This window comes from Hemiscyllium ocellatum, chromosome 38, assembly GCF_020745735.1.
Source record: "Hemiscyllium ocellatum isolate sHemOce1 chromosome 38, sHemOce1.pat.X.cur, whole genome shotgun sequence".
Taxonomy (NCBI): Eukaryota; Metazoa; Chordata; class Chondrichthyes; order Orectolobiformes; family Hemiscylliidae; genus Hemiscyllium; species Hemiscyllium ocellatum.
The window spans coordinates 35,689,112-35,833,290 of record NC_083438.1 but is presented as its reverse complement, the minus strand read 5'-3'; the positions used below and the strand labels follow the sequence as shown (position 1 = coordinate 35,833,290).

Here is a 144,179-nt window from a genome sequence, read left to right as displayed (position 1 = left end):
ATAGATGTAATCTATATGGATTTCAGCAGGGTGTTTGAGAAGTTTCTATATTGTAGGCTGCTCTGAAAGGTTAGATTGCATGGGATCCAGGGGGATTTGGCAAATTTGATACACAATTGGCTTGATGGTAGGAAGCAGAGGTTAATTGTGGAAATATGCTTGGCAGGCTGGAGGCCTGTGACCAGTGGAGTGCCTCAGGTATTGATATTGGGTCCAATGTTATCCATATCAATGGTTTGGATGAGAATGTACAAGGCATGATTAGTAAGCTTGCTGACGACACTAAAATAGGTGCTGTCGTGGACAGTGAGGACGTTTATCAGAAATTACAGCAGGACCTTGATCAGCTGGGGAAGTGGTCCTAGAAATAGCAAATGAAGTTTAACACAGATGAGCATGAAGTTTTGTATTTCGGTAAGTCAAGACAAGATAGGGGCTTCATGGAGAATGCTGGAGCCTTAAGGGTCATAATGGAACAGAGGGAATTGGAGTTCAAGTGCACAGTTCTCTGAAAGTGGAGGCCCAGGGCAGTGAAGATGGCTTTTGGCACACTGGCCTTCATCAGTCAGGGCATTGGGTATCGAAGTTGGGATGTTGCATTTATACATGGTGTCAGTGAGGCCACACTTTGAGTATTGTGTTCAGTTTTGGTCACCTTATAATAGGAAGGATTTTATTAAACTGGAAAGAATGAGAAGAAATTTACAAGGGATGATGCCAAGACTCAGTTGTCTGAGTTATAGGTTGGGGTTGGACAAGCAAGGTCTTTTATCTTTAGAATGCAGGAGACTGATGGGTCACCTTACAGGGGGTGAATAATGTCAGGAGGGCCACGGATAGGGTGAATACATTCAGTCTTTTTCCCAGGGTTGGGGAATTGAGGACTAGAGGGCATTGGGTTAAGGTTAGAGGGGGAAAGAATAAAAGGGAACCCGAGAAGAAACTTCTTTACACAGAGGGAGTTGCGTATATGGAATGAGCTGCCAGTGGTAGTGGTTGAGGTGGGTGCATCAACAATATTTAAAAGGCATTTGGACAAATGCATGGATAGGAAAGGGTTAGAAGGATATGGGCCAAGTGCAGGAAAATGGGGTTAGAGTGGACGGACATTTTAGCCGACATGGGCCAGTCAGGCCTGTCTCTGTGCTGTAGAATTCTATGATTCTATGACTCTAAATTCTGAAGAGTCAAAAACGCAGTTCTGTCTCCGTCTCCCTGGAAGTGGCCAGAACTGTTGTGTTTCTGTCTGTGTTTGTGTTAGATATCCAGTATCTGCAGTATTTTGGTTTTATTATAAACAGACAGTTATCTTCCCCCATGCTGGGATTAATTGTAAGTCTATCCAGTCAGTTGAGAAGCAAAATCCCACCTCTTCCCCATTCACCAACAGCTAACATGGTTCAAATCGCCATCTAAGTTCCCATCCTCTGATCTACTCCCTGTGGGTGTGAAATCAATGAGGCACTCACTGTTCTACACACCAGCCTATTTTGGTCGCAAAAACCTATCAGTGGTCTGTGCCACTTCAGTGTCCTTAATGTTAAACTGTCTCATCCAGCCCTGCTGTAAAGTCTGTGATAACAACTTTGGAAACTGGGGAGATGTGTCCACTCCTCATACTCTCCAATATACAGGTGTGTTATCCCACATCGCAAAGTCTGAATCTCTCAAACATTACTCCTTCGGCAAAAATAAAAAGTCTGTAAGTCTTTTAAAGATTATTGTGAAGGACATAATCCTATGATAAACAGAATTCAAATCCATTTTGTTGGAATTGTGTGCTTTTATTCAATGTTCGATCTGCAATGTAAAAATCAGAACTGGAACTGTGACTGATCCAGGCTGCCATACCACAGTGGTAGTGTCCCTATCTCTGAGCCAGCAGGCCTGTGTTAAGTGCTGGGTCATAGCATCTCTGAATAAGTTGATTATAAGGTTAAAAAAAGGTAAAAATCCTAAATGAACCCAGAGAAACTCAATAGGTCTGCACAGGGAGAAACAGAGTTGACGTTTCGTGTTTGGTGTGAGTATCTTCTTTCAGAACCTGGCTGTGACTCGTTCCACTGATGTTTACCAGAGCATGTTCAGATTCTCCAATGATTGGAAAGAATATCCTTGAGGTGAGCTACACATGCCTCCAGAAACACTGAGGAGACTCTGAAGTGCCCTCTGTGAGGTGGGGATGTAACTCTACAAGAACAGACACCTTCAGTGCTCGGGTCCTGATGCTGCAACTAATTCCTTTTGCTCTGTCTGTAGCTGATGAAGTTCCTTAATAAACTTGTTGACTGAACCTTAACGTTGTCACATTTCTCTCCACGTTGTACCGCACAATGGTAAAAGTTTCATAAAAGTTTCATCATACTTCACCCGTAAGCAATATCAAGCCATGACTGAACAACTGAGGTTCTGTAGGACTGAAGGCCAGTGAGTGAGTGGGAAATAGCAGAATTAATAGAGCGGAATTCTGGGCAGATTCTGAGGTCATGCCAAGCGTGTAGGAAGGGAAACCATTGCAAGCAAGTGTCAACAAAGGGCTGGACGTTGACAAACAGAAGCAGGCCAGGACAAACCCTCTGAGATAGGGCATTGAGACAGAGCCTTTAATGAAGGGTCAGGTCATGCACTCAGACTGTAATGATGTTCTCATGGCATTATTGCTGGACATTTAATCCAGAACCCAGGTAATCTTCTGGGGAACTTGGTTTGAATCCCAACATGGCAGATGAATTTGAATCTCACACAAATCTAGCATTGTGGGTTGAATTATGACCATGAATCCATTGTCAATTGTTGGAAAAACCCATCAAATTCACTGATGTCCTTTTCGGAAGATTAAGTACCTGGTCTGGCCAACTTGTGACTCCAGACACAGCAATACGGTTAATGCTTAGCAGCCTGCTGGATATTAGGGATAGGCAATAAATGGTTATCCGAGCTAGTGATGTCCATGTCCTGTGAATGATTGAAAAAGAGGCAGTGTGCAGTAGTGTTCCCTGTAAGATTTCATTGGCAGTGTCAGTCACCCCACTGTGACAATGATGAGGTAAGCGCAGGATCTACTGGGGGAGCACTAGGCTCCCATCACAACATTACAGGTCTGGACGGTGTTCAGTTGTAAGGTTTTGTTGGATCTTCCTTTGTGCTTCCAGGAATGTATGATGTCCCAGCCGAAAGGTTAATAAGTGTCTATCTAACTGAATAATTCTGTCACTGTTTCACAGGAGATGACTGTCTCTTAACTAGTGTCATATTTATCATTGACATTTCACTGCCTTTTAGAAGTTAGTACGAAGCTATCTTCTTGAGCGAATACAACCAAATGCCTTCTGACAGTCTGCTGTCCACTGAAATATCTTGTCTGTCTTTAGCAATTCAGTTAGTGGGGCAGTGACACTGTGAAAATTTGGTAAGAATTTTTGATAAAATCCACTCAATCCCAGTAATCATAGGACTGCTTTTCTTTTGTCGATGATCTGGGAAAATCTCCAATTTCCTTTGATTTTGCATCACGTGGGGCCATTTGTTCATACCCAGTAACATGGCCCAGGAAGGTGGCTCGGGCTTTGGCAAATTCACTTTTAGCTAGGTTTGCCACTAAGTCTGCCTTCTGAAGTTAATTGACCAATTCTGATAAATATTTCAAATGTTTCCTCCATGCCTGACTAAAAATCACTAGGTCATCAAAAGAAACTACACAATTGGGTAATCCGGAAGTGACCTTATTGGTTAATCTCTGAAATGTGACTGGCTCATTTTTCATACCAAATGGCATGACTTTAAACTGATACAGTTTATTCAGTGTTACAAAAGCCACAATTGCCTTTGCTCTTTCTGACAAAGGTACTTGCCAGTATCCTCTGAGCAACTCCAACTTAGAAATGCAAGTTGCTTGTCCCTCCTTATCAACACAGACTTCCAAACGTGGAATTTAAAATGCATCAGTCCTCGTAACGGCATTGACTTTGTGATAGTCCACACACAACCGTTGGGTACCATCTGGCATGGGCACCATGACAGTGGGTGAGCTCCAGTCACTGTAACTCAGTTCGATTATACCACCTTGGAGTGTGCATTCTATCTCCTTCTGAACTTGTGCCAACTTTGAAGGGTTATGCCGAGAAAGATGCTGCTTAATTGGAACAGCATCTCCTATATCTAAATCATGCATAATTAGGTTAGTATTTCCCAGCTTATTTCTACATATCTCCCCATGTGATTGTAGTAACTCTTTCAGGTCATTTTGATTTCCCTCAGGGAGATAACTCAATAATTTATCCCAATTTTTTGACAACTTCTGCATTGTCCAATTTAAATGGAGGAATGCCCCATTTAGAATCCTGAACTTGGTTGTGACCAGTAACACAGTCTCCTTTCGCTTTCCTGTCCTGTCAAAATACATTTTGAGCGTATTCACATGGCAAACTCTGTGAGATTTATTTCTGTCTGGAGTCTTTATCAAGTAGTTCACCTCACTCAATTTCATCCCGATTTCATAAGGTTCACTAAACCTTGCTGTTATAGGTTCACCTATCACTGGATGTAATGCTAACACCTTATCTCCAATTACAAAATTGTGCGTTTTTGATTTTTTTTGTCTGCTTCCTGTTTCATTTCATGCTGTGATACTTTTGAATTCTGAATACCTCCCCACTCTATTTATCGTTCTGAAACATTTGACACATAGTCCACATATGTAGTCTCTGAATTCTGACTTCCCAATTTCCTCTTAATCAAATTTAGCAATCCTCTCACTTCATGCCCAAAAGTGAATTCAAATGGACTGAATTTTGTCGATACATTTAGTGTATCTCTGATTACAAAATGCATGATTGAAATTCCGTTATCCCAACAGTCTTGACGATAAACCCTCAACATGGTCTTTAATATCTGATGCTCTTTCCAACTCTGGCTGTTCCGCAGAATTCTTTTATTCCAAAGTTGTCCATAACTTCCTTGAAAAAGTTTGATGTGAAGTTTGAGCCTTGATCTGATTTTATATCTGTGGGTCGTCTGTAACGAGTGAAAAAAGTTGACTAATTCGTCTACAACCCTTCTGGCTGTGATGTTGTGTAATGGAGTGGCCTTTGGATATCTAGTTGATGCATCCATTATTGTTAACATATCCTGATCCCCACTTTTTGTTTCAGGTGGGGGTCCTATGCAATCAATTAAGACTCTTGTAAAAGGTTCCTCAAATGCAGGAATAGGTATTAAAGATGCAGGCTTTATTATTGTCTGTGGTTTTCCAGTTACCTGACATGCCAAGCAAAATTCAGATCCATCCTTGTGCAGTCCAGGCCGGTAATTATGTTTGTGTACTTTATCTTGAGTTTTTTCTCATTCCTAAATGACCCGCTAATGATGCCTCATACACCACTCGCAACACTTCCATTCTATAACCCATTGGTAATATGACTTAATGAACTTTTGCCCATTTCTGATTTGTCTGTGTATGTGATGGTCTCTGTTTCCTCATAAAGACATTATTGTTAAGATAGGAACATTGAGGGATACATTCGGATTCTGTTTCTGTATATGTCTTTTGAAGCGACTGCTTTGAATTTTCATCTTTCTGCTGCAACTTAGTTAACTTATCTGAGCTAAAGATGCTTTGTCATTTATCTGCTCCTAGTTTGTGTCAATCATCTGATCAAACAGGGGCTCCGCTAATTCCACTTCAACTTTCTAATCTGCACTCTTTGATGTCTCCTGTTTTAACTGGTGACTTTGTTACCTCGTTAGTACCCAGCCAGGAAAAATCCCAGGCTTTGTGCCCTGCAATAGTTAGGTTGCCATGAGTTATCACTGGCTTCTCAACCACGGCAGTCAGCACTCCTACCTGTGAACCAACTAGATCATTAGCAAGGACAAACTGTATCCCTGGAGCTGGGAGTTGTCCAGGATTCCTATCAATTTTCCACTCTTCTCCTGGACACTCTAATCTCACTTTACATAATTGGCTCACCGTGAATTCACATTACTAACTCCTTTTCTGCCAAAAAGTATGTATCTCCACATCTTTCAACATCACAGATTGATAAAATCCTGTGTCTCTTTACATGGTAACATCTTCACCTGCTGCTCCTGACCAATGTGAGGAAGCTTTACCTTCACACGTACTTGGTTTAAGAAGATCTGGCACTCCCTCCTTAACCAACCTCCGACTAGTTTGTACATTCTGGTGCAGCTTTCTAGTCCCCTCTGCGCTTTCCATGACCACTCCAACAAAATTCACTGGCTTCTCCTGTTTTCCTACCTTTGGCTTCACAGTGCTTTCCCTAACTCGCCAACTCGTGATTTCATCTGGCCTACTTTATTTCTGTGAAAATGCCAGAGTTTTTTTTTAACTTCTCTTTCCCTTCAAGGGTTTCCTTTGTACCCTGTGGTAAATTATCCTTATGATCTTCACCGTGATCTATTTTCCCCTTCCATGTGAAGATGTCTCTTTTCCACAATTTCTAACCCTCACCAATTGAAATTGATCTTGCGAGCCAGACTTCACTCAACACACCAATTCATAACCGTCAGCCATTTAAGCTGCTGATCTTGCTCTTTTAACTCTCAACTCTTCTACATGAGTTCTTACTACTTCAGGAAGTGAGGTTTTGAACTCCTCCAAAATAATTGACTCTCAAAGAGCATCACAGGTTTGTTCTATTTTGAATGGCCTCATCTACCTATCAAAGCTTTTGGTTGATCCTTTCAAACCCAATGTCGGTTTGACCAGGGTCCGTCCTTAGAGTCCTGAAACATTGTCTGAAGGCTTATGGCACAGCTCATATGTGCTTAAGATGGGTTTGTTCACCACCCCATATGCTCCAGAAACTCCATCTGACGGTGATGCAAATTCTTCACCAGCTCTACCTCCAAGTTCGGTTTAGTTTAATTAAATCCCACATGGTCTCTGGCCACCACATTTCTTTCGGAACTTTTTCGAAAAAGATAAAAAAGATTCCATATCCTGCTCATCTAATTTAGGTATATTTAAACAGTTTCTCATCAGGCATTTGGCTGCTATGGGTTTGCTCATCCTCACTAAGCTTATCTTCGGCCTTCAGATACATCCTTTTAAGCTGACTTTCGTATCTAAGGAGGAGAAAGTGAGGACTGCAGATGCTGGAGAACCTGAGGTGCGCAGTGAGAGAGAAGAAGGGCTCATGCCCGAAACGTCGAATCTCCTGTTCCTTGGATGCTGCCTGACCTGCTGCGATTTTGCAGCAACACATTTTTAAGCTTTCGTGTCTAAGGGCCAACTTCTGAAGTTCAACCTTCCTGTCTTTCTTCCTTCACTCTCTCTCCTTTTCTTTCTCACTCTTTCTTTTTCTTTTTATTCTACTCAAGCAATTTTTTTTTCTTTTTCTCTTCCCTCTGCTTTTAATCGCAATCCCACCTTTTGCCTCCAACTCAAGATGTGTCATTTTCAATTGAACTTTAGACATCTCTGAAGAATCTAATAGTGTTTCCAGTAAATTTAAACACTGAGGTATTCCTGTAATTCTATCTCCAAGCTCCAACCCCAGTTTCTCTGTTAATTTCAACAGCTTGGCTTTGCTCACCTTTTGTAAAACCCCCAAAGCCTCTTCATTCACCCCTCGAAAACTGTTGGTGACTGGGAGAGCCACTGCTATCACAAGCTCTGTTTAAACCAACCGAATCCAACACCCAGAACAAAAGACTCTACACCTCTGACTCACTGCTTTCAAGTCCCAACACCCCTAATCGATGAAGGGCTTATGCCTGAAACGTTGAATTTCCTGTTCCTTGGATGCTGCCTGACCTGCTGCGCTTTTCCAGCAGCACATTTTCAGCTCTGATCTCCAGCATCTGCAGACCTCACTTCCTCCTCCAACACCCCTAATCCCAATTTGGAACAATAGAACAAATCTGACAAGAAGCCCACAATCCTGTATGGACCAGGCCATGCTCTCTCGAAACATTACAAGGAAGTAGCCCGGACCCGAATTTTGGGAGTTGCTTTAAGTAGGTGTAATGTGGATGCAATTGTTGAAATCACTTAGTTTTAAACAAAAAGGAACTTATTTGCAAGATTATCAAGTGAAACACAAACAAAAGAGAACAGAATACAGACTGACTTCAACTATTTGAAAACTCGGCAGTTTATCCCAGTTAATGATGCTGTTCCAAATACTTGCAACAATCCCCACAAACGCTCCTTGGCACACAAGGCAAAATCCAACACAGGATCTTACAGAAAGGAAGTCAAGGAGAGAGGAGGATCGCAACAGATCTGCTTCTTTGGATCCCACAGCTTCAAGACTACCCTAAAACCCTTCCAACTTAGACTTTTCAGTGTCTGATAAAGAAAAAAGGACCACATAAACTTGCTAAAGGAGCAGCAGCATGGCAGAAGCTAAATGAAGGGGAAGGAATGGGTTCACATTCCGAACGAATTGAAATTGCCACTGAGCCAAAAAAGGCTGTCAAATGCCTAGCCTGAGGATGTGATGTTGTTCCTCCAGTTTACACTGGGATTCACTGGAACACTTCAGCATGCCGTTGATAGACATGTGGGCATGTGAGCAGGAAACTGGGTTAAAATGACTGGCTATGGGAAGGTCAGGGTCACACTTGCTCACGGACCAGAGGTGTTCTGCAAAGTGGTCAGCCATTTTGAGTTTGATTTCCCCAATGTCGAGTCGGCCACGTTGGGTGCAGCCAATACAAGATTGGAGGAGGGTACAGGTGAGATGTTGCTGTTCAATCTGAGTGACGCTGTGACCCAGAACTCAGTGTGCTATCTGCTGTTCCCACGGAATGGGAATCCAGGTAAAGATTGGCTGATGGGATGGGGAGGCTGTGCCGATATAAAAGATTTTCTTTGTCCTGCCTGGGACTGCTGCCTTTCCAGTACAAACAACTGTCGATGGCCCAGGGTCACAAACGGACATGTTTTCATATCCAGGATTCCGAGATTAGGGACACCCTGGAGATTGGGGCAGTGACTGCTGAGGGGTAATGGAGGAGAATCATTAATTTGGTTCACAGTACACCATTTGAGCACATCAAGGCCTGACCTGACACAGCTTCTTTCCAATATAAACAGATACTACCAGGTCGTGTTGGGAACTCTGATCCTGTAGGCATTCCCACAAACTCTCCTGATTTCAGTTGACTATTTTTGTTTAGATATGGGAGAGAATAAGAGAAAGAGAGACCTGCAGGGCTCAGTGGAGATAAAATGAGTGGAAGGGAAGGGAAGATAGGATGAGGTGATGGCCTTGTTATGACTGGCTTGTTCATTCCAATGACACTAATAACGTTCTGGGGACCTGAGTCCAAATCATGGAAGTTTTCTTTAGATACAAATCTGGAATTAAGAACCTCAGGATGAACATGAAACAGTCCTTGATTGTTGGGGGAATAAAGTCCCACCTGGTTCACTCATTCCCTTCAGGGAAGGGAAATCTCGCCTGGTCTGACTCGACATGTGACTCCAGCACCACTGCAATGTGCTTCACTCTAAACTGGCCCCCGGGGTAATTAGGGATGGGTAATATATGTCAGCCTATCCAATCCCAGTGATGCCCCTCGAATAAGTTTAAACAGTAGTGAATGAATGTAGAAACGACAGATAGAGGGAATGAGAAAGGAATGTAAGCAATAAGACAGATGTGGACAAATTGTGGATGTGTGGAGAGAGAAATAGCATCAATAATGTGTCCCATGTTGAAAGTATTACTTTAAACCTCAAGATGGTCCTTTTTTACCCCTGGAGAAAATGGAGAGCGTGCATGATAGTAGATTATGTGTGGTTTGCAAAGGGAATCACGTAGAACCAAGACATAAAGCCCACAACATACATTTGTCTTCATTTTTATTTATTTCCTCCTGAATACTCTCTCAGACATGGAGAGAATCACCACCAATGTGTTTAAAGGAGAGAAAAGGAGGTGAGGGAAGCTTTCCAGTCATTGTTGTCCGGCTGATGGGCTGGGGAGGCTGTACCGATATAAAAGATGCTCTTTGTCCTGCCTGAGACCTGCTGCCTTTCCAGCTGTCGATGGCCCAGGGTCACAAATGGACACGTTTTCATATCCAGGATTCCGAGATTAGGGACACTCTGGAGATTGGGGCAGTGACTGCTGGGGTGTAATGGAGGAGAATCATTAATTTGCTTCACAGAACAACATTTCAGCACCTCAAGGTCCTGGAGATCATATAAATTGCCCAGGCTTTATGTAACAGACATTGTTTGACCAGACATATGCCCGTGAATCAATGTCTCTTTAATAGACGGACCATCTTTTTTTTGTGAGAGCAACTTTAATTCTCAAAAGAAGAGATGAACATGCTGCTGTTGGAGTGGGATGGTCTTCAACTTCACCTACGCATTGAATTCTTGTGGTTTCAAATGACCCTTTTGGACTGTAAAATGGTGTCATGTGGCTTCTACCTTTCAAAAGGAAAGCGATGGTGTGTTCACTTGGGCCAGGGGCTAGGAATCAAGTAGCAGAGGAATAGCCAGTGACAGAAACAGGAGAAATGAACTAGTTCTGGCATCCAGCCAACACAGGTTTGAGTGTCATGGTTCAAGAGGACAATTCCGCCTCTTTTCCTACTGACATGGAAAATAACAGGGAAATTCAGGTGAGTCCCAAGGACTGGAAAAAGCATCATAAGGCCTTTAAACTGTGTTCCCATCTCAAACTTGTTTCTTACTTTGATATAGGGATACATTCACCGATGAGAGTGAAAGGGTATTTCAGAGCCCTCTTCAGTTCCTCTCTGAATTTACTCTGGGTCAGGGCATAAAAGGCAGTGTTTGTACAGGAGCTCAGGTAGAAGAGCACAGTCCCAGATATGTCAGCGATCATAACAGGATGGTCATAACTGGGGTAAAAATGGTTGTTGGTAATCTTCATCAGTAAGAAAACACTGACCTTGGGCATCCACAACAATATAAAACTGCCCGAGACAACAAACAGCAGGATGATGGATTTCCGCCTGTTGACCATCTCTGCATCTCCTCTCTGGTCCCTGTTACTGGGAGCTCGGAGACCCCTGCGTGCCCGATTTGCCAAGACAATGTGCCTGACGGTTAGAGCATTGAACAGCAGGATCAGGAAGTAGGGGATCAATGGGTTCAACAGCTGGTGGAGCCAGAAAAATGCCACCCATCCTGGCAGGGTGTAGAACTCTGGTCTGATGCCACAGCCCCAGGGCACACCACCCCATGTACCCAAAGATTGGTATTTGTAGTAAAATGGAATGTTCCTCAAAAGGCTCAGAGAACAAACCATGGTTATCACTGAAGCTGCTGTTCTGGCAGAGCAATACCTCACTTTCAGATTGTGGCAACAAATGGCCACAAAGCGATCAAAGGTGAAGGCGATGGTCAACCAGACAGAACAGTCGATAGTAGCATAACCCATGATGTTGTTAAAACTGCACACCGCTGTGTAAAACAGGAAGGAAACTGGGAAATATTTGAAACCAAGTGTTGTGAGTATTACACTGAATACAATGACGAAGAGATCTGCTGTTGCCATGGAAATCAAATAGATGGATATACACTTGGTGATGCCACACTTTCCGCGAATCAGGATCACAATCGTCACAAGGTTAGCTGGAAGAGACATTGAAAAGTTATTCCGTATGTGGGATCTTGACCCTTCACTGCCACAGTAGGTGCCAATATCAAAAATAGGGACATTGCTACAACAACAAGTGCAGGGAGGAGTCCAAATGGGTGATCACAAGATGCCTGAAGTAAGTGTCTTACCTACGGTGCATGATTTAAAAGTGAAAAATATTGTAATTAAGGAAAGGTATAGCCAAGTTCCAACAAGCAGAATAAAAGATACTTGTTATTTTCATGTGTGATGCAGATTAAGGGAGAAAGATTGATGAGGATACTAAGGATCATTGTAGCCTTGGGATGTTAAATATCCAATAAATCAGGCAGAAGTAGCTTTGGATTGATACTGTAAGTGGAATCAGCATCTCAGACAGACGAGGGCACCATCAGTACTGCTCCACAGGATGATGTGTAGTATTGTGCTGAAATTCTAGAGTTCGCTCTGAACACAGAATCTTGAGATTCAACTGATGCAAAACAATGACTCAAAGCAGCAACCGAGTCAGGTGAGAAAGCTAAACTGAATGGGAGGTATAAATCCTCAATATGATGAGCTGGTGACAAGATGGACAAAATTATCTCATTCTAAATGGTTTGTCAGAGAAGGCTCCCTTTGTATAACATGATGAATGTGCACAAAGTGAATGACGACAGCTTCAAATGTGTTGCTGGAAAAGCACAGCAGGTCAGGCAGCATCCAAGGAGCAGGAGAGTCGATGTTTTGGGCATGAGACCTTCTTCCTCTAGCATCTGCAGTCCTCACTTTCTCCTGGGCAACAGCTTCAAGTCAATATTCACATCCATGGCAAACGTCTGAAGCTACAACTGCTCCTGACATTCTGAATTAGATTAACAAGGAGCGCTGATGGATATTGGAAGATTAAACCGAAATATGATTGGTTCTTTCTCTTCACGTACAGCCGAAACAAGAACGTGCTGTGTCCGTGATGAACAGATTATTAAATTTTTCTCACAACCCTCTCTGCAATGCACATAGTTATTCAGAATAATATTGACATTTCAAAGAAAACTAAAGTAGGTCTCTTATACAAATCTATTTTTTGGTTGAATAATGTTATTAAAGTCATCAACAAAATAGAAGCATCTCTTTACTCCACACAATTGAAGGGTGGATGTTGACGAGAAAAGATTCCCTATAGTATGGAAACAGGCTCTTCAGCCCATCAAGTCCACAACAACCCTCTGAAGAGTAACCTACCCAGACCCATTCCTTTCCTCTACATTTACCCCTGACTAATGCACCTAACAGCATGGGAAACCAAGCAAGGCCAATTCAATTGAGCTGCACATCTTTGGACTGTGGGAGGAAACCAGAGCACCTGGTGGAAACTCACACAGACACAGGGAGAATGCGCAAACTCCACACAGACAGGTGGCTGAGGGGAGAATTGAACCCAGGTCCTTGCTGCTGTGAGGCAGATGTGCTAACCACCAAGCCAAAGTACCACCCATACTGGTTATTGAATTGATGGTGATTGATATCAATGAGAAAATTTTCAATACTGTTGCTCTGCCAACCATGACTCCCCTCAGTAGAAGAAAGAGTAACTAACAGCAACAAGACACCTGAGAACAACCAACAATACTGCACAGTAATTATAAATAGATTTCCTTAACAAGGCAATGATTGGACCATAGATTTCGTGGTATCTGACAGGAAATTGAGATTTTTAAAAATTCATCAAGGGATGAGAGTATTGTTGGTTGGTTCAGCGTTAATTACCCATGTCTGGCGGCCCCTTGAGAAGGTGGGGGTGAGCTGTCTTCTGAAACTGTTGGCATCCACGTACTGAAGGTAGACTCACAATTCACTCAGGGAGGGAATTCCAGGATTTTGACCCAGAAAGGAACGGCAATATATTTCCAAGTCTGGATGGTGAGGGGCTCAGAGGGGAATTTGCAGAGGGTCATTTTCCAATGTATTTTCTGCCCTTGTCCTGCTGGATGGAGGTGATCATGGGTTTGGAATGTACTGTCTAAGGAGCCTTGGGGAATTTCTGTGTTGCACCTTGTGGATGGTAGACATCGATGGTACCATAGTCCTGCATATTCTTCCAGTTCAGAATGAAAACAAAATTCCGTATGGGTTGCCAAAATTGAACCCCTCTCTCCCATTCCCTTCAGCAGTACATTCCAGTCTCTAAACACTCACTACCATGAAACAGTGTTCCTTCAAAGCTCATTTGTTCCTCTTGCCCATTGTATTCTATCTAACAATCCCTTCCAGTCTGCAGGTTGGCCAGTTAGCTTTACATCATTGACACCAGCACATGTAGACCTTACCACAAATTCAGTCTGTCAGAATTGGATTCCATTGTTCATTCCTGCAATGTTATAAATTACACAAGTGTTCACCATTCCATGGGGATGCATAGACTGATGGAATAATAAAGCACAGATCGATCCCATTCAACTCGCAACACTGGACTTATATTGGAGCTTTCTATATCGTCCCTCTCTCCCTTGCCGCCCCTCAACTTTACTCTGTGACCCGTGAGTTTAATCTCTTGCCATTCTTACCTCAATACTCTTCATAAAATTGCCAGCACTCATCTCCCTCCAGCACCTGCTCAGCCAGTGAATTGAACTGATAACAAGTGGCTAGTAACAGAACTCTCATTTCATCCCTGCTCTGAAGAAGAGCTGTGTAAAACCGATTTCCTCTGCTTGCAGACTTCCAATTACTGGAAACATTCTCCTTATTTTCTCCATCAACACTACTGACCAGATGAGGCAGCTTTGTGAAATATTCCCTGTCCCTTTCTGATCCAAGGAGGATTCTCTAAAAGCTCTTTTCGGATCTAATTCCTTATTTTAATATAGCTCACAGTAATCTCCTCCATTTTGTAACTGCTCAGGAACAGAGTTCAAATCAAAGCAGTGTTACTGCTCAAACATGCAACCAATTTCCAATCCTTGCCTTTTCGACAGCTGTGCACACTCTCTGTCCTCTGGTTTATGGAAGTCCTGATACTGGAATCATAACTTTCCTTCACCCTGTTATTATAATTTTGATCATCTCTATCACTGAAAACTGCAACTCTCAGTGACTTGGGGAGACTTGTGCACGAAACACAGAGAGCGAGCACAGGGGAGCAGCAAGTAGTCAGGAAGGTTAATGGAATGGTTATGGAATCATAAAATCCCTATGCTGTGGAAACAGGCCCTTCGACCAACAAGTCCACACCTAATCTCTGAAGAGTAACCCACCTAGAACCATTCCCCTACTCTATTGCTCTACATTTACCCCTGAGTGATGCACCTAACCTCCGTATCCCTGTACACTATGGGTACTTTCACATGGCAAATACACCCTAATCTACACATCTTTGGACTGTGGGAGGAAGCCAGAGCCACTGAAAGAAGCCCATGCAAACACAGAGAGAACGGGTGAACTCCCAATGAGACAGTCGCCCGAGGCTGGAAGCAAACCCAGGTCCCTGGTACTGGGAGGTAGCAGTGCTAACCACTGAGCCACCATGCCGCCATTATCCCAAGACCATTGGGGCATAATATTGGGGAAGTCTTACTGCAACTGTACAAGGTGCTGGGGCGACTACACCTGGAGAAATGTGAGCAGTTTTGGTCAACTTATTTCAGGAAGGACATATTTCATATGACACAGTTCTGAGAAGGTTCACTGGCACGATCCTCTGAAGTGGAGGGAGTGTCAAGGTTACACAGCTGAAGAATCTAGTCACTGGGGTTCAGAAACATGGAAGGTGATAGCATTGGAAAAACAAGGATTCTTGAGAGACTGGACAAGGTAAATGCTGAGAGGAGGGTCTTGGACAAGAGGGTACAGTCTCAGAATATAGGAGTGAAAATTTAGCACTGAAATGATGAGGGATGTCTGAACATAGAGAGTTGTGAGTCTTTCAAAATCTTTATCATTGAAAGCTGCGGTATAAAAATCCTTTCGCACATTTTAGGCTGTGTTCCTGGATTCTTGATCAGTTGGAGAATCAAGGTAATGGGGGAAGAACAGGATGTGAGGAATCTACGATCAGCCAAGATCTGATTTAGTGCTGAATCAGGCTCTGGGAAATTTATTCAGGTGCTAGGGTTTATTCTGCCCATGCCCCCGATCGCCCCCTCCACCCCCACCGCACAACACCCCCCCACTCCTTCACACCCCCAGATCACTGTCAGTTCCAAGGACACTGGGCAACCTCTTTCCTCTCTCCATACAACTGAGGATTCTCATTCCTGGTAACATTCCTATCAAATGGCACTGCAGCTTTCTTAAGGTCACTCCTTCAATCAGTCCATCCACATCCCACTTCCAAAGTGATCCATCAAATATCTCACCATAAAACACAGACAGAACTATAAACACCGCAGTCAGTAACGGGGAAGATCTCCTCACCTGGAACACAGACAATTGCAAAGAAATGGAAGAAAGTGAATGCGATCTGTAGAATTATTGGTCCTTGCATTGTTAATGTTGGGTGACCTCATTCATTAACTCTCGCGCAGGGCTTGGAGTCTGGACTGAGCTCCTGGGATAAGAATCATCACTCATTTATACATGATCGTAAACACCGTGTGTGACGTCTGGTGCCTGTTACAGTCTATTAAACACCCTCTTCAAACCCATTCACATTACATTGTGCATTCCCAAAATATTGGTATATTCCATGTGGAGATGTGAAAGGATTATAAACAGCACTCCCTAAAGGGTGTTGCTTTAAAAAAAATTGTGTTTGTTTTCCAAACCCTTTTCTGACAGCATTCATTATTATTATTTCTTGTTCATCTCCTACTTTCTCTCAGTTTAGTTTCACATCAGTCACTCAATATATTATTGTCCATGGAGGGCTCACATCCTGGAATTAAGGGACAGCAACAGACTGCTGTCCTTTAACTTCTCGAGAGGATGTTTTCAACGGTGCATTGTGTATTAAGGAGCTCAGAAATAGTACTTGCAATTGGAATGTTCTTAAAATAATGGGAAACATTTTATTTCTCAGATTTTAAAATGCACTTGAAATACATTTCTAATCAATGTCAAAATGTAGCAATCTTCCACTGATTAAAACAATAAAGCAATCACATGGATTTCAACTGATCCCATTCCTGCTCCATCAATTGGAGTCCAACTCAACCCATCCCCATCCAACTGAGTCCATTGGAACTCAGCTGTGCCCAGCTCATGGAGCATTTACACACCCGAACTCTCTCTGTTCGAGATCAACACAACACCCAGGTGCAATGGTTCCAATTCCAAAGGAACCCAATATCATGGCACATTCAGCAACAGTTGTGTATTTGTTCATATCTCTGAGTTGCTAAGTTTGATCCAGTCAAGTTAATACACACGCTGGACAGATCTGCTAGCGATTCTGTGTTTTAATCTTTGAAGCATGGATTCAGTGTTCTGCATAATGGCAAATGATGGATTGGCTAATCAAATTATCATTAAAAAAGAAAGTAAATTGTTGCAGTTATTGTCTTGCACTTATCAGGTTCAAGTGCAAGAATGCAAATTCATTTGGAAACCCACCATGATACTGTAGGGTGCAGTGTAAAGGCACAGACTGGGAATGTGGGCACTTACCAGTGAACATGGAACGGTTGCTATGGAAGTGATGAGGGAAACGAGCAGCATATTTAAAGTTGGTCATAAAGTAAACAAAGAGAGTTTTCCAGCTAATGGAGAAACTGAAATTTTGGGTTGTCATGGGAACTGCCTTGTTCCACGGAAAAGTCAGCTGTGTAAGTTTCCACAGTGAGAAATTTAATGTTGTAACAAGAAAGCAGATCCATCCATCCCTGTGTGACAATCAGGGCGAGGAAGTAGAGAAACATTCAAGATCCTCAGAGCAGTGCCATCGTTCCTCAATGGTGTTTGGAATGGAAAGGGAACCCAGTTGGGCTTCAGTTTGATAAACCCTTGGTTACACTTGATCTGTATAAGTCCATCACTGTGTAAGGGACCACTCCTCAGGAAGGTGGTACTGGGCTTTGGAGAATGTACAGTGTGGATTCAGCTGAATGACAGGAGGAGATGAAGGATGGGATGATGTGTGTGGAAAGGGGGAAACAGGAACGGGTGCGTGGGCGGGGAAAACAGGCTTAAAATATGAGCCAAGTGCATTGAAAGACTGACATCATAAAGTACCTCAATCATTCAGGTAGATTGAGGATCTGGAAACCTTCCCCCCAATCACTAACCGTGCTGGGAATGAATTACATCCTGCATTATTAGCACGCACACAATTCTCTGGTACAGACAGACAAAGGGTGAGTGAGGAAAATGGAGCTGCACCATCTGACTGAATGGTATGCAGCACCAGTGGGCTTCAGAATTCACCCTTTCTGGGTCTCTGAAAGTGGGGTTCAACTGTCCCTTTCAACAGGGGTTTTTTCAGGTAGAGCGAGGAGAGATGAGGGAGAGCTGTTAGATCTCCTCTGCTCTCTCTCCAGTGGCAAACACATCCCTCTGGAAATGTGCAGTTTGCTGTCTGTGGTCTAACCAAGTTTATCCCACTCTGTACTGGAAATCAAGCCCCACTATTTACTGAGTCATCAAAAAGGTGAACATTTGATTAAAGCGCCAAATTGCCCAACTATACACATCGTAATAACAGAATATGGGCCTGCAGCTTTCATTGCTATTTAACTGTTTAACATAATCAAACCAGTTTAAACCAATCACAAAAAAAAGCTGTGTTGAATTGCCAATCTGTAACTACAATTTAATTATTCTCTCTTTTAAGAAATCCCATCCACATAAACAAAGTCTGAGAAGACACAGATATCCCATTTTGCGATAAAGTGATAGGGATGCTTTAGCTTCACTGACTTTTCCGTTCCCTGGAATTCTCCAAGCACTTGGCTGCATTGACCTGTCCAGGAAACAAACAAGAGATTGTCACTGTGCTGAGATCTCCTGAACACACAACAGCTGGTGCTATTTGGAAAACTAACCAAAATAGCATTTCTGAACAGAATTGCACCGAATGTGCATGTGCACGCGCGAGCGCACGCAAACGCACACACTTATTCTCTCTTTCACACACACACATACACTTACACACGCACACACTCAAACTCACCCACACATCTACACACACTCATACACATCCACAAATGGGCTCGGTCGCAGACACGCATGCACTTACACACAGACGCACTCACAAACACATGCACACAGATGCACACTCAAACACACATGCACGCGTAAACACACACACATCGATTCCACACACACACAGACGCACATGCATACTTTTTTTTGGATTAGTTTCTTCTTCAATGAGACAATAATGAATATAAAACCGATCATTTTGATGGTAACTGCCTTTTCCCTCAGGTGGGGAGATTTGAATACGGGACACAGAAATGGTGATGAGAGAAAGATTTAATAAAGACATCAGAATCAAACTTTTTACACAGATGGTGTGGATTGACCTTTCTGAGCAAGTGGGGAATGCAGGTACATTGACAAATTTTAAATAACATTTGGATGGATACATGAATTGGAAGGGTTTGGAGGGACATGCACCATGAGCAGGCAGGTGGGACTAATTTAGTTTAGGTTTGTTTTTGGTGTGAATTTGTTGTAATGAAGTGTCTGTTTCCGTGCTCTCTGACCCTATGACTATGACAGTAGCTTATTCTAAGACTATAACCACCGTCCTACACAGTGTCCTTTTGTTCAAAGCAATACCTTTACCCACTTGGGTCCATGGTCCATTCTGAACACAGGTGTGGAGGGGCCAGTTTTGGACTGGGGTGGACAAAGTCAGAAATCACATGACGCCAGGTTATAGTCCAACAGGTTTATTTGAAATCACAACTTTTTGGAGCTCAGCCCCTTTGTCAAGTGAAGTGAGAGTGAAGCTCTCAGAACACAGAATTGATAGGCAGGGAGACATGGGCTGGGGTGGGGGTGGTGGGGGAGGTGTGGGAGAGGTTGCAGAGAGATCAAAAGTTCATGCAAATGGTGTGAGTGGAGTGTGGAATAATAAGTTTCTGCAGGTGACGAACGGTGTTAGACGGTGTGAGGGAAGTGTCACCAGCTGAATAGTGAGTGAAGGGATGGTGTATAATCTGATTAAATGAGGCAGAGAGATAATGGCAACGACTTAATAAGAAGGTGGTGCTGGAGACAAACCAAATGACTGGAGTAACATGGAACACAAACAGAAGGTGCTGGAAAAGCTCGGCAGGTCCGGCAGCAACTGTGAGGAAAAGCAGAGGAAGGGTCACAGGACCCGGGATTGGCGATTGTTGCACAGTGTCCATTCATCTTCTGTTGTAGTGTCTACACGGGCACGCTAATACACCATGCCCAGGGTATGTTTGCCAGCAGACCAACACAGTCGATAGAGTGCCCTTCATCGTGTAGTTCTTCCTCGGAGTGGATGACTACACCATGTTCCTCACAGCCTTCAACACGGCATTGATAGTGACAAATATCTCACCAAGATCAATCCTACATCTCCACTTCTCACCTTCAAACCACCACCCAACCTTAAACAGACCACCGTTCCCAACAAACTGCCCAGCCTTCAGGATCACATTGACCACAACACCGCACAACCCTGCCACAGCACCCTCTGCAAGACATGTCAGATCATCGCCATGGATACTACTATCACACTAGGGAACACCATCACCCACGGGCACGGCAGGTACCCATGTGACTCGGACAATATTGTCTACGTCACATGCTGCAAGCAAGGATGCCCCGTGGCATGGTATATTGGTGAGGCCGTGCAGATGCTACAGCAGTAGGTGAATGGACACCGCGCTAAAATAGCCCAGACAGGTATGTTCTCTCCCAGTTGGGGAACAATTCAGGGAGCAAGGTCATTCAGCCTCTGATCTTCTGGTAAACGTCCTCCAAGGTGGCCTTCGAGATACACAGCAACGCAGAATCTTTGAGCAGGAACTGATAGCCAAGTTCTGTACCCATGGGGATGGCCTCATCTGTGATCCTAGGTTCATGTCATTCTACAACTAACCCCACCTTACAATTCTACATCTATAAACACTAACTTCATGTTCAGTTTTGACGCTTTCACCTGGATAACCTGCTAGAATCTCTCTACTGTTTTAGTTTGTGCAGTTTTGTATTACTTATTACATTGTTTTGACACCCAGTGTATGCCTCTTGTACTTACCATGTTATTCCAGTCATGTCAATTCACTCCAGCACCACATTATTTTTATTTTTTGGGATTATGTCTCTGTCTCAATTAATCAGATCATAGACCATCCTTTCACATGTTATTCAGGGATTGACACTTCACTCACACCATCCGTCATGTTTGATCACCTGCACGTTTTTTGTTACTCAGCCTCTCAACAGTCCTCCTTAAATTGTCTCAATTTCCTGGCATTATTCTGCCATTATCTCTCCGCATGTAACATCTGTCCACGTGAGCTTCCCTCCACTTCACCTGATGAAGGGGCAGCGCTCCGAAAGCTTGTGATTTCAAATAAACCTGTATGAGTATAACCTGGTGTCATGTGATTTCTGACTTTATGCATCCCAGTCCAACTCTGGCACCTCTACATTATAATGTAGTGAACGAGTTTGTCTTTAGACACGGAGAGGAGCAGAGAAAGGGAAACCTGGGAGGTTCAGTGAAGAGAAGGGAAGTTAGGATGAGGTGATGTCCTTGTGGAGTTATCACGGACTGTTCATCCAATGTTCTGAGAACCCGAATCCACATTCCACCACAGAGATATCCCCACACTGAAAATCTGGAGATAAACCCAAAAGGAACATGAAACAGTCCATCATTGTTGGTGGATAAAAAAGCCATCTGGTTCACTCATATCCATCAGGGAAGGGCAAACAGTCATCCCTGTTTGGTCTGACTCAACAGGTGACTCCAGACCCTCAAAAAATGTTTCACTGTGAGCTACCAACCCCTCCACCGGGCAAGTTAGGGATGGGTCACAAACGCTCCTCTAGCCAATCCCAATGATATACCTTGAATGAGTGAACACAGTTGTGAATGAATGTAGATCCATCAGATGGAGAGAATGAGAAAGGAATGATAGTAAAATGAGCGACGTGGACAAATTATGGATGTGTGGAGACAGAAATAGCTTCAGTGATGTGTCTCATGCTGAAAATATCACGTTAAACCTTAAATTCTTTGTTTCCTGGAGAACATTTTGAGTGTGCATGATTATAGATCGTGTGAGATTGGTGAAGGGAATCACATAAAACAAAGACACAACATTCACAACGTACATTTGTTTTCTGAAGTTGCACAAATGTGCATCATGTCAGGATTGTGAAAGGAATAAGATAACACCAATGCACAAAGTACACACTGTACATTTTTCTTTATTTTTCTTTATTTCCTCCTGAATACTCTTTCAGATGTGAACAGAAAAACCTCCAATGTGGTTAAAGGAGAGAAAAGGAGGTGAGGGAAGTTTTCCGTCAGACGGGAAACTGACCGTTTTCATACCCTTGGACAGGATCCAGCCCATGAGGTAATCCAGACGACTGCCTGCTGGGCTGAGTATTAAAATACCATCCAAAATGCATTGCACTCCACAGGGCTTTGGGGAATCGGGCTATTGGAATGGTGTCTGTGCTGGAAGGGATATCAGGCAGGATGTTCATTGCGAAGCAGAGTGGGTCAGAGATTCATCAATCATCTGAAACCTCACAAGAAGAATGACATGCCCATGAATTGATACCTCTTGAAAAACTGATCTTATTTTCTTTAAGGCTGTTGGACAAATGTATTTCTCAAGGAAAGGTTTGATTAGGAGTAGTCAACATGGCTTTGTATGTGGAGATCATGCCTCACAAATTTGTTAGAGTGTATTGATGAAGTGAACAGGAAGGTTGAAAAGGGCCGGCCGATTTGTATTTCAGTTCGGCCATTGATAAGGGTGCTCTGGAAGGTTAGATCGCATGTAATGCAGGATGAGCTGGCAAATTGGATACAAAATTGGCTCGATGGTAGGATGCAGAGCATAATAGTGGGAGGATGCTTGTCAGACTGGAAACCTGTGACTAGTGGAGTGCCTCAGGGGTTGGTGCTGGGACCATTACTGTTTGTTATCTATATCAACCATTTGGATGAGAATGTACAAGGTTTGACATGATTAGTCAGTTTGCAGATGACACTAAAATAGGCGGTATCTTGGACAGTGAGGAAGGTTATCAGAAATTGTAGCAGGATATTGATCACCTGGGGAAACAGGCTGAGAAATGGCAAATGGAGTTTAATGCAGTTAAGTGTTTGATCTCGCATTTTAGGAAAGTCAAATCAAGGAAGGGGTTTCATGGTGAATTTTAGGGCCTTAAGGAATGCAATGGAACTTGGAGTTCAGGTTCACAGTCCTGTGAAAGTGGAATCACAGGTAGACAGGGCAGTGAAGAAGGCTTTTGTCACATTGGCCTTATCAGTCAGGGCACAGAGTAGTGAAGGTGGGAAGTTATGGTGCAGTTATACAGGAGCGGCTGCACGGAGATCATTGTGTTCTGTTTTGGTCACTTTGTGATTGGAAGGATGTTATCACACTGGAAAGAATGTAAACAAAATTTACAAGGATGGTGCCAGGACTCAAGGAACTGAGTTATAGGGAGAGTTTGGAGAAACTAGGACAATTTTCTTTTGAGAATAGGAGACTGAGAGGGGACATTATCGAAGCATCTAGCACCATGAGAGGCATGGATCGGATAAGTGCACTCAGACATTTTCCCGGGATTGGGAAATTGAGGACGAGAAGGCATCAGCGTAAGGTTAGAGAGGAAAGAATGAAAGGGAACCAGAGAGTTTGTTTACACAGAGGGTGATATGGATATGGGATGGTCTGCCAGTGGAAGTGGTTGAGGTGGGTACATTAACAACATTTAAAAGGCATTTGGACAAATACATGGAGAGGAAAAGATTGGAAGGATATGGGCTAAGTACAGGGAAATGGGGGTTAGTGAGGATGGATATTTTGGTTGCCATGGAGCTGTTTGTACCAAAGGGCCTGTCTCCATGCTATAGGACACTATGCATCGATGAGAAATGGTGAGAGCACAGAGAGGGGCACAAACTTCAGTCTTAATCACTTTTCTTATTTTGCTATAGGGATACATTCACGGATGAGAGTGAAGGGATATTTCAGAGCCCTCTTCAGCTCCTCTCTGAATTTACTCTGGGTCAGAGCATAAAGGGCAGTGTTTGTACAGGAGATCAGGTAGAAGAGCACAGTCCCAGATATGTCTGCGATCATAACAGGATGGTCATAACTGGGGTAAAAATGGTTGTTGGTAATCTCCATCAGTAAGAAAACACTGACCTTGGTCATCCACAACAATATAAAACTGCCTGAGACAACCAACAGCAGGATGATGGATTTCCGCCTGTTGACCATCTCTGCATCTCCTCTCTGGTCCCTGTTACTGGGAGCTCGGAGACCCCTGCGTGCCCGATTTGCCAAGACAATGTGCCTGACGATCAGAGCATTGAACAGCAGGATCAGGAGGTAGGGGATCAATGGGTTCAACAGCTGGTGGATCCAGAAAAATGTCACCCATCCTGGCAAGATGAAGAACTCTGGTCTGATGTCACAGCCCCAGGGTACACCACCCCATGTGCCATATGGTTGGTACTTAAAGTAAAAAGGGATATTCCTGAAAATGTTCACCAGACAAACAGTGGTTACCATGGCAGCTGCTGTTCTGGCAGAGCAATATCTGGCTTTCAGATTGTGGCAGCAAATGGCTACAAAGCGGTCAAAGGTGAAAGTGATGTTCAACCAGACAGAACAGTCAATAGCAGCATAGCCCAGTACGGCATTTGCACTACACGCCGCTCTATAGAAGAGGAAGGAGAATGGGAAATACTCATAACAGAGTACATCAATGATGACACGGAAGAGAACGGCCAGTAGATCCGCCATTGCCATGGATATTAGGTAGATGGATATACCTTTAGTGACCCCGCACTTTCCCCGAGAGAGAACCATAATCGTCATCAAATTAGCTGTAAGATAAGTTCAGACGTTGATGAATATTAAAGATGATGGAGCATCATTGTTACATTGTGTAACAAAGAAAGAGTTCAGTCATCATATAAAATAGCCAAAGTTAATATTAAGCATAGTCAGGCAAATCAAATTGCAGTTTTCCAATGGTTTCAAAACTACTGAACGAATCTCATTAACTTTACCTGCATCAGGATAAAATACAGAAATAATGGCAGAAAATTCCAACAGGCCAAACCAGTGTGAGCATTTTGGATTTAGAAAAAAGTACCTTAACATTTGCAAACACTTTTCATCACCTCCAAACTTCCGAAAGTGCTTCAAAATCTAACAACGTTTTGAAATGTATTCCTTCCTTGTTCTAAGTTCAGGTCATTCTGCTATAACAAAATGCAAATTAACTATAACACGATTGATGAATAGTGGATGTTGTTTGGATCACGTGAGTTTCTACTAAATGGGAATTGTGATTTTCCAACACTATAGTACAATATTCAACAGCACGAGACCACGGAAGAACACAATGTCATGTAATAGCAGACCTTCCTGCTTCTGCTAATCTAAATGTGTGTCTTGGGTACAGCTGATTATCAGGAAAAACCCAACTGGTTCATTCATGTCTCTTAGGGATGGAAACCTGTCACCTTTACCCAGTCTGGTCCACATGTGACTATAGATCCACAGCAATGTGGTTAACTCTTAACTGCCCTTTGAAAAATTTGGAATGGAAAATAAATGGCACCCTGCTAGCGACAATGAATTAAATATATCCAGATTTCCTTTTGAGAGGCACATTCCTTAAGGAAGTGAACACTGGTCTCTTCCCCCACCCACAGCATGCAGAAGGGAATAGGATGCCATATGTGCAGGAAGGATCTGACTGGACCCACTATTCCAAGTTGTACAAAAGCTATGTCTGGGGGTTTGTTTTTTTTTCTAAGTTCTGGTGAAAGTGATTTCCATCAAATGACTACCACAGTCTGCACAGGGGATAGACTATCTCTTCTCCCATCAGATGAACACTGCCTGAGGGGATCTAATTCCACCTTCACAAAGGGCCGAGCGAGGAGAGGCAGATAGAGTTGAATTTAGATAAATGTCTATGAGGTACTGCATTTCAGAAAGGCAAATCAGGGCAGGACTTATACACTTAATGGTAAGGTCCTGGAGAGTGTTGCTGAACAAAAAGATCTTGGAGTGCGGGTTCATAGTTCCTCGAAAGTAGAGTCGCAGGTAGATAGGATAGTGAAGGCGTTTGGTATGCTTTCTTTTATTGGTCAGAGTATTGAGTACAGGAGTTGGGAGGTCATGTTGCGACTGTATGGGACATTGGCTAGGCTACTTTTGGAATATTGTGTGAAATTCTGGTCTCCCTGCTACATGAAGGGTGATGCAAAACTTGAAAGGGTTCAGAAAAGAATTTATAAGGATGTTGCCAGAGTTGGAGGGTTTGAGCTCTAGGGAGAGGCTAAAAAGGCTGGGGTTGGTTTCCCTTGAACTTCGGGCGCTGAGGGGTGATATTACAATGGTTTATAAAACCATGAGGGGCGTGGATCAGGTGAATAGAGAAGGTCTTTTCCCTGGGATGAGGGAGTCCAGAACTGGAGGGCATAGGTTTAGGGTGAGAGGGGAAAGCTATAAAAGGGATATAAGGGGCAACTTTTTCACACAGAGGGTGGTACGTGTGTGGAATGCGCTGCCAGAGGAAGTGGTGGAGGCTGTTATAATTACAATATTTAAACGCATCTGGATGGGTTTCAAGGGATTTGGACCCAATGCTGGCAAATATGACCAGATTTACGGGTATTAAGATTATCTGGTTGGATGGACAAGTTGGATTGAAGAGTCTGTCTCCCTGCTGTATATCTCAAAGACTCTATGGCTCTGTAAGGTTTTTATTTAATCCCTGGAACCATTCTGTTCACTCTCCAGTGCCCCATCCCCATCTGGAGCATGACATAGACAACTAACAAAACATATTTACAAGGATGTTACCCAGATTGAAGGGTTTGAGTTATAAGGAGAGTTTGGTTAGGCTGGGACTTTTCTCCCTGGAGCATCAGAGGCTGAGGGGTGACCTTATTGAGGTTTATAAAATCATGAAGGGACATGGATAGGGTAAATAGACAAAGTCCTTGCCCCAGGTAAAAACAATGACTGCAGATGCTGGAAACCAGATTCTGGATTAGTGGTGCTGGAAGAGCACAGCAGTTCAGGCAGCATCCAACGAGCAGCGAAATCGACGTTTCGGGCAAAAGCCCTTCATCAGGAATAAAGGCAATGAGCTGGAAGCATGGAGAGATAAGCTAGGGGAGGTGGGGGTGGGGAGAGAGTAGCATAGAGTACAATGGGTGAGTGGGGGAGGAGATAGATTTCGCTGCTCGTTGGATGCTGCCTGAACTGCTGTGCTCTTCCAGCACCACTGATCCAAAGTCTTTGCCCCAATTTGGGGAATTCAATACAAGGGGACATAAGTTTCAGGTGAGAGGGGAAAGATAGAAAAGGGACTGGAGAGGCAACTTTTTCACACAGAGGTTGGCTCAAACTGAAAGAGTAAGTGATAGAGGTGGGGACAATTACAACATTTTAAAAACGTTTGCACAGCTACATGAATAAGACAGGGTCAGAAGGATATGGGACAAATGTAGGCAAATGGGACTAGTTCAGTTTAGAAACCCTGGTCAGCACAGATGGATTGGGCTGAAGGGTCTGTTTCCGTGCTGTGAAACTCTACAACAATATATCATTCATCAAATATCTTACCTCAGAACACAGGTAGAAATACACCCATTTAATGAAGGAGAAAGATCAGCTGACCTGGAACACAGACTACGGTGAGGAAATGAAAGAAAACATTTCGGATCTGCGGTATTATTGGTCCTTGCAATTGTTCACGATAAGCAATCCTATTCACCAAATCTACAGTTCAGATTCCCAAGTTAAAAAGGCCACCTTACTTATACAGCCAGGTAAACCCCTTGTGGTACAGTCACTGTCAGTCCAGTACATTGGACACCACACTAAGACTGCCTTGTCATTTTGTGAATTCCCTCAGCTCTGGTATTTTTTATTACATTGAAATGGAACTGTTTCTGAAGTGAATTCCCAAAGGACTCTCATTAACTCTCCGATGTGTGTGTTTCTCAATCCGATTCTTTCAGCACTGGCTTTCACAGTTTTAAAAAAAAAGGCACTCTTTCTATTTTAACTTCTCATGTCAAGCACTGGATATTTTATTGTCAACGGGATAGATGACACCCAGACTTGTGAGCCCAAGAGAGAAGGAACTCCCAAATAAATCTAATGTGTAAAACAGAAGGCTGTGGTGTAGTGATACTGTCACTGGACTGGGATCCCCAGTTCCGAGGACGGATCACTCAACCCAAAATGATACCTCTGATTTCTTTCCACAGATGCTGCCACACCTGCTGAGCTTTTCTAGCAACTTCTGTTTTCTGTTAGAATCCCCAGCTGTTGTTCAAATCCCACCATGAAATGTGGTGAAATATGTGTTCATTTTTTAAAAAAAAACATTTGAAATAAAATATCTCTTCCAATTGATTGTGATTTAAGAACCCATCTGGTTCACTGCTACCCTCCAGTGAATGGAATCTACCATCCTTAACTAGTCTGGCCGACATGTGACTCCATCAGTGATGTCATTGACTCTTAACTGTCCTCTGGGCAACTGGGGATTAGATTAGATTCCCTACAGTGTAGAAACAGGCCCTTCGGCCCAACATGTCCACACCGACCCTCTGAAGATCAACCCCCTCAGATCCATTTCCCTCTCACGAATGCACCACGCACTACAGGCAATTTAGCATGGCCAAATTGGCCTGAAGTGGCCAATTAGCATGGCAATGGCCAATTTAGCATGGCCAATTTACACAGACCCATTTCCCTCTGACGAATGCACCTAGCACTACGGGCAATTTAGCATGGCCAATTCACCTGACTTGCGCATCTTTGGACTGTGGGAGGAAAGCGGAGCACTCGGAGGAAACCCACACAGACGCGGGGAGAATGTGCAAACTCCATGCAGACAGTTGCCCGAGGCTGGAATCGAACTTGGAACCCTGGTGCTGTGAGACAGCAGTGCTAACCACTGAGCCACCGTGCCACCCCATTGGTAATAAATGTTGGTCTAGCCAGAAATGCCAACATGTCAAACAAATTTTGGAGCAAAAGTGAAAGGATATATATTTTGTTGTGATCCTGTTGATCAAAGTTATGACTTAAGAGACAAGCCACGCATATTGATTAGATACCAGGAAATCAAGATGTATGGGACAAGGGCAGGAAGTTGGGTGTGAGAGACGTCATGATTCTATTCATTGACAAAACAAGCTCGAGGGGCTGAATGGCCTACTCATATTCCTACTTATTCTAGTGTTATGGACTAGGAATACAATGCTCAGCATCTTCTCTCTTTAGAGGTGAACCAAGTCACAACAGATCCATTTCACGGCAAGAGCCGACACTCGCTCATTTTCTCAAAGGGTCACCGACCTCGAAGATGAACTGCGTCCTGTCCAATTGCTTTCTGACTTGCTGAGCCTTTCCCATATTTTCAGATTTTAACGTCTAAATGCAGAGATGTAATGAGCTACTTAATATCCTTTCAAGACAATTCCTTTCAGGGAGTCAATGAGAAAAGCAGAAAGAGATGGAGAGCTCCAGAGTTTTTTGTTTGTAAAGGGATCAGTATTTGGATCTTAACCCATTTCTATAAGCTCATCACAACCAATTCCAGTCATTGATTCCTCATCCTGTTTGTGTTTTGGAGGACAAATTTGCAACATGCAAGTCAGTCAGACACCAGACCATTGAATAATGGGATAGTGTTAAGCTTCTTCTCTCTCCCACCGTGAAACCCCTTGAGGAGAGTGTGTGGCAAGTACTCCAGTTCTGAAGGGGGTTCTCACTCACCAGCAACCATGTGCTTGTTTATAAATATCACACCGATTAGTCATGTTCAAACACTGCAAATGTTAAGAAAGATGATCAGACCCATCTTTGAGTCCCATCTGTTATGGACAAGGCCAGACCCCATGAAAACCCCTCTAAGGAGGTAGCCTAGACCGTAACTTTGCTGTTTGTTTAGACAGGTATACAGTGGATATTCATGATGTAAATTATTTGGGTCAACTGCCAAGTTTTAAACACACAAAAAAAATTCACAAAATTATGGAATGAAACACAAAAAAAAAGAAAATAGAATGCCCAATAACTTATCCTATCCAAACCCAACTTAGTGATGATATTTTGAAAATACACACATCCCTCAGCACAAACAGCAAAACACAGACAACTCACAGCTCAACACGGGCAGAAGGAACGACAGTCCGCAGCCTTTCTTTACCCACACAACTGCTAAACTGAACCCATAAACCTCAACTGCCAGGACAGGCCAATCCCCTTTCAATCTACAAGTTATTTCTAAAACATGAAAGCTATTGGCCTGAGGTAACATCTGCTTCCGGGTAAACAAAAAGTGCCCCAATAAACCATTCATCTCTGCACCAACTCAGCCATTTCAGAGCGTGGGCTGTTGTTCACGGCCCCTCCGAGAAAATCAAGGACACAGTAATTTTGAGGAAAAGGACCAGTTTTGTGACTGACTGCGTGGAACTGTTTGTATGTCCAAAGCTGCCCTCTTTTCTCTTGCACCATCTTTGCACAACTGCTCACAAACAATTTTACTTTAAAACAGTCCAATAAGAGCATGTAAGAGTGTGTGTGTATGTATGCTCCTACGTGTGTGTATGTGTGAGAGTGTATAGTGTAATGGGGTCACCTGTAGTGTGACATAAACGCAAGGTCCCAGTTGAGGCCATCCTCATGGGTACTGAACTTAGCTATCAGGGTCTGTTCACCCAATTTGTTCACTATATCATTTCAGTTGCATCACACTGTAATCTTCTGTGATGAATTCCATGCCATTTTTTTCTTATGCTCTGCAACCACCTGATGAAGGATCAGTGCTCTGAAAGTTTGTGCTTGTAAATAAACTTGTCTATAACCTGGTGTTGAGTGATTTTTAACTTTGTCCACCCCAGTCCAACACTGGCTCCTCCACATCACACTTGCATACAGTCATTTATTTCCACACACATTCAGTTATACACAAAGTCCTTTTCATATACACACACATACATACACATTCATTCACACACACAAAATCATTCATACATGCGCACACACTCTCAAACACGCGCACTCTCTCATACATGCATACACACATGCTCACATATATGTACACACACTTACATATACATGCACACTCACACATACATGCACACTCACACACACACTTTCACACGCGCACACAAACACACACATAGGGAAAATGGTAGCCATGTTCTGTCTAAAGGGAGGTGCCAGAACACACTGCATACTTGATCTACACGACGGTCTTGTTCAAACACTGACAGAGGAGAACGTCTCTCTAAGACACCTTGACCCAGTTTGCAGTGCATTTCTGCCTTTAAATATTTCTCCACACCCATCATGTGTGGCATTCCAAGGTCTAGCTCAAGGATGGGATAATCGAGATAGATCTTCCAGGCAGTCGATGAATGCATTGCTCAAAATTTGCATTTTTGGTTCTTATTGATTTTTTTTTGAAAAACTCATGTTGGAGGTAACAAGTCAATATGTCCTTCAGTGATTTGGTGCAATGATCTGTCATCATGGCACATGAGGGTGAAACACCACAACTGTTGGAAATCGGATTCTAATCAAGATTGCATCACCTCAGATATTAACTCTGTGGTTGTCTGCATTGATGCTCCAAATCTGCTGAGCGTTCTTAACGTTGGCTGAATTTAGTACAGAGGTACTGTGTCTGTGACTTTGAATTTTTCAAGGTAATGGCATGTTAGGGAGGGGATGACTCAAAAGAAAGCAGGCAGCAAACTCTGCAGCTTTGTTTAATAGAGAGAAACATTACTGTAACCTAATCTGTTTCTATAAGGTTATTCCTCATCGTGTTGAGTTGCAGCCATTATTCTTTATGAATCGTGTGTATATGTGAGTGAGTGAGAGAGTGTAAATGTTGTGTCTGTGAGTGTGTGTGCATGTGAGAGTGTGCGCATGTATATATGTGTGTGTGCATGTATGAGAGAGCATGTGTGTGAGTGGGTATATGTGTATGAATGTGTCTATGTGTATGATTGAGTGAGCAAGTGACTATGTGCATGTGTATATGAGTGAGTGTCTGTGTGTGGATGTAAGTTTGCTCACTGAGCTGGAAGGTTTGGTTTCAGACGTTTTGTCACCATACTAGGTGACATCATCAGTGATCCTCCAGTGAAACACTGGTGGTATGGCCCACTTTTTATTTATGTTTCCTTGGGTTGGTGAAGTCATTTCCTGTGGTGATGTCATTTCCTGATCTGTTTGTCAGGACGGGGGGATGAGAAAATGAGTGTGTATCTGTGCATGTATGTATGTGAGTGTAAATGTGTGAGTGAGCCTGTGTTTTTTGTGTGAGAGTGTGTGGGAGAGAGTGTGTCAGTGTGTGTGTGAGTGAGTGTACGTCTATGTATATGCGTGTGTGCATCTGTGTGTATGTGTGTGTGAGTGTGTGAGAGAGAGAGACTGTGTTTGTGAGTTTTTGTGTGAATGTGTGTGTCTGTATATTGAAACACGAATTCACAGTATACAAACCAGTTCTGGTCTCCAAATTTGAGGAAAGACATTCTGGCTATTGTGGGAGTGCAGCGTAGGTTCACAAGGTCAATTCCTGGAATGGCGGGATTACCTTACACTGAAAGACTGAAGCGACTGGGCTTGTATACACTTGAGTTTAGAAGACTGAGAGGGGATCTGATTGAGACATGTAAGATTATGAAAGGATTGGACACTCTGGAGGCAGGAAACATGTTTCCGCTGATGGGTGAGTGCCGAACCAGAGGACACAGCTTAAAAATACAGGGTAGGCCATTTAGGACAGAGATGAGGAGAAACTTCTTCACCCAGAGAGTGGTGGCTGTGTGGAATGCTCTGCCCCAGAGGGCAGTGGAGGCCCAGTCTCTGGATTCATTTAAGAAAGAGTTGGATAGAGCTCTCAAAGATAGTGGGATCAAAGGTTATGGAGATAAGGCAGGAGGAGGATACTAATTAGGAATGATTAGCCATGATCATATTGAATGGCGGTGCAGGCTCGAAGGGCTGAATGGCCTACTCCTGCACCTATTGTCTATTTTCAGTTACACACAAGGTCACCGTGTTCCTTTCTGACTGATAGAATAGCAATAAGGCAGTTGTTTCAGCTCCACAGTGACCCCTTGAACACAGCGTCTGGTGATGGTGTGATTCAAGTCATTCCAAAAGTTTATGGGTCCTGCTATGTGTCATAGAACATGACATCTTTGTGCCTAACTGTAATATAACACAGATTAGAAAGGAGAGGCGAAGAAAGTATAAGTTAGAAAAGGTAGACAGATCAATCTCTGATTTCTGTGACACGTAGATAGTGAGACATTGGCACCATTACATTGAGTGATGCTGGTGGCCCTGATGTTGGCCAGACAGTGGATTGTGTAACAATAGCTTTTATTTTTTGGATCATAGAGTCATGCAACATGGAAACAGACCCTTCGGCCCAACCAGTCCATGCCGACCATAGTCCCAAGCTAAACTAGTCCCCCCCTGCCTGCTCCTGGCCCATCTCCCTCCAACCCTTTCGTATTCATGTCCTTATCCAAATGTCTTTTAAATGTTGTAACTGCACCCCACCCCCAAAGCCCCACCCTACTTCCTCAGAAAGCTCATTCCACACATGAACTTTGCATCTTATGTCTTTTTTTAAATCTCTCTCCTCTCACCTTAAAGATTATCACCCGTACTTTTGAAATTCCCCTCCTTTGGGAAAAGACAATGATCATCAACTCGATCTATTTTATAAACATCAATCAGGTCACCTCCCAACCTCCTACACCCCAATGAAACAAGTCCCAGCCTTTCTTTATAACTCAAACCTTCCGTACCTGGCAACATCCTGGGAAATCTCTCCTGAACCCTCTCCAGCTTGATAATATCCTTCCTATAACTGAGTCTAAAAATGGAAAAGGTCACCACTTCAAACTGAGGGACGGTGGAGAAACATATTGCAGTTAAGGAAATGAATGATCTGCGGGAATTCGTTGTAAATTGGACTTATGCAAGTAGTAGGGTACAATGCTGGATGCTTCTGTTGGAATCATAGAATCATAGAATCCCTATAGTGTGGAAAATTTGGCCCAACAAGTCGATACCGAATCTCCAAAGAGCAACCCACCCTGACCCACTCCCCTACTACACTACACTTATCCCAAACTAATGCGCCTCCTGAACACATCGGGCAACGTAGTATGGCCAATCCACCCTAACCTGCACATCCCTGGACACTATGGGACAATTTCCCATGGCCAATCCACCCTAACCTACACATCCCTGGGCACTATGGGACAATTTCTCATGGCCAATCCACCCTAACCTGCACATCCCTGGGCACTAGGGGACAATTTCCCATGGCCAAACCACCCTAACCTGCACATCCCTGGGCACTATGGGACAATTTCCCATGGCCAATCCACCCTAACCTACACATCCCTGGGCACTATGGGACAATTTCTCATGGCCAATCAACCCTAACCTGCACATCCCTGGGCATTAGGGGACAATTTTGCATGGCCAATCCACCCTAACCTACACATCCCAGGGCACTATGGGACAATTTCCCATGGTCAACCCAACCTAACCTGCACATCCCTGGACATTATGAGACAATTTTGCATGGCCAATCCACCCTAACCTGCAAATCCCTGGGTACTATGAGACAATTTCCCATGGCCAATCAACCCTAACCTGCACATCCCTGGACACTATGGGACAATTTAGCATGGCCAATCCACCCTAACCTGCACATCCCTGGACACTATCGGATAAGTTAGCACGGCCAATCCACCCTAACCTGCACATCTCTGGACACGATGGGACAATTTCCCATGGCCAATCCACCCTAACCTGCACATCCCTGGGCACTATGGGACAATTTCCCATGGCCAATCCACCCTAACCTGCACATCCCTGGGCACTATGGGACAATTTCCCATGGCCAATCCACCCTAACCTGCACATCCTTGGACACTATCGGATAAGTTAGCATGGCCAATCCACCCTAACCTGCACATCCCTGGGCACTATGGGACAATTCAGCATGGCCAATCCACCCTAACCTGCACATCCTTGGACACGATGGGACAATTTAGCATGGCCAACCCACCCTAACCTGCACATCCCTGGGCACTATGGGACAATTTCCCATGGCCAATACACCCTAACCTGCACATCCCTGGACAATATGGGACAATTTCCCATGGCCAATCCACCCTAACCTGCACATCTCTGGACACTATGGGACAATTTCCCATGGACAATCCACCCTAACCTGCACATCCCTGGACACTATGGGACAATCTAGCATGGCCAATCCACCCTAACCTGCACATCCCTGGACACTATGGGACAATTTAGCATGGCCAATTAACCCTAACCTGCACATCCCTGGACACTATGGGACGCTTTCCCATGTCCAATTCACCCTAACCTGCACATCCCTGGACACTATGGGACAATTTAGCATGTCCAATCCACCCTAACTGACACACCCTCAACACTAAGGGCAAATTAGCATGGTCAGTTCACCCAACCTGTGCATCTTTGGAGTTTGTAGGTATGAGTCCAGGGGCTAGTTTGCTCAGTGACAGCGTTTTGATTGGTTTATCAACCACAGCTGCTTGTGTGTGTGTTCAAGAGTACTCAGCATGGTAACAACCGCCTGATTGGTTCCTGGGAAATCAGCGACAGTTTTGTGATTGGACAATGAAGCATGTCCAGCCAGTGCAGGAGTAACCATCTCGCTCCTTGCTGTGAGTAAAAGGGAGTAAAAGGAGATCCCAAGCCACAAGTTATTCTTTCACCCCATAAAACTCTAATTGAAAAGGAAAATGGGTAAATCAAAATTACTTCAGATACTCTGAAAGGATGAGTTTTCTTTAAAATGTCATGCTGTGGTGTATTCACACCTTGTATCACCCTCAAACAGTTGAACGGAATCAGAAGAAGACTGAAGGAGAGCATTTAAATGACACGCAGACTGATGCCAGGACTCTGCTTTACTGGTAATTACTTGTAGTATTTCTGTCTTATCTTCTCACCTTGTGCATCTGCTTCTATGTGCATGGAATTTTTATTGAAATGTGTAGAATTGCAGTTAAAGAGAATTAAAGGTTAATAATTCTTGCTTCTTTTTGACCAGCAGTTAACAACAATCTATTTACAATAAATAAACATCTGGGTTTGGTAGTCTGCTAAATCAGGGACTTTGGATAGTTTGATTATGTATTTTTATATTTGTGCTGACACCAGTGTGGTACTGGATTCCGAATTCCTAATCAGAGATCAGCCCTCTAGTCTTCCAGGACAATGATGACTTCACCGCTTTACCTCAGTGAGTCACAACAGTTGATTCAAGCTGCTTGCAGGTCAGGTGAACTGGTGAATGGCCTTCGTGCTGTGTCCTTTCAACTGCAGTGTCAGGTTTCTGGCAAACAGAGAGAGAGAGGTGCTGGAAACACACAGCAGTTCAGGTAGCATTCGAGGAGCAGGAAAATCGATGTTCCAGGCAAAAGCCCTTCATCAGGAATTCCTGTGTTACTGACTGTACTTGTACTGATGTTAATCCAGCTCCCTCACACTGTCACTCAGTAACCCTTCTCCCCCCAGCGCCCTGAGTTACTGACTGTATCTGCACTGATGTTAATCCAGTTCCCTCACACTGTCACTCAGTAACCCCTCTTCCCCCCAGCGCCCTGTGTTACTGACAGTATCTGTACTGATGTTAATCCAGCTTGCTCACACTGTCACTCAGTAACCCTCTTCCCCCCAGAGCCCTGTGTTACTGACTGTATCTGTACTGATGTTAATCCAGCTTGCTCACACTGTCACTCAGTAACAGGAATCATCTGATGAAGGGCTTTTGCCCAAAACGTCGATTTTCCTGCTCCTTGGATGCTCCCTGAACTGCTGTACTTTTCCAGCATCAATCTAGTCCAGAATCTGGTTTCCAGCATCTGCAGTCATTGTTTTTAGTAAAGAGAGAGAGAGATTCTGCCTTTCTTATTACCTGCAGTACAGGGTTGATGAGGAATTTTCTCCACTGAGACTCGCACAGTACACACTTTCACCCAATAGCACACAATGAATTGTGTTGAAACTATCTGTTAGTATCTGCTTCAGTGTACTCTTTAACAGCGACATCACAAACATTGTACCAGATGGTGTGGTGGTTCAGTGGTTAGCACTGCTGTCTCATAGCATGAGGAACATGGGTTCAATTCCACCCATGTCTGTGTGAGATTTGCAAACTCTCCCTGTGTCTGTGCGGGCTTCCTCTGGATCCTCCAGTTTTCGCCCACAACCCAAAGGTGTACGGGTTGCGGTGGATTGGCCATGTTAAATTATCCCATAGTGCCCAGGGATGTGCAGATTAATCCCATAGTGTCCAGGAATGTGCAGATTAGGGTGGATTGGATACGGGAAATTGTCCCATAGTGCCCAGGGATGTGCAGGTTAGGGTGGATTGGCCATGGGAAATTGTCCCACAGTGTCCTGGGATGTGTAGGCTCGGTGGATTAGCCATGGGAGATGCTGGATTACAGGGATAGGTTACGGGCTGGATTGGATCTGTGTAGGATACTCTTTGGAGGGTTGGTTTGTACTCATTGGCCAAAAGTCAGGTTTCCTTAGCTTCTGCCTGGAACATTCTCTCTCCTTCGCTCGGATTCACAATCTGAAATAGCTCACAGAAGATTACAGATTGGTGTACAACGCCTTTGATGTCCTTCTGTTTAGATTAGATTACTTACAGTGTGGAAACAGGCCCTTCGGCCCAAAAAATCCTCACCGACCCGCCGAAGCGCAACCCACCCATACCCTTACATTTACCCTTGCCTAACACTACGGGCAATTTAGCATGGCCAATTCACCTGACCCGCACATCTTTGGACTGTGGGAGGAAACCCACGCAGACACGGGGAGAACGTGCAAACTCCACACAGTCAGTCACCTGAGGCGGGAATTAAACTCAGGTCTCTGGCACTGTGAGGCAGCAGTGCTAACCACTGTGCCATCATGCCGCCCACAATATAATCGTGTTCAATTCCCACCTCAGGTGATTGACGGTGTGGAGTTTGCACGTTCTCCCCGTGTCTGCGTGAGTTTGCTCCGGTTTCCTCCCACAGTCACAAAGATGTGTGGGTCAGGTGAATTGGCCATGCTAAATTGCCCGTAGTGTTAGGTAAGGGGTAAATGTAGGGGTATGGGTGGGTTGCGCTTCGGCGGGTCGGTGTGGACTTGTTGGGCCGAAGGGCCTGTTTCCACACTGCAAGTAATCTAATCTAAAAAATAACCTTCTCAGCACCCATCAGGTGCGACATTCCCAGATCCACCTCAAGGCCGGGGGGAGGTCATAAACCCCTTTTCTCCAGTCCCTGGATAACTTGGTTGACAATTTACACTCCCAGTATTCTTACTGTCGGCTGTATGTCACCCTTTAAGAAAAACAAAAGCCTTGTTGAAATTAAAATGTCACATATGTTGACGATTTGGGTTCACATTTGTTGTCATTACAACTTGAAGGCAAAGAACTGCAGATGGTAGAAATCTGATTCTGATAGAGTCTCTGACACCAAACATGAAGTCTTTTACTTTCTGCTGACTATCATGATTCCTATTCCGGACGGATTGTCTCCTGAGCAAAAGTTAAACAGGTTGGGACACTACTCGCTGGAGTTTGGAGTGAGAGGCGGTCTCACTGAAACATATCGGATACTGAAGGGGCTGGACAGGGTCAATGCTGAGCAGGAGGGTCCCCCCCCCACCAATGGGAGAGTCTAGGAACAGAGGGCAGCGTCTCAGAGTAAAGGGGCACCAATTTCAGACTGAGCTAGGGAGGAATTTCTTCTCTCAGAGAGTTGTGTGCCTCTCTGTCATGGACAGCTGTGGGGGCAGAGTATCCTTGAGTGTATTTCAGGGATTTTTGATCAGTCGGGGACTCACGGATTACAGGGATAGGGCAGGAAAGTGGACATTAGGAAGGGCCAAGATTAAAGGAGTGCTCAAAAAGCCCTTCCTGACAAAGGGCTTTTACCCGAAACGTCAATTTTCCTGCTCCTCGGATGCTGCTGTGCTTTTCCAGCACCACTCTAATCTTGACTCTAATCTCCAGCATCTGCAGTACCCACTTTCGCCATGAGGAATGGCGGATCAGCCATGATCCTATTGAGTGGTGGAGCTGACTTGAGGGGCCAAATGGCCTACTCCAGTTCCTATTTCTTCTGGTCTTAAATGCAGCCAGTAACATGCAGCGTTGGAATAAACTGATGTGGTCTGTACCAAGGAGAGGTACACTCTGAGTGGTCATAGCTTCATACAGCACAGAAACAGACCCTTCGGTCCCAACCTAATCGAGTCCCATTTGCCAGCACTTGGCCCATATCCCTCTAAATCCTTCCTGTTCATATACCTATTCAGCTGCCGTTGCAATGCTGTAATTGTCCCAGCCTCCACCACATCCCCAGGCAGCTCATTCCATACACGCACCACCCTCTGTGTGAAAACATTGCCCCTTAGGTCTCTCTTATATAAGACCATAAGACCATAAGACATAGGAGGGGAAGTAAGGCCATTCGGCCCATCGAGTCCACTCCGCCATTCAATCATGGGCTGATGGGCATTTCAACTCCACTTACCAGCATAATTCCCTGAATATCTTTCCCCTCTCAACCTAAACCTATGCCCCTCTAGTTTTGGATTCCCCAAGGCTGGGAAAAAGACCTTGTCTGTTCACCCTATCCATGCCCCTCATGATTTTGTGAGTTGAAAAATGAGGTTTTAAGGGTGGGTTTAATGGGTATATTGAGGGCTGAGATAGATCAATTCTTGACCAGGAAGGAAATCAAAGATTAATGAGTAGAGGGCAGGGAAGGGGATGTGTGCAGAGTTACCTCAGCCCATTATCCTGCAGAATGGCAGAGTAGGGAATGGTCTCCTCCTGTTTCTATTTCTTATCGCCTTATGGACTGATGCTTTTTGATCAGCAGAATCATTCCAACAATTTCTGAAACTTACAGTGAAACAGTCTGCTGATTCCAAGCTCAGTTGTTTTCCTGGAGTGAATGAATCTGCAAAAAAAAAGTAGGCAGAGATCTCTGGCCTTTCCTGAAGAGATAAATATTTGTGGAATTTATTTTCCCATATTGTTGAGTTGAGTCATTACCGTTGAGTTGAGTCATTATTGTTGCTGATGCTTGTGTTGTGTAGGAAGGAAATAAAGCACACAAACTACTCCCACAGCATGACTGAAGGCAGTGTGCAAGGAGGGACGGAGACTGAAAGTGTGAATGAGGGATTTGAAAGGGAGGGATTCATTCCACTTGCAGGATTACAAAAGACAGAACCACAGGTGGGAAGGGAAGTCATAGAGAATCATAGAGATGTACAGCACAGAAACAGCCTCTTCGGTCCAACCCGTCCATGCCGACCAGATATCCCAACCCAATTTAGACCCATCTGCCAGCACACGGCCCATATCCCTCCAAACCCTTCCTATTCATATACCCATCCAGAGGCCTTTTAAATGTTGTCATTGTACCAGCCTCCACCAGTTCCTCTGGCAGCTCATTCCATACACGTACCACCCTCTGTGTGATAAAGTTGCCACTTAGGTCTCTTTAATATCTTTCCCCTCTCACCCTAAATTATGCCCGAAATGTCGAATCTCCTGTTCCTTAGGTGCTGCCTGACCTGCTGCGCTTTTCCAGCGACATATTTTCAGCTCTGATCTCCAGCATCTGCAGTCCTCACTTTCTCCTCCTAAATCGATGCCCCTCTAGTTTTGGACTCTCCCGCCCTGGAAAAGACTTTGTCTATTTTCCTTAGGCTCAGGTGCAGCAGTGACAGTGTTGATGGAGTGGAGGAGGCTGCAACCAGGCCTCTGGCTCCAACACAGATATAGTCAGTCACGGGAGCGCTAGAGGCAGTGGACCCCATTCAAAGGACACCAGAGCCTGGAACAAGACAAAGGGGAGGCCATCTTTGAAGGAAACACAAAAATGAATTCTGTTGCATTAATATCTTGCATTGTTTTTTGTGTTTCAAGATGGCACCGGGGGGTGGTGACACTAAACAACACATTGCACTGTATTTGTGCACATGTGACACTAATAAATCTAAGCTGATTTTAGATCTTATGGTTTTTTGGAAAAGAATTCACCAGGGACACCACACTGGGGGGCATGGTGGCTCAGTGGTTAGCTGTGCCACCTCATGGCACCAGGGATGGGGGTTCGATTCCAGCCTCGGGTCAGTGAAGAGTTTGCACATTCTCCCTGTATCCGCGTGGGTTTCCTCTGGATGCTCTGGTTTCCTCCCACAATCCAAAGATGTTCAGGTTAGGGTGGATTGGCCATGCTAAATTGTGCCCAGGGATGTGCAGGTTCAGGTGGATTGGCCATGGGAAATTGTCCCATAGTGCCCTGGGATGTGCAGGTCAGGGTGGATTGGCCATGGGAAATTGTCCCATAGTGCCCAGGGATGTGCAGGTTAGGGTGGATTGGCCATGGGAAATTGTCCCATAGTGCCCTGGGATGTGCAGGTCAGGGTGGATTGGCCATGGGAAATTGTCCCATAGTGCCCTGGGATGTGCAGGTCAGGGTGGATTGGCCATGGGAAATTGTCCCATAGTGCCCAGGGATGTGCAGGTTAGGGTGGTTTGGCCATGGGAAACTGTCCCATAGTGCCCAGGGACGTGCAGGTTAGGGTGGATTGGCCATAGGAAATTGTCCCATAGTGCCCAGGGATGTGCAGGTTAGGGTGGTTTGGCCATGGGAAACTGTCCCATAGTGCCCAGGGACGTGCAGGTTAGGGTGGATTGGCCATGGGAAATTGTCCCATAGTGCCCAGGGATGTGCAGGTTAGGTGCAATAGTCAGGAGTAAACGTAGAATAACAGGGCAGGGGAATGGGTCTAGGTGGGTTGCTCTTCGGAGGGTCAGTGTGGACTTGTTGAGCCGAAGGGCCTGTTTCCACTCTGTAGAGAATCTATGGTGTGGATGCCCGTTGAGCTGTTAATGGTGGCAAGAGAGAAAAAGATATGTGAATTGGGTGTAATTTAAGGTGCAATAGGGAGACAGTGGTTCTTTACCAATCAGAGAGCAGAAGCAAGACCATAAGCAAGTCAAGGTTGTGAGGTGGGATGTGAGGGAGCGATAAAGAGAGACGCAGCATCATGCAGGGGACAGATCTTGGTGCTTGCTTGAAAGTTTCTACACATCAACAGGACACACCCGTGAGTATTTGAGTACAGGAGCAGGGATAGAGTCACAGAGACAGCCCCTTCGTCCTTAACTGGTCCATACTGACCAAAATGTCCGTCCATTCTAACCCCCGTTTCCCTGCACTTGGCCCATATCCTTCTAAGCCTTTCCTATCCACGTATTTGTCCAAATGCCTTTCAAATGTTGTTGATGTACCCGCCTCAACCACTTCCTCTGACAGCTCATTCCATATGTGTACCACTCTCTGTGTAAGAAAGTTGTCCCTCAGGCTCCCTTTTATTCTTTCCCCCTCTGACCTCAAACTGATGCCCTCTAGTCCTCGATTCCCCAACCCTGGGGAAAAGACTGAGTACATTCATCCTATCCATGCCTCTCATGATCTATACACTTTGATTAAGTCCATCCACATGAAGGTCTTTTGCCTGATTTTACTGCTCCTCGGATGCTGCCTGAACTGCTGCGCTTTTCCAGCATCACTCTAATCTAGACTCCGGTTTCCAGCATTTGCAGTCATTGTTTTTACCTGAGGTCCCCCCCCTCAGCCTCCTACTGTTGAAAGAAAAAAAAGATCCTAGCTTGTCTAACCTCTCCCTAAACTCAGACCATTGAATCCTGACAACATCCTTGTCAATTTATTACTGCAACTATACAGTGTCTCTGTGAGACCACGCAGTCAGTATTGGGTACAGTGTGGGATCTCTGCATCTGAAGGATGTTCTGGTGTTGGAGAGAGCGCAGTGAAGATTTCCCCAGGCTGATTCTTGGGATGACAGGACTGATGCATGGAGAAGATTCGGTCAGTTTGGATTATATCCACCGGACTTTTGAAGAATGGAGACCGGGGAATCTTGTAGAAAATAAAAACGTTCTAACACCAGACACAGGAAACCTAATAAGGATGTTCCAAATAACAGGGGAGACCAGAATTGAGGAGTCACAGTTTAAGGATATGGGGTAAGCCCTTTAGGACTGGGATGAGGAGAAATGTCTTCACCCTGAGAGTGGGGGTTCCCTGTGGAATTCTCTTCAACAGAAACTAGTTGAGGCCCAAATATTGAATGTTTTCAAAGTGTTAGATATAATTCTCAGAGCTCAAAGGGCCAAAAATCATGGGGAGAAAGTGGGAACAGGGGACTGATTTATATGCTGCAAATGTGTTGCTGGTCAAAGCACAGCAGGCCAGGCAGCATCTCAGGAATAGAGAATTCGATGTTTCGAGCATAAGCCCTTCATCAGGAATAAGAGAGAGTAGCCAAGCAGGCTAAGATAAAAGGTAGGGAGGAGGGACTTGGGGGAGGGGCGATGGAGGTGGGATAGGTGGAAGGAGGTCAAGGTGAGGGTGATAGGCCGGAGTGGGGTGGGGGCGGAGAGGTCAGGAAGAGGATTGCAGGTTAGGAGGGCGGTGCTGAGTTGAGGGAACCGACTGAGACAAGGTGGGGGGAGGGGAAATGAGGAAACTGGAGAAATCTGAATTCATACCTTGTGGTTGGAGGGTTCCCAGGCGGAAGATGAGGCGCTCCTCCTCCAGCCGTCGTGTTGTTATGTTCTGCCGGTGGAGGAGTCCAAGGACCTGCATGTCCTCGGTGGAGTGGGAGGGAGAGTTAAAGTGTTGAGCCACGGGGTGATTGGGTTGGTTGGTTCGGGCGGCCCAGAGGTGTTCTCTGAAGCGTTCCACAAGTAAGCGGCCTGTCTCACCGCTTACTTGCGGAACGCTTCAGAGACTCCTCTATATTGGTGAGACAGGCCGCTTACTTGCAGAACGCTTCAGAGAACACCTCCGGGCCGCCCGAACCAACCAACCCAATCACCCTGTGGCTCAACACTTTAACTCTCCCTCCCGCTCCACCGAGGACATGCAGGTCCTTGGACTCCTCCACCGGCAGAACATAACAACACGACGGCTGGAGGAGGAGCGCCTCATCTTCCGCCTGGGAACCCTCCAACCACAAGGTATGAATTCAGATTTCTCCAGTTTCCTCATTTCCCCTCCCCCCACCTTGTCTCGGTCGGTTCCCTCAACTCAGCACCGCCCTCCTAACCTGCAATCCTCTTCCTGACCTCTCCGCCCCCACCCCACTCCGGCCTATCACCCTCACCTTGACCTCCTTCCACCTATCCCACCTCCATCGCCCCTCCTCCAAGTCCCTCCTCCCTACCTTTTATCTTAGCCTGCTTGGCTACTCTCTCTTATTCCTGATGAAGGGCTTATGCTCGAAACGTCGAATTCTCTATTCCTGAGATGCTGCCTGGCCTGCTGTGCTTTGACCAGCAACACATTTGCAGCTGTGATCTCCAGCATCTGCAGACCTCATTTTTTACTCGACTGATTTATATGATCAGCCAAGGTCACACTGAACATGTAGCAGGCTTGAAGGACCGAATGGCCTACTGCTTTTTCTATTTTCTCTCTTCTATGAGTAAAACAGATGGAAGGTAGCTTTGAATATGGCAGTTTTGATCCTGAGACAAACTCTGTATAGTGGCCACGATTGTTTGAGGTGATTTGACGAGGCATGTAAATGAACACCAAAAACAATGTGCACTTGTGAAGTAACTTTCAGTAACATGAAACAACTTCACTGAAGCGCTATAAAACAAAGGCTGAAACTGAGCCACAAACGTAAATGTTAGGAGAGTAGTCACGGAGTTTGAACAAGAGAAGAGAGGGAGGGCTGTGAAAGATATTCCAGAGATTCCATCCCCCACCAATGCACAGTAACAGCAGTGTGTACCATCCCCTCCCTCCCCCTCAGTAACAGCAGTGTTGTACCATCTCCAAGGTGCATTGCAGAAACTCACCAAAGATCCTCAGGCAGCACCTTCCAAACCCACAACCAGTTCCATCTCAACTAGATTAATTTAGGATATCTGGTCAGCATGGACGAATTGGACTGAATAGTCTTTTTCTGTGTTGTACAACTCTGCGATGCTATGACTCTAGAAGGGCAGCAGCAGCAGATACATGAGAACGCCACCTGCTTTAAGTTCCCCTCCGAGCTCCTCGCCATCCCAACTCGGAAATATATCAGCTGTTCCTTCCTGGGTCAAAATCCTGGAATTCCACCCCCCCCCCCCCCAAGGGACAGCAGTTCAAGAAGGCAGCTCACCCCCACCTTCTCAAGGGGGACAACTAGGGACAGGGGGTAATAGATACTGGGCTGCAGCCAACAACCCCACATCTTGTCAGTAATTTTTTTAAAAAAGGCCATATCACCGGAACAATTATAATTGGGAATTTTCTTCATTTTCCAAAATAAAAATGATCATTAAAAACATTCAAAGTTAACGTTATGTTAGGTACAAAACCAAATCAGTTTCTTCCAATACAGTATGATGCTCTGAACAATTGTCATTGTAATTCCTGTTTACAGTATTCCCAATGTTTTATTAATGATCATTCATTATGACATTGTAACTTATCCATCACTGTGGTGAAAGTGGGTACTGCAGATGCTGGAGATTAGAGTCAAGATTAGAGTGGTGCTGGAAAAGCACAGCAGGTCAGGCAGCATCCGAGGAGCAGGAAAATCAACATTTCAGGAAAAAGCCCTTCATTCCTGATGTCGTGGTTTGTTCCACCTCACACTGCAGCACAGACGAACTTCGGAAAACAGAGGAGAACCACCTATACAACGTATTCAAGAAGAACGGGTACTCAAAAAACACAGTGCGCAGATTCCTCAGGAACAAACCACGACAAGCAGACCAAACACAGCCAGAAACCCGAACCACCTTACCGTACATCAAAGAAGTTTCAGAAATGACAGCCAGACCGCCATGACCCCTCGGAATCCTCGTAGCACACAAACCCACCAACACTCTCAAACAAAAACTAACAAACTTAAAAGACCCAGTACAACCCACGGACAAAACCAACGTCATTTACAAAATTCCATGCAAGGACTGCCACAAATACTACGTAGGACAAACAGGAAGAAAGTTAGTCACCAGGAAACACGAACTCCAGCTAGCCACAAAAAGACACGATCCTCACTCCCTCGTAGCCCTACACGCGGATGAAAAAAAACACCAATTCGACTGGGACAACACATCTATCCTGGGACAGGCTAAACAAAGACATGCCAGACAATTCCTAGAGGCCTGGCACTCCAACCACAATGCCATAAACAAAGACATAGATCTAGATACCATCTATCAACTCTTTCGCTTCACTTGGAGATCTCCACTGATGATGTTACCTAGCCAGGTAATGAAACGTCTGGATATCAAACCTACAGCTCAGCGAGTAAACCTATGGCCTGTTTTCATTGTACCAGCTGTATATGGTAAAAACAATAAATAAAGCTATCCTCCCCTACTCACTACATGTGTTTTTCCAGCATGACACTGTCTTGAAGTTTAGAAAAATTGAAAGATGAGAGATTCTCCAGGGATTTGCAGGTTGAGTCTGTGATTAAGAAAGCGAATGCAATGTTGTCTCTTATCTCAAGAGGGTTGGAATACAAAAGCACTGTTGTGCTACTGAGACTTTATAAAGCTCTGGTTAGGCCCCATTTGGAGTACTGTGTCCAGTTTTGGTCCCCACACCTCAGGAAGGACATACTGGCACTGGAACGTGTCCAGTGGAGATTCACACGGATGATCCCTGGAATGGTTGGTCTAACATACGAGGAACGGTTGAGGATCCTGGGATTGTATTCATTGGAGTTTAGAAGATTAAGGGGAGATCTAATAGAAACTTAAAATAATACATGGCTTGGAAAGGGTGGACGCTAGGAAATTTGTTTCCGTTAGGCGAGGAGACTAGGACCTGTGGACACAGCCTTAGAGTTAGAGGGGGTCAATTCAGAACAGAAATGCGGAGACATTTCTTCAGCCAAGGAGTGGTGGGCCTGTGGAATTCATTGCCGCAGAGTGCAGTGGAGGCCGGGACGCTAAATGTCTTCAAGGCAGAGATTGATAAATTTTTGATGTCTCGAGGAATTAAGGGCTACGGGGAGAATGCAGGTAAGTGGAGTTGAAATGCCCATCAGCCATGATTGAATGGCGGAGTGGACTCGATGGGCCGAATGGCCTTACTTCCACTCCTATGTCTTATGGTCTTATGGTCTTATGGACTTGGTAGATGTGGAGAGGCTACTTCCACTTGTGGGGGAGTCAAGGGACAGAGGGTGTAACCTCAGGATAAGAGGTCACCCAGTTAGGACAGTAATGAGGAGGAATGTCTTCTCTGAGTTAATCTGTGGAACCATTCCCTGTCGAGGGACGCAGAGGTTGGATTACGAAATATATTCAAGAGTTTTCATCAGTAAGGGGAACCAAGCATGATGGGAAAAAGACAGGAAAGTGGAGTTGAGGGTTCTCAGAACATCCATTGAATGGCGGAACAGATTTGATGGACCGAATGGCCACTTTCTGCTCCTGTATCTTCTGATCAAGGGATTTGAAAACACAGTGAAGAATTTTAACGATCGAGGCTTGACTCAAACCCAATGTGGGTCAGCAAGCACAGGAAAATAGGGACTTGCCATGAGTTAAAATGGGCACGGGAAATGACAGAGGGTGGGGGTGGGGGTGGGAGAGGTGAAGTCATGTGACATTCCTGACAGTCTTTGATGTTGCCAGATGTGTGGTGGAAATTGTAAACATATTAGAGCCACAGCACCGAAACAGGCACATCAGTTCAGCTGGTCTATCCCAATCGTAATGCCAAACTTGTCCCATCTGCCTGCTCCGAGCCTATATCCTTCCAAACTTTTCCTTTTCATCTACTTATCCAAATGTCTTTTAAATGTTGTGAAGTTCATTTCGCACACGAACCACTCTCTGTGTAAAGCACTTACTTCTCATGTCTTTTCTCCTCTCATGTTAAAAATATGCCCCTCTAGTCTCAAAGTCCCTCATTCTGGAGGGAGCTGCCATTCACCTCTATTCACCTCTTTAAGGTCACCCCTCAGCCTCCTACGCTCCAGTGAAAACAGCCTCAGCCTTTCTGTATAACTCCAACCCTCCCATTCCCGGCAACATCCTGGGAAATCTCTCCTGAACCCTCTCCAGTTTAATAATATCCTTCCTATAACAGGGAGACCAGAACTGGACACAATATTCCAGAAGGGACCTCCCCAATGTCCTGTACAACCTCAACATGACATTCCCAACTCCTACACTCAAAGGGCTGAGCAATGAAGGGAAGGGTGCGGAACTCCTTCGTAACCCCCCTGTCTGTATGTGAGACAAACTTTAGAGAGCGATGTATCTGAACCCATAGACCTCTCTGTTCTACAACACTACCCAGGACTCTATCATTTACTGTATAAGATAAAAACAATGACTGCAGATGCTGGAAACCAGATTCTAGATTAGAGTGGTGCTGGAAAAGCACAGCAGTTCAGGCAGCATCCGAGGAGCAGGAAAATTGTTTCGGGCAAAATGTCTGTTTTATCAAAATGCAACCCCTCACATTTATCCAAATTAAACTCCATCTGCCCGTCCTCAGTGGCCCAATTAATCAAGATCTTATTTTTCAATCTTAGATAACCTTCTTCGCTGATTGTTTTCATCTTGGGTGGTTATTATGGGCAAACCATGGCCACAGCTGGAAATTATTGAAAGCTTGCTGACTTGAAATGCCAACTCTGTCCCTTCCTACTCAGAGCTGCTGAGCACTGTGTAACAGGGTGGGGGTAACGTTACTGTAGTCCCAGAGGACTGCACTCTCAAGAAAAGGGAGATAACTGCTTGAATACGAGGGATGGCCAAGGTCGAGACACCAACAACAGCATGGCGGCCTTAGCCTGGGGAGTTGGAACCCATCACTCGACAGGCATCCAGCCAACTGAGCTGCCACCCTCTGTTCTGTGAGGAAAGGTAATTGATGTAAATCAAACCAACCAAGGGAGGTGGAAACTACTGTGATGCATTGTCCAAGTCATTGGCATTTCTGGAATTTTACCTGCGTCTCTCGCCCTCTGTTTCCTCATACTATGCGATACTGTCAGATTCTTGTTTTCAAAAGGCTCACAGATATGTAAATCAGCACATTTCAGTCCAATACGTCAGTCAACGGTGCCTGTCCTTGTTTCACGGTTCGGCACCGTTTGGATTATGCCGGACGGACCCAGCTTTTTCCGGTTATCCTTGGTATTTCTGTTCCTCACAGGTGAGTCTACCTGTTGGTGGGGGGTGTTGTCGGTGGGGACCCTTTGACCATCCTGAAAAACTTTGTAGAGTTGGTCATTATTTGGGTAGGGCAGGTTCTATATGAAAGTAGTTGGTAGGAGGAAGGAGATCAATGGGGATTTTGGTTTTACTTTGAACTCCCTGGGTCAAAAGACTTGAAGCATTGGTGTCTATTATTCCCATCCATTTGGGATTGGAATCCCAATCACCCTGACCACAAGCAGCTGTTGAATCGATCTTCTTTTTTTGAGGTCTACGTGGCCAATTTTTGACAGAATTGGAAATGAGGCAGGGATCCTACAGGGAGGCAAATGTCATTGTTTGGAGAAACTGAAGCAATTCCAAATATTCTACCATTTGGTCATTTCAGGGTTAAATCAGAAAGTATTTGTAATCCCAGAGGTAGTGCAAAAGAGGGATTATCTATCTACTCTCTCCAACACCTTGAATCCTCCTCTCTCCCCAATCTCCTGTCTTGATTCTCTCAACTCTCCCCAAGTTTCTCTCTCCCCACTCCCCCCAAACTCTCGCTCTTCCCTCTACTTCTCTCCCTCCACTCATTCACCCTGTTTCTTTCTCCTCAGCTCTCCCTTTGTCCCTCTCTTTCTCCTTCTTCTCTCCAATTTCTGTCTCTCCCTCTGATCCTCTCTCTCTGTCTCTCCCTCTCCTCAATTTACTGGACTCTGTCTCCTCTCAACTCTCTACTTACTTTTTCCTCTCCCTTCAACTATCTCCATTTCTCTTTCAGCTCCCCCCAATGCTCTCCTTTCTACTCTCTTCCCTTTGACCCTACCTCACTCTCTCTCCTCACTCTCCCCAGCCTCTCTCCCTTTGACCCTCCATCTCCTCTCTTCACTGAATTCTGTCATTGACTTGTTCCCTTCACTCTCCATATATTCTCTCTCCCCTCAATTCTTCCCCTCTCTCTCTCTCTCCTCAATCTCTCCAATCTCTGTCTCTCCCTCTCTCTCTCTTCACTCTCTCCAATCTCTGTCTCTCCCCTCTCTCTCCTCAATCTCTCCAATCTCTGCCTCTCTCTCTCTCCCCTCACTCTCTCCAATCTCTCCCCTCTCTCCTCACTCTCTCCCTCTCTCTCACTCTCTTCACTGTCTCCAATCTCTCCACTCTCTCTCCTCACTCTCTCCACTCTCTCTTCACTCTCTCCAATCTCTGTCTCTCCCTCCCTCTGTCTCCCCTCACTCTCCAATCTCTGTCTCTCCCTCTCTCCAATCTCTCCCTCTCTCTTCTCACTCTCTCCAATCTGTCTTTCCTCCCTCTCTCTCTCTTCACTCTCTCCAATCTGTCTCTCCCTCTCTCTCTGTCTCCCCTCACTCTACAATCTCTGTCTCTCCCTCTCTCTCTCTCTCTCTCTCCCTCTCCTCACTCTTTCCACTCTCTGTTTCTCCCTCCTCTCTCTCCTCACTCTCTCCAATTTCTGTCTCTCCCTCTCTCTCCTCACCCTCTTCAATCTCTGTCTCTCTCTCTCAACCTCTCTTTCCCTCACTCTAACTGTAGTCTATCTCCCCTCAACTCTCTGACTTTTTGTCTCCCTTCAACTGCCCCGGTTCTCTCTCTCCCTTACCCCAATACTCTCCTTTCTACTCTCCTCCCTTTTGACTCTACCTCTCTTTTTCCACACCCTCCCCAACCTCTCTCCCTTTGACCCTCCATCTCCCCTCTTCCCTGAGCTCTGAAATTATCTCTTTCCCCTTACCAACCACGTATTCTTACACTGCCCTCAACTCTTCTTCTTCTCTCTCTCTCTCTCTCTCTCTGTCTGCCAGCATGCTCGCTCTCCCGTACACAACCCTCTTTGTCTTCCCCAGCTTTCTCTCAGTCTCCCACCTCCCACTTTTCACTGTCTTTCCCATCCCCACTTAGTTCTCTCTCCCTGTTTTCCCAGATCTCTCCCTGCCTGCTCACTCATTCTTCCCCCCTCACCCTCCCATCCTCACTCTAATCCCCTTCTTTCCTAGATCTCCCCTCTCCCCCTCACTCGTTCACCTGTCCCTCCCAATCTCTACAGCCCCTCAGTCACTCTCCTCCCTCTTCCTCCTTGCCACTGCCTCCTCACCCCTTCCACTTACTCTACCCCTTCCTCGACGTCTCCTCCTTCCTCACTATCCACACTGTTCCCATTTCTGTTCACACTTCTCTTTCACCCTAACCCCTTCTCACCCGGCCTCACCCTCACCATACCTCTCACCCAGCTCTCCCCCTTTTCTCCCTCTCCCTCCTTACCTTTCTTCACCTCCTCAATGTCACCTTGTTCCTAACTCGACTCTCTCTCTACACCCTCACATTATCCTATCCCCTCAGACTACATACAACCCTTCCAACTCTCCCCCTGTCACCCTCACCCCCTCCTCCACCTTCCAACTCTCCCCCTGAAACTCTCACCCCCTCCTCCACCTTCCAACTCTCCCCCTGTCACCCTCACCCCCTCCTCCACCTTCCAACTCTCCCCCTGTCACCCTCACCCCCTCCTCCACCTTCCAACTCTCCCCCTGTCACCCTCACCCCCTCCTCCACCTTCCAACTCTCTCCCTGTCACCCTCACCCCCTCCTCCACCTTCCAACTCTCCCCCTGTCACCCTCACCCCCTCCTCCACCTTCCAACTCTCCCCCTGTCACCCTCACCCCCTCCTCCAACTTCCAACTCTCCCCCTGTCACCCTCACCCCCTCCTCCACCTTCCAACGCTCCCCCTGAAACTCTCACCCCCTCCTCCACCTTCCAACTCTCCCCCTGTCACCCTCACCCCCTCCTCCAACTTCCAACTCTCTCCCTGTCACCCTCACTCCCTCCTCCACCTTCCAACTCTCCCCCTGTCACCCTCACTCCCTCTTCCACCTTCCAACTCTCTCCCTGACACTCTCACTCCCTCTTCTACCTCCATCTACCTTCCAACATCCCCTCCCCATTCCCCTGCCTCTCCCACCCCTCTCTCCTCTCGCTGACTCGCCATCCCTCCACCCCTCGTCTATTCCCCTTTCCTCCCTTCCTTTCTGCTTCATATTCCCAACACCCCCCAACCCCCTCACCCTGCACCTTTTCCCTCCCTCTCGGTTTGGTAAAACAGCATGGACAGAGATCTTTACATGGACAGACGTTTCACGTTAGAAGAGGCAATGGGAGTCCTGAGCTGTAACTCTCATCAAAAACCTATTTCCGTGTCACGTGTTTGAAAGCACACTTTGCGACATAATTAAGACGCAAGGCGAAGACATTTTTTTCAATGCAGTGTACACCTCGCTCTGGGTTTTATCTCTCAGTCAGTATGGTTAAAGGAAATTTAACACCTACCCAACTCTCAGCAGAGAACCTTAGACCCGGTCTATTCTGTACTTATCTGCCGCTCTTTGTCGTTACCAAGGTAACTCCAGCAGGTAAACACATTCTGAACAGGAAACCCATCCCCGCAGAGCCATGGAATGCAGAGCAACCTGTTGGGTCTCATTTCAATTGAAAGTTCACTGCTGCAGAGTCAGGCCAGAAAAATGTCAACACCGTGCCCCGTCAGTCAGCAATAAATTGGAGTGAATGTCTCTCACAGAAATGCAAGAGTAACTCATTCTGAATGGAATGGGTTGAGGGATGTGAGACGAGTTTTCAATCCTGGTCTCTCTCTCTCTCTCTCTGCAAAGGGAAGGATTTAGAGAATCAGTGAATCCCTACAGTGTGGAAACAGGCCATATGGCCCAACAAATCACACTGACCTTCCAAAGAGTATTCAACTCCAGACCCATTCCCATTCCCCTCTTGCTCTACATTTACCCCGGACTAATCCACCCTAACCTGCACATCCCTGGACACTATGGGACAATTTCCCATGGCCAATCCACCCTAACCTGCACATCCCTGGACACTATGGGACAATTTCCCATGGCCAATCCACCCTAACCTGCACATCCCTGGACACTATGGGACAATTACCCATGGCCAATCCACCCTAGCCTGCACATCCCTAGGCACTATGGGACAATTTCCCATGGCCAATCCACCCTAACCTGCACATCCCTGGGCACTAAGGGACGATTTCCCATGGCCAATACACCCTACCTGCACATCACTGGGCACTATGGGAGAATTTCCCATGCCAATCCACCCTAACCTGCACATCCCTGGCACTATGGGACAATTTCACATGGCCAATCCACCCTAACCTACACATCCCTGGGCACTATGGGACAATTTCCCATGGCCAATCCACCCTAACCTGCACATCCCTGGGCACTATGGGACAATTTAGCATGGCCAATCCACCCTAACCTGACATCCCTGGACACTATGGGACAATTTAGCATGGCCAATCCACCCTAACCTGCACATCTTTGGACGGTGGGAGGAAACCGGAGCACCCGAAGGAAACCCACGCAGACACGGGGAGAATGTGCAAACTCCACACAGACAGTCGCCTGAGGCTGGAATCGAACCTGGGTCCCTGGCGCCGTGAGGCAGTAGTGTGAACCACTGAGTCACCGTGCCACCCCCAAGAGTCCTCCAAGAGTCCAGGTCACAGCTTGGAGACACTGAGGTCAAAAGCACAGAAAAAGGCCCTTCGATCTATTTTGTCCATACCAGTCAAAAACAAGCACCTACCTATCCGAATCCTATTTCTCAGCACTTGGCCCATAGCCTTGGAATTGCAAGTGCACGTTGAAGACCCTTCTTCACTGCAATGGGAGTGTCTGCCTCTCCCACCCTGACAGGCAGCGGGTCACATCACACCATTGGAACGCTCCACAGTAACATGCAGAATACTGCCCCCCAGTGACAGGAGGATCAGGAAGCAGGGGTTTGAAAAAGATATGGGAGGGAGTGGTCGGTGAGGGTAAGACGGGGTGCTGTTGGAGATGACAATATTTTTTGTAGAGAGATATGAACTGGGACTGCAATGCCTGAAAAGGCATTGGACGTAGGCCCTGTTGGAATCATCAGAGAAATATTTGGAGGACTGTGGGGGAGTGAGCAGGAGGACTGATTGAAGAGATCCTTCAAAGAGCTAGCATCGACATAATGAATTAAATCATCGAAACTCTACAGCGTGGAAACAGGCCATTCAGCCCAACAAGTCCGCACCAACCCTCCAAAGGGTGTCCCACCCAGATACATTCACCTACATTATTACTCTACATTTACCCCTGAGTAAGACCCTTAATCCACACATCCTTGGGCACTATGGGACAATTTCCCATGGCCAATCCACCCTAACCTGCACATCCCTGGACACTATGGGACAATTTAGTATGGCCAATCCATCCTAACCTGCACATCTTTGGACTGTGGGAGGAAACCCACTCAGACAGAGGGAGAATGTGCAAGCTTCACTCGGAGAGTTGCCCGAGGCAGGAATTGAACCCGGGTCCCTGCCGCTGTGAGGCAGCAGTGCTAACCACTGAGCCACCATGCCACCCACTGAGTGTGCTCCTCCTGCGCTGTCTCATTCGAAGGGCAGGGCTGATCTAAGCTCTGGTCCATTCTCTGACAACAGTGAGGCTTGACCCTGTTACTGTGTCGAATGGGACAAGAGTGAGGGTCACACTAAACATTTAGCCTATCCTCAGTTATAAGACACAGAGTGTGCAGAGCTCATTATGCAGGTCACAACTCCAGCAGATCCATATTTTTAAAAATTCACTCATGGGATGTTGGTGATACTGGCTGGGCCCAGTATCCATTGCTCCGTCCCTAGTTGCCCCCTTGAGAAAGTGGGGGTGAGCTGCCTCCTTGACCCGCTGCAGTCCATGTGCTGTAGGGTAGACCCACAATGTCCCTGAGGGAGGGAATTCCAGGATTCTGGCCCAGGCAGGAACGCCCAATATATTCCCAAATCGGGATGGTGAGGGGCTCGGAGGGGAACTTGCAGGGGGGTGGTGTTCCCATGTACCTGCTGCCCCTTGTCCTTCCAGATGGAAGGGGCCATGGGTTTGGAAGGTGCTGCCTGAGGGTCTTTGGTGAGTTTCTGCAGTGGGTCTTGTAGCTGGTACAACACTGCTGTTACTGAGGGGGGGTGGGGGGAGGGAGGGGATGGTACACACTGCTGTTACTGAGGGGGGGTGGGGGGAGGGAGGAGATGGTACACACTGCTGTTACTGAGGGGGGTTGGGGGGAGAAAGGGTTGGTACACACTGCTGTTACTGAGGGGGGTGGGGGGAGAAAGGGGATGGTACACACTGCTGTTACTGAGGGGGGGTGGGGGAGGGAGGGGATGGTACACACTGCTGTTACCGAGGGGGGTGGGGGAGGGAGGGGATGTTACACACTGCTGTTACTGAGGGGGTTGGGGGAAGGAGGGGATGTTACACACTGCTGTTACTGAGGGTCAGTGGGGGGAGGGAGGGGATAGTACATACTGCTGTTACTGATGGGGGGTGGGGGAGGGAGGGGATGGTACACACTGCTGTTACTGAGGGGGGTGGGGTACGGAGGGGATGTTAAACACTGTTGTTACTGAGCGTCAATGTGGGAGGGAGGGGATGGTACACACTGCCGTTACTGAGCGTTGCTGGGGGGAGGAAGGGATTGGTACACACTGCTGTTACTGAGTGTTGGTGGGGGAGGGAGGGGATGGTACACACTGCTGTTACTGAGTGTCGGTGGGGGAGGGGGGGATTGTACACACTGCTGTTACTGAGCGTCGGTAGGGGGAGGGAGGGGATGGTACACACTGCTGTGACTGAGTGTCGGTGGGGGGGAGGGGATGGTACACACTGCTGTTTCTGAGTGTCGGTGGGGTTTAGGGAGGGGCTGGTACACACTGCTGTTACTGAGCGCAGTGGGCGAGGGCGGGGATGGTACACACTGCTGTGACTGAGCGTCAGTGTGGGAGGGAGGGGATGGTACACCCTGCTGTTACTGAGCGTCGGTGGGCAGAGGGAGGGGATGGTACTCACTGCTGTTGCTGAGCGTCGGTGGGCAGATGGAGGGAATGGTACACACTGCTGTTACTGAGCGTCGGTGGGGTGTGTGAGGGAGGGGATGTTTGTGGGTGTGGGGCCATTCCATTGGGGGCTGCTTTTTCCCTGGTTGGCGTCTCGAGTGTTTTTGGAGCTGCCCCCACCCACTGACCCATCCATTTCTCCACCAGCCCAGTTTAAGTAGGTAGCTACTGTGGCATTGCCAGTGTGGACCCCGATTCGAGTGTGGCACAACATATTGACACTTGCCCTGTACGCTCACTGCTCGTGAGGGGATGGTACACACTGCTGTTTCTGAGGGTCAGTGGGGTGAAGGAGGGGATGGTACACACTGCTGTTACCGAACGTCGGTGTGGGTGAGGGTGATAATGGTACACACTGCTGTTACTGAGCGTCGGTGTGGGGGATGGGACATACTGCTGTTACTGAACATCGGTTTGGGGGATGGTACACACTGCTGTTACTGAGTGTCGCTCATGAAAGTAGAGGCGTCTTGTCTTTCAGATGCTCAAAGTGGCAATCCAGTGACATTAACCATTTTCCTCTGTGCAGGTGCGTTGACACCAATCAAGATCGAGCCCGGACTGACTGAGTTCTATGTCATCCCTGGCCACAACCTCACCCTGACTGCCAACTTCACAGTGGAACCAAAGGATACCATCTATAGTGGCACTTGGAGAAAGGACGTGAGAGAGATTGCGGAATGCCAATTGAATACCAGCCCGATCGCTGGCGCTCATGAGCGAGTGGCTTGCGCTTTGCAGAATTCCAACATATCGTTAACGCTGAGGAACTTCTTTCCCAATGATGTGGGCACTTACACCCTCGAACTGGTCTCGGATGAGGGGGATAAGGAAAATGTTCAGTTTGCAGTCAAACTCTACGGTGAGTGAGCAGTGAGCGCCTAAAGGTCAGGCTTTTCTTGACGCTAGCCCGACGGATTTGTCGAACGAGCGAACGCCTGAGGAAGGTGGCAGGAGGCAGAAATCAATGTGTCGCGTTGCTCACATTCCGCGTGAGGGGTTAGGATGAGAGATAGCGGCATCTCTTCTGGGCGGCACGGTGGCACAGTGGTTAGCACTGCTGCCTCACAGCGCCAGAGATCCGGGTTCAATTCCCGCCTCAGGCGACTGACTGTGTGGAGTTTGCACGTTCTCCCCGTCTCTGCGTGAGTTTCCTCCGGGTGCTCTGGTTTCCTCCCACAGTCCAAAGATGTGTGGGTCAGGTGAATTGGCCATGCTAAATTGCCCGTAGTGTTAGGAAAGGGGTAAATGTATGGGTGGGTAGCGATTCGGCGGTTTGGTGTGGACTTGTTGGGCCAAAGGGCCTGTTTCCACACTGTAAATCTAATCTAATCTAATCTAAAAAGTAATCTAATCTAATGTGCCCCATCACAGCTGCAGACAACAAGGGTTCAGAGAGGACAGTGTGGAGCTGAGGAGGTGTCCGAGGAGTTGGAAGCTTTGTGCCTCCGTTTGTCTCTCCCAGAGAGTAGATCATAGAGTCACAGAAACATTGGGTCTTACAGCAAAGAAGTCAATTCTATGCCGACCAACAAACTACACTCATCCCATTTACCTGCACTTGACCCAGAACCTCCTACGGCTGGCATTTTAAGTGCTCCAAATTCTGCCTCCATAACCCTCTCAGGCAGCACTTTCCATATTTCTACCAACCTCGAGATAAAGTTTGTTTTTTTCCTCTCAGATCTCCACTAAACCACTTACTCCTCATGTCAAACTGATGCCTTCTGGTGTTCGATCTACCTGCCACAGGGAAGGGATTCTCACGATCTACCTGTCCAGGCGGCACGGTGGCACAGTGGTTAGCACTGCTGCCTCACAGCGCCAGAGACCCGGGTTCAATTCCCGCCTCAGGCGACTGACTGTGTGGAGTTTGCACGTTCTCCCCGTGTCTGCGTGGGGGTGCTCCGGTTTCCTCCCACAATCCAAAGATGTGCGGGCCAGGTGAATTGGCCGTGCTAAATTGCCCATAGTGTGAGGTAAATGTAGGGGTATGGATGGGTTGCGCTTTGGCGGGTCGGTGTGGGCTTGTTGGGTCGAAGGGCCTGTTTCCACACTGTAAGTAATCTAATCTAATATGCCTCTCACACCTTTGTGCGCCTGATCCAAGGGAAAACAGCCTCTGACCACCCAGTCTCTCCTCGTAACTGAGAGGTTCCACCCCAGGCAACATCCTGGTGAATGTCCTCTGCACCGTCTCCAGCGCAATCACATCCTTCCTGTAGTGTGCTGACCAGAACCATACATAGTATTCCACCTGCGTCCAAACCTTTATAAAGTTGTGACTGCACTTCCTTGCTCCTGTATTCTATGCCCTGGCTAAGGAAGGGAAGTTTTCCTGTTTCCCTCCTTCACCACCCCATGTTGACATCTTCAGTGACCCATGAACTTGAACACCAGCATTCCTTTGTTCCTCAGTCATCCCGAGGTACCTACCCTTCACTGTATAAGTCCTTCCCACATCAGACCTCCCAAAGTGTGTCACATTAAATTCCATCTGCTCAATTTGCCAGCTGATCAATATTAGGCTGTAGGGAAAAAGTGAGGACTGCAGATGCTGGAGATCAGAGCTGAAAATGTGTTGCAGCAGGTCAGGCAGCATCCAAGAAGCAGGAGATTCGACATTTCAGGCATAAGCCCTTCTTCAAGAATGAGGAAAGTGTTTCCAGCAGGCTAAGATAAAAGGTAGGGAGGAGGGGAGGAAGAGCGCCTCATCTTCCGCCTAGGAACCCTCCAACCACAAGGGATGAACTCTGATTTCTCCAGTTTCCTCATTTCCCCTCCCCCCACCTTGTCCCAATCCCAACCCTCGAACTCAGCACTGTCTTCCTAACCTGCATTCTTCTTCCTGACCTCTCTGCCCCCACTCCGGCCTATCACCCTCACCTTGACCTCCTTCCACCTATCGCATCTCCAACGCACCCCCCCCCCAAGTCCCTCCTCCCTACCTTTTATCATAGCCTGCTGGACACACTTTCCTCATTCCTGAAGAAGGGCTTATTCCCGAAACGTCGAATCTCCTGTTCCTTGGATGCTGCCTGACCTGCTGCGCTTTTCCAGCAACACATCTTCAGCAATATTAGACTGTAACCTGAGACCATCCTACTCAGGACCATTTCCATGGCAATCTCAAGCTTACTAACTGTACCTTTGACGTTCACATCCAAGTTGTTTAGGTAAGTAACAAACAACCAACCTCTCAGTGACGAGGAGAGACTGGGTGGTCAGAGTCTGTTTTCCTTTTGAGCAGAGGAGGCTGAGGGGGAACCTGATTGAGTATATGACTGGTCACAGGCTTCCAATCGCGAAACTAAACCCTCCACCATCACTGTTTGCCTGCAATCGCAGCCAGTTTTGGATCCAGTTTGCCATCTTGCCTTGGATCCCATGGTCTCTTCCCTTTTGGACTCGCTTTCTATATGGGAAAAAAAATATTCTGGATTAGAGTGGCGCTGGAAAAGCACAGCAGTTCAGGCAGCATCCGAGGAGCGGGAAAATCGACGTTTCGGGCAAAAAAGCCCTTCATCGGGAATAGAGGCAGAGTGCCTGAAGGGTGGAGAGATAAATGAGAGGGAAAGACTTGCAGTGGGAGAGGGACTCCCTGAGATTCTGGTAGAGAGGAGGAGGAAAGCTTCTTCAAGGCAGGCAAGAGGATTCGCAGTAGGGTTAAAATCAATGAGGTAAAAACAATGACTATGTGGGACCTTGTCAAAGCCCTTCATGAAGCCCATGAAAACCACATCAGCTGCGCTGCCTTCAACTATATAATTGCTCATCTCTTCAAATCAAATTTGTCAGACAGGAACACTCTTTCACAAATCAAGGCTGACGACCCCTGAACAATGTACCTTCATGAGCCCTTCATCAGGAATCCACATCAGCTTATGTCCGAAACATCGACTCTCCTGCTCCTCGGATGCTGCCTGACCGGCTGTGTTTTTCCAGCACCACACTCTCGACTCTGACCCTCCAGCATCTGCAGTCCCCACTTTCTCCTACCCCTGAGCAATTCCTACCTTTCCAATTAATCTTGTCACTCAGAATTCTGTTTCCATGACCATGCTTACCACTGACATGAGACGAACTGGAGTGCAGTTACCTGACCTGTCTCTGCTCCCCTTCTTGAACAAAGAAACCACATCATCTGTCCTCCAGTATTCTGGCACTTCACCAGTGACCAGTGAAGTATTAAATATCTCCACCAGGACCCCAGCAACCTTCTCCCATGCCTCCTATAGCAAGCTCCAGGCACAGTTACCCCATTGCATTCGCTAGGTCTCACTCTTTCCTTTTGCTCTTGATGTACAGATCAATACTGAAAATGTGTTACTGGAAAAGCGCAGCAGGTCAGGCAGCATCCAAGGAGCAGGAGATTCGACGTTTCGGGCCTTCTTCAGGCCTTTTTGGCATATGCCATTCCTGAAGAAGAGCTTATGCCCGAAACGTCGAATCTCCTGCTTCTTGGATGCTGCCTGACCTGCTGCGCTTTTCCAGCATACATTTTCAGCTCTGATCTCCAGCGTCTGCAGACCTCACTTTCTCCCCGTACAGATCAATAGCCTTGGCGCTTTCCTTCATCTTATCTCCCAAAGATATTTCATGGCTCCTCTTCGTCCTCCTAACTCCTCTTGTTTTAGCAGCCCCCTGTACTTTTGAAAAGCCTCCCTTTTTTCTTTTAAGGCAGGGTACCTGATATATGTGTCCTTCTTTTGCTTATCAACCTATTGATATCCCTTGACATTCAGGGTTCCCTGGACTTTCTGCCCTTGCCCCTCACTCTAAGAGGAAGATGCTAGCCCTGAATTTCCACTGTACTACTGTTAGAAGATTCTCATTTTGCAAATGTAGACTTACTTGCAAGTTGCCCCTCCCCCTCTATGTTCGACAGATCCTGACTAATGATATCGAAATTGGCCTTCACCTCAGCTGAAACTATATCTCCTTCCATGACACGTCTGGAGTTATGGTCACTATCTCACTCACTGAAATTTCAACCATGTGACCAGCTTTATTCCCCAGGATTCTCCAGCACAGCCCCATCTCCAACAAAAAAATCTCTTTGTGTATATACATTGTCCCAAAAGCAGTTCGATTCTGTACAGTTGTATACCAAGTAAATAAACAAAACATTGGATTTTGACTCTATCCAAAATACCCAAAGACCTCCCTTGCACATACAATCCTGATAATTACATATACTTGAGGGAACAGGAGGGTCTGCTAACTGAATGGACCTCCATTGACCTTCAGCAGGAAGACCTCAGAGAGTGGTCTTTCCCCACTGCCCCTTAGCAGCAGCTGCTCAAGCTTTACTGTGTCCCTCAGCACGTAGTCCTGGACCTTGGAATGTGCCAGTCTGCAACCCTGGGTCAAGCTCGACTCCTTCAAGACAAGCACGTCTCGGGCAGACCTAAGAGTGAATTTCACTGAGTTGATGGTCCTCCGGGTGCTGTCGATGTTTGTCTGGGTGTGCGTCCAGGGAACAGACCGTATATCGCGGAGTCCCGCGTCACAGAGCTGCTCGGGATGAACCTCGGCACTGACCACTGCATCTTCCTCCAGACTTCCTTTACAAAGGCACGTTCCAGCAGGAAATGTGAGACAGCCTTAAGACCCCCTGCAGCTACTTTGAGGACAGCGTGTGGCGGCACAGCTTGGCCAGGTCTACTATCACATTAATGTTAGCAAAGTCAAAATCCCCCCCTACAGCTGTAACCGTGTTTCCCTCACACCTTTTCGTGACGCTTTCAGAACTGCTCCTCCAGCTTCCTCTGACTATTGGGAGGCCTGTAGTATAAACCCAGCTAAGTAATCATCCCTGTTTTGTCATCCAACCAGATGGCATCTCTTGAAGGACTTCTTGAACGTCCTCTCTCATTACTGCAGTGATGGTCTCCTTTACCGATTTATATAATTCCCGTACCTTTCTTACATGCATCCTAGTCATGCCTGAAGCTTTTAGACTCGGGAGTGTTGATTTGCCAGTTCTGTCCTCCTTCAACCATGTCTCAGTGTTTGCAACAACAACATATTTCCACTTGCTCATCAGTGCTCTCAGTTCAGCTGTCTGACCGGTAAAGCCCCTCTTGCATTAGTATGGATACAATTTAGCTTTTTAGACCACCCCCAGTTAGGCATATTGCGCCCATCACGCAGTCATAGACTCAGACCGCACGGAAACAGATGCTTTGGATCCACCAGTTCATGCCAAACTTAGGGTCAGTTCTGCTATAACACAATAGCTATGTCTAGTGCAAACCTGTGTTATAGTATAATCGTGCCTTAGAGACAGCATCTAAAGGGTTGGCGCTGTAATCGTGGTACAGCCAAACCCCGTTTTCAACATTTGCGTTTTAGAAACAGTATCGCTAATTCGTCAATCGCGTTGCAGCAAATTCACACTGATGAAAAGCATGTTATAACGGAAAGACCTGTAATCCCAAACTAACCCAGTCCCACCTGCCCTGCTCCTGACCCATCTCCCTCCAACCCTTTCCTGTCCATGTCCTTGTCCCAAATGTCTTTTAAACGCACATCCACCACATCCTCAGGACGTCCATTCCACACATGAACCACTGTCTGCACAAAAACATTTGCCCCTTGTGTCTTTTATAAATCTCTCTTCTCTCACCTCAAATATGTGCTCTTCAGTCTTGCAATCCCTCATTCGAGGAAGAGTAAACCTATCATAACTCTATCTATGCCCTTTATTATTTTATAAACTTCACTCAGGTCTCCTCTCAACCTCCTACGCTCCAGTGAAAAAGAATGTCCCAACCTATCCAGCCTCTCCTTATAATACAAACCCTCTGTCCCTGGCAACACCCTGGTAAATCTCTTCTGAACCCTCTCCAATTTAATAATATCTCTGCCTACTGGACTGTGCTGGTATTGCTTCTAGATCTGATTGGACCTTGGACACCATTTTACACCGACTCTTGTGTTTCATCCCCCTGCTCGATCAACTTAAAATCTCCCAGATCAATTAAGATCTGAAAATCTGTGATCTCTGAAAATCTGTGATCTCTGAAGAAATTCAATCCTTTCCCATTCAGGGACAACCCATCCATAGTGTAGAAATCCCATCTGTCCCAAAAGCTGTCCCAATGATCCAAAAATCGAACACCCTTCCTCCTATGCCATCCCTTTACCCAGTTATGGCTGGAGTACTGTGTGTAGTTCTGGTCCCCACATTACAGGAAGGATGGGATTGTACTGGAGGCGGGGTACAGAGGCAAATTCACCAGAATATTGCCCTCGGACAGAGCATTTGAATTGAATTGAATTGAATTTATTTATTGTCACGTGTACCGAGGCACAGTGGAAAAGTTTTGCCTTGTGAGCAATCCAGGCAGATTACAGAGTTAAGTAGCATAGATAGTAAATAATAGGGAAACGGTGGCAAAAACTAAAACACAGCTACAGGAGAATGTTAAGAGTTTGTGAGACTTCAGCGATGGAGAGAGAGAGAGGCGGAATATGCTCAGTATGTTTTTTTTTGGAGCTGAGATGGTTGACGGGGGATCGATAGAAACACAGAAAATAGATACAGGAGTCGGCCAGTCAGCCCTTGGCACCTGGACCACCATCCAATATGATCATGGCTGACTGTACAATCTCAGGATTCCATTCCCACCCTCTCCCCTTGATCCCTTTAGCCCCATGATCCACATCCAGCTCCCTCTTGGATATATCTAATGAACTGGCCCCCAACAGCTTCCTGTGGGACAGAATTCCACAGGCTCCCAACTCCCTGAGTGAAGAAATTCTCCCTCATCTTGGTCCGGAATGGCTTCCCCCTTTATTCTTAGACTGTGACCCCTAGTTGTGGACTTTCCTCAACATTTCTCCCACATCCAGTCTGTCCATTCCCATCAGGATTTTCTATGTTTCTATGAGAATCCACCCCCTCATTCCTCTAAATTCCAGTGAGTACAATCCCAGTCGATCCACTCTTTCCCCATATGTGAGTCCCACCATCCCAGGAATCAGTCTGCTGAACCTTCGCTGGGATCCCTCAATACCGGGAATGTCCCTCTCTCAAGACTAGGAGACCGAACCTGCACACAGTCCTCAAGGAGTGGCCTCACTTAAGCCCTGAGTAATTACAGCAGGACGCCCTCACTGCAATACTCCAATCCTCTCGCTATGTTGCAGGTGTACAGGACATTGGTTCGGCCACTTTTGGAATATTGCGTGAAATTCTGGTTCCCCTCCTATCGGAAGGATGTTGTGAAACTTTGAAAGGGTTCAGAAAAGATTTACAAGGATGATGCCAGGGTTGGAGGATTTGAGCTACAGGGAGAGGCTGAACAGGCTGGGGCTGTTTTCCCTGGAGCGTCAGAGGCTGAGGGGGGACCTTATAGAGGTTTATAAAATCATGAGGAGCAGGGATTGGATAAATAGGCAAAGTTTTTTCCCTGGGGGTTGGGGAGTCCAGAACTAGAGGGGCATAGGTTTAGAGTGAGAGGGGAAAGATATAAAAAGGACCTGAGGGACAACTTTTTCGCGCAGAGGGTGGTACGTGTTTGGAATGAGCTGCCAGAGGAAGTGGTGGAGGCTGGTACAATGATAGCATTCAAAAGGCATCTGGATGGGTATATGAATAGGAAGGGTTTAGAGGGATATGGGCTGGGTGCTGGCAAATGGGACTAGATTGGGTTAGGGTTGATATGGGTGAGTTGGACCGAAGGGTCTGTTTCTGTCCTGGACAGCTCTCTGACTCTGTGAAGGCTAGCGCTCCATTCGCTCTCCTCACTGCCTGCTGTACCTGCCTACCGACCTTTAGCCACTGTGATCCCCAGATGATGAGGAGTACAGATCTTCCTGAAAGGTCGTTAGTGAGCCACATGGGACTCCATGTCTTTCAGCGGCAAGTAAATGGTCAGCAGCAAGCTAGATTATACACCCGCTGGCTTCAAACTAAATTCAAATTTCACGTTATGCCACGTTGGGCATTTGACCTCCTATCCCAGAGCATTAGCCTGAGACTCGGAACTACTAATTCACTACCACTTCCCAAATACTCAGGAAGGAAGAGATTGCAATGTAGCGATCAAATGGAATGGGATTATGGGGATGGGTCTCTCAAAGAACTGGTGCAGACACAATGGACTCTTCATGTGCTAATTCTTTGGATAATTCGACGATGCCCTTTTGCGATTTTAACGCCGCCCATAAACCATGTCTTTACAAAGGAAACGAATCCTCACCTATTCACGCTGTCTTCTGGAATCATCCCCATCAATTCCTATTGGAGACATAATATATCACAGAGACATGAATAGTCACTGTCATTCAGCGAAAGGTTAGAGATTCTTTCTCATCCTGACCCCTCTAGACCCCTTTGTTCCTTTGTTCCCATTTCACACAGTAAAATGTAAACTTACGCTTAGTTTGAAGAGAAAAGCAGAGACATTCAGAACCTTGAATTGAATTTATTGTCCCGTGTACCGAGACACAGTGAAAAGTTTTGTCTTGTGAACAATCCAGGCATACCACAGAGTTAAGCAGCACAGATAGTAAATAATATGCAAACAGCAGCAGAAACAAAACCACAGGTAGAGGAGAATGTTAAGAGTTTGTGAGGCCATTCAGTATTCTAACAGCAGTAGGGTAGAAGCTGTTTCAAAACCGACTGGGTATGTGTTCAGGCTTCTGTACCTTCTCCCTGATGGTAGAGGGTGTAGAACTGCCGGGGTGGGAAGGATTTTTGAGAATGCTGGTGGCCTTTCCTTGACAGCGGGACTGGTCAATGGATTCTACAGATGGGAGGTTGGCCTTTGTGAGTGTCCAGGCCGAGTTCCCCACTCTCTGTAACCATCTCCGATCTTGAATGGTACAGTGGCCATACCAGGTATTGATACATCCAGACAGATGGCGCACCTAGAAAAGTTGTCAAGGGTATTCACCATCATGCCAAATGTCCTCAGCTGCCTGAGGAAGAAGAGACGTTGTTGGGCCTTTGTAACAGTGCACCCACATGAAGAGTCCAAGAAAGCTTGTTGTGGATGACCGCTCCCAGGAGCTTGACCCTCTCCTCTCGTTCCACCCTCTGTGCTGTTAATGTGTAGGGGGACATGAGGAACATCCCGCTGAAAACCAATACAGTGGAACCTCGGTTATCCGAATGAGATGGGCGGGCGGGCACTATTTCGTTCGGATAATCGATTATTCAGAAAATCGATTAAATGCCGTTCCTCTTGAACTCGGAATTTTCAAGTCTGCTCCCCGTTCAGGAGCCTGCAGCAGCACACAGTGCGTGAGGTTGGGTCCCCAACACCGCCCCCAAACCCAATCCAAACCTGCACCCCCCCCCCCCCCAATCAGGACCAAACCCCCTCTCCCCGCCCCCCCCAACCTCGTCCAAACCTGACCACCGCACCCCCAGCCCCATTTCGATCCAAACCCGCCCCCACCCAGTCCAACACCGTCCCTGCCCTCCCCCCCAGCACAAAGCGTGCAAGGCCTTGCCCCCAACAGAACACCACCACCCCGTCCACTAGACCCCCCCCCCCACCACCACCCCGTTCCCCCCCCCCTCCCCGTCCATCCCTGACCCCTCTCCGGGGCATCTGGACTGCACACCAACAATAAGATTACTGCAGCAGCTGCGTTTATGTGGGGTAAGTGTCCAAATAGTGCACAGACACAGCCACAGTCTCACACACACAACTTTTTACTGCAAACTTTTGACAGGTTCAATTTTTGCCCAGTACAGGACAACGCTGGAGAGATTATTCCTGGGAAAGGGAGGGAGGTGGGGAGGTTAGGGGACTCCAGGGAAAGTGTGGGGGGAGAGACAGAGAGGGTGGGAGGTCAGTCATTTGGAGAGGGTACCTGTTAAATCATTGTAAACGAAAGACACTATCAGTGCTGGAAACATGTCTTTGATGTAACGTTTCTGTCAGGACCTCCTTCGGATAATCCGATTTTCAGATAATTGGTGTTTGGATAATCGAGGTTTCCCTATAATGAGTTCCTTGGTTTTGCCAGGAAGCTAGGTTGTTCTCAGTGCACCTTTTTTCCAGGTCTTCCACCCAGACAGCTGAAGTCACGATGACCAGTTTTGGTCTGGTTCAGAACCTTGAGACCGTAGACCATAAGGAAGGGGAAGAGGAGGAGGCTGTTCTGCCCTCCAAGCCTGCTCTCCCACTCAATAGGACCATGGCTGAGCTGACATTCCTCACATCCAAGTTCCTGCCCTTACCCCATAACCCTTGATTACCCAACTGATTGAGAATCTATCTTAGCCTTAAACCTACGCAAGGAATCTGCCCCCACGGGTGACTGTGGCAGGAGTTCCAAAGGCCCATAACCCCCGAGAGAAGAATGACTCTTTTTTTTTCATTATGTATTCATTGAGGATTCCCACCCCCAGGTAATAATCTCTTCCAACCTCCCCTCTCAGGCAGAAGGGGAGACACCTGAACACATGTACCAACAGGGTGAAAAACAGCCTCCTTCCTGCTAAACAGACCTCTCAAAGTACAAATCTAATCCCGCTACTGTGAACCTCCTGTGCAGTGTAACCTGTACGTCTCACTCTGCCGAAACACCCTATGATCTGTCTGTCCTTGTACGTTCTGATTTGCCTGTACTACACGCAAAACAAAACCTTTCACTGCACTTAGGTACATGTAACAACAACCAATCAAATCGGAGGCTGTAGACCAATCATTCCTGGTGCATTGGTTTGTAATTAAGTTCTCTGCTTTTTTTTCAACCCTTTTGCTCTCCACAGAATCTATTTCAACCCCCAGTGTTACATGGAACGAGACGGAGTTCAGTAAAGGTGACAACCATACCTTCACATGTAAGATCGAAAACGGAACAAATCCACAATTTCACTGGGAAAAGGATGATGAAACATTGACCAATGACAGCAGACACTCGATATCAGAAAGTGGCATGGTTTTGACGATCATTGCTATTAATGAATCTGACTGTGGATCATACAAATGTGTCATTAAGAATGCCATAAATCAGAAGGAAGTGCAAGTTAATATATCTAGTAAGTGTGAAACACGTTTTTAAAAATGGCATTTGTGGAATAATTGAATATAATGCTACTATTTAAATAATATCTCTATCGATAAAGTGCTGAAAATGCAGACTGGGTTGGATACCATGGGAAATGCAGGATTGTGAGGATAGGGGAGAGGGGTGGGTCTGGGTTGGATGTTTATCAGAGGGTGATTGTGGACCTGATGGGTCAAATGGCCTGATTCCAAACTGTCGGGGTTCTCTGAATGCTCAGTCTGTGGTAGATTCGGCATCTACACTTAGAATGGGATTAATGACATCAACTTGTTACAGTGCAGTTCCATTCTCCTTCCAATGGTGTTACCTGTCTAAGAAATGATTGACCAGGAAGATCAATGTTCCTTTCCGCGTATTCTCAGCACCAACATTGTTATCTTTCCTGGATTTATAGAGGCACTCATTCCAGTTGAGTTTCACCTTGAATGATGCTACACGGTCTGGGATCTCTGTAACCCTCCAATTTTGGAGGAATTTCTTCTCATTCCACATGTCCATCACTACAGCTGCGTAGTCCTGGAATTATGATATGCCACTACCTCATTAAACCGTTCCTTAAAACCTATTTCCTCGACCCGCATTTTGTTTATCAGATCTAGTATCTCCTTGCTTCACTTGGCATCCAGTTCTGCATCTCCAGATAGCTTTTGGCTATCAGTGCTCTGATATTCTGCAATGTGTTGTCTAGAATGAGACTCGGTCCTAAGGTAAAAATCTGAATTTATAGAGAAGGGTCACTGAAATAAATAGAATCCCCACAGTATGGAAACTGGCCCTTCGGCCCAACAAGTCCACACTGACCCTCTGAACGGTAACCCACCCAGACCCTTTCTCCTACCCGATTACCCTACAGTTACCCCTGACTAATGCACGTACACATCCCTGAACAATATGGACAATTTCCCATGGTCATTTCACCCTAACCTACACATCCCTGGATACTATGGGACAATTTAGCATGGTCAATGCACCCTAACCTGCACATCTCTGGGCACCATGGGACAATTTAGCATGGCCAATCACCCTAGCCCGCACATCCCTGGGCACTATGGGACAATTTCCCATGGCCAATCCACCCTAACCTGCACATCCCTGGGCACAATGGGAAAATTTCCCGTGGCCAATTCACCCTAACCTGCACATCCCTGGACACTATGGGACAACTTTACATGGCCAATTCGCGCTAACCTGCACATCCCTGGACACTATGGGACAATTTACCATGGCCAATCCTCCCTAACCTACACATCCTGGGCACTATGGGACAATTTAACATGACCAATCCACCCTAACCTGCACATCTTTAGTCTATAGAGACTGGATTTGCAACCATGAAGGACAATGGGATAATTGTTTTCTCTTTGTTAAACATGACAATTTTTCCAATAAGAGGTATTATTTATGAAATGTATGAAAGTCCGGGTTACCTTATTGTGGCTTTTAATATCATGAGGGGCACGGATAGAGTGAATAGCCATGGTCTTTTTCCCAGGACTGGGGAGTCCAGAATTAGAGGGGCATAGGTTTAAGGTGAGAGGGGAAAGATTTAAAATGGACTTGAGGAGTAACTTTTCCACACAGCGGATGATGCATGCAGGGAATGAGGAAGTGGTAGAGGCTGGTACAATAACTACATTTAAAGGCCATCTGGATGGATATATGAATAGGAAGGGTTTGGCTGGATGTGGGCCAAGTGCTGCCAAATAGTACGAGATTAATTTAGGATATCTGGTCAGCATGATTGAGTTGGACCGAAGGGTCTATTCCTGTGCTGTACGAAGCTATGACCACTCAGAGTGTACCTCTCCTTGATACAGACCACATCAGTTTATTCCAACGTTGCATGTTACTGGCTGCATTTAAGACCAGAAGAAATAGGAACTGGAGTAGGCCATTCGGTTCCTCAAGTCAGCTCCACCACTCAGTAGGATCATGGCTGATCCGCCATTCCTCATGTCCACTTTCCTGTCCTATCCCTGTAATCTGTGAGTTCCCGACTGATCAGGAATCACACGGACTCTGCTCCCACCGCTCTGTGTGGCAGGGAGTTCCAAAGACTCACACCTCTCCGAGAGAAGAAATTCCTCCCCATCTCAGTCTGAAATTGGTGCCCCTTTGTTCTGAGACAGTGCCCTCTGCTCCTAGACTCTCCCATGGTGGGGGGGTGGGACCCTCCCTCTCAGCATTGACCCGGGTGGGACCCTTCCTCTCAGCATTGACCCTGTCCAACCCCTTCAGTATCCGAAATGTTTCAATGAGATCGTCTCTCGTTCTAAACTCCAGTGAGTAGAGTCCCAACCTGTGTAACCTTTGCTCAGGAGACAATCCCTCCATAGCAGAGACCTTTTTTTCTGAACTGCTTTCAATGTAATGATATCCTTCTTTAAATAAGGTGTCTGAAACTGCTCACATTTCTCCAGATGTGGTCTCCCCAGCCCCTTGTAGAACTGCAGTAAGACTGCCCTCCTCTTACACTCCAACCCCCTGGAAATAAGGACCAACATTTCATTAACATTCCTGATTACCTACTGCCCCGTGCACTCGCTTTTTGTGTTCCCTGCAGAATTTTTTGTGTTACAGCTTTGCCTGATTTAAATAATACCCTGTTCTTGAGTTCTCTCGCCTGAAGAGAACGCATTCACATGATCCCAGCACCTCAGCAGGATTTGGAGACACTCCCTAGCCTTTGCTTTGCAGAAAGAAGTTTGTAGCAGCTGGCTCTTCCCCTGTCCAAACCGGCTTGGGGACAGTTAGCGGAGGAGAGTGGGACACGGGCACAGCAGAAAGTTATGGCAGGAAGGTCCATCCTCACCAACAGAGCTTTGGTTCGGGCTCTGTGGCTTTCTGTCGGAGGTCTTGGGCAACAAGGGACAACATCATTGGAAAGGAGGTGTGGTTTGTGCTTTGTCTACCGGTGTGACAACTCAACCATGTCCAATAAGCAACCTTTAATCTGCTCTGCAGCTGAGAATTACAAGTGGTGTCAAGCAGGCAAGAACCATGAATGCAAGATTTACATAATTGTGGGTTTGGCATTCGTTTCTCTTGGCGTAATCATCGTTTGGTAAGTGCTACATAACACAGAGGAGAAGGTGAGGTCTGCAGATGCTGGAGATCAGAGCTGAAAATGTGTTGCTGGAAAAGCGCAGCAGGTCAGGCAGCATCCAAGGAGCAGGAGATTCGACGTTTCGGGCATAAGCCCGAAGAAGATTCCTGAAGAAGGGCTTATGCCCGAAACGTCGAATCTCCTGTTCCTTGGATGCTGCCTGACCTGCTGCGCTTTTCCAGCAACACATTTTCAGCTACATAATACAGAAACCAAACTGAATTTGAATGAGAAAAAAAACTGCATTTAAAATAATTGTCGCTAATTAATTCACTGCATTTAATTTAGCAGGAATTTAATTTAGCAGGAATTGGGGCAGTAAGTTTCAATTTCGAGAAAATTGCAGTGATTTAATCTTAAAACAAACCTTCAAAGATATCAATGTCAAACATAGAACATAGAACATAGAAAAGTACAGCACAGAACAGGTCCTTTGGCCCATGATGTTGTGCCGAGATTTATTCCTAATGCAAAATAGAATAACAACCTACGCACCCCTCAACTCACTGCTATCCATGTGCATGTCCAGCAGTCGCTTAAATGTCCCTAATGACTCTGCTTCCACCACCACCACTGGCAACGCATTCCATGCATTCACAACTCTCTGTGTAAAACATCTACCTCTGATGTCTCCTTTATACCTTCCTCCTAATATCTTCAAACTATGATTTCTCGTACCAGTCAATCCTGCCCCCTGTGGAAAAGTCCCTGGCTATTGACTCCATCCATGCCTCTCATTACATCTCGATCAGGTCTCCTCTCTTCCTCCTTCTCTCCAGAGAGAAAAGTCCGAGCTTAGTCAACCTTTCTTCATAAGATAAGCCCTCCAGTCCAGGCAGCATCCTGGTAAACCTTCTTTGCTCCCTCTGCAAAACATTCATGTTAATTCTTAATATTGTCGCATAGTAGTGTTCTGTTAGTCTTACTCAAGCAATGATTTGTCAGAAAATCCCAGCAGACCAATCACAAAATCTATTAGATTGTCCCAAAAAAATGCCTAGCTCATTCATCTCCCATAGGGAAGGAGATCTGCCATTCTTAGCTGGGCTGGCCTACCCATGTCTCTCCAGACACCAAAACAATGTAGTTGACTCTCAACTGACCCCTAAAGTGGACGATCAACCTACTCAGTTCATGGGCAATGAGAGATGGACATCAAGTCAAGGCTCTGACAATGATGCCTGCAAAATGAGTAGAAAATAAAGCCATATTGGTGTGATATTCCCTTATCACAGTAACCTAGGTTGAAAATATTCCAGGAGCCTTTTATAGATCTGATGCCAAGAGATATAAACTTCATCCAAAACAAGTACTGGTTATAAGTTGAAAAAAAAATAAGCGAAATAAATAAATGAAACAAAACAGATTATAGCTTGCGAGAATACAAACTCAGATTTCTGTTTTCTGACTGTGATATGTTCATTTGCAGGATGATATACAAATATAGGAATAGACAAGTAAGTATCTCATAAAAATGATTTGATTCATTAATTAATTCAAACATGGACATAATCTTGAGGATTACAGACTTGATCTGTGTACTAACTGGTGAGAAACTATGACTTCCTTAATAGGACAGCAGCTCCAGTTAAGACATTCGACAAAGACAGTGACTTTGCCCCTTTACCCATCTGCACAGCTGTCCCTCACATCCTCTCCTTGTCTTCATCGACACACCTCTCTCAGTATCCGACTCGTCCCTGTGCCTTCACTTGTCTTTGTTGGTTTCAGCGATTAGAAATAATCGAGCCAGTTCGACATTGAGACTTCCCGGTCGGAATACTGCCTCCTGTTAAGCAAATCAACACTCAGCAGCTTTTAAATTGTTACAAAGTCATAGAGGTATACGGGAAGGAAACAGACCCTTCGGTCCAACCCGTCCATGCTGACCAGATATCCCAACCCAATCTAATCCCACTTGCCAGCACCCGGCCCATATCCCTCCAAACCCTTCCTATTCATATACCCATCCAAATGCTTCTTAAATGTTGCAATTGTACCAGCCTCCACCACATCCTCTGGCAGCTCATTCCATACACGTACCACTCTCTGTGTGAAAAAGTTGCCCCTTAGGTCTCTTTTATATCTTTCCCCTCGCACGCTAAACCTATGCCCCTCTAGTTCTGGACTCCCCCACTCCAGGGAAAAGACTTCATCTATTTACCTTATCCATGTCCCTCATGATTTTATAAACCTCTATGAGGTCACCCCTCAGCCTCCGATGCTCCAGGGAAAACAGCCCCAGCCTGTTCAGCCTCTCCCTCTAGTTCAAATCCTCCAACCCCTGCAACATCCTTGTAAATCTTTTCTCAGCCCTTTCAAGTTTCACAAAATCTTTCCAATAGGAAGGAGACCAGAATTGCTCGCAATATTCCAACAGTGGCCTAACCAATGTCCTGTACAGCTGCAATATGACCTCCCAACTCCTGTACTCGATACTCTGACCAATAAAGGAAAACATTCCAAATGCCTTCTTCACTATCCTGTCTACCTGTGACTCCACTTTCAAGGAGCTATGACCCTGCACTCCAAGGTCTCTTTGTTCAGCAACACTCCTTAGGACCTTACTATTAATAGCACGTTTTTGCTGCCTCTTGACCCTCCCTTCCTTATTGTGATATTTTCATTAGCAGGACAATAACAGAAGACAAGTCACAGATGCAACTCAGGATAATGTGAGTAATTTGGAGCTTTTAGTTTGCAATTGACACTGGGAATGGACAAAAAAGGTTTCCCTGCAGTCGACAGTGGAGATGGGAGGAAGAGGGCGGTATTTCCTGTGATGAGGTAGTAAACAACTAAGAGACTTCCTTGAGAGTGGATGCTTCTGCATTCAGTGAGGGATTCAGGAAGACACAGGGAGGTTAATGAGGTAAAAACAATGACTGCAGATGCTGGAAACCAGCAGTAGTGCTGGAAGAGCACAGCAGTTCAGGCAGCATCCAACGAGCAGTGAAATCGACGTTTCGGGCAAAAGCCCTTCATCAGGAATAAAGGCAGTGAGCCTGAAGCATGGAGAGATAAGCTTGGGGAGGGTGGGGTTGGGAGAGAGTAGCATAGAGTACAATGGGTGAGTGGGGGAGGGGATGAAGGTGATAGGTCAGGGAGGAGAGGGTGGAGTGGATAGGTGGAAAAGGAGCTAGGCAGGTAGGACAAGTCCGGACAAGTCATGGGGACAGTGCTGAGCTGGAAGTTTGAAACTAGGATGAGGTGGGGGAAGGGGAAATGAGGAAGCTGTTGAAGTCCACATTGATGCCCTGGGGTTGAAGTGTTCCGAGGCGGAAGATGAGGCGTTCTTCCTCCAGGCGTCTGGTGGTGAGGGGGCGGCGGTGAAGGAGGCCCAGGACCTCCATGTCCTCGGCAGAGTGGGAGGGGGAGTTGAAATGTTGGGCCATGGGGCGAACTGCTGTGCTCTTCCAGCACCACTGATCCAGAGGGAGGTTAATGATCAGTGGGGTACTGTGTGTAGCTGACCTCAATACAACTTATCCACTTGTATATAAGCAATTCCGTTTCACATTTCTAAGCCCGTTTTTACATAAGCAGATTTCCCAGGGGGCTGCTCTGGTCAATATAAACACAGAAGCATCCCAATTTACAGCTGGAATGTCTTCACTCGATCCATCACGTCCCTGCCAACTGACGGTTGGTTACCCAGCGTCATGCACTTTTCAGCACTTGGTTTGGAGCTTTCCAGGTTAAAGCAGAAGCCAAATGCTGCTCAGTGTAATGGACTTTCTGTCTCCATCCCTCTTTCCAACCATGGGTTCAGGTCCCCAGTCGATGTAAGTAAAATGTGAAGTCACCGTGGTATCAGCAGACTGCTCTTGCGTTTGAGGTTGTGAGACAGCTGGTGGGCATGGGTGACAACCTGGTGAAGCAACCAATCAGGACTGCTTACTTGTCAAACAGCATCTTGGGAAAACGGGAGAAAATGGCTGAGAATTGATAGAATTTCATCAAATCTCTACAGCGTGGATACAGGCCATTCGGCCCAACAAGTCCACACCGAAATGCCCACCCTGACCCATTCCCCAACCCTATATTTACACCCGAACAATGCCCCTAACCTACACATACTCATGAACACTATGGCCAAGTCATCTAACCTGAACATCTTTGGATTGTGGGAGGAAACCAGAGCACCCAGGGGAAACCCACCGGGACACGGTGCGAAGGTGCAAACTCCACACAGTCACCCAAGGCTGGAATCGAACCTGGGCCCCTGGCACTGTGACCTAACAGCGTTAACCACTGAGTCACCATGCCACCCTGTGGCATATGGTCAGGATTCTAGATTAGAGTGGTGCTGGAAAAGCACAGCAGTTCAGGCAGCATCCGAGGAGTAGATCGCATGCTGCCTGACCTGCTGTGCTTTTCTAGAACCACTCTAATCTAGAATCTGGTTTCTAGCATCTGCAGCCCTTGTTTTTTACCCTATGGTCAGGAGGAGATCCAGTCCAGTGCAGTCTGTGACAATGGTACTCCTTTAACAAGGTTATGTTGTCTTTGTTTTTTTTCAGGAGGTTGTAAAGATACAGGTTCTGAAATGCTTGGGTTTGAAAGATTTTAGGATCAGTTTGAGTATAACTAACAGATACTGCCTCTGTGAAAAGGCTTTCAAGTTTAAAAATAAACACTTGGACAATGAAAGGGGAGTGGCCAGTTCTCTCAGGTCAGCTTTTCTCTGGTTTGGTGTGGGTTTTAGCAGTCTGGGTGTTCACTGAAAACAGGCAGTGAGGCTCCATTGAAAAGGATGGCCCATGCTGCCTCTCTCTCTCTCTCTCTCTCTCTCTCTCTCTCTCTCTCTGCTGTGAGTCCCTGTGTTTGGTTTTACGTTTTGTGCCAAGGGGGGTGTTTATGGGGATTGTTGCAAGTATTTAGAACAGCAGCATTAAATTGGGATAGTCTGTTGGGTTTACAGATAGGTTAACTTATTTTGTATTCTGTTCTCTTTTGGTTGTGTTTCATTCTGTAATCTTGTAAGCAAATTCTGTTTTTTTTAAAACCAAGTGGGTTGAGCAGCTGCATCGCTCCTGGAATGTCCACTTTACACCTGCTTAAAGCAACTAGCAGCGTTAGGGTCTGTGCTACCTTCTTGAAATGTTTTGAGGGGGTCTGGCCTCGTCCATACAGGTCTCCCTGAAAGTCAGCATCTGAAGAGAAATGAGAGGGAGACCATGTCTCAGGGAGTGGATGAGGGAAAGTGGGAAACCGTGATTGAGACATCGAGAGTGAATGTAGCTGAATATGTGGGTGTGTTGGGGAGAGATTTCAAAGAGGAGTCTTAAGTTCCTGTGTTCAGCACAAGTCAATCTTTACCAAGAATTCTTTGCCAAAATAGGATCAGAGAGTTATGGATGGCAATAGACCCTTTGGTTCAACTTATCCATGCCAATCAGATATCCTAACCTAATCTAGTCCAGTTTGCCAGCACCCGGCCCATATCCCTCCAAACCCTTCCTATTCATATCCCCATCCAGATGCCTTTTAGATGCTGTAATTGTACCAGCCTCCACCACTTCCTCTGGCAGCTCATTCCATACACGTACCACTCTCTGTATGAAAAGGTTACCCCTCAGGTTCCTTTTATATCTTTCCCCTCTCAGCCGAAACCTATGCGCTCTAGTTTTCGACTCCCCTATCCTGTGGAAAATACTTTGTCTATTTACCCTATCCATGCCCCTCATGATTTTATAAACCTCTATAAGGTCACCCCTCAGCCTCCGACACTCCAGGGAAAACAGCCCCAGCCTGTTCAGCCTCTCACTATAGCTCAAACCCTCCAACCCTGGCATCATCCTTGTAAATCTTTTCTGAACCCTTTGAAGTTTCACAATATCCTTCCGATAGGAGGGGAACCAGAATTTCACACAATGTTCCAAAAGTGGCTTAACCAATGTCCTGTACAGCTGCAACATAGCCACAAGATTGGAGTATTGCAGTAAAGGTGTCTTCCTGCAGTTACTCAGGGCCTTAGTGAGGCCACTCCTTGAGGACTGTGTACAGTTTCGGTCTCCTAATCTTGAGGGAGGGACATTCCCACTAGTGAGGGATCCCAGCGAAGGTTCAGCAGACTGATTCCTGGGATGGTGGGACTCACATATGGGGAAAGACTGGATCGACTGGGATTATACTCACTGGAATCTAGAGGAATGAGGGGGAGGAAATCTCATGGAAACATATGCAATCCTGGTGGGAATGGATGGGTTAGATGTGGGAGGAATGTTCCCGATGTTGGGGATGTCCAGAACTAGGGGTCACAGCCTCAGAATAAGGGGGAAGCCATTCCGGAGTGAGATAAGGGAGAATGTCTTCACTCAGGGAGTTGGGAACCCGTGGAATTCTGTCCCACAGGAAGCTATTGGGGGCCAGTTCATTAGATATATCCAAGAGGGAGCTGGATGTGGATCATGAGGCTAAAGGGATCAAGGGGAAAGGGTGGGAATGGGATCCTGAGATTGTACAGTCAGCCATGATCGTATCGGATGGTGGTCCAGGTGCCAAGGGCTGACTGGCCGACTCCAGTATCTATTTTCTATGTTTCTATCGATCCCCCGTCAACCATCTCAGCTCCAAAAAAAACATTCCGAGCGTATTCCGCCTCTCTCTCTCTCCATCGCTGAAGTCTCACAAGCTCTTAACATTCGCCTGTAGCTGTGTTTTGGTTTTTGCTGCTGTTTCCCTATTATTTACAATCTAGGCTACTTAACTCTGTGATCTGCCTGGATTGCTCACAAGGCAAAACTTTTCCACTGTGCCTCGGTACACGTGACAATAAATAAATTCAATTCAATTCAAATGCTCCATCTCAGGGCAACATCCTGATGAATCACCCTCTATACCCCCCTCCAGTACAATCCCATCTTTCCTGTAATGTGGGGACCAGAACTACACACAGTACTCCAGCCATAACTGGCTAAAGGGATGGCATAGGAGGAAGGGTGTTCGATTTTTGGATCATTGGGACAGCTTTTGGGATAGATGGGATTTCTACACTATGGATGGGTTGTCCCTGGATGGGAAAGGATTGAATTTCTTGGGAGATTTAAGAGCTTATAGAGACCTTAATTGATCTGGGAGATTTTAAGTTGATCGAGCAGGGGGATGAGACTCAAGAGTCGGTGTAAAATCTTGTCCAAGGTCCAATCAGATCTAGAAGCAATACCAGCACAGTCCAGTAGGTGAAGATATTATCAAGCTGGAGTGGGTTCAGAAGCCACATTGTGAGGAATGGGAGGGTTTGTGTTATAAGGAGAGGCTGGATAGGCTGGGACATTTTACATTGGAGCGTAAGAGGTTGAGAGGAGACCTGATTGAAGTTTATAAAACAATGAAGGGTATAGATAGAGTTAATGGTAGGTGTACTCTCCCTCGGATGAGGGAATGCAAGACTGGAGAGCACATTGTTAAGGTGAGAGGAGAGAGATTTAAAAAAAGAGGAAGGGGGACAAATTTTAGTGGGTGGTCCATGTGCCGAATGAATTTCCTGAGGAAATGGGATGTGTGGGTACAATTATAATTCCGAGGAGAAAGTGAGGACTGCAGATGCTGGAGATCAGAGCTGAAAATGTGTCACTGGAAAAGCGCAGCAGGTCAGGCAGCATCCAAGGAACAGGAGATTCGATGTTTCGGGCAGAAGGCTTATGCCCGAAGCGTTGATTCTCCTGCTCCTTGGATGCTGCCTGACCTGCTGCGCTTTTCCAGCAACACATTTTCAACTACAATTATAATGCCCTCTAGTGTTGGACTCCCCTCTCCTGGGGAAAAAAAAACCCTTGCCTATTTATCCTATCCATGCCCCTCATGATTTTGTAAACCTCTATAAGGTCACCCCTCAGCCTCCGACGCTCCAGGGAAAACAGCCCCAGCCTATTCAACCTGTCCTGATAGCTCAAATCCTCCAACCCTGGCAACATCCTTATAAATCTTTTCTGAACCCTTTCAAATTTCACAACATCCTTCCGATAGCAGGGAGACCAGAGCCCTTAGGAACAATTTCCACTGGACATTCTGCCTCCCTCAGTCAATTTTACACATCCCACGTTACAATGATGACCTGAGATATTGATGTCATTATTAGCCACATCCCTCTCATGTACACAACTAATCCTGTAAATGCATGGTGTAAATTACAGGCATCTCTATGGACAGCTCTGGGTCCTCCCATAGGATCATAGAATCCCAGAATTGTGGAAGTAGGCCTTTCAGCCCATCTCCAAAGAGCTTTGGCACCTATTTTTTTCTCTGAAATTCATGCAGTTACCTTGTCTTTCTCAAATGTATTCAACAGCACCCTAAATGTGAGAAAAATTGCTGTGCGTCCTCTCCTTTGCAAAACCAAACACAACTTCAGCATGGAGACGAAAGTGAGACCTCCTGATGCTGGAGATCAGAGTCGACAATGTGATGCTGGAAAAGCACAGTAGGCCAGGCAGCATCCAACAATCATCACGCCACCAGAGTCACGAGTGAACTACTCCAGGCAGTTGCTTGTGAAAGACCGAGGCAGTTTGTGATCTTTGCTTTGATTCTCCTGCTCCTTGGATGCTGCCTGACCCGCTGTGCTTTTCCAGCACCACCTTCTTGACAACAACTTCCTCATGACCTCTCCACTCTTAGCATCTATACCTCACCTTGTGAAAGCAAATGTCCTGTATGCTTTCTTGGCCTCGCTATCTACCTGTCAAGCCACCTTCAGGGATCTATAGATGCTGGCCAATCTTCATCTGTTTTTCTACCCTCAGTAATCTTACTATTGTATATCCACTCGTCTTCTGAGCTCAGGATGTCATAGTTAGAATTTCCAGGCCTCAAAAATGAATTCCTTGAGCCTTTCATATCCTCCGTTGGCATCAAACAAAGCTTTGCACATCAAATTTTCAAATTCTATGATGAAATCACTTACAGTGTGGAAATAGGCCCTTCGGCCCAACAAGTCCACACCGACCCACCGAAGCGCAACCCACCCATACCCCTACATTTGCCCCTTACCTAACACTACGGGCAATTTAGCACGGCCAATTCACCTGACCCGCACATCTTTGGACTGTGGGAGGAAACCGGAACACACCCACGCAGACACAGGGAGAATGTGCAAACTCCACACAGTCAGTCGCCTGAGTCGGGAATTGAACCCGGGTCTCTGGCACTGTGAGGCAGCAGTGCTAACCACAGTGCCACCGTGCCGCCCACTGATCTGCCCTCTCCCATCTTGCTCCCTCATGTCCCTCAGTCTTTGAGGGTGAGTATGGAAGTAATTTGGAACTTTAACTTCAGACAATGAGGCAGGGAAAAGGCCTTGTCTACAGTAACACAAGGTATGGATAGGAGACAGAGATATTTACTGATGGTAAAAGGTGATGTTGAGACCATTACTATTTTTCTTTTCTTTTTAGTTTTTGGTTTGGACCTTGGAAATTGGACTTTGAAATTTGAGCAGGGCTTGTTTTAGAAAGAGAAATAAGGAGGGAACTAAAGACTGCCGTTTATCTGGGAACTGGTCTCAAAAGATAATGCAGGTGAATTACTGCCCTGAGGACATTATGGATGACTCAGCACGCACCCGAGATATTGGGTACTGAAAGCCGGTTGGATGATGACTTAGCCAATCGGAGGAAGACCGATGCTGGCTGGCCAATCACAGAGCAAGAAACAGAAAGCAAAGGAGGAAGGGGCTTTGACTGAGATTTTGGAAGCTGTGAGATTTATTTGGCTTTGATCTAATTATTCTCCAGTTATTAACTCCTGAACATCCACAGAAAAGAAAACCAGTCTATACCAAATCAGGAATATGTCCAGAGATCTGCAGATGCTGTTGGCAGATATAACTCCAGAATTCATGCACAATATAAGCCCGCATGCCTGGATTTCATGAAGGCTTGGTGTTAATCCTCGAAACAGCTGTCCAGGTGGTAACTTATGATTTTGAAAAGGTTTATCCCTTAACTGTGTCTGTCTATGTGTGAGTGAAGATTCATATACAGAGACAAATGGGCTTCTGCCATAGATATTAATTGGATTGCTTTGTAGTTCATCTGTGTTCTCTGAAAAGGTTTATCTAATTAAAATGAATTGTTAACTTTTTGGTGTCCAAGATCAGCTATTCATCAAGTCTGGTCAGGAACAACTGAGCAACTTTGAGAGTGATTGAATGTGAAAATTGTGTTGAGAAATCAGTGACAGCGAGGCTGAACTAGTCTGGTTAGTTATCTCTGAACTGATGTAATTTCCCAGACAGTGGATCCTTTCAGCTTCCATTTTCAACAGAGGAGTTTCAAAATACAGAGTGAGGACATGGTCCATAACTGAGTATGATGCAGCTGCCTACAACTCCCTATGAACTTCAAACACCACGGTCCTCTCATTCCCTCTGAATAGCATGACAATGTTCTCCTCAAGTGAAGCCAGACTGTGCCATTTCAAAGGCTTATGTTGGTTGATCATTTGCTTGTTCTCGTTAACACTAACCATGTTTTTGCTACTTTCTTACAGAATGTCAATGTGCTTCCCCTACTGGAGATGGAACAGAAAGGTGAGCGTTTGTCTGCATCACAGAGTACTCTTCACAGTTTAAGTGCCTTGCTAGGTGCAGCCTAGAGGAGGGAGTGGCAGACCTGGGTATTGTCAGGCTGGAACCAAGGCTGGGTCAGTGCCAAGTCCTGATGCAAAAGGAGCATCCACCCCACCCTGCTGACTACACTAAGGGAGAGTGGTGGCAATCCAGGTTCTGGATCAGTGGTGCTGGAAGAGCACAGCAGTTCAGGCAGCATCCAAGGTGCAGCGAAATCGACATTTCGGGCAAAAGCCATAAGACCATAAGACATAGGAATGGGAGTAAGGCCATTCGGCCCATCGAGTCCACTCCGCCATTCAATCATGGCTGATGGGCATTTCAACTCCAGTTACCCGCATTCTCCCCGTAGCCCTTAATTCCTCGTGACATCAAGAATCTATCAATCTCCGCTTTAAAGTCATTTAGCGTACCGGCCTCCACTGCACTCTGCGGCAATGAATTCCACAGGCCCACCACTCTCTGGCTGAAGAAATGTCTCCGCATTTCTGTTCTGAATTGACACCCTCTAATTTTAAGGCTGTGTCCACGGGTCCTAGTCTCCTCGCCTAATGGAAAAAGTTTCCTAGCGTCCACCCTTTCCAAGCCATGCATTATCTTGTAAGTTTCTATTAAGTCTCCCCTTAATCTTCTAAACTCCAATGAATACAATCCCAGGATCCTCAGCCGTTCCTCATATGTTAGGCCTACCATTCCAGGGATCATCCGTGTGAATCTCCGCTGGACACGTTCCAGTGCCAGTATGTCCTTCCTGAGCCCTTCATGGTGAAGGGCTTTTGCCCGAAACGTCGATTTCACTGCACTTTGGATGCTGCCTGAACCGCTGTGCTCTTCCAGCACCACTAATCCAGAATCTGGTTTCCAGCATCTGCGGTCATTGTTTTTACCTTAGTGGTAATCCAGAACTCACTGACTGTGAGGATGGGACTGGCAGACACACTCAGCACATTGGAGAAGAGCTTAGATGTACGCTTGTCAAACCAAGGCAACGGGCCAAGTGTTGGGAAATGGGCTTAGAATAGTTAGGTGCTTGGCTATGACTAGCACAAACTCAATGGCCCAAAGAGTCTTTTTTTTTCCCCTGTGTTGTTGACATCTGAAACTGGAATTTAAAAGATTAACTTGATTGAAACACAAGATGGCCTGAGGGGATTTGACAAGGTGGATGCGGAGTGGTTGGTTCTGCCTGTCAATAGGGACAGGATTTGCTCATAAAGTCGTACAGGTGTACAGCACGGAAACAGACCCTTTGGTCCAACCCGTCCATGCCGACCAGATATCCCAACCCAATCTAGCCCCATTTGCCACCATTTGGCCCGTATACCTCCAAACCCTTCCTATTCATATACCCATCCAGATGCCTTTTAAATGTTGTCATTGTACCAGCCTCCACCACTTCCTCTGGCAGCCCATTCCAGACACGCACCACCCTCTAGATGAAAAAGTTGCCCCTCAAGTCCCTTTTAAATCTTTCTCCTCTCACCCAAAACCTATGCCCCTCTCGTTCTGGACTCCCCCACCCCAGGGAAAAGACTTTGTCTATTTACCCTATCCATGCCCCTCATGATTTTATAAACCTCTATAAGGTCACCCCTCAGTCTCCGACGCTCCACGGAACATAGCCCCAGCCTGTTCAGCCTCTCCCTGTAGCTCAAATGTCCAAACCTAGCAATGTCCTTGTCAATCTATTCTGAACCCTTTCAAATTTCACAACTCCCTTCCTGTAGCAGGGATACCAAAATTGCACACGATATTCCAAAAGCTTAACCAATGTCCTGTACAGCAACAACATGACCTCCCAACTCCTACATTCAATGCTCTGACCAATAAAGGAAAGCATACCAAACGCTTGCTTCACTATCCTGTTTTCCTGTAACTCCACTTTCAAAGAACGATGAACCTGCACTCCAAGATCTCTTTGTTCAGCCACAAAGAATAATGAAGAAAGTGTTTGGAGTGCTTTCCTTTATAGGACGGTGCGTTGAGTATCAGAGTTGGGAGGTCATGTTCTGGCTATACAGGACTTGAGTTCAGCCACTCTTAGAATACTGTGTTCAGTTCTGGCCTCCCTGTTACAGGAAAGGTTTTGTGTAATTTGAAAGGGTTCAGAAAAGATTTACAAGGATGTTGCCAGGGTTGGAAGGTCTGAGCTACAGGGAGAGGCTGAACAGGCTGGGGCTGTTTTCCCTGGAGCATCGGAGGCTGAGGGGTGACCTTATAGAGGCTGAGGGGCGTGGATAGGGTAAATAGACAAGGTTTTTTCCCCCTGGGGTAGCAGAGTCCAAAACTAAAGGTGAGTGGGCAAAGATTTAAATGCGACCTAAGGGGTGACATTTTCACACAGAGGGTGGTACGTGTATGGAATGAGCTGCCAGAGGAAGTGGTGGAGGCTGGTACAATGACAATATTTAAAAGGCATCTGGACAGGTATTGCTAATTGGAGCAGCTAACCTGATTGAGCAGGACTGCTCTCTGAAACCTCGCAACATAGACAATGGGTGCAGGAGTCGGTCATTCGGCCCTTCAAACCTGTACTACCATTCAATACGATCATGGCTGACAATGCAATCTCAGGATCCCATTCCCACCCTCTCCCCAATGGGTTGTGTGCAGTAACAGACCATGTGACAGCAAGGCCTGGCATGGGGGGTCTGGGATAAGGGCTTGGGAGAACCTACCTTCAGCCCCAAAATGGTTGAACTCAATAATGAGTCCAGAAGGCTGTAGAATTTCAGATTCAGATGACCATGAGAACCTTTTTCCTTTTTCCAGGTATGGAGTCAGCTATTACGAGGGGGCATAGCTTTAAATTAAGGGGTGGTAGGTATAGGACAGATGTTAGGGGTAGATTCTTTACTCAGCGAGTCGTGAGTTCATGGAATGCCCTGTCAGGAGCAGTGGTGGACTTTCCCTCTTTATGGGCATTTAAACGGGCATTGGATAGGCATATGGAGGATAGTGGGCTAGTGTAGGGTAGGTGGGCTTGGATCGGTGCAATATCGAGGGCCGAAGGGCCTGTACTGCGCTGTATTTTTCTATGTTCTATGTTCTATGTTCTATTCCTTGATCCCTTTAGCCCCCTAGTCTAATCCAGCTCCCTCTAGGATATATCCAATGAACTGGCCCCCAACAGCTTCCTGTGGGAGAGAATTCCACAAGCTCCCAACTCTCTGAGTGAAGACGTTCTCCCTCATCTCAGTCCAGAATGGCTTCCCCCTTAATCATAGACTGTGACCCCTAGTTCTGGACTTCTCCGACATCCTTCCCACATCCAGCCTGTCCCATCCAGTCAGGATTTTATATGTTTCTATGAGAATCCACCACCCTTCCATTCTTTAAAATTCCAGTGAGTACAATCCCAGTCGATCCAGTCTTTCCCCATATGTGAGTCCCGCCATCCCGGGAATCAGTCTGATAAACCTTCGCTGGGATCCCTCAATAGCGTGAATGTCCCTCCCTCAAGACTAGGAGACCGAAAGTGCACACAGTCAAAAGTTTGTCCATCAAGTCTTAACTCTGCTTTAAGTATTTCATTGTCTCCTCACTTTATGATCACGTTGATTTATTCCAGGGCCCAATAACGAACCTGCTAATGAAGCTGGGGCAAGTGAGCTGAATGCTGCTAACGATTTAGAGATCTCACATCGTGATAACATATCCCAGAAGTTTCGGAGGATTTCAACAAGCCGTGAAAAGTTATAGAAGAGCCATCAATCTCTCATAGACAATAAGAGATGGACAACAAACACTGGCATGGCCAGTGATATCCATATGAAATGAAAGACTTATTTAAGAGATGGGATGGCACAAATGATATTGATCTGATGGAGGAACTACCTTGAGTCAGCAGTTGACCTACACTTGCTATCTCTCTTTGAATCATTATAGCACGGAAGCAGGCCATTTTGCCTATCGAATCCACACTGAACATCCCACCCAATTTCTGTAACCCTGCATTTCATGGCTCATCCACCTAGCCTGCGCATATTTGGACACTATGGGTAATTATATCATGGCCAATCCACCCTAACCTTTGGACTGTGGGAGGAAACCCACGCAGGCACAGGGAGAATGTGCTGACTCCAAACAGGCAGATGGCCGATGCTGGAATTGAACCCAGGTCCCTGGTGCTGGGAGGGGGCAGTGCTAACCACTGAGCCACTGTGCCATCCAAGATCCACATCCTCAGAACAAGGGTCATTCCAGTTGATGCATCCCTCTGTCTTGGCTGGATTTACTGGTTAGTTAATTGAGAAATATCCTCTCACCTACAGTCATAGAGATATCCAGCACAGAAACAGACCCTTTAATCCAACTCGCCCATGCCGACCGGATATCCTTAATTTATCCAGTCCCATTTGCCAACACATGGCCCATATCCCTCCAAACCCTTCCTATTCATATATCCATCCAGATGCCTTTTAAATGTTGCAATTGTACCAGCCCTCACCACTTCCTCTGGCAGCTCATTCCATACATGTCCCACCCTCTGGGTGAAAACGTTGCCCCTCAGGTCCCTTCTAAATCTTTTCCCTCTCACCCTAATGCCTTCTAGTTCTGGACTCCTCCTCCTGAGACTTCCCTTCCTGGACCGCCCCTCAGTCTCCAACGCTCCAAGGAAAACAGCCTCTCCCTGTAGCTCCAACTCCCTCCAACCCTGGCAACGTCCTTGTCAATCTATTCTGAACCCTTTCAAGTTTCACAACATCTTCCCTGCAGCAGGCAGACCAGAATTGAACACAGTATTCCAAAAATGGCTGAACTTATGTCCTGTACAGCCGCAGCATGACCTCCCAACTCTTATACTCAACCCACTGACCAATAAACGAAAGTATACCAAACGCCTTCTTCACTATCCTGTCCATCTGTGACTCCACTTTCAAGGAGCTATGAACCTGCACCCCAAGGTCTCTTTGTTCAGCAACACTCCCCAGGAATTTACCATTACCAGGGATTGTCTGACAGCTTTACCAAGTGTGCAGCCGCTCTGGCTAATCTGAAAGTTGTACCCTCACAGACAGGCTGCGTGTTTATGACCTCGAGTATGCTTCCTTTTCATGCACTTGCCCTCAGGAGGTGGTGGTATTGGCCAGAAAACCCTTCACCACTTGCCCAGGCTGGGACCTTGATGGTGGGCCATCTTGGTTACTAATGGGACTCAGTCAGGCCCCTCTGAGGGCCGTACCTACAATGTCAAACAGGACCTCATGTCACAGCGGAAGGGTTGGCACCACAAGATGCCATTTTCCAATCAAAACTGGGGCATAATCGGAACCTTCAAGGATAATACCTGACAGAATGTGGGGAGGTGATGACCTCGCAATATTACCACTGGATGATTAGTCCAGCAACCCAGCTAAAGTTGCAGGTTCGAATGCCACCAGGCCAGATCATGGAGTTTGACTTTAATTTTAAAACAGAAAATCAGGACTTAAAGAGTGCAATGATGACCATGAAACCACTGAGGATGGTCGGAAAGAAACCTATCTGGGTTCAGTCGCGTCCTTTTGGGAAGAAAACTACCATCTTTACCTGGTCTGAGCCTAGACGTGACTGCAGACAAATAACAATGTTGGTGACTCTTAACTGCTTCCTGGGGAATTGGGAATGGGCAATAACTAAACACATGTTACAGCATCATTCTGTGTCCACTGCAAGAGGTGGGATTTTATGAAACTCTGCATTATAATTTATCTTAAAATCCCAAGGGAGTTTGTATAGTTTCTGGCAAGCAATGATATTCAGAAAAGATACCTATGTTATCAGCGTTAAAAATCACACAACACCAGGGTTATAGTCCAACAGGTTTAATTGGAAGCACACTAGCTTTCGGAGCGACGCTCCTTCATCAGGTGATTGTGGAGGGCTCAATCAGTCCATGCTGACCCTCCGAAGAGTAACCCACCAAGACCCCTTGCCTTTCCCTATTGCTCTACATAGTGCACCAAACCAACATATCTCTGAACATAGAACATAGAAAGATACAGCGCAGTACAGGCCCTTCGGCCCTCGATGTTGCACCGACCGAATCCTACCTAACCTACACTAGCCCAATAACTTCCAAATGCCTATCCAATGCCCGCTTAAATGACCATAAAGAAGGAGAGTTCACCACTGCTACTGGCAGGGCATTCCATGAACTCACAACCCGCTGTGTAAAGAATCTACCCCTAACATCTGTCCTATACCTACCACCCCTTAATTTAAAGCTGTGTCCCCTAGTAACACCTGACTCCATTAGCGGTAAAAGGTTCTCAGTGTCGACCCTATCTAAACCCCTAATCATCTTATACACCTCTATCAAATCTCCCCTAAACCTTCTCTTCTCCAATGAGAACAGCCCCAAGTGCCTCAGCCTTTCCTCATAAGATTTTCCTACCATTCCAGGCAACATCCTGGTAAACCTCCTCTGCACTCGTTCCAATGCCTCCACATCCTTCCTATAGTATGGCGACCAAAACTGCACACAATACTCCAGGTGATGCCGCACCAGAGTCTTATACAGTTGCAACATGACCTCAGGACTCCGGAACTCAATTCCTCTACCAAAATAGCCCAGTACACCATATGCCTTCCTCACAGCACTATTTACCTGGGTGGCAACTTTCAGAGATCTGTGTACATGGACACCAAGATCCCTCTGCTCATCCACACTACCAAGTAGCCTACCATTAGCCCAGTAATTCATCTTCTTGTTACTCCTACCAAAGTGAATGACTTCACACTTAGCTACATTGAATTCCATTTGCCACATTTCTGCCCAGCTCTGCGACTTATCTATATCCCGCTGTAACCTACCACTTCCTTCCTCACTATCCACAACTCCACCGACTTTTGTGTCATCCGCAAACTTGCTTACCCAGCTTTCAAGCCCTTCCTCTAGATCATTTATAAAGATAACAAAAAGCAATGGTCCCAAAACAGATCCTTGTGGTACACCGCTAGTAACTGCACTCCAAGATGAACATAGTCTATCAACTACTACCCTCTGTCTCCTTCCAGCCAGCCAATTCCTAATCCAAACCTCTAATGTATCCTCAATGCCATACCTCCGTAGTTTTAGCATTAGCCTACCATGGGGAACCTTATCGAACGCCTTACTAAAATCCATATACACAACATCTACTGCTTTACCCTCGTCCACTTCCTTAGTCACCTTCTCAAAGAACTCAATAAGGTTTGCGAGGCACGACCTGCCCTTCACAAAACCATGCTGGCTATCCTTGATCACGTTATTCCTATCCAGATGTTCATAAATCTTATCCCTTACCATTCTCTCTAAGACTTTGCCCACCACTAAAGTCAGACTCACTGGCCTATAGTTACTAGGGCTATCCCTACTCCCTTTCTTGAACAAGGGGACCACATTCGCTATCCTCCAGTCCTCTGGTACTATTCCCGTTGACAATGACGACATAAAAATCCAGGCCAATGGCTCTGCTATCTCCTCCCTAGCTTCCCATAGGATCCTAGGGTAAATGCCATCAGGCCCAGGAGACTTATCTATTTTCATCCTCTCCAATATTCCCAGAACCTCTTCCCTGCATATTTCCAGGCCATCCATTCTAATCATTTGTGACTCCATATTCACATCAGCAATAGTGTCCTGTTCCTGAGTGAATACTGATGAAAAGTATTGATTTAGTGTCTCTCCAATCTCCTCCGCCTCCACACACAACTTCCCACTACTATCCTTGACTGGACCGATACCTACCCTAGTCATCCTTTTATTCCTGACATGCCTATAGAAAGCCTTTGGGTTTTCCCTAATCCTACCAGCTAACGTTATGGGGCAATTTAGCAGGGCTAATTCAACCTAACCTACACATCTGTGGACACTACAGGACAATTTAGCATGGCCAATTCACCCTAACCTGCATATCCCTGGACACAATGGGACAATTTAGCATGGCCAATTCACCCTAACCTGCACATTCCTGGACACTACAGGATAATTTAGCATGGCCAATCCACCCTAACCGGCACATCCCTGGACACTATGGGACAATTTAGCATGGTCAATCCACCCTAACCTGCACATCCCTGGACACTATGGGACAATTTAGCATGGCCAATTCACCATAACCTGCACATCCCTTGGCACTATGGGACAATTTAGCATGGCCAATTCACCCTAACCTGCAATCCCTGGGCACTATGGGACAATTTCCCATGGCCAATTCACCCTAACCTGCACATTCCTGGACACTACAGGATAATTTAGCATGGCCAATTCACCCTAACCTGCATATCCCTGGACACGACAGGACAATTTCCCATGGCCAATCCACCCTAACCTACACATCACAGGATAATATAATACAATTTCCCATGGCCAATTCACCCTAACCTGCATGTCCATGGGTACTATGGGACAATTTACCAGGGCCAATCCATGCTAACCTGCACATCCCTGGACACTATAGTACAATTTCCCATGGCCAATCCACGCTAACCTGCACATCCCTGGACACTATAGTACAATTTCCCATGGCCAATCCATGCTAACCTGCACATCCCTGGACACTATAGTACATTTTCCCATGGCGAATCCACCCTAACCTGCACATTCCTGGACACAAAAGTACAATTTCCCAAGGCCAGTCCACCCTAACCTGGACTACAGGGCAATTTAGCATGGCCATTTCACCCTAACCTGCACATTCCTGGACACTAAAGGACAATTTAGCATGGCCAATCCACCCTAAGCTGCACATCCCTGGACACTATGAGACAATTTAGGGTGGTCAATCCACCCTAACCTGCGCATCCCTGGACACTATGGGTCAATTTCTGATGGCCAATCCACCCTACCCTCCAAATCCCTGGGCACTATGGGCAATTTAGCATGGCCAATCCACTCTAATCTGCACATCCCTGAGCACTATAGGCAATTTAGCATGGCCAATCCACTCTAATCTGCACATCCCTGAGCACTATAGGCAATTTAGCATGGCCAATCCACCCTAACCTGCACATCCCTGGGCACTATGAGCAATTTAGCATGGCCAATCCACCCTAATCTACACATCCCTGAGCACTATGGGCAATTTAGCATGGCCAATTCACCCTAACCTGCATATCCCTGGACACAATGGGACAATTTAGCATGGCCAATTCACCCTAACCTGCACATTCCTGGACACTACAGGATAATTTAGCATGGCCAATTCACCCTAACCTGCATATCCCTGGACACGACAGGACAATTTCCCATGGCCAATTCACCCTAACCTGCATGTCCATGGGTACTATGGGACAATTTACCAGGGCCAATCCATGCTAACCTGCACATCCCTGGACACTATAGTACAATTTCCCATGGCCAATCCACGCTAACCTGCACATCCCTGGACACTATAGTACAATTTCCCATGGCCAATCCATGCTAACCTGCACATCCCTGGACACTATAGTACATTTTCCCATGGCGAATCCACCCTAACCTGCACATTCCTGGACACAAAAGTACAATTTCCCAAGGCCAGTCCACCCTAACCTGGACTACAGGGCAATTTAGCATGGCCATTTCACCCTAACCTGCACATTCCTGGACACTACAGGACAATTTAGCATGGCCAATCCACCCTAAGCTGCACATCCCTGGACACTATGAGACAATTTAGGGTGGCCAATCCACCCTAACCTGCGCATCCCTGGACACTATGGGACAATTTCTGATGGCCAATCCACCCTACCCTCCAAATCCCTGGGCACTATGGGCAATTTAGCATGGCCAATCCACTCTAATCTGCACATCCCTGAGCACTATAGGCAATTTAGCATGGCCAATCCACTCTAATCTGCACATCCCTGAGCACTATAGGCAATTTAGCATGGCCAATCCACCCTAACCTGCACATCCCTGGGCACTATGAGCAATTTAGCATGGCCAATCCACCCTAATCTACACATCCCTGAGCACTATGGGCAATTTAGCATGGCCAATTCACCCTAACCTGCATATCCCTGGACACAATGGGACAATTTAGCATGGCCAATTCACCCTAACCTGCACATTCCTGGACACTACAGGATAATTTAGCATGGCCAATTCACCCTAACCTGCATATCCCTGGACACGACAGGACAATTTCCCATGGCCAATTCACCCTAACCTGCATGTCCATGGGTACTATGGGACAATTTACCAGGGCCAATCCATGCTAACCTGCACATCCCTGGACACTATAGTACAATTTCCCATGGCCAATCCACGCTAACCTGCACATCCCTGGACACTATAGTACAATTTCCCATGGCCAATCCATGCTAACCTGCACATCCCTGGACACAATCAGACAATTTAGCATGGCCAATCCACCTTAACCTGCACATCCCTGAGCACTATGAGCAATTTCCCATGGCCAATCCACCCTAACCTGCACATCCCTGGACGCTATGGGACAATTTCCCATGGCCAATCCACCCTGACCTACACACCTTTCAACTGTGGGAAAAAACCGGAGCACCTGGAGGAAACCCACGCAGACGCGGGGAGAATGTGCAAACTCCACACAGACAGTTACCCGAGGGTGGGATCAAACCTGGATCTCTGGTGCCGGGAGGCAGCAGTGCTGAGTACCGTGCCACCCCTTCTGGTTTACTGGTGCCCTTCAGGAAAGGGAAAATGCGGTCGTTACCGAGTCAGACCCTCACAAGTCATGACTGAGTCATGGCACAAAGCTGGGTGGCAGAGGGAAATGTGAGGAGGATGTTAGGATAATGCAGGGTGACCTGGACAGGTTAGGTGAGTGGACAGATGCATGGCAGGTGCAGTTCAATGTGGATAAATGTGTGGTTATCCACTTTGGTGGCAAGAACAGGAAGGCAGATTACTACCTAAATGGAGTCAAGTTAAGTAAAGGGGCAGTGCAACGAGATCTAGGTGTTCTTGTACATCAATCAATGAAAGAAAGTATGCAGGTACAGCAGGCAGTGAAGAAAGCTAGCAGCATGCTGGCCTTCATAACAAAAGGGATTGAGTATAGAAGCAAAGAGGTCCTTCTGCAGCTGTACAGGGCCCTGGTGAGACTGCACCTGGAACATTGTGCACTATTTTGGTCTCCAAATTTGAGGAAAGACATTCTGGCTATTGAGGGAGTGTAGCGTAGGCTCACGAGGTCAATTCCTGGAATGGCGGGACTATCTTACGCTGAAAGATTGGAGCGACTGGGCTTGTATACCCTTGAGTTTAGAAGGCTGAGAGGGGATCTGATAGAGACATATAAGATTGGACACTCTGGAGGCAGGAAGCATGTTTCCGCTGATGGGTGAGTGCCGAACCAGAGGACACAGCTTAACCATAAGGGGTAGGCCACTTAGAACAGAGTTTAAGAATTATACCTGGGAGTGTCAGAATGGTGTGACATCTCCTTCACTCCCTCAGCATCTCAGAATCGCACACTGGTGCGATTAACAAGTTATTAAAGGAAGCAGGAAAGAGTGGCTGAAAATAACCTGAAAGAACTGCGGATGCTGTACATCAGAAACAAAAGCAGTAATTGCTGGAAAAGCTCAGCAGGTCTGACAGCATCTGTGGAGAGAAAACAGAGTTAACTTTTTGGGTTGAGTGACCTTCCCTGAGAACTCGGAATTCTGCTTTCTCTTCACCCATGCTGCACTTTTCCAGCAATTCTATCAATTTTCCACTCTGCTCCTCAGGGGACACCATCAACAACACTGCATTTCACGTTTAACATCTCAGAACTACACACTGGTGCGATTAACATATTAATAAAGGAAACTGTAAACTGAAAGAACTGCGGATGCTGTACATTAGAAACAAAAGCAGTAATTGCTGGAAAAGCTCAGCAGATCTGACAGCATCGGTGGAGACAAAACAGAGTTAACATTTCGAGTCATAGAGTCAGAGAGATGTACAGCACAGAAACAGACCCTTCAGTCTGACCCGTCCATGCCGACCAGATATCCCAACTCAATCTAGTCCCACCTGCCAGAACCTGGCCCATATCCCTCCAAACCCTTCCTATTCATATACCCATCCAAATGCCTCTTAATTGTTGCAATTGAACCAGCCTCCACCACTTCCTCTGGCAGCTCATTCCATACATGTATTATCTTCTGCATGAAAAAGTTGCCCCTTAGGTCCCTTTTATATCATTCCTCTCTCACCTGTGCCCTCTAGTTCTGGACTCTCCCACCCCAGGGAAAAGACCTTGTCTATTTACCCTATCCATACACCTCATGAATTGATAAACCTCTATAAGGTCACCCCTCAGTCTCTGACACTCCAGGGAAAAAAGCCCCAGCCTGTTCAGCCTCTCCCTGTAGCTCAGACCCTCCAACCCTGGCAACATCCTTGTAAATCTTTTCTGAACTGTGACCCTTCCTCAGAATTCAGAGGTCTGGTTTCTCTTCATCCATGCTGTGCTTTTTCAGCATTTCTATCAAATAAATATAACTGTCTGTAATATTTAAGGTCTTTAAATGTTGGATGAGTAGAGAGAAAATGTAAGTCAAATGAGAAAGGAGGGAGTTTCCACATGGGGATCTGATATTACACTAGCTGATGGGACAGAAATCTCTCTGAGAATTAAGGAGGTTCTAACTTATGTTTCTAAAGATTAACTTGCTCACTCGAGGGGTCTTATTTTGGTTGCTGCATTGAAGAGACTTTAAATTATTTTTTCAATACATTCTGACTTTCCTGGATATAGGTCTTAATCCTCCTTGTAGCTGACTCTGGCTGTTTCCCCACACGCTGGACTAACATTATTTCATTGTTTGTTGGTCTCACTTTTCAAAACACCTGGTGACTGGATAAATTACTGTTCACAAAGCCATGAGAAGTAGCTTGTCCCACTGAGGGCAAGGAAGGGATGGTAGATTGACGGAATCTTGAGTAACAAGGGATGTGGAACATCTAGTCAAGAGGAAGAAAGAAGCTTACTTAAGGTTGAGGAGGCAAGGATCAGACAGGGCTCTAGAGGGTTACAAGTTGGACAGGAAGGAACTGAAGAATGGACTTAGGAGAGCTAGAAGGAGGCATGAAAAAGCTTTAGTGGGAAGGATTAAGGAAAACCCTAAGGTGTTCTACACTTATGTGAAGAAGAAGAGGATGGCCCGAGTGAGGGTAGGGCTGCTCAGTGATAGTGGAGGGAACTTGTGCCTGGAGTCAGAGGAAGTAGGTGAGGTCCTTAATGAATACTTTGCTTCAGTATTCACTACTGAAAGGGAGCTTGACGTTTCTGAGGACAGCGTGATACAGACTGATACGCTCGAAAAGATTGATGTTAGGAAGGAGGATGTGCTGAAAACTTTGAAAAACACAAGGATAGATAAATCCCCTGGGCCAGACGGGATAAACCCAAGGTTTCTTCAGGAAGTGAGGGAAGAGATTGGTGCGACTTTGATGATGATCTTTTTGTCCTCACTGTCCACTGGAATAGTGCCAGGTGATTGGAGGATGGCAAATGTTATTTCCATGTTCAAGAAAGGGAATATGGATAATCCCGGGAATTACAGACCAGTCAGGCTTATGTCAGTGGTGGGCAAAATATTGCAGAGGATTCTGAGAGACAGGATTTGTGATTACTTTTTGTTTGGTTAGAGATAGTTGACATTGCTCTGTGAGGAGCAGGTCATGCCTCACAAATCTTATTGAATTCTTTGAGGATGTGACAAAACACATTGATGAAGGTAGAGCAGTGGATGTGGTGTACATGGATTTTAGCAAGGTGTTTGATAAGGTTGTATGAGAAAGTGAGGACTACAGATGTAGGAGATCAGAGTTGCAGAGTGTGGTGCTGGAAAAGCACAGCAGGTCAGGCAGCATCTGAGGAGCAGGAGAGTCGATGAGGCTTATGGGTTAAGGAAGCTAAGAGATACATATGAGGGGGTGGAGCTGGGAAGATGTTAAATAAGGTTCCCCATGGTAGGCTTATTCAGAAAGCAAGGAGGCATGGGATACAGGGAAATCTGACTATCTGGATGCAGAATCGGCTGGATCACAGAAGACAGCCTGGAGCTCGGTGGGAAGTGATATGTTCCGCAGGGATCGGTTCTGGGACCTCTGCTCTTTGTGATTTTTATAAATGACTTTGATGAGGAAGTGGAAGGGAGGTTTAGTAAGTCTGCCAATGATAAGTAGGTTGGTGGAGTGGTGGATAGTATGAAGGGCTGTTTTAGGTTGCAGTGGGACGTTGACAGGATGCAGAGCTGGGCTAAGAAGTGGCAGATAGAGTTCAACCTGGGAAAATGTGAAGGCACTCATTTTGGAAGGTGGAAGTTAAGTGCAGAATACAGAGTTAAAGGCAGGATTCTTGGCAGTATGGAGGAACAGAGGGATCTTGGATCCATGTCCATAGATCCCTCAAAGTTGCCACCCAGGTCGATAGGGTTGTTAAAAAGGCGTATGGTGTGTTAGCTTTCGTTAGCGGGGGGATTGAGTATAAGAGCCGTGAGGTTATGCTGCAGCTCAATAGAGACCTGGTTAGACCACACTTGGAATATTGTGCTCAGTTCTGGTCACTTCATTATAGGAAAGACGGGGAAGCTTTAGAGAGGGTGCAGAGGAGATTTCCCAGGATGCTGCCTGCACTGGAGGGGCATGTCTTATGAGGAAAGGTTGAGGGGGCGAGGGCTTTTCCCATTGGAGTGAAGAAGGATAAGGGGTGACTTGTTAGAGGTGTACAAGAGACATAGATAGAGTGGATAGCTAGAGACATTTTCCCAGGCGAAAATGGCTATTACGAGGGGTCAGAACTTTAAGGAGATTGGAGGAAGGTATTGGGGAGATGACAGAGGCAGGTTCTTTACACAAAGAGTGGGCACGCGGAATGAACTGTCAGCGGTAACAGTAGAGTAGAGGGATATTTAAGCGACTCTTGGATAGGCATATGGATGATAGTAAAATAAAGGGTATGTAGGTTAGTCTGACCTTAGAGTGGGATAAAAGTTCAGCACAACATCGAGGGCCGAAAGACCTGTACTGTTCTGTGTTCTATGATTGTCTGCAACATTTATTAATAAGTAGCCAAATTAAAGGTAACTTGTGGTGATTTACAAGCAACAGTGGGCATGAACAAATGAAAACTACTCAGCCAAAGCTGAAATTCCGAACATCCTGGAGAGACCAGGAACACAAAGGTTGTCAAATTAAGGACCGACCCCTTAACATCACAGCATTGTGTGCAAATCATGGGTTACAATCTGCAAAATAAATTCCCAGTGCATGCCCCATCCCCCAGCCCAGCCACCTCCACATGTCAGTGTTCTGTCAATCATGACCCCAAATAAAGGGAGGTGAGGTTGGCACGTGATCATGTGCAGTGTATAAATTGAGAGCTGGTCTTCCTTCAGTCTTCACATTGTCAGAGAGAGGTGTGGAGGCTGCATCTCTCGTCGTCAAACTCTCTCGTCGTCAAAATCTCTCGTCGTCGTGAGCCAAACTGAGAAACCTTCCAAAAAATGGTGTGGTCCCTGTCGACATTTTTATTGGTCTGCAGTTGTTTGCAAGTGACCCTGAGCGGTAAGTAATCTTGAAGTGATCCTAAACGTGTTTCCATTGAGGGTAGGATCAATACGGAGCCAGGAGGTTGAGTGACTCAAGCATTTCAGGCTTTAATCCATTTTACTTGATCATTGAAATGGTAAATTTTATCGTTTAGGTTATAACTCCAATAAGTATGTGATTTTATCTGGAGACGGTTCTGAAAAGACTTACTAGGATGATGCCAAGAATGAGAGTTTGAGATATAAAAACTACACTGGAAAGATTGGGACTTAGATCATTGGAGTGTAGGAGTTTGAGCAGTGATCGTATAAAATCACAAGATGTATTGATAGGGTGAATAGACAAGGGTCTTTTCCCTAGTGGCGAGGGAGTTCAAATCTTGGGGGCATATTTTTAAGGTGAGAGGAGAAAGTTTTAAAAAGGACATGGGTGGGGTGAGGGATGTAAACTCCTTCACACAGAGAGTGGTTCGTCTGTGGAATGTACTGCCTGAGGAAGTGGTGGATGTGGGTACAGTTGCAACATTTAAAAGACCTTTGGACAGATTCATGAATAAAAATGGAGTGGAGTGATTTCAGCCAAGTGCAGGCAGTTGGGATTAGTTTAGATTAGTCTGGTGTGGGAACATGGTTGGTGTGAACTGACTAGACCAAAGGCTCTGTTTGTGTGCTGTATGAGTCTATGACTCTGTTTCCAGTGTCCCCAGTATTTTGTTTTCTACTGGGATAAGGCTAAACTGAAACAGCAGCACAACTAGTTAGTATTAAAAGAAAATCTTGAAAGTGCAGGAAAACTAAAGGGGAAGGAGCTGCAAGATGGAAACAAGGGTTACCCCATGCCTGTGGGTCATAAATGACCACTCTAACTGTAGTGTGCTGAGGACAGGACCAAATACTGGGAAATGATAAGTAGTTTGGGGTGGCACAGTGGCTCAGTGTTGCCTCCAACACCAGTGACCCTGGTTCAATTCCCATTCTCCCTGTGTCTGTGTGGGTTTCCTCCGGGTGCTCCGGTTTCCTCCCACAGTCCACGGTGGCCCAGTGGTTAGCACTGCTGCCTCACAGCGCCTGAGTCCCGGGTTCATTTCCCTACTCAGGCGACTGACTGTGTGGAGTTTGCACGTTCTCCCCATGTCTGCGTGGGTTTCCTCCAGGTGCGCCGGTTTCCTCCCACAGTCCAAAGATGTGCGTGTCAGGTGAATTGGCCATGTTAAATTGCCCGTAGTGTTAGGTAAGGGGTAATTGTACGGGTGGGTTGCGCTTTGGTAGGTCGGTGTGGACTTGTTGGGCCGAAGGGCCTGTTTCCACACTGTAAGTAATCTCATCAAATCATTGGATGCAAGATGTGCAGGTCAGATAAACTGGTCGCACTAAGTTGTCCAGAGTGTGAGGTGCTTTAGTCAGGGGTAAATACAGGGGAATGGGTCTGGGTAGGTTACTCTTTGGAGGGTCGGTGTGGACTTGTTGGGCCAAAGGGCCTGTTTCCGTACTGTAGGGAATGGAATCTAAACTTACAGAGGGCGAGAGCCAGTGACTTGTACTAGCACCCCATCAATATGGTGCAACTTGAGCTCATATTGGTGTTCAGAGGGGAAACCATGTGTTTCAGCTTCTAAGCTAAAAAGCCCTGGCTTCATTTCCAGCCAGGTCTTGATGTTTAAGGTCAGTGTGTTTGTAACGCCAATAGTTAACCAACTTGCCGAGTCTTCCAATACAGGCTGGTCCGGGGTGGCAGTGGGTGTTGGGGGTACGGGCTGGTGAAATCTGAAACTTGTGTAAGACCCAGCAGAGCTTCAGGGAATTGGATGCTAATGACAGACTAGGGCATCCAGACTTCCAGGTTTCTGAGCGTGACTGTTTCAGGGCAGGAGTGTAACTGAAAGGCAGCCGCTATAGAACAGTTACCCATAAATCTAATTAGGAATTCAGGGGAAAATGTCTCACTCCTAGAGAGAGGAGGACGGAGCATAGATGGGCTTCAGATTGGTTCCACAGGTCGGCCCAACATTGAGGACCAAAGGGCCTGTACTGTACTGGGCTGGAATGTTCTGTGGTCTGTGTTCGATGGTCTATATCTGGACGGATATGGTGATAGGGCGAGATGAATGGGAGATGGTGAGGACTTCTGTGTGGGGCATGATGCTGATAGGCTGAATGGCCTGCTTCTTTACACTGGGGAAAGTGTCCCATAGTGTCCAGCGATGTGCAGGTGAGGGTGAATTGGCAAAGGGAAAATGTCCCATAGTACCCAGGGATGTGTCGGTTAGGGTGGATTGGCCATGGGAAATTGTCCCATAGTGTCCAGGGATGTGCAGGTTAGGGTGGATTGGCCATTCTAAATTGTCTCATAGTGTCCAGGGATGTGCAGGTTCGGGTGGATTGGCCATGGGGAATTGTCCCATAGTGTCCAGGGATGTGCAGGTTAGGGTGGATTGGCCATTCTAAATTGTCTCATAGTACCCAGGGATGTGCAGGTTAGGGTGGATTGGCCATTCTAAATTGTCTCATAGTGTCCAGGGATGTGCAGGTTAGGGTGGATTGGCCATGCTAAATTGTCTCATAGTGTCCAGGGATGTACAGGTTAGGGTGGATTGGCAAAGGGAAAATGTCCCATAGTGCCGAGGGATGTGCAGGTTAGGGTGGATTGGCCATGCTAAATTGTCTCATAGTGTCCAGGGATGTGCAGGTTAGGGTGGATTGGCCATGGGAAATTGTCCCATAGTGTCCAGGGATGTACAGGTTAGGGTGGATTGACCATGCTAAATTGTCTCATAGTGTCCAGGGATGTGCAGGATAGGGTGGACTGGCCATGCTAAGTTGTCCAGGGTGAATTGGCCGTGGGAAATTGTCGAGGAGAAAGTGAGGTCTGCAGATGCTGGAGATCAGAGCTGAAAATGTGTTGCTGGAAAAGCGCAGCAGGTCAGGCAGCATCCAAGGAACAGGAGATTCGACGTTTCAGGCATAAGCCCTTCTTCAGGAAATTGTTCCATAGTTTCCAGGGGCGTGCAGGTTTGGGTAGATTGGCCATAGGAAATTGTTGAGTGTGGCTATGGGAAACCCTTATTCCTGATAAAGGGCTTGTGCCCAAAACAATGATTCTCCTGCTCCTCGGATACTGCCTGACCTGCTGTGCTTTTCCAGCATCACACTCTTGACTCTGATCTCCAGCATCTCACTGTCTCCATGCTAAATGCTCCCATAGTGTCCAAGGATGTGTGGTGAGGTGCATTAGTCAAGGATAAATATGGGATAGTAGGGCAGGGGAATGGGCCTGAGTGGGTTTACTCTTCGGAGGGTCAGTGTTGGGCTGAAGGGCCTGTTTCCACACTGGAGCGATTCTGATGTTTTCCTCTTCCAGACTTGACCTGCAACCGGATCGATGGAAACCTGAAACAAATCGATGCCGGGAATGGGCAAGTCTATGGCGTGAGCGCCAATGGATCGGTTTACACCAGGCATGATGGCACCTGGGTGTGGGTTCCCGGGAACCTGGCACACGTGACAGTGGGTCCGGCTGGAGTCTGGGGTGTCGACGGTGCTCACAGTGTCTACAGAAAACGGGGAGGATTCTGGTCGGTTATGAATGGTAAGAGAGCGGAACATTCCGGAACTCATTAAGATCCGGCCTTCCTGTTTCACTGGGAGCAGTCCTCAATGTAGGGCCTGCTGAGCAAAATTCCCAAACAACAGAGGTGCTTCTTAAGTCCAGGATGAGGACAAATGATTTCCCTCATTGGGCCTGATTCTTTGCAGTTGTCTATCTCTGAGAGCTGTGGGAGTTCATTATTTCAGCATTTTTAAAGCAGACGATGATACATCCTTTGACTGAAGGAGTAAATGTACATAGAAGGCATTGAAATAGTCCACTGTTGTGTTACATGAGAGACAGACTCTCTACCCCCTCCCTCAACTGTGAGGGAGGTGGCTCAGTGGTTAGGACTGCTGCCTCACAGCACCAGGGATCCAGGTTCGATTCCAGCCTCGGGTGACTGTGTGGAGTTTGCATATTCTCCCCATGTCTGCGTGGGTTTCCTCCCACAGTCCAAAGATGTGCAGGTTAGGGTGAATTGGCTGTGCTAAGTTGCCCTGAGTGTTTGGTGCCTTAGTCAGCGGTAAATATTGGATAAAGAATGGTTGTGGGTGGGTTACTCTTCGGAGAGTCGGTGTTGACTTGTTGGGCCGAAGGGCCTGTTTCCATACTGGAAGGAATCTAATCTATGATCCCAATCTTCAAATCAACAAGGAGGACTGCACCCATTAGGGTTTGGAGGTGAAAATAGTTCATCTGCTTTATTACTAATGGTGAAGATGAGAGTGGCGCTGGAAAAGCACAGCAGGTCAGGCAGCATCCGAGGAGAGAATCGACATTTCGGGCAAAAGGCCTTCAGTTTTTGCCTGAAACGTCGATTTTCCTGCTCCTCAGATGCTGTCTGACTTGCTGTGTTTTTCCAGCACCACTCTCATCTTGAATCCAATCTCCAGCATCTGCAGTCCCCACTTTCGCCTATTTTATTTCTAAACAGGCCTGCTCAAACAGATCGATGCTGGTGGAAATGGTATTGTGAGTGGAGTTAACATGAACGATGAGATCTTCTGTGTCCATCAAGATGAAGTAAGATCTGCAATCAGTATTTCCAGCCCAAATTACAACCGTATTGATGGCCAGCTGAAATACTACTCCTGTGGGCCGTATAGTTGTTGGGGCGTTAATGCAAACGATGTTATCTACGTCCGGCCAAACGTGGAATCGAGTCAATGTGCTGGAAGCAACTGGGTGAAGGTGGATGGCGGACTCTCAATGATCGAGACTGGGACAGACGGGAGTGTCTATGGTGTCAACAGTAACGGCAATGTCTACCGCAGGTACACTTCTAATTCTCACGCCATCAGGCATTATAGGAGGCAGTGTCAGATCCTGAGGAATTTCCATACATAAGTAGATTTATTGGGGCTAGGTGAAGTTACAAAGTTGAGGAGATTAGTAGGGACTGCTGGAGGCTAAAAAGGCAGCACTCTAGGGGTTGGAAGAATTGTAGAGATAGGGAGGGGACTAGGGGCGGGAGATAGTGAGTGGGTGTAGGGGCTGTAGGAGGTTACAGAGATAGGAAGGGGGTGTAGGGGCTGGAGAGGGTTACAGAGATGGGGAGGGGGTGTAGGGGCTGAAGAGGGTTACAGAGATGAGGGGGTGTAGGGGTTGGAGGGGGGTTACAGAGATAGGGAGGGGGTGTAGAGGCTAGAGGGGGTTACAGAGATAGGGAGGTGGTGTTGGGGCTGTAGGAGGTTACAGAGATAGGGAGGAGGTGCAGGGGCTGGAGAGGGTTGCAGAGATGAGGAGGGGGTGTAGGGGCTGAAGAGGGTTGCAGAGATAGGGAGGAGGTGTAGGGGGTTACAGAGATAGGGATGGGGTGTAGGGTCTGGAGGGGATTACAGAGATAGGGAGGGGGTGTAGAGGCTGTAGGAGGTTACAGAGATAGGGAGGGGGTGAAGAGGCTGTAGGAGGTTACAGAGATAGGGAGGGGATGTAGGGGGGTTACAGAGATAGCAAGGTGGTGAAGGGTCTGGAGGGGGTTATAGCGATAGGGATGGGGTGTAGGGGCTGGAGGGGATTACAGAGATAGGGAGGGGTGTCGGGGCTGGAGGAGGCTGCAGAGATAGGGAGGGGTGCAACACTTTAAGGAATTTGAGAATTCTAAGTCTGAGTTGTCTTTTGACTGGAAAGTGACAGAAGTTAATGAAAGCAGAGATGGGGGAGTTGATGCATGAATGAGAGTTGGTACTCACTTGGGAATGAGGCAAGAGCAATTCATATGTGGGCGGCACGGTGGCACAGTGGTTAGCACTGCTGCCTCACAGCGCCAGAGACCCGGGTTCCATTCCCACCTCCAGTCATTATCAGTGTGGAGTTTGCACGTTCTTCCCCGTGTCTGCGTGGGTTTGCTCCGGTTTCCTCCCACAGTTCCATGCTAAATATCCCGTAGTGTCAGATGAAGGGGGAGGTGGGTCGGTGTGGACTTGTTGGGCTGAAGGGCCTGTTTCCACACTGTAAGGAATCTAATTTAAAAACTTCACCAGGGTAAGGACTCGAAGGAATGCCTTGAGCTTTATAAGTCTGGAATGTGGTGCTGAAAAAGCGCAGCAGGTCAGGCAGCATCTGAGGAGCAGCTTTATAACGTCACAAGCTTCATAATGTCACTGTTCAACTTGGGTCACTGCTATTTTTCAGAGATGGGATCACGTCCCAGAACCCTGCTGGGACAAGCTGGACTCAAATCAACATTGGAGGGATATCCTTCAAGCATGTGACGGTGGATCTGGAAGAACTGTGGCTGGTGACTACCCTCAACAATATCATTCATTGCCAATAGCTTCAAGAAGCTGAAAGTTTGATCAATGTTTAAAAATCAGATCAGTAATTAAGGGAAATGGTGTCGCTTATTTTCTTCTGAACTCTTGCTAAGATTATTCTGCTCGTCCAACATTCCAAGGAAATGCCTCTGGCACAAGTGTACGTAAACCGGTCCAGGTAGAATTTCATAGATGAGCAAATCAGACTCAAGACTCAAAGGGTGAACAGGAGGAGGCCATTCAGCCCCAGTGCACACTGCTGTATCAGAACAGGAGGAGGCCATTCAGCCCCAGTGAACACTGCTATATCAGAACAGGAGGAGGCCATTCAGCCCCAGTGCACACTGCTATATCAGAACAGGAGGAGGCCATTCAGCCCCAGAACCCTATTGCCCCTGCTTATCAGCTTCTGCAGTTGAATAACCCTCCTCCTGCTATTGTTCTGGTGAGAGTTGTCGTTTGCAAACCCCCTGCATTTCCTTTTTCTTCCCTTTTGGCAAGAACCTGTGAAATCCACAATGAAAGCTCTGGAACAGGCAATGCTCAATCGACTTGCTAGCTGTGAACTGATTGCTGAGGAGGGCATGTTGGTTCTGATACTGTTCAAAAATAGCACATAACAACAAAATAGGTCATGGCCTGGGGGTTTGGTATAAAGTCTGATCGCTTGGTTAAAGATTGACAGGAGAGTGCTGTCAGAATTGGAAACTTCAAAGAGGCTGCAATGGGAATTTGGGGAAACTGAGGTGCATTCAACCCATCAACGCATTGACCTCCTAATGTTGACATATGTGTCTCTGCTGAATACGTTTTGCTGACCTGCGTGTTGATTGTGGTTTGAGAGTTCAAATAAAGATTGTTTTGCAGATGAAAGCATGAAACAGTACCTTTCCATTGGTGTTTTTCGGGGAGCAACCCATATCTTATTATTCCTCTCCAACAGGGATCAGAACGCACTCCCGTAAATGTGACCACACTTAATGGTCTCTTCCTGTAAACGGTTGTGAGGACCGGATATTCTCTCGCTATTCCTGAGTGGGTTTTAAATGCGATTCTCAGGCATTCCATTGACTCAGAGTGTGTGCACATTTTGATGTGTGTTCAGCCTCAACATAATTGGAATAGATCGGAAAGAGTTCGTGAAACTTGAAAGGGTTTAGAAAGGATTGACAAGGATGTTGCCAGGGTTGGAGGGTCTGAGCTACAGGGGGAGGCTGAACAGGCTGGGGCTGTTTTCCCTGCAGCGTCGGAGGCTGAGGGGTGACCTTATAGAGGTTTACAAAATCATGAGGGGCATGGATCGGGTAAACAGGTAAAGTCTTTTCCCTGGGGTTGGATAGTCCAGAACTAGATGGGCATAGGTTTAGGCTGAGAGGGGAAAGATATAAAAGAGACCTAAGGGGCACAGAGGGTGGTATGTGTATGGAATGAGCTGCCAGAGGAAGTGGTGGAGGCTGGTTCAATGCCAACATTTAAAAGGCATCTGGATGGGTATATGAATAGGAAGGGTTTGGAGGGATATGGGCCGGGTGCTGGCAGGTGGGACTAGATTGGGTTGGGATATCTGGTCGGCATGGACGGGTTGGACCGAGCAGTCTGTTTCTGTGCTGTACATCTCTATGACTTTATGACTCTTTAAGTATGTTGTGTAGCCACAGTCACAGTCACAAATGTTTATTTGGCAGCACCTTCCAAACAATCAACACGGAACACCTGAAGGAACAGGGCAGCAAATCCCCCTCCCCGAATCACGCCCTGTTCAGAATTGGATCTGTATCACTGCTTCTTTGCAATGTAACTGGGTCAACATCATGAAAAGATCTCTGTAATCACTCTGGAGAACAGCAAAGGTTCAAAGAACACACCTCCTCAACTTCAATACAACGATCATTAGGCACATTCAATCAAAGTCATGATGTGCAAACCTAAAGATACAGGAAGGACACACAGAATGTTAAAATGACACCTTACAGGAAAGATTGTTTTTCAGGGCAAAAAGTTTACAAACCACCAGGAACTGGCTCAGTCTCCTCTCTCTCTCTCAGTCTCCTCTCTTTCTCTCTCTCTCTCAGTCTCCTCTCTCTCTCTCTCTCACTCACCTATCTCCCTCTCTCTCTCACTCACACACATGATAAGTCTAAGGGATGACTTGATAGCAGGGTGATGGTATGACTCAGTGGTTAGCACTGCTACTGCACAGCGCCAGGGACCTGGGTTTGATTCCACGCTTGGGTGACTGACCATGTGGTGTTTGCATATTATTCCCCACGGCTACAAACATTTCCTCCCTAATTCTAAAGACGTGTAGGCTGGGGGGCTTGGCCAATCAAACTTGTCCATTGTATCCAAAGAAGTGCAGGCTGGATGGAAAATGCAGGGATAGGGCAAGTGGCATTTTGTTGGGATGCTCTTTGGAGGGTCAACCCTGACGAAGGGCTCGTGTCTGACACATCGACTCCCCTCCTTGGACGCTGCCTGACCTGCTGTGCTTTCTCCAGGCCCACACTCTCTAACTCTGACCCTCCAACATCTACAATTCTCACTTTCTCCTCTGTTATGAAAAGTGAAACAAACAGCAAGTTCAAGGTCAGGGTAAACTTCGGGATCAGGCAGGGGAAGGATGAACACGTAACTCCAGGAGTGTCAGAGTGGTGAGACCTGCTTTTCTGATATGCTGTAGGTTCCCAGGGACTGGAAGAGGGATTTCTAAAAGCCAAAAACCCAATTCATTCCCGTATTCTTGTGACAAACCTCAGAAGAGAGAAAAAGCTCTAATTTGACTCAGTCCTTTGTCTGATAAAGTAATAACACACAGGTAAATGTGATTTTGAATTAATAAATTACCTTACATCACCAGGGACCTGGGCTTGATTGAACTCCTGGGTGAGTCTCTGTGTGGAGTTTCCACATTCTCCCCATGTCTGTGTGAATTAGATTAGATTACTTACAGTGTGGAAACAGGCCCATCAAGTCCACACTGACCCGCTGAAGTGCAACCTTACCCCTTACCCCACACTATGGGCAATGTAGCATGGCCAATTCATCTGACCCGCACATCTTTGGACTGTGGGAGGAAACTGGAGCACCTGGAGGAAACCCATGCAGACACGGGGAGAACGTGCAAACTCCACACAGTCAGTCGCCTGAGGTGGGAATTGAACCCAGGTCTCTGGCACTGTGAGACAGCAGTGCTAACCACTGGGCCACCGTGCCACCGTCCTCCCTCAGTCCAAAGATGTTTAGGTTTGGTGGATTGGCCATGGGAAATTGTCTCGTAGTGCCCGGGATGTTTAGGTCAGGTAGATTACGCATGGAAAATGCAGGGTTTTGTGGGTAAGGTAAAGGGTGAGTCTGGATGGGATGTCCTTTGTAGGGTTGGGATGGAACTAATGGGCCAAATGGCCTTCCTCCACGCTGTAGGCATTCTATGAAATGTCTGAAGAGTACACTTCACAGGCAACAAGTCTGACGGCCCAAATTTTGGAAGAACTGAATTCAGATTAACAGCCTGTGTGAACTGAGACTGTAAACAAAGCAGAAACTACCTTGATCAAACTACCTTACTAAAAGGGCTGGTGCTGGACCTTTATTCTTTGTTATTTACATAAATGATTCAGATGGGAATGAACAAGGCATGATTAGTAAGCTTGCACATGATGCAAAGTTAAGAGGTATCTTTGATCATGAGAATGGAAATCAAAAATTACACAAGGGTCATGAGCAGATGGGGAAATACGCTGAGAATTAGGAAATGGGATGCATTACAGAGAAATGTGAGGTGATGCACTTTTGAAAGTCAAACTTAGACAGTAAATGGTAAGGTCCTGGGGAGCGTTGTGGAACACAGGGACTGAGGATGAAGAAGGCACTTAGCATGCTGGGCTTCATTGGGATGAGGCTTTGAGTACCGGAGTTGGGACGTTCTGTTACAGTTGGTGAGGCCGCACTTGGATAATATTGTACAGTTCTGGTCACCCTGTTATCGGAAAGACATAGTTCAACTGGGAAGAAGATTGATGAGGATGTTTCCAGGATTACTGGCCTGAGTTTTTATGGAGAGTTTGACCAGGATAGGGCTTTATCCCCTGGACCGTAGGAGAATGGCGGGTGCCCTTATTGAGGTGTTTAAAACCATGAGGGGCATTGATAGGGAATGGGAATTGGAAACTAGAGGCACAGATTTAGGGTGAGAGGGGAAAGATCTCAGAAGAACCTGAGGGGCAACATCTTCACAGAGAGTGTTGGGTAGAAGGAATGGACTGCCAGAGAAAGTCATTGAGGCAGGTACAACAGCAACATTTCAAAACCATTTGGACAGGTGCCTGGATGGGAAGGATTTAGAGGAATATTGACCAAATGCAGGCAATAAGAGCCACCTGTGAGGGCAAACTGTAGTTAACATGGACCAGTTTCGGGCCTAAAGGCCTGTTTCTATGACTCTATGAGTTTTGTTTTGAACTTCTGATAAATGATGAAGATCGTTATTAGAATGGCATCGTTGACTTGGCTTTTGCCACTGATGCTCGGAGTCAGCAGCAGGGATCCAGTGCTCAGTACAAGGAGGGCTGGTGGGTAAAAGTAATAATGTGCAAACCGACAAATACAGGAAGGTGCTGTGAGCATACAGAGTATTAAGATGACACCTTACAGGAAAGATTGTTTTCAGGGCAAAAAGATTACAAACAACCAGGAACTGACTCAGTCTCCTCTCTCTCTCTCAGTCTCCTCTCTTTCTCTCCCTCTCTCTCTCTCTCTCTTTCTAGAAAGGTAAGTCTAAGGGATGAATTACCTCAAATATCTCAAAAAAGGAGCAGCTGTTACAGCCAGAATTTTTTTCCCATCCTCCATCTTGGATTACCCAGTGGACAGCGAAGAGGGTTACCTCAGATTACAACAGGATCTTGACCAGATGGGCCAATGGGCTGAGAAGTGGCAGATGGAGTTTAATTCAGATAAATGTGAGGTGCTGCATTTTGGGAAAGCAAATCTTAGCAGGACTTATACACTTAATGGTAAGGTCCTAGGGAGTGTTGCTGAACAAAGAGACCTTGGAGTGCAGGTTCATAGCTCCTTGAAAGTGGAGTTGCAGGTAGATAGGGTAGTGAAGAAGGGGTTTGATATGCTTCCCTTTATTGGTCAGAGTACTGAGTACAGGAGTTAGGAGGTCATGTTACAGCTGTACAGGACATTGGTTAGACCACTGTTGGATTATTGAGTGCACTTCTGGTCTCCGTTCTATCAGAAGGATGTTGTGAAACTTGAAAAGGTTCAGAAAAGATCTACAAGATGTTGCCAGGGTTGGAGGATCTGAGCTACAGGGAGAGGCTGAACAGGCTGGGGCTGTTTTCCCTGGAGTGTCGGAGGCTGAGGGGTGACCTTATAGAGGTTTACAAAATTATGAGGGGCATGGATAGGATAAATAGGCAAAGTCTTTTCCCCGGGCTTGGGGAGTCCAGAACTAGAGGGCATACGTTAAGGGTGAGAGGGGAAAGATATAAAAGAGACCGAAAGGGCAACTTTTTCACACAGAGGGTGGCCCGTGTATGGAATGAGCTGCCAGAGGATGTGGAGGAGGCTGGTACGATTGCAACATTTAAGAGGCATTTGGAAGGGTATATGAATAGGAGAGGTTTGGAGGGATATGGGCCGGGTGCTGGCGGGTGGGACTAGGTTGGGTTGGGATATCTGGTTGGCATGGATGGGTTGGACTGAAGGGTCTGTTTCCATGCTGTACATCTCTATGACTCTATGACTTGATAGCAGGGTGATGCCATGACTCAGTGGTTGGCACTGCTACCTTACTGCCCCAGGGACCTGGGTTTGATTCCACCCTTGGGTGCCTGACCATGCGGTGTTTGCACATTCTTCCTCATGGCTATCAAGGTTTCCTCCCTAACTCTAAAGATGAGCAGGCTGGGTGGATTGGCCATGCGAAATTGGCCATTGTGTCTTGACTTGTCTTTGATTCCAGCCCTGGCTGACTGTCTGCGCGGAGTTTGCATGTTCTCCCTGAGACTGCGCGGGCTACCTCTGTGTGTCCAGATAAACCTGTTGGACCATAACCTGGTTTTGTGCGATTTTTATATTTGCACACTCTAGCCCAACACTGGCATCTCCAAATTGTTCCTCAAGATGTGCAGGCAGGTGGAAGATGCAGGGGTCTTTGGAGGGTCAGTGTGGATGTGATGGTCCTACTTCTGCAGTGCGTGGAATCAGAGTTCTCCTTGAGTTATGAAAGGCTTTGGGGGGCCAAGTAATGGAGCCAATCATTTGGGATGGTCATGAATAAATCCAATACGGAATTTGGGAAAATCTTGTTTTTACTGCAAGTGGAGATTAGATTACTTACAGTGTGGAAACAGGCCCTTCGGCCCAACAAGTCCACACCGTCCCGCCAAAGCGCAACCCACCCATACCTCTTACCTACACTAGGGGCAATTTAGCATGGCCAATTCACCTGACCCGCACATCTTTGGACTGTGGGAGGAAACCCACGCAGGCAAGGGGAGAAGGTGAAAACTCCACACAGTCAGTCGCCTGAGGCGGGAATTGAACCCAGGTCTCTGGCGCTGTGAGGCAGCAGTGCTAAACACTGCACCACCGTGCCACCCCAAATATTTGACGATTTTTTTATTCATTCATTTCATTTGCTGCCTGTCCCTAGTTCCACTTGAGAAGGATCTGTTGCAGTCTATATACTGTTGGTGTATGAGCAGTGATATAATTAAGAGCATTGAAACATTTATCAAGGGAAAGACATGAGGGAGAAAGGAGGAGACAGGAATGTTTATAAAGTGAGACAATGCTGAGTGGGAGGGGGGTGCCAGCAGTGGCATAAATGCTGGTCAGTACCGGTGTGGCCGGACCCTCTGCGATGCACATCATGGTTGAATTCCCCTGTGAGTGGAGGAGGGGTTCCAGGCATTATCCCACAATCCCTCAAAAAGTGAGACGACGGATCACAGTCATGGAGGAGGAAGGCTGACACCCTTTGAAATCAGCTGACAGTTGTCACTGGGTGAAGCCCCGCCCCTTAGGCTAGATTTTGAGAAAGTGGGCGGGGCCGAGTGATGGAGCTGCTCTCCATTGCCGGCAGAATCTAATGATTCAGGGACTGTCGTGAGGGCTTTTTATTCCGGTGAGTTCTCAAACAGGAAGCTCGAGAGCTTCTCCATTGAGGGGTGGGGACGGTCTTCAACAAGGGGTGACGTGGGTGTGGGATAAAGGGGTGAGGAGGACTGAGGCAGAGGGGGAAACAGTCCTCTTGGCAGACTAGCTCAGCATCGCCTTGAAAAGTTCAGGTCTCGAGGCAACAAAGACATGAATAATTTCCTGAGCATCAGATCAGCTAAGATGTCAGCAGATACAGGAAGCAGGGATTTTAGATATTGCCCCCCTGTTTTCATCCAAACTGATGGGTGTGGTGGCTCATTGGTCAGCAAAGCTGCCTCATAAGAGCAGGGAGCTGGGATTGGCTGGGTGACTCTGTGGAGTTTGTACATTCTCCCTGAGTCTGCATGGGTTTCCTCCGGGTGCTCTGGTTTCCCTTGTAAACACATATATGGCTTACCGGTAGAATAAATTGTAGATTGCGAGTGGGCGTGTCCTCGGCGTTCGGAGGTCACGTGGTCCTCTGATGCGTGCGTAGAGGATGATCACGTGGTGCTCCGAGGCGCGGGCGTGGTCTCCCTGTTTCGCGCTCCGGAAGAATGCCGGGAGGTCACGTGATCGGCCGTTTCAGGCCCCGGAAGTGTGCGAGTCTGCCGTTTCGCACCCGAAAGGAGGCCGCGTGGTGCTCCTTTTCAGAGACAAAGGAGGGTCACGTGGGATCGGACATCCGGGAATGTGAGGAGGTGGGGAATGGAGTCAGAGCAACAGCCAATTAGAAGACAATCTCACTTGAGTGATGGTATGATGTTTTGTATGGTATAAAAGACTGGGTCAGGGGCAGGAATACGTCTTTGTTCATCGTGAACTGACTTACTTAGTACTTCGTCAGGGACAGAAAGGTTTAGACCCAGAGCTCTGTATACTTTATCCACTTACTGCTAGAATAAAACTAAAAGTGTAAGATTGACTATCTTCTCCTATTGCTTTATTTAAAGAGCACGCAGGACTGGGCTCACACATAGAGGAAAGTAAGTTGGGAGATTGAGCCTAAGTCTGACGCTCTCCCACACTTCAAAGATGTGCAGGCTCGGTGGATAGGTCATGGGAAGTTCTTCGGAGCATCAGTGTGGACTCAATGGGCTGAATGACTTGTTTCCACTCTGTAGGAATTCTACCATCCTCAGGAGTTGCAAACTGAGATTGTCCTGCCATGAACCCTTGATCCTAGAGAAAGCAGTGAGGAACTTTGTCCTCCCTTAGAACATATTTAAAGTTTACCCTCTCTTTCTCCTGGTGGATTACTGATATCATCTGATTTTCAACTTGGTTTAACACTTGCAAACAAACCAAGCGTCATTAAAACATAAAATGATGAGTAAGAAGTGACTGGTTAATCGTAAAGTGAGCAAAAACCCACACTCTCAACAGGGAGAAATAACCGGGGAGTCACCACAGCTCAGGTGGGGGGGAGAGATCGAGAAGGAGAGTGCTTTATAGTAACGTCGATCCTTGGAAGTATTGAACCCAGGCATCACAAAGTAGCCATCCAGTCAACTGAACTAACCAGACCCCAACATATTTGATCTGGAACAGTGAGTCTAAAAGGAAGAGAAATCTTTTGCGATGAAAGACTTTCTTTATTAGCCAATTAAGTGCAAATGACATTATCCACCATGAACACAGCTGGAGTCACCAATACCAACTCAACTCACCTTCATCTCACTAACCCTTCTAAAGCTCAGCTCATCCCACCCTCTGGCAGTCCAAACCTTATGAATTCAAATCTCACCAATTCAACTCAACACAGGTCAAGTCTGGATTAGAGTGGTCCTGGAAAAGCACAGCAGGTCAGGCAGCATCCAAGGAGCAGGGGAATCGACGGGTCAACCCTGCTGTTTCCCAACTGTGAATGCCTTAGGTTGGGGCTCTCATTATTCCATGTTCAGCTGAAGAGGCCTTTCAAGTTGACACGGTGTGAATGGGTGGGGGGACACAAGGGTTGGATCGCTCAGAGCAGGAGGTCCACATGTGGGCGATGGTCTATTCTGGATGCCCACCATTGCAGTTGAAGCTGTCCCTCCCGTTCCACACGTGGGGTCAATGAGTTTCCTGGGCCAGTCCTCAAAAGTCTGAAGGGGGTGTTCGCAAGATATAGGAATCGAGGCACAGGAGTAAGCCATTTTTTGTACCCCAAACGTGTCCCTTTATTTAATGAAGTCATACTTATCCCCAGTTTTTGCCAATTCCATGCAAACAGCAACAGAAAAGCTCAGCAGGTCTGGCAGCATCTGGGCAGTGAAATCAGAGTTAACGTGTTGGTTCCTCTGTACTGAGGAAGGGTCACGTGACTTGAACTCTGATTTCTATTCACAGATGCTGCCAGACCTGCTGAGCTTTTCCAACAACGTCTGTTGCTGTTTCTGATTTACAGCGTCCACGCTTCTTTCGGTTTTTATTGCCAGTTCGTAACCCCAGTTCATAGCAAACTAATCGTCTGATTGAAAACTATCTAATTAGAATGGACATCGATTGTGAAATAGAAATTTCTTTGCCATCCTGCAATCTGTGAATAAAAGCAAATTACAGGCGGATGCTGGAAATCCGAAAAAATAGTGAACGTGTTGGAGAACCTCAACAGGTCTTGCAGAATCTGTGGTAGGGGGAAACAGAGTGAATGCTTCAGTCGCAGTTTCATCTGTCTTCATCCAGGCCTGAAATATTATCTGCGTTTCTCTCTCAACAGATGCTATCGCCTGTGAAGTTCATTGTTTCTTGGGGCTCGTTTGATGTTTTGACTGGTGACAGACATACTCAGTGGATCTTCCTTCCAATCATGAGTCTCATCTTCTCCCGAGGGGTGGTGGAGAGTTAATCTCGGGACACTTCACAATGGTGAGTTGCGGTCGTACAAGACTGTCAGTTGCATCATGGATCAAGGGGAGGAGCAATGGCCCTTCCAAGCAACCATCAAGCAATCGCAAATTATCTTCTTCTAAGCGGATTAGCAGCAGGAGCAACAATTAAGTCAGGATGGGTTCCAGTCCTGAAAGGATGGGATCTCCTGGAAATGAGAAAGCCAAGATGAAAACACAGGCTTGGTCCGCGCCACTTGGCTCAAATGAAGAGGATTTACAATGGGTCAATATTTAACCAAGATCATCCATTGTAGCCAATTGGGAGGGGGTCAATTTGGAGGGAAAGAACAGGGATGGAAAAGTAATGGAAGCAATGAGCTTCTCGGAGGCCGGGGGGGTTGATCAAGAGATTGAGATTTGGAATGGTATTAATCACGGAATTAATGAAACATTATGTGGGTTGGATACCACATTGGCGGCTATTGGGGTCGAAGGATATGAGGGAAGAGGAGGCTGTTGAGTGGATGATCAACCCTGATCATAATGAATGGCAGAATAGACTCAAAGGGGCCTGAAGGTAGCTCATGACCCCTGGTCATGATGGAATGCATCCCAAAATGCTGAACGAAAAGGCAGAAGTTGCAGTAGGTGTGTTGGTGGACATTTATCAAAAATCACTAGTCTCCGAGCAGGTCTCAGGGGACCAGGAGACAATGGAAGGCATGCCGCTGTTTAAATAAGGGTGTAGGCAAAAGACAGGTAACCTTAGGTCGGCTAGCTTAACATTTGTAGTCAGGAAAATGCTGGAGGCATTAAGGAAGGAATAGTGAGGCATCTGGATGGGAAGGATTCCATCTGTTAGACGCAGCATGGGTTGAGGAAAGAAAGGTCATGTTTGACAAATCTACTGGAGTCCTTTGAGGATGTAACAAGTGTGGTGGATCAAGGGGAACAGGTAGTTGCTGTACATTTGCATTTCCAGAAGGTGCCACAGAAAAGACTCATCCATAAGATAAGAATGCACGGAGCTGCGGGAGGATGTGTTAGCATGGATAGAGGATTGGTTAACCAATAGAAAGCACAGAGTTGGGACAAATGGGTGTTTCTTTGGTTGGGGATCTGTGGTGAGTGGCATACCGCAGGGGTCAGAGTTGGATACGCAACTGCACGTGATTTATTTAAATGATTTAGAAGGGGAGACAGAATGTAACATATCCAAATTTGCTGATGACACTAAATTGAGTGGAAAGGCAAACTGTACAGCATTTAAAAGGCATCTGGATGGGTATATGAATAGGGTTTCGAGGGATATGGGCCAAGTGCTGGCAAATGGGACTAGATTAGGTTAAGATATCTGGTTGGCATGGACAGGTTGGACCAAAGGATCCATTTCCATGCTCTATGATTCTGTGACTCCATGACTACTCATGATTCTTTAGTCTCATCTAAAAAAAGAAACTGCCAAGGGTGAATTCAAAGCTACTTATCCTCTGCCTGCCTGAAAGAGACATTCCAACACCACTGTGACAACGCCTCTTTGCAACAGAAGCAGTGCAGAACACATCTCTCTCAAAGACGCAGTGACATCACACAAGGAAGCTTCAAAAACTTGATCAGCAACTTACTGGAAGGACGTCTGTTCAAGGAACCCTTGGAAAAGGTAGTGGCACACATTTGTGATGTTTACACTTGTAGAACCATTTACAGTCCCAGTCACGTGTACAGGTGCCAGCTATAAAGACAGTGCAGAGACAGACTGGTTGAACAATTCACCGAAATGTGGTTACAACTTGAAGTGTCATGCAACATTGTTTATAACAACCTTCGAGTAAAAAGTGAGGTCTGCAGATGCTGGAGATCATAGCTGAAAATGTGTTGCTGGTTAAAGCACAGCAGGTTAGGCAGCATCTCAGGAATAGGAAATTCGATGTTTTGAGTATAAGTCCTTCATCAGGAATGAGAAAGAGTTTGCCAAGCAGGCTAAGATAAAAGGTAGGGAGGAGGGACTTGGGGGAGGGGCGATGGAGGTGGGATAGGTGGAAGGAGGTCAAGGTGAGGGTGATAGGCCGGAGTGGGGTGGGGGCGGAGAGGTCAGGAAGGAGATTGCAGGTTAGGAGGGCGGTGCTGAGTTGAGAGAACCGACTGAGACAAGGTGGGGGGAGGGGAAATGAGGAAACTGGAGAAATCTGAGTTCATTCCTTGTGGTTGGAGGGTTCCCAGGCGGAAGATGAGGCGCTCCTCCTCCAGCCGTCGTGTTGTTATGTTCTGCCGGTGGAGGAGTCCAAGGACCTGCATGTCCTCGGTGGAGTGGGAGGGAGAGTTAAATTGTTGAGCCACCGGGTGGTTGGGTTGGTTGGTCCGGGCAGCCCAGAGGTGTTCTCTGAAGCGTTCCGCCAGTAAGCGCAACAACCTTCCTCAAACTCAAACACGTGCAGCATTCAGAGTAATGTATTTGACTCTCTGCTCTCAGTTGGTACAGCTCCCGCCATCCAATAGAGAGTTCAGCTTTTTTTTTAAATTCGCTCATGGGATCTGGGCTCTGCTGGCTGGGCTGGCTTTTAATTTCAAGTGACCTTTGAGAAGGTGGGGGTGAGCTGCCTTCTTGAACCGATGCTGTCCATAGGCTGCAGGTAGACATTGCTATTAGGGAGGAAATTCCAGGATTTTGAGCCAGTGAGAGTGAAGGAACAGCAATATATTTCAAAGTCAGAATGGTAAGTGTTTTGGAGGGGAACTTGCAGGAGGTGGTGTTCCCATGTATCCACTGCCTTTCTCCTCCCAGATGGAAGTGGCCGTGGGTTTGGAAGGTGCTGCCTGGGAATCTTTGGTGAGTTTCTGCAGTGTATCTTGTAGCTGGTACAACGCTGCTGTTACTGAGGGGGGGTGGGTGAGGGAGGGGATGGTACACACTGCTGTTACTGAGGGGGGGTGGGGGGAGGGAGGGGATGGTACACACTGCTGTTACTGAGGGGGGGTGGGGGAGGGAGGGGATGGTACACACTGCTGTTATTGAGGGGGGTGGGGGGAGGGAGGGGATGGTACACACTGCTGTTACGCGGGGGGTGGGGGAGGGAGGGGATGGTACACACTGCTGTTACTGAGGGTCAGTGGGGGAGGGAGGGGATGGTACACACTGCTGTTACTGAACGTCGGTGGGGGAGGGAGGGGATGGTACACACTGCTGTGAGTGAGCGTCGGTGGGGGGAGGGAGGGGATGGTACACACTGCTGTTACTGAGCTTCTGTGGGGGAGGGAAGGGATGGTACACACTGCTGTTAGTGAGCGTCGGTGGGGGGAGGGAGGGGATGGTACACACTGCTGTTACTGAGTGTCGGTGGGGATGGTACACACTGCTGTTACTGAGGGGGGGTGGGGGGAGGGAGGGGATGGTACACACTGCTGTTACTGAGGGGGGTGGGGGAGGGAGGGGATGGTACACACTGCTGTTACTGAGCGTCAGTGGGGGGAGTGAGGGGATGGTACACACTGCTGTTACTGAGGGGGGGTGGGGGAGAGGTGGATGGTACTCACTGCTGTTACTGAGGTTCGGTGGGGAGAGGGAGGGTATGGTACACACTGCTGTTACTGTGCGTCGGTGAGGGGAGTGAGGGGATGGCACACACTGCTGTTACTGAGGTGGGGTGGGGGCAGGGAGGGGATGGTACACACTGCTGTTACTGAACGTCGGTGGGGGAGGGAGGGGATGGTACACACTGCTGTTACTGAGGGGGGTGGGGGGAGGGAGGGGATGGTACACACTGCTGTTACTGAGGTGGGGTGGGGGCAGGGAGGGGATGGTACATACTGCTGTTACTGAACGTCGGTGGGGGAGGGAGGGGATGGTACACACTGCTGTTACTGAGCGTTCGGGGGGGGATGGTACACACTGCTGTTACTGAGCTTCTGTGGGGGAGCGAAGGGATGGTACACACTGCTGTTAGTGAGCGTCGGTGGGGGGAGGAAGGGGATGCTACACACTGCTGTTACTGAGCGTCGGTGGGGGGAGGGACGGGATGGTACACACTGCTGTTAGTGAGTGTCGGTGGGGGGAGGGGGGGATGGTACACACTGCTGTTACTGAGGGGGGGTGGGGGAGGGAGGGGATGGTACACACTGCTGTTACTGAACGTCGGTGGGCGGGGGGATGGTACACACTGCTGTTACTGAGAGAGGTGGGGGTGGGAGGGGATGGTACACACTGCTGTTACTGAGCATCGGTGGGCGGGGGGTTGGTACACACTGCTGTTACTGAGGGAGGTGGGGGTGGGAGGGGATGGTACACACTGCTGTTACTGAGCATCGGTGGGGGAGGGAGTGGATGGTACACACTGCTGTTACTGAGTGTCGGTGGGGGAGGGAGGGGATGGTACACACTGTTGTTACTGAGCGTCGGTGGGGGAGGGAGTGGATGGTACACACTGCTGTTACTGAGTGTCGGTGGGGGAGGGAGGGGATGGTACACACTGCTGTTACTGAGGCATGACCTAGGATGTGTGGATTGGAAAAACAGGCTTCAAGAGAAGAACACTAATGAGATGTGGGGATTGTTCAAGGAGCAGCTACTGCGTGTTCTCGATAGGTATGTACCAGTCAGGCATGGTGTCAAGGGCCTTGTGAGGCAGCCGTGGTTTAGTAAGGAATTGGAGTCCCTTGTGAAAGGGAAGAAGGCGGCATATGTAAAGATGAGGCGTGAAGGTTCAGTTGGGGCGATTGAGAGTTATAAGGTAGCCAGGAAGGAGCTAAAGAGGGAGCTAAGAGAAGCGAGAAGGGGACATGAAAAGTCTTTAGCTGGTAGGATTAGGGAAAACCCAAAGGCTTTCTATAGGTATGTCAAGAATAAAAGGATGACTAGGGTAGGTATCGGTCCAGTCAAGGATAGTAGTGGGAAGTTGTGTGTGGAGGCGGAGGAGATTGGAGAGACATTAAATCAGTAATTTTCATCAGTATTCACTCAGGAACAGGACACTGCTGCTGATGTGAATATGGAATCACAAATAATTAGAATGGATGCCCTGGAAATATGCAGGGAAGAGGTTTTGGGAATATTGGAAAGGATGAATATAGATAAGTCTCCTGGGCCTGATGGCATTTACCCCAGGATCCTATGGGAAGCTAGGGAGGAGATAGCAGAGCCATTGGCCTGGATTTTTATGTCGTCACTGTCAACGGGAATAGTACCAGAGGACTGGAGGATAGTGAATGTGGTCCCATTGTTCAAGAAAGGGAGTAGGGATAGCCCTAGTAACTATAGGCCAGTGAGTCTGACTTCAGTGGTGGGCAAAGTCTTAGAGAGAATGGTAAGGGATAAGATTTATGAACATCTGGGTAGGAATAACGTGATCAGGGATAGCCAGCATGGTTTTGTGAAGGGCAGGTCGTGCCTCACAAACCTTATTGAGTTCTTTGAGAAGGTGACTAAGGAAGTGGACGAGGGTAAAGCAGTAGATGTTGTGTATATGGATTTTAGTAAGGCGTTCGATAAGGTTCCCCATGGTAGGCTAATGCTAAAACTTCGGAGGTATGGCATTGAGGATACATTAGAGGTTTGGATTAGGAATTGGCTGGCTGGAAGGAGACAGAGGGTAGTAGTTGATGGATTATGTTCATCTTGGAGCGCAGTTACTAGCGGTGTAACTCAAGGATCTGTTTTGGGACCATTGCTTTTTGTTATCTTTATAAATGATCTAGAGGAAGGACTTGAAAGCTGGGTAAGCAAGTTGGCGGATGACACAAAAGTCGGTGGAGTTGTGGATAGTGAGGAAGGAAGTGGTAGGTTACAGTGGGATATAGATAAGTTGCAGAGCTGGGCGGAAATGTGGCAAATGGAATTCAATGTAGCTAAGTGCGAAGTCGTTCACTTTGGTAGGAATAACAAGATGATGGATTACTGGGCTAATGGTAGGCTACTTGGTAGTGTGGATGAGCAGAGGGATCTTGGTGTCCATGTACACAGATCTCTGAAAGTTGCCACCCAGGTAAATAGTGCTGTGAGGAAGGCATATGGTGTACTGGGCTTTATTGGCAGAGGAATTGAGTTCCGGAGTCCTGAGGTCATGTTGCAGTTGTATAAGACTCTGGTGAGGCCTCATCTGGAGTATTGTGTGCAGCTTTGGTCGCCATACTATAGGAAGGATGTGGAAGCTTTAGAACGAGTGCGGAGGAGGTTTACCAGGATGTTGCCTGGAATGGTAGGAAAATCTTATGAGGAAAGGCTGAGGCACTTGGGGCTGTTCTCATTGGAGAAGAGAAGGTTTAGGGGAGATCTGATAGAAGTGTATAAGATGATTAGGGGTTTAGATAGGGTAGATACTAAGAACCTTTTACCGCTAATGGAGTCAGGTGTTACTAGGGGACATAGCTTTAAATTAAGGGGTGGTAGGTATAGGACAGATGTTAGGGGTAGATTCTTCACACAGCGGGTTGTGAGTTCATGGAATGCCCTGCCCGTATCAGTGGTGAACTCTCCTTCTTTATGGTCATTTAAGCGGGCATTGGATAAGCATTTGGAAGTTATTGGGCTAGTATAGGTTAGGTAGGATTCGGTCGGCGCAACATCGAGGGCCGAAGGGCCTGTACTGCGCTGTATCCTTCTATGTTCTATGTTCTATGTTCTATGTTCTGTTGGGGAGGGAGGGGATGGTGCACACTGCTGTTACTGAGTGTCGTGGGGGAGGGAGGGGATGGTACACACTGCTGTTACTGCAGAGTTAATGTTTCGGGTCATAGAGTCAGAGAGATGTACAGCACAGAAACAGACCCGTTGGTCCAACCTGTCCATGCCGACCAGATATCCCAACCCAATCTAGTCCCACCTGCCAGAACCTGGCCCATATCCCTCCAAACCCTTCCTATTCATATACCCATCCAAATGCCTCTTAAATGTTGCAATTGTACCAGCCTCCACCACTTCCTCTGGCAGCTCATTCCCTGCACGTACCATCTTCTGCATGAATAACCTGCCCCTTAGGTCTCTTTTATATCATTCCTCTCTCACCCTAAACCTATGCCCTCTAGTTCTGGACTCTCCCACCCCAGGGAAAAGACCTTGCCTATTTACTCTATTCATGCCCCTCATGATTTTATAAACCTCTATAAGGTCACCCCTCAGTCTCTGACGCTCCAGGGAAAACAGCCCCAGCCTGTTCAGCCTCTCCCTGTAGCTCAAACCCTCCAACCCTGGCACCATCCTTATAAATCTTTTCTGAACTGTGACCCTTCCTCAGAACTCAGAGGTCTGGTTTCTCATCACCCATGCTGTGTTTTTCAGCATTTCTATCAAATAAATATAACTTTCTATAATATTTAAGGTCTTTAAATGTTGGATGAGTAGAGAGAAAATGTAAGTCAAATGAGAAAGGAGGGAGTTTCCACATGGGGTGCCGATATTACACTAGCTGATGGGACAGAAATCTCTCTGAGAATTAAGGAGGTTCTAACTTATGTTTCTAAAGATTAACTTGCTCACTCGAGGGGTCTTATTTTGGTTGCTACATTGAAGAGACTTTAAATTATTTTTTCAATACATTCTGACTTTCCTGGATATAGGTCTTAATCCTTCTTGTAGCTGACTCTGGGTGTTTCCCCACAAGCTGGACTAACATTATTTCATTGTTTGTTGGTCTCACTTTTCAAAACACCTGGTGACTGGATAAATTACTGTTCACAAAGCCATGAGAAGTAGCTTGTCCCACTGAGGGTAAGGAAGGGATGGTAGATTGATGGAATCTTGAGTGACAAGGGATGTGGAACATCTAGTCAAGAGGAAGAAAGAAGCTTACTTAAGGTTGAGGAGGCAAGGATCAGACAGGGCTCTAGAGGGTTACAAGTTGGACAGGAAGGAACTGAAGAATGGACTAAGGAGAGCTAGAAGGAGGCATGAAAAAGCTTTAGTGGGAAGGATTAAGGAAAACCCTAAGGTGTTCTACACTTATGTGAAGAAGAAGAGGATGGCCCGAGTAAGGGTAGGGCTGCTCAGTGATAGTAGAGGGGACTTGTGCCTGGAGTCAGAGGAAGTAGGTGAGGTCCTTAATGAATACTTTGCTTCAGTATTCACTACGGCGAGGCATCTTGACGTTTCTGAGGACAGCGTGATACAGACTGATACGCTCGAAAAGGTTGATGTTAGGAAGGAGGATGTGCTGAAAACTTTGAAAAACACAAGGATAGATAAATCCCCTGGGCCAGACGGGATAAACCCAAGGTTTCTTCAGGAAGTGAGGGAAGAGATTGGTGCGACTTTGATGATGATCTTTTTGTCCTCACTGTCCACTGGAATAGTGCCAGGTGATAGGAGGATGGCAAATGCTATTTCCATGTTCAAGAAAGGGAATATGGATAATCCTGGGAATTACAGACCAGTCAGCCTTATGTCAGTCGTGGGCAAAATATTGCAGAGGATTCTGAGAGACAGGATTTGTGATTACTTAGAAAACCACTGTTTGGTTAGAGATAGTTGACATTGCTCTGTGAGGGGCAGGTCATGCCTCACAAATCTTATTGAATTCTTTGAGGGTGTGACAAAACACATTGATGAAGGTAGAGCAGCGGATGTGGTGTACATGGATTTTAGCAAGGTGTTTGATAAGGTTGTATGAGAAAGTGAGGACTACAGATGTTGGAGATCAGAGTTGAAGAGTGTGGTGCTGGAAAAGCACAGCAGGTCAGGCAGCATCTGAGGAGCAGGAGAGTCGATGAGGCTTATGGGTTAAGGAGGCTAAGAGATACATATGAGGGGGTGGAGCTGGGAAGATGTTAAATAAGGTTCCCCATGGTAGGCTTATTCAGAAAGCAAGGAGGCATGGGATACAGGGAAATCTGACTATCTGGATGCAGAATCGGCTGGATCACAGAAGACAGCCTGGAGCTCGGTGGGAAGTGATATGTTCCGCAGGGATTGGTTCTGGGACCTCTACTCTTTGTGATTTTTATAAATGACTTTGATGAGGAAGTGGAAGGGAGGTTCAGTAAGTCTGCCAATGATAAGTAGGTTGGTGGAGTGGTGGATAGTATGAAGGGCTGTTTTAGGTTGCAGTGGGACATTGACAGGATGCAGAGCTGGACTGAGAAGTGGCAGATGGAGTTCAGCCTGGAAAAATGTGAAGGCACTCATTTTGGAAGTTGGAAGTTAAGTGCAGAATACAGAGTTAAAGGCAGGATTCTTGGCAGTGTGGAGGAACAGAGGGATCTTGGATCCATGTCCACAGATCCCTCAAAGTTGCCACCCAGGTCGATAGGGTTGTTAAAAAGGCGTGTGGTGTGTTAGCTTTCGTTAGCAGGGGGATTGAGTATAAGAGCCGTGAGGTTATGCTGCAGCTCGATAGAGCCCTGGTTAGACCACACTTGGAATATTGTGCTCAGTTCTGGTCACTTCATTATAGGAAAGATGGGGAAGCTTTAGAGAAGGTGCAGAGGAGATTTCCCAGGATGCTGCCTGGACTGGAGGGGCATGTCTTATGAGGAAAGGTTGAGGGGGCGAGGGCTTTTCCCATTGGAGTGAAGAAGGATAAGGGGTGACTTGTTAGAGGTGTACAAGAGACATAGATGGAGTGGATAGCTAGAGACATTTTCCCAGGCGAAAATAACTATCACGAGTGGTCAGAATTTTATGGAGATTGGAGGAAGGTATTGGGGAGATGTCAGAGGCAGGTTCTTTACACAAAGAGTGGGCACGCGGAATGAACTGTCAGCGGTAACAGTAGAGTAGAGGGATATTTAAGCGACTCTTGGATAGGCATATGGATGATAGTAAAATAAAGGGTATGTAGGTTAGTCTGACCTTAGAGTAGGATAAAAGGTCAGCACAACATCGAGGGCCGAAAGACCTGTACTGTTCTGTGTTCTATGATTGTCTGCAACATTTATTAATCGGTAGCCAAATTAAAGGTAACTTGTGGTGATTTACAAGCAACAGTGGGCATGAACAAATGAAAACTACTCAGCCAAAGCTGAAATTCCGAACATCCTGGAGAGACCCCAAAGATTGTCAAATAAAGGACCGACCCCTTAACATCGCAGCATTACGTGCAAATCATGGGTTACAATCTGCAAAATAAATTCCCAGTGCGTGCCCCATCCCCCAGCCCAGCCACCTACAGATGTCAGTGTCCTGTCAATCATGACCCCAAATAAAGGGAGGTGAGGTTGGCATGTGATCATGTACAGTGTATAAATTGAGAGCTGGTCTTCCTTCAGTCTTCACATTGTCAGAGAGAGGCGTGGAGGCTCCATCTCTCGTCGTCAAACTCTCTCGTCGTCAAACTCTCTCGTCGTCGTGAGCCGAACTGAGAAACCTCCCAAAAAATGGTGTGGTCCCTGTCGACACTTTTATTGGCCTGCAGTTGTTTGCAAGTGGCCCTGAGCGGTAAGTAATCTTGAAGTGATCCTAAACGTGTTTCCATTGAGGGTAGGATCAATACAGAGCCAGGAGGTTGAGTGACTCAAGCATTTCAGGCTTTAATCCATTTTACTTGATCATTGAAATGGTAAATTTTATCGTTTAGGTTATAACTCCAATACGTATGTTATTGATCTGGAGAGGGTTCTGAAAAGATTTACTAGGATGATGCCAAGAATGAGAGTTTGAGATATAAAAACTACACTGGAAAGATTGGGACTTAGATCATTGGAGTGTCGGAGTTTGAGCAGTGATCGTATAAAATCACGAGATGTATTGATAGGGTGAATAGACAAGGGTCTTTTCCCTAGTGGCGAGGGAGTTCAAATCTCGGGGGCATATTTTTAAGGTGAGAGGAGAAAGTTTTAAAAAGGACATGAGGGGTGGAGGGGGGATGCAAACTCCTTCACACAGAGAGTGGTTCATCTGTGGAATGTACTGCCTGTGGAAGTGGTGGATGTGGGTACAGTTACAACATTTGAAAGACCTTTGGACAGATTCATGAATAAAAATGGAGTGGAGTGATATCGGCCAAGTGCAGGCAGTTGGGATTAGTTTAGATTAGTCTGGTGTGGGAACATGGTTGGTGTGAACTGACTAGACCAAAGGCTGTGTTTGTGTGCTGTATGAGTCTATGACTCTGTTTCCAGTGTCCCCAGTATTTTGTTTTCTACTGGGATAAGGCTAAACTGAAACAGCAGCACAACTAGTTAGTATTAAAACAAAATCTTGAAAGTGCAGGAAAACTAAAGGGGAAGGAGCTGCAAGATGGAAACAAGGGTTACCCCATGCCTGTGGGTCATAAATGACCACTCTAACTGTAGTGTGCTGAGGACAGGACCAAATACTGGGAAATGATCAGTAGTTTGGGGTGGCACAGTGGCTCAGTGTTGCCTCCAACACCAGTGACCCTGGTTCAATTCCCATTCTCCCTGTGTCTGTGTGGGTTTCTTCTGGGTGCTCCGGTTTCCTCCCACAGTCCACGGTGGCCCAGTGGTTAGCACTGCTGCCTCACCGCGCCTGAGACCCGGGTTCATTTCCCAACTCAGGCGACTGACTGTGTGGAGTTTGCACGTTCTCCCCGTGTCTGCGTGGGTTTCCTCCGGGTGCTCCGGTTTCCTCCCACAGTCCAAAGATGTGCGGGTCAGGTGAATTGGCCATGTTAAATTGCCTGTAGTGTTAGGTAATGGGTAAATGTAGGGGTCTGGGTGGGTTGCGCTTCGGTGGGTCGGTGTGGACTTGTTGGGCAAAGGGCCTGTTTCCACACTGTAAGTAATCTAATCTAATCAAATCATTGGATGCAAGATGTACAGGTCAGATAAACTGGCCGCACTAAATTGTCCAGAGTGTGAGGTGCTTTAGTCAGGGGTAAATATAGGGTAATGGGTCTGGGTGGGTTACTCTTTGGAGGGTTGGTGTGGACTTGTTGAGCCAAAGGGCCTGTTTCCGTACTGTAGGGAATGGAATCTAAACTTACAGAGGGCGAGAGCCAGTGACTTGTACTAGCACCCCATCAATATGGTGCAACTTGAGCTCTGTCGACATTTTTATTGGTCTGCAGTTGTTTGCAAGTGACCCTCAGCGGTAAGTTCAGAGGGGAAATCATGTGTTTCAGCTTCTAAGCTTAAAAAGCCCTGGCTTCATTCCTAGACAGATCTTGATGTTTAAGGTCAGTGTGTTCGTAACGCCAATAGTTAACCAACTTGCCGAGTCTTCCAATACAGGCTGGTCCGGGGTGGCGGTGGGTGTTGGGGGTATGGGCTGGTGAAATCTGGAACCTGTGTAAGATCCAGCAGAGCTTCAGGGAATTGGATGCTAATGACAGACTAGGGCATCCAGACTTCCAGGTTTCTGAGCGTGACTGTTTCAGGGCAGGAGCGTAACTGAAAGGCAGCCGCTATAGAACAGTTACCCATAAATCTAATTCGGAATTCCGGGGAAAGTGTCTCACTACTAGAGAGAGGAGGAGGGGAGCATAGATGGGCTTCAGATTGGTTCCACAGGTCGGCCCAACATTGAGGACCAAAGGGCCTGTACTGTACTGGGCTGGAATGTTCTGTGGTCTGTGTTCGATGGTCTATATCTGGACGGATATGGTGATAGGGCGAGATGAATGGGAGATGGTGAGGACTTCTATGTGGGGCATGAAAATACAAATGATGCTGATAGACTGAATGGCCTGCTTCTTTACTGGGGAAATGTTCCATAGTGCCCAGGGATGTGCAGGTTTGGGTGGATTGTCAAATGTCCCATAGTGCCCAGGGATGTGCAGGTTAGAGTGGATTGGCAAAGGGAAAATGTCCCATAGTGTCCAGGGATGTGCAGGTTAGGGTGGATTGCCCATGCTAAATTGTCTCATAGTGTCCAGGGATGTGCAGGTTAGAGTGGATTGGCCATGCTATGTTGTTCAGGAATATGCAGGTTAGGGTGAATTGGCCATGGGAAATTGTCCCATAGTGTCCAGGAATGTGCAGGTGCAGGTAGATTGGCCATGGGAAATTGTTGAGTTGTGGCTCTGGGAAACCCTTATTCCTGTTAAAGGGCTTGTGCCCAAAACAATGATTCTCCTGCTCCTCGGATACTGCCTGACCTGCCTGTGCTTTTCCAGCATCACGCTCTCGACTCTGATCTCCAGCATCTCACTGTCTCCATGCTAAATGCTCCCATAGTGTCCAAGGATGTGTGGTGAGGTGCATTAGTCAAGGATAAATATGGGATAGTAGGGCAGGGGAATGAGCCTGGGTGGGTTTACTCTTCGAAGGGTCAGTGTTGGGCTGAAGGGCCTGTTTCCACACTGGAGCGATTCTGATGTTTTCCTCTTCCAGACTTGACCTGCAACCAGATCGATGGAAACCTGAAACAAATCGATGCCGGGAATGGGCAAGTCTATGGCGTGAGCGCCAATGGATCGGTTTACACCAGGCATGATGGCACCTGGGTGTGGGTTCCCGGGAACCTGGCGCACGTGACAGTGGGTCCAGCTGGAGTCTGGGGTGTCGACGGTGCTTACAATGTCTACAGAAAACGGGGAGGATACTGGTTGGTTATGAGTGGTAAGAGAGCGGAACATTCCGGAACTCATTAAGATCCGGCCTCCCTGTTTCACTGGGAGCAGCCCTCAGCTTAGGGCCTGCTGAGCAAAATTCCAAAACAACAGAGGTGCTTCTTAAGTCCAGGATGAGGACAAATGATTTCCCTCATTGGGCCTGATTCTTTGCAGTTGTCTATCTCTGAGAGCTGTGTGAGTTCATTATTTCAGCATTTTTAAAGCAGACGATGATACATCCTTTGACTGAAGGAGTAAATGTACATAGAAGGCATTGAAATAGTCCACTGTTGTGTTACATGAGAGACAGACTCTCCACCCCCTCCCTCAACTGTGAGGGAGGTGGCTCAGTGGTTAGGACTGCTGCCTCACAGCACCAGGGATCCAGGTTCGATTCCAGCCTCGGGTGACTGTGTGGAGTTTGCATATTCTCCCCATGTCTGTGTGGGTTTCCTCCCACAGTCCAAAGATGTGCACGTTAGGGTGAATTGGTTGTGCTAAGTTGCCCTGAGTGTTTGGTGCCTTAGTCAGCGGTAAATTTTGGATAAAGAATGGTTGTGGGTGGGTTACTCTTCGGAGGGTCGGTGTTGACTTGTTGGGCCGAAGGGCCTGTTTCCACACTGTAAGGAATCTAATCTATGATCCCAATCTTCCAATCAACAAGGAGGACTGCACCCATTAGGGTTTGGAGGTGAAAATAGTTCATCTGCTTTATTACTAATGGTGAAGATGAGAGTGGTGCTGGAAAAGCACAGCAGGTCAGGCAGCATCCGAGGAGAAAATCGACATTTCGGGCAAAAGTTTTTGCCTGAAACATCGATTTTCCTGCTCCTCAGATGCTGCCTGACTTGCTGTGTTTTTCCAGCGCCACTCTCATCTTGAATCCAGTCTCCAGCATCTGCAGTCCCCACTTTCACCTACTTTATTTCTAAACAGGCCTGCTCAAACAGATCGATGCTGGTGGAAATGGTATTGTGGGTGGAGTTAACATGAACGATGATATCTTCTGTGTCCATCAAGATGAGGCCAGATCTGCAATCAGTATTTCCAGCCCAAATTACAACCGTATTGATGGCCAGCTGAAATACTACTCCTGTGGGCCGTATAGTTGTTGGGGCGTTAATGCAAACAATGATATCTACGTCCGGCCAAACGTGGAATCGAGTCAATGTGCTGGAAGCAACTGGGTGAAGGTGGAAGGCGGACTCTCAATGATCGAGACTGGGACAGACGGGAGTGTCTTTGGTGTCAACATTAACGGCAATGTCTACCGCAGGTACCCTTCTAATTCTCACACCATCAGGCATTGCTTCCCACAGCGCACTGAATGCACAAAACATTCCAAGACCCATGACAGGAACAATACAAACAAGAGATGTCAACAAACCATGCGAGACTGGGTGACTGCAGGAGGACCCAGGCTTGGTAGAGGGAGCTTGAAGGAGAAGGGAATAATGGATGAATTTTGAGGAGGGCATCTCAAAGCTCATTGGACCAGGCACTGATCTTAGCCATCAAGGGCTCCTGATGTCATTCAGGGAGGAAAGGGACCCTGGAGGGTCATAGGAGCTGGACGAGGTAACAGAGACAGGGAGGAACCTATAGGAGGCAGTGTCAGATCCTGAGGAAATTCCATACATAAGTAGATTTGTTGGGGCTAGGTGAAGTTACAAAGTTGAGGAGATTAGTAGGGACTGCTGGAGGCTAAAAGGGCAGCACTCCAGGGGTTGGAAGAATTGTAGAGATAGGGAGTGGACTAGGGGCTGGAGATAGTGAGTGGGTGTAGGGGCTGTAGGAGGTTACAGAGATAGGAAGGGGGTGTAGGGGCTGGAGGGGGTTTCAGAGATGGGGAGGGGGTGTAGGGGGGTTACAGAGATAGGGAGGTGGTATAGGGTCTGGAAGGGGTTGCAGAGATAGTGAGTGGGTGTAGAGGCTGTAGGAGATTACAGAGATAGGGAGGGGGTGTAGAGGCTGTAGGAGGTTACAGAGATAGGGAGGGGATGTAGGGGGGCTACAGAGATAGGGAGGTGGTGTAGGGTCTGGAGGGGGTTACAGAGATAGGGAGGGGGTGTAGGGACTGCAGGAGGTTACAGAGATAGGGAGGGGGTGTAGAGGCTATAGGAGGTTACAGTGATAGGGAGGGGGTGTAGGGGCTGGAGACGGTTACAGAGATAGGGAGGGGGTGTAGGGGCTGGAGGGGGTTACAGAGATGAGGACGGGGTGTAGGGGTTGGAGGGGGGTTACAGAGATAGGGATGGGGTGTAGGGGCTGGAGGGGTTTACAGAGATAGGGACGGGGTGTAGGGGCTGTAGGAGGTTACAGAGATAGGGAGGGGGTGTAGAGGGGTTACAGAGATAGCAAGGTGGTGTACGGTCTGGAGGGGGTTATAGCGGTAGGGATGGGGTTTAGGGGCTGGAGGAGGTTACAGGGACAGGGAGGGGTGCAACACTTTGAGAAATTTGAGAATTCTAAGTCTGAGTTGTCATTTGAGTGGAAAGTGACAGAAGTTAATGGAAGCAGAGATGGGGGGAGTTGATGCATGAATGAGAGTTAGTACTCACTTAGGAATGAGGCAAGAGCGATTCATATGTGGGCGGCACGGTGGCACAGTAGTTAGCACTGCTGCCTCACAGCGCCAGAGACCCGGGTTCAATTCCCACCTCCGGTTTGCACGTTCTTCCCCGTGTCTTCGTGGGTTTGCTCCGGTTTCCTCCCACACTCCTTGCGAAATATCCCGTAGTGTCAGATGAAGGGGGGGTGGATCAGTGTGGACTTGTTGGGCTGAAGGGCCTGTTTCCACACTGTAAGGAATCTGATTTAAAAACTTCACCAGGGTAAGGAATGCCTTGAGCTTTATAAGTCTGGAATGTGGTGCTGAAAAAGCGCAGCAGGTCAGGCAGCATCTGAGGAGCAGCTTTATAACGTCACAAGCTTCATAATGTCACTGTTCAACTTGGGTCACTGCTATTTTTCAGAGATGGGATCACGTCCCAGAACCCTGCTGGGACAAGCTGGACTCAAATCAACATTGGAGGGATATCCTTCAAGCATGTGACGGTGGATCTGGAAGAACTGTGGCTGGTGACTACCCTCAACAATATCATTCATTGCCAATAGCTTCAAGAAGCTGAAAGTTTGATCAATGTTTAAAAATCAGATCAGTAATTAAGGGAAATGGTGTCGCTTATTTTCTTCTGAACTCTTGCTAAGATTATTCTGCTCGTCCAACATTCCAAGGAAATGCCTCTGGCACAAGTGTACGTAAACCGGTCCAGGTAGAATTTCATAGATGAGCAAATCAGACTCAAGACTCAAAGGGTGAACAGGAGGAGGCCATTCAGCCCCAGTGCACACTGCTATATCAGAACAGGAGGAGGCCATTCAGCCCCAGTGAACACTGCTATATCAGAACAGGAGGAGGCCATTCAGCCCCAGTGCACACTGCTACATCAGAACAGGAGGAGGCCATTCAGCCCCAGTGAATACTGCTATATCAGAACAGGAGGAGGCCATTCAGCCCCAGAACCCTGCTATATCAGAACAGGAGGAGGCCATTCAGCCCCAGTGAACACTGCTATATCAGAACATCAGGAGGCCATTCAGCCCCAGTGAACACTGCTATATCAGAACAGGAGGAGGCCATTCAGCCCTAGTGAACCCTGCTATATCCGAACAGGAGGAGGCCATTCAGCCCCAGTGAACACTGCTATATCAGAACAGGAGGTGGCCATTCAGCCCCAGTGAACACTGCTATATCAGAACAGGAGGAGGCCATTCAGCTCCAGTGAACACTGCTATATCAGAGCAGCAGGAGGCCATTCAGCCCCAGTGAGCACTGCTATATCAGAACAGCAGGAGGCCATTCAGCCCCAGTGAACACTGCTATATCAGAACAGGAGGAGGCCATTCAGCCCCAGAACCCTATTGCCCCTGCTTATCAGCTTCTGCAGTTGAATAGCCCTCCTCCTGCTCTTGTTCTGGTGAGAGTTGTCGTTTGCAAACCCCCTGCACTTCCTTTTTCTTCCCTTTTGGCAAGAACCTATGAAATCCACAATGAAAGCTCTGGAACAGGCAATGCTCAATCCACTTGCTAGCTGTGAACTGATTGCTGAGGAGGGCATGTTGGTTCTGATACTGTTCAAAAATAGCACAGAACAACAAAATAGGTCATGGCCTGGGGGTTTGGTATAAAGTCTGATCTCTTGGTTAAAGATTGACAGGAGAGTGCTGTCAGAATTGGAACCTTCAAAGAGGCTGCAATGGGAATTTTGGGAAACTGAGGTGCATTCAACCCATCAACGCATTGACCTCCTAATGTTGACATATGTGTCTCTGCTGAATACGTTTTGCTGACCTGCATGTTGATTGTGGTTTGATAGTTCAAATAAAGATTGTTTTGCAGATGAAAGCATGAAACAGTACCTTTCCATTGTTGTTTTTCGGGGAGCAACCCATATCTTATTATTCCTCTCCAACAGGGATCAGAACGCACTCCCTTAAATGTGACCACGCTTAATAGTCTCTTCCTGTAAACGGTTGTTAGGACCGGATATTCTCTCGCTATTCCTGAGTGGGTTTTAAATGCGATTCTCAGGCATTCCATTGACTCAGAGTGTGTGCACATTTTGATGCGTGTTCAGCCTCAACATAATTGGAATAGATCGGAAAGCGGTTGTGAAACTTGAAAGGGTTTAGAAAGGATTTACAAGGATGTTGCCAGGGTTGGAGGGTCTGAGCTACAGGGAGAGGCTGAACAGGCTGGGGCTGTTTTCTCTGGAGCGTCGGAGGCTGAGGGATGACCTTATAGAGGTTTACAAAATTATGAGGGGCATGGATAGGGTAAACAGGTAAAGTCTTTTCCCTGGGGTTAGATAGTCCAGAACTAGAGGGGCATAGGTTTAGGGTGAGAGGGGAAAGATATAAAAGAGACCTAAGGGGCACAGAGGGTGGTATGTTTATGGAATGAGCTGCCAGAGGAAGTGGCGGAGGCTGGTACAATGCCAACATTTAAAAGGCATCTGGATGGGTATATGAATTGGAAGGGTTTGGAGGGATATGGGCCGGGTGCTGACAGGTGGGACTAGATTGGGTTGGGATATCTGGTCGGCATGGACAGGTTGGACCGAGGGGTCTGTTTCTGTGCTGTACATCTCTATGACTTTATGACTCTTTAAGTATGTTGTGTAGCCACAGTCACAGTCACAAATGTTTATTTGGCAGCACCTTCCAAACAATCAACACGGAACACCTGAAGGAACAGGGCAGCAAATCCCCCTCCCCGAATCACGCCCTGTTCAGAATTGGATCTGTATCACTGCTTCTTTGCAATGTAACTGGGTCAACATCATGAAAAGATCTCTGTCATCACTCTGGAGAACAGCAAAGGTTCAAAGAACACACCTCCTCAACTTCAATACAACGCTCATTAGGCACATTCAATCAAAGTCATGATGTGCAAACCTAAAGATACAGGAAGGACACACAGAATGTTAAAATGACAACTTACAGGAAAGATTGTTTTTCAGGGCAAAAAGTTTACAAACCACCAGGAACTGACTCAGTCTCCTCACTCTCTCTCAGTCTCCTCTCTTTCTCTCTCTCTCTCAGTCTCCTCTCTCTCTCTCTCTCACTCACCTATCTCTCTCTCCCTCTCACTCACACTCATGATAAGTCTAAGGGATGACTTGATAGCAGGGTGATGGTATGACTCAGTGGTTAGCACTGCTACTGCACAGCGCCAGGGACCTGGGTTTGATTCCACGCTTGGGTGACTGACCATGCGGTGTTTGCATATTATTCCCCACGGCTACAAAGATTTCCTCCCTAATTCTAAAGACGTGTAGGCTGGGGGGCTTGGCCAATCAAACTTGTCCATTGTATCCAAAGAAGTGCAGGCTGGGTGGAAAATGCAGGAATAGGGCAAGTGCCATTTTGTTGGGATGCTCTTTGGAGGGTCAACCCTGACGAAGGGCTCGTGTCTGACACATCCACTCCCCTCCTTGGACGCTGCCTGACCTGCTGTGCTTTCTCCAGGCCCACACTCTCTAACTCTGACCCTCCAACATCTACAATTCTCACTTTCTCCTCTGTTATGAAAAGTGAAACAAACAGCAGAATTTGGTAAGTTCAAGGTCAGGGTAAACTTCGGGATCAGGCAGGGGAAGGATGAACACGTAACTCCAGGAGTGTCAGAGTGGTGTGGCCAGCTTTTCTGATATGCTGTAGGTTCCCAGGGACTGGAAGAGGGATTTCTAAAAGCCAAAAAACCCAATTCATTCCCGTATTCTTGTGACAAACCTCAGAGGAGAGATAAAGCTCTAATTTGACTCAGTCCTTTGGTTATCTGATAAAGTAATAACACACAGGTAAATGTGATTTTGAATTAATAAATTACCTTACATCACCAGGGACCTGGGCTTGATTGAACTCCTGGGTGAGTCTCTGTGTGGAGTTTCCACATTCTCCCCATGTCTGTGTGAATTAGATTAGATTAGATTACTTACAGTGTGGAAACAGGCCCATCGGCCCAACAAGTCCACACTGACCCGCTGAAGTGCAACCTTACCCCTTACCCCTTACCTAACACTATGGGCAATGTAGCATGGCCAATTCATCTGACCCGCACATCTTTGGACTGTGGGAGGAAACCGGAGCACCTGGAGGAAACCCACGCAGACACGGGGAGAATGTGTAAACTCCACACAGTCAGTCGCCTGAGGCGGGAATTGAACCCGGGTCTCTGGCGCAGTGAGGCAGCAGTGCTAACCAGTGGGCCACCGTGCCACCGTCCTCCCTCAGTCCAAAGATGTTTAGGTTTGGTGGATTGGCCATGGGAAATTGTCTCGTAGTGCCCGGGATGTTTAGGTCAGGTAGATTAAGCATGGAAAATGCAGGGTTTTGTGGGTAAGGTGAAGGGTGAGTCTGGGTGGGATGTCCTTTGTAGGGTTGGGATGGACCTAAAGGGCCAAATGGCCTTCCTCCACGCTGTAGGCATTCTATGAAATGTCTGAAGAGTACACTTCACAGGCAACAAGTCTGACGGCCCAAATTTTGGAAGAATTCAGATTAACAGCCTGTGTGAACTGAGACTGTAAACAAAGCAGAAACTACCTTGATCAAACTACCTTACCACAAGGGCTGGTGCTGGACCTTTATTCTTTGTTATTTACATAAATGATTCAGATGGGAATGAACAAGGAATGATTAGTAAGCTTGCACATGATGCAAAGTTAAGAGGTCTCTTTGATCATGAGAATGGAAATCAAAAATTACACAAGGGTCATGAGCAGATGGGGAAATACGCTGAGAATTAGGAAATGGGATGCATTACAGAGAAATGTGAGGTGATGCACTTTTGAAAGTCAAACTTAGACAGTAAATGGTAAGGTCCTGGGGAGCGTTGTGGAACACAGGGACTGAGGATGACAGGTACATCGTTCGTTGTAAGTGGCATCACAGATAGACAGGGCAGTGAAGAAGGCACTTAGCATGCTGGGCTTCATTGGGATGAGGCGTTGAGTACCAGAGTTGGACATTCTGTTAGAGTTGGTGAGGCCGCACTTGGATAATATTGTACAGTTCTGGTCACCCTGTTATCGGAAAGACATAGTTCAACTGGGAAGAGGATTGATGAGGATGTTTCCAAGATTACTGGCCTGAGTTTTTAGGGAGAGTTTGGCCAGGATAGGGCTTTATCCCCTGGACCGTAGGAGAATGGAGGGTACCCTTATTGAGGTGTTTAAAACCATGAGGGGTATTGATAGGGAATGGGAATTGGAAACTAGAGGCACAGATTTAGGGTGAGAGGGGAAAGATCTCAGAAGGACCTGAGGGGCAACATCTTCACAGAGAGTGGTGGGTAGAAGGAATGGACTGCCAGAGAAAGTCATTGAGGCAGGTACAACAGCAACATTTCAAAACCATTTGGACAGGTGCCTGGATGGGAAGGATTTAGAGGAATATTGACCAAATGCAGGCAATAAGAGCCACCTGTGAGGGCAAACTGTAGTTAACATGGACCAGTTTCGGGCCAAAAGGCCTGTTTCTATGACTCTATGAGTTTTGTTTTTGAACTTCTGATAACTGATGAAGATCGTTATTAGAATTGCATCGTTGACTTGGCTTTTGCCACTGATGCTCGGAGTCAGCAACAGGGATCCAGTGCTCAGTACAAGGAGGGCTGGTGGGTAAAAGTCATGATGTGCAAACCTACAAATACAGGAAGGTGCTGTGAGTATTAAGATGACACCTTACAGGAAAGATTGTTTTCAGGGCAAAAAGATTACAAACAACCAGGAACTGGCTCAGTCTCCTCTCTTTCTCTCCCTCTCTCTCTCTCTCTCTCTTTCTAGAAAGGTATGTCTAAGGGATGACTTCCCTCAAATATCTCAAAAAAGGAGCAGCTGTTACAGCCAGAATTTTTTTCCCATCCTCCATCTTGGATTACCCAGTGGACAGCGAAGAGGGTTACCTCAGATTACAACAGGATCTGGACCAGATGGGCCAATGGGCTGAGAAGTGGCAGATGGAGTTTAATTCAGATAAATGTGAGGTGCTGCATTTTGGGAAAGCAAATCTTAGCAGGACTTATACACTTAATGGTAAGGTCCTAGGGCGTGTTGCTGAACAAAGAGACCTTGGAGTGCAGGTTCATAGCTCCTTGAAAGTGGAGTCGCAGGTAGATAGGATAGTGAAGGCAGCGTTTGGTATGCTTTCCTTTATTGGTCAGAGTATTGAGTACAGGAGTTGGGAGGTCATGTTGCGGCTGTACAGGACACTGGTTAGGCCACTGTTGGAATATTGCGTGCAATTCTGGTCTCCTTCCTATCGGAAAGATGTTGTGAAACTTGAAAGGGTTCAGAAAAGATTTACAAGGATGTTGCCAGGGTTGGAGGATTTGAGCTACAGGGAGAGGCTGAACAGGCGGGGGCTGTTTTCCCTGCAGCGTCGGAGGCTGAGGGGTGACCTTATAGAGGTTTACAAAATTATGAGGGGCATGGATAGGATAAATAGGCGAAGTCTTTTCCTCGGGTTTGGGGAGTCCAGAACTAGAGGGGCATAGGTTTAGGGTGAGAGGGGAAAGATATAAAAGGGACCTGAGGGGCAACTTTTTCACACAGAGGGTGGCCCGTGTATGGAATGAGCTGCAGAGGAGGTGGTGGAGGCTGGTACGATTGCAACATTTAAGAGGCATTTGGATGGGTATATGAATAGGAGAGGTTTGGAGGGATATGGGCCGGGTGCTGGCGGGTGGGACTAGGTTTGGTTGGGATATCTGGTTGGCATGGATGGGTTGGACTGAAGGGTCTGTTTCCATGCTGTACATCTCTATGACTCTATGACTTGATAGCAGAGTGATGCCATGACTCAGTGGTTAGCACTGCTACCTCACAACCCCAGGGACCTGGATTTGATTCCACCCTTGGGTGCCTGACCATGCGGTGTTTGCACATTCTTCCTCATGGCTATCAAGGTTTCCTCCCTAACTCTAAAGATGAGCAGGCTGGGTGGATTGGCCATGCGAAATTGCCCATTGTATCTTGACCTGTCTTTGATTCCAGCCTTGGCTGACTGTCTGCGCGGAGTTTGCATGTTCTCCCTGAGACTGCGCGGGCTACCTCTGGGTGTCCAGATAAACCTGTTGGACCATAACCTGGTTTTGTGTGATTTTTATATTTGCACACTCTAGCCCAACACTGGCATCTCCAAATTGTTCCTCAAGATGTGCAGGCAGGTGGAAGATGCAGGGGTCTTTGGAGGGTCAGTGTGGATGTGATGGTCCTACTTCTGCAGTGCGTGGAATCAGAGTTCTCCTTGAGTTATGAAAGGTTTTGGGGGGCCAAGTAATGGAGCCAATCATTTAGGATGGTCATGAATAAATCCAATACGGAATTTGGGAAAATCTTGTTTTTACTGCAAGTGTAGATTAGATTACTTACCAGTGTGGAAACAGGCCCTTCGGCCCAACAAGTCCACACCGACCCGCCAAAGCGCAACCCACCCATACCCCTTACCTACACTAGGGGCAATTTGGCATGGCCAATTCACCTGACCTGCACATCTTTGTACTGTGGGAGGAAACCCACGCAGGCAAGGGGAGAATGTGAAAACTCCACACAGTCAGTCGCCTGAGGCGGGAATTGAACCCGGGTCTCTGGAACTGTGAGGCAGCAGTGCTAACCACTGCACCACTGTGCCATCCCAAATACTTGACGATTTTTTTATTCATTCATTTCATTTGCTGCCTGTCCCTAGTTCCACTTGAGAAGGATCTGTTGCAGTCTATATACTGTTGGTGTATGGGCAGTGATATAATCAAGAGCATTGAAACATTTATCAAGGGAGAGACATGAGGGAGACAGGAGGAGACACGAATGTTTATAAAGTGAGACAATGCAGAGTGGGAGGGGGGTGCCAGCAGTGGCATAAATACTGGTCAGTACCAGTGTGGCCGGACACTCTGCGATGCACATCATGGTTGAATTCCCCTGTGAGTGGAGGAGGGGTTCCAGGCATTATCCCACAATCCCTCAAAAAGTGAGACGACGGATCACAGTCATGGAGGAGGAAGGCTGACACCCTTTGAAATCAGCTGACAGTTGTCACTGGGTGAAGCCCCGCCCCTTAGGCTAGATTTTGAGAAAGTGGGCGGGGCCGAGTGATGGAGCTGCTCTCCATTGCCGGCAGAATCTAATGATTCAGGGACTGTCGTGAGGGCTTTTTATTCCGGTGAGTTCTCAAACAGGAAGCTCGAGAGCTTCTCCATTGAGGGGTGAGGACGGTCTTCAACAAGGGGTGACGTGGGTGTGGGATAAAGGGGTGAGGAGGACTGAGGCAGAGGGGGAAACAGTCCTCTTGGCAGACTAGCTCAGCATCGCCTTGAAAAGTTCAGGTCTCGAGGCAACAAAGACATGAATAATTTCCTGTGCATCAGATCAGCTAAGATGTCAGCAGATACAGGAAGCAGGGATTTTAGATATTGCCCCCCTGTTTTCATCCAAACTGATGGGTGTGGTGGCTCATTGGTCAGCAAAGCTGCCTCATAAGAGCAGGGAGCTGGGATTGGCTGGGTGTCTGTGTGGAGTTTGCAAGTTCTCCCTGAGTCTGCGTGAGTTCCCTCCGGGTGCACTGGTTTCCCTTGTATATATATATATGGCTTACCGGTAGAATAAATTGTAGATTGCGAGTGGGCGTGTCCTCGGCGTTCGGAGGTCACGTGGTCCTCTGATGCGTGCGTAGAGGATGATCACGTGGTGCTCCGAGGCGCGGGCGTGGTCTCCCTGTTTCGCGCTCTGGAAGAATGCCGGGAGGTCACGTGATCGGCCGTTTCAGGCCCCGGAAGTGTGCGAGTCTGCCGTTTCGCGCCCGAAAGGAGGCCGCGTGGTTCTCCTTTTCAGAGACAAAGGAGGGTCACGTGGGATCGGACATCCGGGAATGTGAGGAGGCGAGGAATGGAGTCAGAGCAACAGCCAATTAGAAGACAATCTCACCTGAGTGATGGTATGATGTTTTCTATGGTATAAAAGACTGGGTCAGGGGCAGGAATACGTCTTTGTTCTTTGTGAACTGACTTACTTAATAGTTTGTCAGGGACAGAAAGGTTTAGACCCAGAGCTCTGTATACTTTATCCACTTACTGCTAGAATAAAACTAAAAGTGTAAGATTGACTATCTTCTCCTATTGCTTTATTTAAAGAGCACGCAGGACTGGGCTCACACATCAAGGAAAGTAAGTTGGTAGATTGAGCCTAAGTCTGAAACCCTCCTACACTTCAAAGATGTGCAGGCTAGGTGGATAGGTCATGGGAAGTTCTTCGGAGCATCAGTGTGGACTCAATGGGCTGAATGACTTGTTTCCACTCTGTAGGAATTCTACCATCCTCAGGAGTTGCAAACTGAGATTGTCCTGCCATGAACCCTTGATCCTAGAGAAAGCAGTGAGGAACTTTGTCCTCCCTTTGAACATATTTAAAGTTTACCCTCTCTTTCTCCTGGTGGATTAATGATATCATCTGATTTTCAACTTGGTTTAACACTTGCAAACAAACCAAGCGTCATTAAAACATAAAATGATGAGGAAGAAGTGACTGGTTAATCGTAAAGTGAGCAAAAACCCACACTCTCAACAGGGAGAAATAACCGGTGAGTCACCACAGCTCAGGTGGGGGGGAGAGATCGAGAAGGAGAGTGCTTTATAGTAATGTCAATCCTTGGAAGTATTGAACCCAGGCATCACAAAGTAGCCATCCAGTCAACTGAACTAACCAGACCCCAACATATTTGATCTGGAACAGTGAGTCTAAAAGGAAGAGAAATCTTTTGCGATGAAAGACTTTCTTTATTAGCCAATTAAGTGCAAATGACATTATCCACCATGAACACAGCTGGAGTCACCAATACCAACTCAACTCACCTTCATCTCACTAACCCTTCTAAAGCTCAGCTCATCCCACCCTCTGGCAGTCCAAACCTTATGAATTCAAATCTCACCAATTCAACTCAACACAGGTCAAGTCTGGATTAGAGTGGTCCTGGAAAAGCACAGCAGGTCAGGCAGCATCCAAGGAGCAGGGGAATCGACGGGTCAACCCCGCTGTTTCCCAACTGTGAATGCCTTAGGTTGGGGCTCTTATCATTCCACGTTCAGCTGAAGAGGCCTTTCAAGTTGACACGGTGTGAATGGGTGGGGGGGGCACAAGGGTTGGATCGCTCAGAGCAGGAGGTCCACATGTGGGCGATGGTCTATTCTGGATGCCCACCATTGCAGTTGAAGCTGTCCCTCCCGTTCCACACGTGGGGTCAATGAGTTTCCTGGGCCACTCCTCAAAAGGCTGAAGGTGGGGTTCGCAAGATATAGGAATCGAGGCACAGGAGTAAGCCATTTTTGTGCCTCAAACATGTCCCTTTATTTAATGAAGTCATACTTATCCCCAGTTTTTGCCGATTCCATGCAAACAGCAACAGAAAAGCTCAGCAGGTCTGGCAGTATCTGGGCAGAGAAATCAGAGTTAACGTGTTGGTTCCTCTGTACTGAGGAAGGGTCACGTGACTTGAACTCTGATTTCTATTCACAGATGCTGCCAGACCTGCTGAGCTTTTCCAACAACGTCTGTTGCTGTTTCTGATTTACAACGTCCACGCTTCTTTCGGTTTTTATTGCCAGTTAGTAACCCCAGTTCATAGCAAACTAATCGTCTGATTGAAAACTATCTAATTAGAATGGACATCGATTGTGAAATAGAAATTTCTTTGCCATCCTGCAATCTGTGAATAAAAGCAAATTAAAGGCGGATGCCGGAAATCCGAAAAAAATAGTGAATGTGTTGGAGAACCTCAACAGGTCTTGCAGAATCTGTGGAAGGGGGAAACAGAGTGAATGTTTCAGTCGCAGTTTCATCTGTCTTCATCCAGGCCTGAAATATTATCTGCGTTTCTCTCTCAACAGATGCTATCGCCTGTGAAGTTCATTGTTTCTTGGGGCTCGTTTGATGTTTTGACTGGTGATAGACATACTCAGTGGATCTTCCTTCCAATCGTGAGTCTCATCTTCTCCCGGGGGGTGGCGGAGAGTTAATCGCGGGACACTTCACAATGGTGAGTTGCGGTCTTACAAGACTGTCAGTTGCATCATGAATCAAGGGGAGGAGCAATGGCCCTTCCAAGCAACCATCAAGCAATCGCAAATTATCTTCTTCCAAGCGGATTAGCAGCAGGAGCAACAATTAAGTCAGGATGGGTTCCAGTCCTGAAAGGATGGGCTATCCTGGAAATGAGAAAGCCAAGATGAAAACACAGTCTTGGTCCGCGCCACTTGGCTCAAATGAAGAGGATTTACAATGGGTCAATATTTAACCAAGATCATCCATTGTAGCCAATTGGGAGGGGGTCAGTTTGGAGGGAAAGAACAGGGATGGAAAAGTAATGGAAGCAATGAGCTTCTCGGAGGCCGGGGGGGGGGGGGTTGATCAAGAGATTGAGATTTGGAATGGTATTAATCACGGAATTAATGAAACATTATGTGGGTTGGATACCACATTGGCGGCTATTGGGGTCGAAGGATATGAGGGAAGAGGGGGCTGTTGAGTGGATGATCAACCCTGATCATAATGAATGGCAGAATAGACTCAAAGGGGCCTGAAGGTAGCTCATGACCCCTGGTCATGATGGAATGCATCCCAAAATGCTGAACGAAAAGGCAGAAGTTGCAGTAGGTGTGTTGGTGGGCATTTATCAAAAATCACTAGTCTCCGAGCAGGTCTCAGGGGACCAGGAGACAATGGAAGGCATGCCGCTGTTTAAATAAGGGTGTAGGCAAAAGACAGGTAACCTTAGGTCGGCTAGCTTAACATTTGTAGTCAGGAAAATGCTGGAGGCGTTAAGGAAGGAATAGTGAGGCATCTGGATGGGAAGGGTTCCATCTGTTAGATGCAGCATGGGTTGAGGAAAGAAAGGTCATGTTTGACAAATCTACTGGAGTCCTTTGAGGATGTAGCAAGTGTGGTGGATCAAGGGGAACAGGTAGTTGCTGTATATTTGCATTTCCAGAAGGTGCCACAGAAAAGACTCATCCATAAGATAAGAATGCACGGAGCTGCGGGAGGATGTGTTAGCATGGATAGAGGATTGGTTAACCAATAGAAAGCAGAGAGTTGGGACAAATGGGTGTTTCTTTGGTTGGGGATCTGTGGTGAGTGGCATACCGCAGGGGTCAGAGTTGGATACGCAACTGCACGTGATTTATTTAAATAATCTAGAAGGGGAGACAGAATGTAACATATCCAAATTTGCTGATGACACTAAATTGAGTGGAAAGGGCAAACTGTACATCATTTAAAAGGCATCTGGATGGGTATATGAATAGGGTTTCAAGGGATATGGGCCAAGTGCTGGCAAATGGGACTAGATTAGGTTAGGATATCTGGTTGGCATGGACAGGTTGGACCAAAGGATCCATTTCCATGCTCTATGATTCTGTGACTCCATGACTACTCATGATTCTTTAGTCTCATCTAAAAAAAGAAACTGCCAAGGGTGAATTCAAAGCTACTTATCCTCTGCCTGCCTGAAAGAGACATTCCAACACCACTGTGACAACGCCTCTTTGCAACAGAAACAGTGCAGAACACATCTCTCTCAAAGACGCAGTGACGTCACACAGGGAAGCTTCAAAACCTTGGTCAGCAACTTACTGGAAGGACGTCTGTTCAAGGAACACTTGGAAGAGATAGTGGCACACATTTGTGATGTTCACACTTGTAGTACCATCTACACTCCCAGTCACATGTACAGATGCCAGCTATAAAGACAGTGTAGAGACAGACTGGTTAAACAATCCACCGAAATGTGATTACAACTTGAAAAGTCATGCAACATTGTTTATAACAATCTTCCACAAACTCAAACACGTGCAGCATTCAGAGTAATGTATTTGACTCTCTGCTCTAAGTTGGTACAGCTCCCGCCATCCCATAGAGAGTTCAGCTTTTTTTTTAAATTCGCTCATGGGATCTGGGCTCTGCTGGCTGGGCTGGTTTTTAATTTCGAGTGACCTTTGAGAAGGTGGGGGTGAGCTGCCTTCTTGAACCGATGCTGTCCATAGGCTGCAGGTAGACATTGCTATTAGGGAGGAAATTCCAGGATTTTGAGCCAGTGAGAGTGAAGAAACAGCAATATATTTCAAAGTCAGAATGGTGAGTGTTTTGGAGGGGAACTTGCAGGAGGTGGTGTTCCCATGTATCCACTGCCTTTCTCCTTCCAGATGGAAGGGGCCGTGGGTTTGGAAGGTGCTGCCTGGGAATCTTTGGTGAGTTTCTGCAGTGTATCTTGTAGCTGGTACAACACTGCTGTTACTGAGCGGGGGTGGGTGAGGGAGGGGATGGTACTCACTGCTGTTACTGAGGGGGGGTGGGGTGAGGGAGGGGATGGTACACACTGCTGTTACTGAGGGGGGGTGGGGGAGGGAGGGGATAGTACACACTGCTGTTACTGAGGGGGGGTAGGGGGAGGGAGGGGATGGTACACACTGCTGTTACTGGGGGGGGTGGGGGCGAGGAAAGGGATGGTACACACTGCTGTCACTGAGCGTTGGTGGGGGGAGGGAGGGGATGGTACACACTGCTGTTACTGAGGGGGGGTGGGGGGAGGGAGGGGATGGTATACACTGCTGTTACTGAGGGGGGGTGGGGGAGGGAGGGGATGGTACACACTGCTGTTACTGAGGGTCAGTGGGGGAGGGAGGGGATGGTACACACTGCTGTTACTGAACGTCGGTGGGGGAGGGAGGGGATGGTACACACTGCTGTTACTGAGCGTCGGTGGGGGGGGATGGTACACACTGCTGTTACTGAGGGAGGTGGGGGTGGGAGGGGATGGTACACACTGCTGTTACTGAGCATCGGTGGGGGGAGCAAGGGGATGCTACACACTGCTGTTACTGAGCGTCGGTGTGGGGAGGGAGGGGATGGTACACACTGCTGTTACTGAGTGTCGTGGGGGAGGGAGGGGATGGTACACACTGTTGTTAGTGAGTGTCGGTGGGGGGAGGGGATGGTACACACTGCTGTTACTGAGTGTCAGTGGCGGGAGGGGGGGATGGTACACTCTGCTGTTACTGAGGGGGGTGGGGGGAGGGAGTGGATGGTACACACTGCTGTTACTGAGGGGGGGTGGGGGAGGGAGGGGATGGTACACACTGCTGTTACTGAGGGTCAGTGCGGGAGGGAGGGGATGGTACACACTGCTGTTACTGAACGTCGGTGGGGGAGGGAGGGGATGGTACACACTGCTGTTACTGAGCGTCGGTGGGGTGGGGGGGATGGTACACACTGCTGTTACTGAGGGAGGTGGGGGTGGGAGGGGATGGTACACACTGCTGTTACTGAGCATCGGTGGGGGGAGGAAGGGGAGGCTACACACTGCTGTTACTGAGCGTCGGTGTGGGGAGGGAGGGGATGGTACACACTGCTGTTATTGAGCGTCGGTGGGGGAGGGAGTGGATGGTACACACTGCTGTTACTGAGTGTCGGTGGGGGAGGGAGGGGATGGTACACACTGCTGTTACTGAGCTTCTGTGGGGGAGGGAAGGGATGGTACACACTGCTGTTAGTGAGCGTCGGTCGGGGGAGGGAGGGGATGGTACACACTGGTGTTACTGAGTGTCGGTGTGGGGAGGGGGGG

At 46.9% G+C, this 144,179-nt stretch overlaps 3 protein-coding genes across 3 annotated transcripts; all 3 read left to right on the top strand.

Annotated features, from left to right (window-relative positions):
• The first annotated feature begins 48,994 nt into the window (after positions 1–48,994).
• LOC132833933 (hepatic and glial cell adhesion molecule-like) lies at positions 48,995–87,275 on the top strand. The gene is made up of 8 exons (XM_060852612.1): positions 48,995–49,095; positions 56,587–56,919; positions 67,801–68,070; positions 71,064–71,163; positions 72,635–72,662; positions 73,836–73,880; positions 81,700–81,739; positions 85,350–87,275. Exons 1-8 carry the CDS (start codon positions 49,041–49,043, stop codon positions 85,478–85,480), a joined length of 1,002 nt encoding a protein of 333 aa, XP_060708595.1. The 5' UTR covers positions 48,995–49,040; the 3' UTR covers positions 85,481–87,275.
• A 9,207-nt stretch (positions 87,276–96,482) lies between these two features.
• On the top strand, positions 96,483–103,620 carry LOC132834004 (fish-egg lectin-like). Its single transcript, XM_060852715.1, has 5 exons — positions 96,483–96,526; positions 97,249–97,271; positions 100,614–100,841; positions 101,779–102,118; positions 103,479–103,620. The coding sequence occupies exons 1-5, from the start codon at positions 96,483–96,485 to the stop codon at positions 103,618–103,620; spliced, it is 777 nt and encodes a 258-aa protein (XP_060708698.1).
• Positions 103,621–123,864: 20,244 nt separating this feature from the next.
• LOC132834003 (fish-egg lectin-like) lies at positions 123,865–130,121 on the top strand. The gene is made up of 4 exons (XM_060852714.1): positions 123,865–123,925; positions 126,784–127,011; positions 127,941–128,280; positions 129,980–130,121. The coding sequence occupies exons 1-4, from the start codon at positions 123,865–123,867 to the stop codon at positions 130,119–130,121; spliced, it is 771 nt and encodes a 256-aa protein (XP_060708697.1).
• The last annotated feature ends 14,058 nt before the right edge of the window (positions 130,122–144,179 follow it).

What these genes read in the sequence shown, in the direction of transcription:
- LOC132833933 (XM_060852612.1), top strand. Translation starts at nt 49,041, where the DNA reads ATGCCGGACGGACCCAGCTTTTTCCGGTTATCCTTGGTATTTCTGTTC. An exon ending in GGTATTTCTGTTCCTCACAG is followed by an intron (nt 49,096 to 56,586) that starts GTGAGTCTACCT and finishes TCCTCTGTGCAG; the next exon opens with GTGCGTTGACACCAATCAAG. An exon ending in CAGATGCAACTCAGGATAAT is followed by an intron (nt 73,881 to 81,699) that starts GTGAGTAATTTG and finishes ACTTTCTTACAG; the next exon opens with AATGTCAATGTGCTTCCCCT.
- LOC132834004 (XM_060852715.1), top strand. Translation starts at nt 96,483, where the DNA reads ATGGCTATTACGAGGGGTCAGAACTTTAAGGAGATTGGAGGAAG. An exon ending in TTTAAGGAGATTGGAGGAAG is followed by an intron (nt 96,527 to 97,248) that starts GTATTGGGGAGA and finishes ATTGGTCTGCAG; the next exon opens with TTGTTTGCAAGTGACCCTGA. An exon ending in ATTCTGGTCGGTTATGAATG is followed by an intron (nt 100,842 to 101,778) that starts GTAAGAGAGCGG and finishes ATTTCTAAACAG; the next exon opens with GCCTGCTCAAACAGATCGAT.
- LOC132834003 (XM_060852714.1), top strand. Translation starts at nt 123,865, where the DNA reads ATGGTGTGGTCCCTGTCGACACTTTTATTGGCCTGCAGTTGTTTGCAA. An exon ending in ATACTGGTTGGTTATGAGTG is followed by an intron (nt 127,012 to 127,940) that starts GTAAGAGAGCGG and finishes ATTTCTAAACAG; the next exon opens with GCCTGCTCAAACAGATCGAT. An exon ending in AACGGCAATGTCTACCGCAG is followed by an intron (nt 128,281 to 129,979) that starts GTACCCTTCTAA and finishes GCTATTTTTCAG; the next exon opens with AGATGGGATCACGTCCCAGA.